The 106,652-nt window shown below is 44.4% G+C and overlaps 1 protein-coding gene and 1 long non-coding RNA gene across 2 annotated transcripts; both read right to left on the reverse strand.

Annotated features, from left to right (window-relative positions):
* Positions 1-15,985: 15,985 nt before the first annotated feature.
* LOC109368043 lies at positions 15,986-19,670 on the reverse strand. The gene is made up of 3 exons (XR_002115690.1): positions 19,537-19,670; positions 18,228-18,354; positions 15,986-17,153 (listed from the first exon to the last, which is right to left on the reverse strand). It is a non-coding gene; the product is annotated as an uncharacterized LOC109368043 (long non-coding RNA).
* A 23,331-nt stretch (positions 19,671-43,001) lies between these two features.
* Positions 43,002-90,236, reverse strand: PELI2 (pellino E3 ubiquitin protein ligase family member 2). Its single transcript, XM_031553797.1, has 6 exons — positions 90,184-90,236; positions 84,410-84,539; positions 53,380-53,481; positions 47,900-48,097; positions 47,322-47,510; positions 43,002-44,660 (listed from the first exon to the last, which is right to left on the reverse strand). The coding sequence occupies exons 1-6, from the start codon at positions 90,234-90,236 to the stop codon at positions 44,094-44,096; spliced, it is 1,239 nt and encodes a 412-aa protein (XP_031409657.1). The 3' UTR covers positions 43,002-44,093.
* Between the last annotated feature and the right edge of the window lie 16,416 nt (positions 90,237-106,652).

Genomic DNA, 106,652 nt, shown 5'->3' on the forward strand with positions numbered 1-106,652 from the left:
AAAAAAAAAAAAAGCACCAGGGGAAGTGGAAAGCTTTGGAAAGATGGCTTGTGCTACACACACTGATTTATTGAAAGAAAAATAATAACTGAAACTTGTAGCACGAGAGCATACTCTAGTGGTAAGCAAGCACAGAAAGTGCTGGTTGGTTTGCACAGTGTGTGTGCTGGGTGCTGCTGTAAGACGCCTGCTGCTTTTCCATGGGAGGCTTAGTGCTCCTATCTCCTGCTTCGTGCTCCACTCAGCCTGACAGGAAATACCCAAGGCAGGCTGAGAAAATAAACAGGAACTTCTGAAGTAATTTAAAAACACAGCTTGAGAACATATCTCCAAAAATGGCTGTGTACTTAGAAAGCTGCCTTTGTACCGGGCTCTGTTGCAAATTTACTCCTGAGAGACACAGTTTAGAGGAGGCAGGAGATAGGAAAAGGGAGAATAATACTTAAAGCAAATTCTCTTCACCCATGGCAGTGTCATTACAAACTTGAATGAGCACAGTTATTGCAAATAAATAAAAACAATAGACCAGAACCAGTTTTACATAAGAAAATACTGGAATACTGTTCAATTAGTCCTAAGCTTTAGTTAAACCTTTTCTTTTGCCCATCAGGTGATAAGGTTAATACAGAAAGCACTCAGCTGCTGTACTTGTGTAACAACACTCAGCATCCATTTAATGAACTTGCATGTATACACATTTAGCAAAGCTTCAATATTGTCAGCACTGGACTGGCACAGAATTTTAATGGCAAAGTAGCCAGCCCTTGTCTTAATCGTAAACAATGTCCTTATGGAAGAAAAGCTTGTCCTCGTGGGGAACGTTAACAGTGCAAATAAGCACTGCTTCTATATTTAAACAAGAAGTTTGGCAGTATTTCTACCGACAATATATGCTTGCCTGCAAAGCATGAAGAGGAAGATTATTATACTTTTATTTGTTCTTAAGTGGCTTGAATAAGCTGCATTTTATGACTTCTTGCTCTGAGGAGGATGGGAAGACCGGACAGTTGAAATTGTTGGGTGTGGTGAAGAGTACATCCAGTGGAAAGAAGCAGCACACTAATTAAGCAAGCCTCTGATCCCATTCATGAGGCTGTCACCATGCTCATCCCATGAATGCATGTGTTTGGAATTACCGAGGTGAGCCAAGGATGGGCTGGGACATCTTTGGTCACCCAGTGCACCTTGGGACCCGTGTGCCCAGATGCATCATGCAGGTGGCTTGTAGCAGTCACCTTTGGACATCTGACAAAATGAGCTGTATGTAAGTACACTGTGCAACCACTGTGGCACTTCTCGGTGCCTTTTGAATCTGTGCCCAATTTAAATAAAACCTGTAAAAGAAAAAACACAAAAGTACTCCCCTGGTTAGGCTACAGCACAGTAGTTGTAGCTACAACACAGGGGGACTGGGGAGTTGGGGACTAAGATCCAAGGGAAAAATGTGCTTGCTCCATCGCTTATAAGATAGCTTACTCCCTATTTCACAAATCAACTTTATTCTCTTCCCCTCTTTAAAAAAAGAAAAAAAAAGAATAAAGAGATTTCCCCCTGCAGTTTTCGTTTTCCATGATTTTGTAACTTTATGTCTTGCAAAACTTTTTAGTCTTGCAAAAGACCTCCAGTTCCTGCTTGCCACCATTCTTTGCAGCCTTCCAGCTGATTTTCTGACACACTGAGCAGTCACAGATCCCATTTGTCTCGGCTGGTTTTCCCAGAACTCTGACAATCAGCTCTATGTTTTCACACCTGATTTCCTTAAACTTATTTATTTCTCCCCATGCCTTACTGATAGGCTCAGGTCTGGTGTCTGATCTGCACACAGTGTTGGCACAGAAGTTTTCCAGAGGGCACCTTCTTGCGAGTGACTGATGCACCACATGAGGGCCCCATTCCCTTCATCCCCAGGCCCCTCAACTACTCTATGATGAGTATTTGCAAGTATGGTGTGCTGGAAAGACCTTTTACCACCACAGAACGCATTCAAATGTGGTTGTTTGTTTTTTTTTTCCCCTTCTTTTTAAGTATATGTGCCAGATATCAACTGCTGCCTTGTATCTTGGCTGCCAAACTCATCAGCCTGGCCTGAGAAGTGCTCAAACACGACATCTATCTGAAGTCCTGCAATAGCAGATGATGTTCCAGGGATCTCCATGGTTCAGTTTGTCGTCCATGTTCTCACTGCCAGAAAAACTCATCAGAACTCACTTAGGTGAAGCGAATAAAATACCGCTTTCTGTTTTATACCTATTTACTGAACTGTGATAAGGATGTATGAGCTCAAGGTATTTGCACTAAGGAGGAGTATCAAGCAAAACAAGAATTGCATCCCCCAAAATCGCTCTCCTTTCTTGGTTTACCAGTGTCTTCTACTTGGATCTGTCATGTCTTCATTACACTCTTGCATTTAAAAATCTCCAGGGCTGTTACTGGTAGTTCGAGTTCTGTCTTTTAATGGTGGAGCTCCAGTCATTTAAAAAGTCTGTATTCTCCCCTAAAGTCATTGTCTTAGTCTCATTATGGTAAGGTGATAGCACAAACCGTTTCTCCTCTCATTCCACTAAGTTAAGGTTCCTGGCCAGGACTGTGATGTGGCCTGGCCAAAATTAACTTGTCTGTCATGGAAGATGCTCATTAGCACAGCTGCCCAGGGAGGTGGTGGGGTCACCATCCCTGGAGGTGTTCCAGAACTATGGAGATGTGGCACTGAGGGATGCAGGCACTGGGCTGGGCTTGAGGATCTTAGAGTTTTTTTCCAATCTTAATGATTCTCTGATTCTATGATGCTGAACACGGAAGATGTTTTGAGGGGAGAGGGTTGGAGGCTTAGCACATGGACAGAATGTTGAGTTTGTTAGTCCGAAGGCATCGGTTTGCTTTTCCCTGGCTAGCTAAGAGCAGATCTGACTCAGCCCTCTTAATCCTTGCTTCAAAGGGTAGCAATCCTAGAGACGTTTGTACAGTAGAGGAGCAAAACACCATCATTTCCTCTACCCTTCTACTCAGAAATGTCTGAGCCATCTCCAAAATTCTCCCACAGAATTCACCAAGGGACAGGAAACATTTGGCCCAGGAAATTTCAGGCCAAACACTCAGAACTGTGATACTCCATACTTAAAAAGAACTGAGACTTGCTGGGTGACAGCAGCATCCCCACAGCTCAGATGTGCACGTACCTCCTGCAAAACTTCTGAGCATGCTCCAACCTCTTGCTGCCTGGAGGCCTCTGTACAGGCCATGCAGTTGTTCTCCTTAGAGGTCAGGAAGCACAAAAACAGAATCAGGATATTTTGGCTCCATCTATATTTCCTCCAGAAGGCCAGGCTAGGAAGCAGATTAAATGGATTACATTAAATCCAGACTAAATCCTGGCGTGTACCCAGACCCGATTTGCCCATTCACGTTCCCAGTTACTCAATGGCCATGTGGCATTGACATTGCACAATGGATCTCAAATTCAATTTATCTGCTGGACTGCTGCTATGAGATGTCACCACAAGGATCTATATAGCCCACAAGGCAGAAGACGTGGTGAGGAGCAATCATCCCTAAGCACACATTAAAACACAAACTGAACCCAAGTCTCTTCTCTGTCATGCTCCAAAGATTGCTTCAAGCTCACATCTGAGCATCAGCTTATAACCTTGTAAGGTTTTTCCCACAGGGTCATGCCTCGTGATGCTGAGGATGGACGGTGGCTTAGCAATAAATCGAGGAACATATTCATTGATGAACGTGCTGGAGACTCTCAAGGGGCTCCAAATGAAAGGGAAACCAAAGGCATAGCCCTAGTAATTTGTCATATGGATATGGCTTTCTAGGAAGGGATCTGGAAAATTTGGTCTGGTCCCACTGAGAACAAAAACTTCCAGTTTGGCATTGCCTACTCCTGGATTTGAGGTAGAGTGATCTTACCCTGAACACCTTTTTAACAACAAGTGGGTGTTCACAATCACATCCAAACAACACTTAACGTAAATCAAAAGGCCAAGGCAGACATAGTGATGTTTCATAGAGCTGTTATTTCAAGGACGAGTGAAAAGACCTTCAAAACCTTCAGTTAACTGAGAGGAAAGCACTTTGATAGCCTCCTCCTCCTCTCTTGCATCTCAGAGCCCAGGAAAAGGTGACTGCAGTGTGATGTGGTCAGCAGCCACTGTGACATCTGCACTTAGGTTAGTGCACTCGTTGCCACTGCTTACAATTTACAAGCCTCAGACTTCTCTGCTTTCTACGGCCCGGGATTTTCAGGCTCTTTGCAAGCCAAAATGATAAAAATGCATCCCATTTTTCTAAGGCCAGAATTGCTGGTGCAGAAAATAGCTAAGTGCTGGGACTGAACTCTGCTTCTGCTTACACTGAGAGAAATCCAGCAACCCTCACTGCCTTCAGCTGATTCATTCCAGATTCCCTGAAACCAAAAGCAGAATTTGGCTCTTGCTGTTTTTTTCGTTGTTGTTGTTGTTGACATTAAGGCCTTTAAAGAAAATCCTGCAAAAGATTTAACCACAAACAAAATCTCTTGCCTTCCACAGATCTGCCTGAACCTGTGCTATGAAAGGAGCGGAAATCTTTTGCAGGGATGGGGACAGCATCAGGGTCTGTGCAGATACTGGTGCATGATATTAGCAGGACAGAGGGCAGAACTGGTGTGCACCATGACCCAAGGTGGGCTGTCATTACTACTGGGGTCAAAGACATTGCTGCTTGGTGACTTGATAAGTTTTATGAGCTAACAAGCAACAGCTCAAACAACATAAGCAGTTCTTCTGCAATATATGAGATAATTACACTTGTTTCCCCCTAATTTTAAGGAACCCTGTGGATTTTTTCATTTTTAAGTATGAAATAATGGCATACAATTTGACCTTCCCCAAAAAACCTTTTGCAGAAAGCAGTATAATCTCTACTGATTGTTCATGAAAATAGCTAGCAAGCAATATTATATGCACTGTCTTTCATGAAGATATCTATTAGCTTATCTAGGCTGGTTTGCGGCTAGTTGCAGCTGACTGATTAGAAAGACCACCAGGAGAATTGCAAGAAAAACCTCAAAAAATCATTTAAGTTTTGTACACATACATAAAACCCTGTCTATAGTTTTCACTTCAAGGGAAGAACTCCTGTTATTCTCTAGAAGACACCATAGGCAGGATGAAGAACTCCTCAGGCTCACATCTCTTCTACGATCCTATGAGTTGGACTCAATCCTTATGGGTCCCTTCCAACTCAGGATGTTTTGATTCTGTGATCTTCCACCTCCCACCTCCTTTGGCTCGCTTGAGTTTCTCCCATCACCAAATTAAACTGAGGAGCCAAATTCTCTTGGTTGCAGTCAAAAGCAGCAGCTGCCCATCTCCACTCCCATGCATGCAGTGAGTGGGTTTCGGAGCTGCTCTCCCAGCCCAGGACCAGCTGCAAGCAAATGCCAGCTGGGAATTCATTCCAAGTAGGCAGGTGCAGTGGCTGGAGAGCTTGTGGGTTGCCCTTCTGCCTCAAAACAACATTACTGCACATATGCTGCAAAGATAGCATTGTCGAGCAGAAGCTGGGGGCTCAATGCAATTTGGAGGCTTGCTCTCACAAGGCTTCAGAGCAGGAGGTGTGAAAATAGAGGATGCTCGGAGGATGAAGAATGAAACATTTTGGCATCAGCTCCACGCAAAGTGAATACATTTGCCCCAAGGGAGAGCAGGTGTGGAGCAGTGTCCCTTTGCAGCAGTGCTGGAGAGCTGGGTTCGGGGCCGGCTTCCCAAGGAGACTTGTTACAGCACAGGGGAGGTCAGAAAATTGCTGCAAGCAGCAGTAGGGGTGCAAAAAAAAAACCACAAACCCATCCGCTGTTACATTTAGCAATCTGCAGTTTAGCAGAGAGAAGGGTAGGCGGTAAGTTGACTGCAGACTGTAAGTACCACATGAGGAGAAGATTTCTGACGGTGGCAGGCTGATTAATTGAGCAGAGAAAGGCCTGAAGTGCTAAAAGCTGCAATTAGATAAACTACACCTAGCAGTAAGGTGAGGCCCTGAGGGAAGGCAGTGAAATGCTGGAGAAATTTTCCCTGGGCTGGTAGCTTGTGCTGAGTTTTGATGGCCTCTTCCAGCACTTTCTCCTCCTAATATCTCCTATTTCTCTTCCAACTCCTCTTTGCCTTTTCTAGCAGATGCGAGGGACGCTACGACTTGAGATGACTTAAATGTTCCTACAGCCATGTGTGGGCAAACAGAAGGTCATAGATTCATAGAATAATAGAAACACAGAATGGTTAGGTTGGAAGGGACCTTAAAGATCATCTGGTTCCAACTCCCCACTGTCGGCAGAGTTGCCAGTCACTGGATCAGATTGCTCAGGTCCCATTCAACCTGGGTCCATCCAGTGAGGTTCAGCGCCAGGGTACCTCGGCTCCCAGCCCAGCAAGGACCACTTAGCTTTTTTACTTAATGCATTTGGTTTTTGGGTTGGAAACCCCACGTTTCTGCTGATGTCCTGTGCAGAGTTTCTAAGGGACTATGGTAGGGATAGCAGTCCAGCCCCATACATAACAGATGACCCTGACAAATATCCAGTGCCACCACTTGTTGGCTTTGGCCTTATGCCACCCTGTAAAGCAGCATCTGTTCCTCAAGTCCATGGAGCTCCAGGAAACCAAGGCTGGGAGGAGAGAGAAACCAGTTTCTAACAGCCTCTAATCCCTGCCTTCCATAAGCAGTTTTAAAATGGCCATCAAATCTTCCCTCTGCCTTTAAATGAAAAAGTGATGTCAGCAGTAATCTGCTGCCCCAATTTATCCCCATATAGTTGGGCAGGTTGGGCTAATGCATTGTTCCATAAACATATGTTTTAACGCACCCGTGAGCGCATACACACAAAGAGAAAGCTTTGAATACGCTGCACTAGTTATGGAGACTAATGCCTTAAATATTACTTTTAAGACTAATGTCAGATTATTAAAAATATAATCCATTCTCCTGATTGGACCTAATGTAAGCAGGAGGATAAGAGGGCTTCTATCCATGCATTAACACATTTCATGGAGCGTAAAGCCACTTTCTTCCTCTTAAAACATAAGGTCAGGAACTAATAGAATCTGCACTTCAAGTGTTTTTTTGAAACATATTACACAGAAACTTTAGTGAAAGTTAATCTGTTGATAAGTGTTGGCTGGAGCTGTGTGAGTAAACAAGAAATAAATGTAATTCACATGGAATTTTTTTTCCCTGTTAAAGACCTATCTGTGCACTTTAAAACATTTATGTTTAAATAGAGCAGAGACCAGCACTAAGAAGCACTCAGCTCAAAGCAGCTTTATGTAAATGTGTCGTAAGGGACTAAAATAAAGTAAGCTACCCAAATCTCCCAAAGCTAACAGGAGAGGGGCTCTGACCCCATGGGAGCTCTCCCCCCACCCTGACCACCACCAGACCTTTCTGGATTTCATTCCCTTTTCTGGCCTCTTTTTTTTTTTTTTCCCCCTCATTCCCACTGTAGCAGGTTGAGTTGTTCCCCAAAACAGTCCCGTTTCCCCATTTCCTTTGCCCAGCCTCTGCAGAGTGATTCAGAAAGCCCAACCAGGTGCTGACACAGAGATGATGTCCACAAAGGGCTGGTGTGGTGTTCCCCAGGACCCATAAATCTGGCAGAAACACCAATTCTCAGCATCCTCAGCTCCTCTGTGGTGCTGGAGGCCAGGCAATGACCCAGCTGCAGCGGGAGAAGCAGGAGGTGGAAGCCTGTGCTGGCAAGCTCCGGGGCTTTGGCCCTTGTGCTCCCAGCTTCATGCCAGGGACTTAAGCTTTGGAAACAAGCAACAGCCACCAGAAAGGGATTGATGACATATGGATTTCATACATTCAGCAAATGAAGGAAAAGCTCGCTGCGGCTGCATGGGATTAGAGCCATTCATCTGCAATTCCTTACAGGGAACTTCCATCTCAGGAGATACTGATAGAAAGATAAGAATCAGAATTTGGGGTTTTAGCCAATTCCAAGGAAATGGGGAACAAAGCGATTTGGCATTTCCCAGCCAACCAGCAACACCTGCCAAGATGAAAGTAAGTTGCTGGTGCTGCTTGCACCCCAAGGCTGCTACAAATCCTTTGGTGACCAAAGTACCATCAAAAAGAAGCAGCAGCACCTTCCAGTCAAATACAAGCAAAAAATATTCCCATCAGAACCCAGATAGTTCCTCTCACCTTCAAATATCCTCTGGATGCACTTGCTTTCCAACATATTCATCCCTGTCAGATGTCATGCACCAATGAGGCTCCACAGTTCATGAGCAAAAAAAAGGAAGAAAAAACAGTAAGATAAAGAGCTGTCAGGCTGGACAGTGAGCCCTCATTGTGTGGCCACGTTATTTTAAATAGTAAGACATGACTTTGCAAAAAAGTGGAAATTGGTTTGTGTGTTTGTGTGGTGGTAGGGAGCAGGAGGATACTGCTATCTAAATCCCTTCTGCGGCTCTTGTCCTTAGCAGAAACTGATCATGCCTCAGGGGACCAAAAATCCTTACAAATGGGAATTCTTTGGCCATCTAAACGGCTATGATTTTGTCATGGCAGCCACAGGAGCCATGAATTTGAATTAACTCCATGAAATCTTACAAATGGATGGGGAAATATATCTAATTCGCCAGGTTCTTTTTCTCCTTTCCAAAAGACCATGTCCCACCGATGGCAATTCCAATCAGTGGAGGCATCACTCAGCAGGGAATTAGCTCTGGTGGCTGTGCCCATCTCCAAAGCACACAGCTGAGCGGGGAGGTGGGAGTATTGAGAATTCCACCAAGGTCCCAAAGGGATGGGGAATATTGGAGCAAGCGTGGCATGGCCAACTGGGCAGAGCGCTGTTATTGTATAAGAAAGAAGACAATAGCTCTAAAAGCTTTGAAGAAAAGCAGTAGGAAAAAATAAAAGCTAAAAATGATATAATAATAGTAATAAAAAATGCTAATAGAGGCTTTTGCCAATGAATTCCCAAGTCTTTCAGTGGTGACAAGCACTTGATCCTGGTCAGGCCAGTCCTCTTGACATGACTCCAGTGTGAACTTTTCCCATATTTGAAGGGTACTGTATTTGGCTAAAACTAAATTCAGAGCTTCATAAGCACAATTTCCAGTTAATTATACAAAACCCTCTTGAATTTCTGTGTGACTTAAGCAATAGCACTCTTGCTGCCACCGTTGCCTCTAAGAGGTCCATCAGGAGCCATTAGTGGGAACAAAGTTGCAGATGGCAGCCTCAGCTTCCAATCACACCTCCATCAGGTTCTCTGCAGAGTAAATTAATGCCATGTCACACCGTTAGGGAAGGATGTAGCTTCCTGTTATGTGCATATGTAGGTCTGGCAGGTGTGCATTTTATTATTTAAAAGCACCTTTAAGCCACCTGTGCCATTTGGTATCATTCCAAGGACTTTTCCCCAACTCTTACCTCCTCCATGACATAAGCTCATTTTTACTGCTTTGAACCCATGGTTGCACTCATCTGCTGGAAAAATTCTTCTTTATATTTAAGTGTCTTTTTAGTGGTATTTCCTGTATGGCAAGCAACTGTGGGTTGGAGTTTCAACTTCCCCATCTCAGTGCAATGTCCCCTCCCTAGACAGGCAGAGTGGAACTGGTGGTGAGAAGCCACAAGGCAACCAAGATGCCCATCTGAAAGGAAAGCAAGTGGTTCAGTAACGATGGGTAAAAAGCATGCAATTAAATTACCATGCATTTTAATTTACAGGCCATAGAGACAAACTGATTTAAACACATTTTCATTGCAAAGTAGGTAAGAGCATTGAAATATCACCCTCAGACTCAAGGACCAGCTCTTAATTCCTCATTTGCCTTCTGCTTAGCCTTTCCTCTGGTTTGGTTCAGCTTCCTGGCTGTCACAATGTGTGTGTATAATCCTGTAAAGACTTGGCTAAAGTGTTCAATTGGAGTGGCCTGATGGAAGCTGTCACCATGGATGAATGAGTTGACAAGGCCAAAAAATGCTCTGCTCTGGGTACACAGCAGGGATGGAGGAAGGTCCCTGTGTTGAGGGCAGGGTGACCCAGTGCCCTGTGAGTACAGTCACGTGCAAGGTGAGCATCCTCATCAGATCCTTCTCCTTCTATAATCACAGCCTTCTCCAGCTCCTGCCTACTCACTGAGGAAGAAGAACAACCTTCCTCCAAGCCAGCCTCCCATTGGGTATGTCATCCACATCTGTCCCTACCATGGTAAGAGAGAGAGGAGAAGCAGTGAACGCAGTGAGACAAGGTGAATTGCAAGGCTGTCATATGGGGCAGAAGGTGGCCATGGCATTAAGGAACAAACTGCAGTACTCACACGGTGACGTTATTGCAACTTCTTTACACATAGCGTAGGCAAAGAGCTGGCTGTGAGCTTGTTTGCCAAGTGTGGGTCCCACCAGGAGCAGAATGCTGGGTGATACTGGAGGAAGGTGCTAAAAGTCACCTGCAAACACAGGCAGCTGAATTTTAAAACATTAACAAGTTAGGAAATGTCTCTTGTTTAGAAGATCAGTGAGTATTGAAACAAAATGGGGCCAGAAGCTAATTATATGGAAATATTTCTATTTGCACATTTCACTGGAAGGCAAAGCGAAGAGTGCAACTAATACATCTCTGCAACTGACAGGAATATTAAATTTTCTGTCATTTTGCTACCACGGCTACCTCTCTCAGCATGCATTCTGTCCTAGTTCCTATTAAGGTGAGAACAGAATCAAACTCATTAATTGTCTGCATTTTAGATATGATAAGAATTTAGTGGCTGGTCTTAATTAAACTACAAAACAACTCCTCTTGCTGCGGTGTGCATTCCAAGTTGGAGCAATTAATTCACTCACTTAAACTGATCAAGATTTAATTACCATCACTCTGTGCAATTACTCCATAATTAAAGTAATTTGGTTCATTCCACTCACTGACAGTGTCATTGAACAGCCATTCATTGTACCAAAAGAAGTGATAATTAACTTAAAGAACAGCTCAAGGCAGTTCTACACGGACTTTTAGTTATTCCTAAATATACCTGTACCAGAGTAAGCAACCTATCATATCATACATATCCCTGGTAAATGGTTTTTCATTGAAATTTCAGGGTTTTTTTCCTGGAAAGAGAGAAACACCACCGGGGAGCCATGCATGCTATCTGAGAAGGACTGAAGGCATTTGGCCATCTTCTCAAGGAGCCCATTTTGCTCCCCAGTGTCATGGCAAGACAGATCACTTAGATAGCACCATTGTCAATGCTCAGCCTTACCCTGTAGCATCCCACAACGTCCCCAGTTTTCTTTTCATACTCAGAGATTACCTCCATCAGGCCACGAGTTGAGTGCTGGTGTGAATAGTGATGGTGGCACTGCGCTCTGTGACTTCCTACTGTAGGCTGCCTGCGTTCTCCTTGAGCATCCTTTCCTTCAGGGGACCTCAAAGGACCCATGGGTGCACAATCAGCACAGAGCATCAGGTTTGGGGATCTCATTTGTGAGAAGAGATGAAAGGACAAGAGGTAATGGCTTTAAGTTGCACCAAGCAAGGTTCAGGTTGGATATGAGTTAAAATTCCTTCTCAGAAAGAGTGGTAGGGCATCGGAACAGGATGCCCAGGGAGGTGATGGAGTGACTGTCCCTCAAGGTGTTCAAGAAAAGGATAGATGTTGCACTGAGTGACATGGTTTGGTGGGCATGGTGATGATGGGTTGATGGTTGGACTTGATGGTCTTAGTGGTCTCTTCCAACATTAATGATTCAATGACTCATATAGGCACCAGGAAAAATGGCTGTAGGTATGTCTGGTTGCACCTAAGCCCAGGTAAATGTTAAGTGTGCCACAAATGATCCTTGCACCTGCACCCCTGGTAAAGCCAAGTGCTTTGGTTGGGATCCCAGCGCTTGTTGCCCTTTGGTGACTTAGTTGGCTGAGTTAATATCAGCTCTGCCCAGGGGAATAGAGACAGTATTTCTTTTTTACTTAAAAAGAAACAAATCCCAAACATTATTTTTAAGCTCCTAAAAAAGGGCATTACAAAAGAATGAAGAGGAAGAAGGAAAAAAAAAGGAGACTACGTAAAGATTGCTTACCAGAGTCCTTTTACAATAGTCAGCCACACAACAGAAATAGGTGGACATTAATTCATGCTAACCTTGCACACCTAAATACCATTAATTCATCAAAACTAATAACATTAATTCCTTCAAAAATGAGATTAAAGACAGGCACCCCTTGCAGTCATAATCTGTGGCTGATGACACTAAAATGAAACCTCCGCTAGACAAAGCTACCAGCAGAGCTCGTAGAATCTCATAAATTGCAGCTGGCAATACATAAATCCTCAAGACAATATATATTATTTTCCAGAGAGCATGCATTTGCACACCAAACACCAAACAAAAAGGAATGCAGAGTTGTGTAACTTCTCTCTCCACAGGAGCTGTCAGAGCAGTGGGACGCTGCAGGGAGCAATACTCACCTAAATGTGTCACAGCAGGATTGAGGACACCTGGCTGGGACCACATTTGTTGTGAGCTGGGTGCACAAAGCCCAGCACAAAGCTTGGGCTGACCTCCTGGGATGGTTTCCAGCAGGGATATCAATGGGGTTGTCCTTTATTTTCAGCAGGTTGGGGGCTATTGGTAGTGACATGGAGCACCCTAAGGGTAGGATTTGACCATAAGAAAGGAGAAATATTCCACGAGATGGCTCAAATTGCTGCAGATCTTCCTTCTCCAAGCATGTGGGAATTTGAGGGTTCAGCTTCAACACTTGGGATCACCACGTCTGCATCTGTCTGATTCCTTTCTCAGCCCCCATCCCTTTCTATGATTTATCCTCACCCTGTCCCCAGTAGCATGGAGAGGGTGAGTGAAAAAAGAGAAGGCACTGTGGCAGAATTTGGAAGATTTTTGAATTTTGCTCCTTTCTGAGCAGGTCAGGGTTTTCAATGCTGCACATGGTTCTCACTTATGGGGATAGACCAGGGCTTGCTTAGATTAAATGAGAAACAACCAAACAAGGTCAGTGTGGAAGTCCTGATACACTCATCAGGATATGCATCAGCTCCAGGTTCTGGATCCCCACCCAAGTGCTGCCTGCAGCTTCACCTGCATGATCTGGGACTGTCAACAGCTCCAGCAGAAGTAACAAGGGCACATCCTGAACCCGCAAACATTCAGACTCCAAGCTTTCTATAGATTGCACCAAGAGGTGTCCCTGTCACAGCTGATGGCCAGATTGAGAGCAGGACCACCTGCAGTGGGATGGATGCTGTGCACCTCTGGCTTGCCCAACGTCACTGCCCCTTGGCCCTTTGGGGAAGCATCGATGTGTCCAAACACCGGAGGTATTATTTCAGATTAAAACCAGATTAAGCCCATTTAATTTTAACTCGGATTAAGCCCCTGTTTAGAGCCTGGCCCCGTTTCCAACACAGTCAGGCTCTCTGCAGCCAAGTGCCTCGGCCCTGGATTGGAGCAGAGCTGCATCTCCTCCTGCCTGCCTTTGGCTCAATGGTGCATTGGGGCTGTGCTTGATGGTTTTGAGTGGGCACCCCTGCAATCCCCGAGTGATAGAGGCACCAGTGTGTGCATTGCTGCAGATGAATGTGTCACCCACACATGTACACCCTCTGCATGTTTAATTACACAGTGCTTTTCCTCGCTTTGCTTTTTAAGAAACACTTACAAGCCATCAATGCCTTTCAGAGAATAGCTGTTTACAATGAAATTTAGGGAAAGAAAGGTTTTGGACCTTTTCAATCTAGCTGAAAAACAGCAGCAGGGAAAACCCAATCCATCTCACGCTGAGTTACACTGTCTTCATGGTGTCACAGGTCTGATTACTGGGATATCTTTGTTTAAATTATTTTGAGATTTGGGGATTTTGCCTGTTTCCCTCGGGTCACTCCTCGTGTTTGGGGACGGATAGGTGCCCCTTGGCCACACACTACATTTGATCTAGGAGCAGTTCCTTGGCTGCAAGTCCCACACTTCAATGCTGAAACCACTTCTTGCTTCTACTGGAAAGCATTTTTCATTTGCAAAACAAACCCAACACAATTTCCCCTACTCCACTCTCCATACCGGGGTGTGCTGGTTTCAGCTGGGCTCTGTTCCCAAGTGGAGAGTTGGAAACAATTCATGGCAGTGAGGTTGCAGCCTAGGTGAGTAGGAGAGGTGATCAACCCAGACCGTTCATCCCCTCAAACTTCTAGTCTCTTGAGCTGAATTTTGGGTCTGATCAAGGGCCCTGTTCATGGGATGCATGGGACCTGAAAAATGGAGTCCCAACCCAACGGGAAGTGAGCTGCGGTGATTTGTGGAAGCCAATGATGACATCCCCAAACATGGTCCTATCACAGCAATGGGACACAGTAGGTTCAACATTCTCAGAAAACACAACTAGACTCAGTTTCTCAGCAGGACAGCAGAGCCTGGCACCAGTCACAGTGTTTGCAGATCCAGGGCTGCTTCCAGGCAAATGCCAGAGCCCAGAGCAGTACTGGGATGCTCAGCTTCCCTACTTTCCCTACTTAGTGCCCTCTCCTTAAAAATATCAAAAACAAATCTGATATTCTGATGCTTCCTGATAAATCTTACATCTGTTAAAAATGACCTTTTGGTGAAACAGCAATAGCTGGCATTAATCCTATTATTTTATTGTGATTATTATTTTTTTATCAATGCAATGCAGCTGCCATTTCATCTTGCACTAAGTGAATTGAAGTTCTCAGCTGGAGCACAGCACTCTCTCAGATGTGTGAAACACTGATAGCCATGACAAGAATCACAGCTCCTTCCCCTCCTGAGCCCCCGAACTTCTTTCCAGGTCTGCACTGAGACCTTCAGAAGAGTCAGCTCAGCATTGAGAAAAATAATCTCTCACCAAATTATGGAGGCATCAGGTGAAATTCATGGCTCCCTCTCATGGTATCAGCCCTCGTATCCCAGTGCTGGACAGTGCAAGAAAGAACCTTTGTTAGTTCCTCTAGTTAGTTAGCGAAGAAGTGGGATAAAATTGCTAATGATTTGTCTTAAAAGAAACAATAAATGAATGTTGAACAATACTGTTCCAAGACTGAATTAAAAGCAGATAAAGACATGAGCTAAAGCTTTATGAGTCAGTTAGACAAATTTCTTTCTGGTTCAGATATCACTGCTCTTGCCTAAGCACCAGACATGGATTGGGTGGCCTGGTGAGGTCCCTGCCAGGTCCCTGCCAGCTGCAGTCTTGGTTTCTGTGCAAGGAAAGGGTTGGATTCTCAGGAGGAGGCTATACAGAGCTGGTCCTGCTGAGCTGTGCATGGGTGGAGGACATGGAAAGACATAGGAGTGGGCATAGGTATGGGCATGGGTAAGGGTGTGAATATGGCTTTGGGATGGGGAAGGGTCTGACAATGGAAATGATGATGGATGTGGGCATGGGGATGAAAATGGACGTGGACATGGATAAGGATGAGTGAGGACATGGATACGGATGTGGACAATGCTATGGTTTGAACAACCACAAATGGGCCCTTTGGGACTCACCACTAGAGCTGGTGTGGTTGGTGTGGGAGTTGTGCTGGGATTGGAGGCATCCCAGCAGCCCCCTTCCTGAGAGCTTTCCAAGGAACTAATTTCCAACGAGTTCAGCCAACGCAGAGTAAAACCCTTCTTCTGCAGTCCTACACTCACAGTCCCAAAAAACCTTGGGTTGAAACTCTCCCAAGGCAAGGGGCACCTGCCCTAGGGGAGCCCTCTGCATTGAGGAGACAGCACAGGACATTATCTTCTTCTGCAACTCTTCATTTGTCCTTTACAAGGTTCTGTGATTTAAGAACGTGTGTTAAATCTTCTGCAACAATCAATTCAAATATACAAGTTTGGCTATTCAAATTACTTTTCCAAAAGTACTTTAAAATGCATTAAGTTATTAATTGCCTGCTGGCACTTTAATCAAACGGGAAAATTGACATAGCTAGAGGCATGTATTTTTGTGGAAAGGAAATTTATTTAAGAAGAAACAGCAGCTCTTACTGCTTAATTTAAACTGAGAAAACTGTGGAAAATCAACTGCTATGGAAAATTAATAAAACATTTCCAGCTGCAAACAGTGACTAATTGTACAAGATGAAGACTGCCTGGAATTAATAACTTGCAATCTTCTGTGTGAAGAACCCCCTACCAGTTCAATTTACTGGGAGATTAAATTACTTCTAAGTTTGCCATATTAAAACAGAACATGAATAAAATGTTAGTGAAAGCACATCTATTATTTACTGTCTGTGATATGGATATAATTATTTCCAAACAACCACAATGTGACGTGACTGGCAATATTTAAGTTATTTGCTGGTGAATGTAGTTATACCACCTCGGTTTCTGTAAAAGCAGCCCAAATGGGTTCCTACAGCTGGCATACTCCTGCCACAATGAGTTCTCTCCCATCCAACCCACCATGCCCAGCATCCCCATCGCACTGCTCTTTCAGCACCGACACTGCTGTGCTTTCTCCATCGCCCCACGTTCTATGAACTCCGTACCTTCTTTGCTTTGCCTGGTTTTTATATCCACCCCTTCCCCGTTTTATAACAGGAGGCAGCCGGCTGCACTGAAAACCTCACGGAGCACAATTAGGTGAATGCTTTCCCTGCACGTAGGGGCTCCTCGCTGGACCCGCTGCAGAAGCTCGCTTTCTTTTTCAACCTGTGCCAAGTTCCCAGGGTGCATAAGCCCCTTTCAAAGCAGTAAAAATAGGAAGGTGAAAAAGACAGAAAGCCAGGTGAGAGGGTATTTGCTGAAACCCAAACAAAACCTGGTGGGATTTCAAAGCAAACCAAGGAGTGGTGGCAGATGAAGGAGACATGGCTGCTGGGATGCTGTGCTGTGGTCATGGTGTTGCATGTTGACATTAAGCAAAAAAAGAGCTTGTGCATGGCATGGCTTGGCTTTGGTAGAGGAGATGGCACTGAAAGTTTCGATGCTGGGAATGAGGAGGGACTATCTGGGACACACTGGGGCTGATAAGCTTGACAAAGATCCTTTGCCATGAAGTCATAGAATTGTTTAGGTTTGATAAGTCCTTGAAGATCATCACGACCAGCCATCGACCCATCACCACCATGACCACTGACTGCATCCTTCATTGACACATCCACACATCTCTTGAACGTGCCCTAGAGAAGCAATAAGATAAAGTGAGAAGGATGGAACTGGGTGAACCGCAGTGGGAATCACTAAGCAACTCATTTGAATAGGAATAAATGATTTACCATTAAAAGGGACTGTCTCTGAAGATTTGCACAGACATTATAAACCATGAGTGCAATAAGCCAGAGCTGCTGGGGCGGCTGTGTCAGAGGAAGACAGGACTGGCTGCACCGTGCTGGTCTGCGTAATTATTAGCATTGGACATTGAAAGATAAGCAGACCTTCTTCTCCATCCATGAGAAAATGAGTTGTAGTGCAGATCTGTAGGTTAATACACAGAATGTGCATGGATGGAGATGAAGCTTCCAGGAAATGTTTTCACATTTCGATAATTGAGTGTGTCACATTTAATTGCAATAGGCTTTCCACTGTGCAAACCCAGGGACCTCTCCTCTTGATATCAAGTTAGACCTGATTGCCTAATTGCAATTACCTGGGTAATTAGAAAGAAATACAGTAGCCCTGTGCTGCCCGATAGTGACGATCCACTTCCTAAAAGAATTAGCCTAGCTTCAATGTGGAAAGCTTGTACATGTACTGACAGACAGACAGACAACTTAACCTGCCTGTAATTACACAGATTACACCTGGAGTGCATTCCCTGCAAGAAATAGTTATAGATGTCACTGGAACAGGTTGCCCAAGGAGGCTGTGGATGCCCCATCCCTGCAGGCATTCAAGGCCAGGCTGGATGTGGCTCTGGGCAGCCTGGGCTGCTGGTTGGCGACCTGCACACAGCAGGGGGTTGGAACTGGATGAGCATTGTGCTCCTTTGCAACCCAGGCTATTCTAGGATTCTATGTTAATTCTGGTTCCACAGAGACTCATCTGTGGATCTGGAGGTACCAGAGAGCAAAGCAGCCAGCATGCTCCCACCACAAAAGAAATTTTTGCCCTGTGCCCCAGTGCCACCATGTGCCTTTCTCAGCCAGGCAGGAAAATTAGCTTTGCTCTGGAGCAGGTTCCAGAAGCAAGAAGAAAGCAATAATCCCCCCGCCAGGGTGCATTTCTCATAAGCACAAGTGGTTGTTAATGCTTACCTGGAGATCGGCTTGCCTTAAAGTTCCCTTTTCTCCCCTGTAATCACGTAAGCGGGGGATATGCCAGCCCTGAGCTGTATCTCCTCGGGATGGAGATGACCAACGTTGGCCATGGTGTGACCAAGCCCTGGTGAGGAGTGCAAAGAAGATGGCATCTCCATAGGGCTGCTTTTTAGGACACCATCAGCTCCTTTGCCAGCCCTCACACCAAAACCCACCCCAGCCAAGGCCTGGCTTAGCTCTGAAGGGCCCATTTCAGCCCCATTCCCCCATCCACCTCTCACCCCACCCTTCACCAGGCCACCCTCACCCATCACATTTCTCACTACTCCCACCCTCCCTTTTCTCCTTGCTTTGTTACACTGCATTTTTTTTCCCTTCCCCCCCCCTTTTCTTTTACCCTTAAAGAGCGAACAAAACAAAACAAGAGAAAGCGGTGCCAATCCGATCCTCTTAGCACAACGTGCCCACCCCGGGGAGGGATCTCGCCTTGAGCCCCACGCATTCGTGCTGTTCCTTCAGAGCAACTCGAGCAAATTGAAAGCCGCGGAGGGGTGTACCCCGAGGCACTCTGCAAATCCACTTCCTTTGTCATAACAAGAACAAATCCCACCTTTGAAGTTTTTTTCCCCCTTCTTGTTACAAGGGGAATGTCTTTTGTTTAATCCATTTTAGCCTTTAATGCCTGACCTGGATCAATCCTGTTGGGTAGATTACACATTACTCACGCCGACTTTAAACCACCCTACAGGGATTTTTACTTTCCCCCCCCCCTGCTCTCCCCGCCGCATTGGTGTGAGAATCTCAGCAGTAATCAGCATTATGACTTCAGACCATCGCTCACTTTGAAGGAGGAGACCGTCCTTTAACAGGGGGAAAGGGGAGGAAACCCTCAAATATCAAACAGATTCAATCAACTTTCAGGCCCTCCAATCTCCTATTCAGGACGGATCTTTATTAGTTATGAAAAATCAGTGCAGAATTTGGCTGGGCTCTGTCTGCTCCTTGGCCATTTGGTGCTCTGTACTGCTGCAAACTGACTTTGGGCTATCCAGCTCCCGCATTACATCTGAACCTCCTGGTCTCCTTCATTCCACCGCTCACGCAAATGCAAGAGGCTGAGAAGCGCTGCCAGCAGAACCCAGGCACCCTCTTTGATGACCCAGATGGAGAATAAATTTATATACGACCCTTTAACCTCACCTCATTTAACCTTACATTAGAACTTGTGATCTCAGCTCTCAGGGTTACCTCAGCTTTGCAAAAAAACCCGCAGTCTCAACTCCTTCGCTCTCTAATAACCACTTACAGTGGCTACACTCAAACATGAAAGCCTTCTGTCCGCAGCACTCCTCTTCTACAGCACTTCAGCCCCCAGTATCCTCTAGCAGGGTTGAAGAAGCTTTGGGGGCAGGCCCTGCCCTGGGATCCCAACAAGGCACAGCTGAGCCCTGACAACCCCATCCTCACAGTGGGAGGAGGTGATTGCTTCATTAGTACAGCCAGGCCTCGTGAGGGCCAGCCCAGGGCCCTGACAGCCACCCCAAAACCCTTGGGACTTGCCTTACACAGACAAGGATGTCCCAGATGGCCATAGATATCACCTCACTGTGCAGGATGTGGTGGCAGGGATGAGATGAAGGATGCAGGATCTGGGATGAAGCTGCAGGAAGAAAGAGAACAAAGGATTTGGAGTGGTCCTGTGTGTAGTCAGGAATTAGACTCAGTGATCCTCATGGGTCTCTTCCAACTTAGGATGTACTGTTATTCTGTGTGTGTGATTTTTCCCTGCCCACTCATTGAAGAACCCCATTCTGCTCACTTCTGACCTCAGTTCATCACAACATTTAGAATTCCTGCACAAAAGCTCTGGTCTCTCCCCTTCTCCGAGCTCCAGGGTGGGCAGAAGTACCAGCTCAGTGTCTCAGCTGATCACACACAGGAAGACAAATGAAAAAGACAAAACTGCCAGAACATCCCAGACACATCTGGTATTGCAGCTCTTGAGAAGACCAAAATATCTTCAGCAGGATGCAGCCTGCCTGTCAGGTTGGGGTCCCAGCTAAACAACCAGACCCTGTATCACCGAGCAGCTAGGGAGACTGGGGGCATGAACTATAGATGCCCCTGTTCATTGCAGGGGAGCTGGACTAGGTGACCTTCAAAGATGCCTTCCATCTCAAATGATTCTATGAGGGCATTTAGGAAGCGGGATGATGATAGGACAGGGTGCCACCAACGCTGGGTGAGTTGGGATCTCCCATTCTCACCCCAAGCACCAGCTCCACCGACAGGTGGGAGCCATCTTCTCACACCACTGCCAACGCTCTCCTTTGGGGATTTGCCAGCAGGAACCACAGAACACCCACCACGACCTTGCTGCATCACACTTGGGGGATAGCAAAGAGCAGGGATGTCCTATGGGAAGAGCTGGGCCATTCTCCATAAAACTGAGCCAACCAGTCCGTAGCACGGTGCAGGTAAGGAAATACCCTCTTTGTTTTGCTTTTTATGAGTTTGATATGTTTTGAAATTAGCAGTCCTCCATTAGCTCTCCAAATAGCTCTGCATCATTAGGGTCAGTACGTCTGCACTCCTCAGAATGAGCTTTTACCTGAATTAGCATCTCAAAGAGGCAGGGCTCCCTTCTCTGCTTTAATTCCAGCACCGCGGCACATCAGGATGAGTTCAGTGGCCAATCCAAGCCCCGCATCCCAAATACATTCAGGGGAACCTGCTGGCTTGTTTAAAATGTTCTTTTTCCTTCCCATTCTTTACTAAATGCCTATTATATTAATGTTTAAAATCCATTTAAGTTCATCATGGGTGGTTTTGTGAAAGGACACCGGCTCTGCCATTGTAATTAGATGATTTATTGCCCTCTCGTGGTGACACACGCTAACTAGAGAAGCTGTGATTTAAATTGGATGATCCTTCCAAGAGTGTTTGAGTGAGAAATAAAGGGAGAATTATTAATACCATTAGAAAGCAGCGGCGTATACATGCTAGGGATATACAGTGCCAGGAGAGGGATTAGCCCAAACTTGCTGGTTTGCAGCTGAGCACTGTGTTAGCCAGCATCCATCCCGACGTGGGACCAACGTCAGTGATAGGCATGTCATAAAGATGGAGATGGTGCATGAAATCTCTGGGTTTCCAGTGAGGAACTGTGGGGAATTCATTGACATGGGGTCTACTGCTCCATGTGCCCTGGATCTGCCATCTCTTCTCACCTTCCTTTTCCATTTCTGGCCACAGAAAGCAGTAGCTTAATTTTATTTACTTTTTTTCCCAAAAAGTTTGTTTTTTATATTTTCCTTTCTGATTAAAACAGGTTAAGCATGATCTTGGGTTTACCAGCCTTCCTCCACTCTATGGAAAAACACCCCAAGTTAACCCACCTACAGCAATTTCCTATCAGCGCATGGGAATCTGTATTAACATTTTTCATTTAATTTAAAACAAACAAGCAAATAACAACAATGAAAAAAAAAAAACAAAAAACAACGCCAAACAGACAAGCCTGAACCACAATAATTTTGTATCAAACCCAAGTATAGACCTAGCCCGGAGCTGTTATTCAAATGCCTGGGTTAATACAGTGTAAAACCATGAGCACATCCTCTTACGGTGAGCGTTTAAATCTTTAAGAGTGGCTTATATCAATCTAGTTTAAGTCAATTCCTCACCCAGTTAAGCTAAATTGAAATAAGCACTCAGACCCCAAATGCCAGCACGAAGCCGGTGTCAACTAATCTCCTTGCGCATAGACGTGGCTTCAGCCAGCCACTGCATCCCTGCAGGGGACAGGGGTGATAGGGACAGCTCTGTCCCACTTCAGGTGGCTGTGCCTTAGCAGAGAGCTTTCGGCCTCAGCATCCACTTCTCAAGGCTTCGGGGAAAATTTCTGCAGTTGTGCTGACCCCAAGGAGGGGCACAGCCTCCTTGCTCAAAGTTTATCCGTGTTGGAACAAAGCTTCCTGACCTCTGCGTCAATGGGGTCTGCGTGCACGGCTCCCCCAGGCTGCACTCACAGAATCATTGGGTCATAGAATCATTCAGGTTGGGAAAGACCATGAAGAGCCTGAAACCCAACCCAACCTGACCAACCCCACCATGCCTGCTGCCCACATCCCTGCTGCCACATCTCCATGGTTCTGGAACACCTCCAGGGATGGTGACTCCACCATTCCCTGGGCAGCTGTGCCACTGCATCACTTCTTTCAAAGAAGAAATGTTTCCTACTACCCAATCTGACCCTCCCCTGGCACAACTTGAGACCATCACCTCCCGTCTTTTGCCGACCAAAAGTCACTGCTGTGAAATCACCAAATTCCCTTGGGAGATGCTTGGCAGATTAAATGGACACAGATTTGAAGGTGCCACCAAAGAGTCCCATGCTCCCTCTTCCCTGACCTGCATTTTGCTTTTTGGAGCAGGACAAAAGCCATTTTTTAATCCATTCCAACTCATTGCATACAGCAGCACAACTAAAATGCAGAGATTAAGGAACCCATAAGAAGTGACTCACAGGAAGAGGGTGCTTTGCCTGCAGATTTTGGGTGTGCTCAGCCAGTAGGACCGACCCATAACCAAACAGCATCCCGGGCTGCCCTGAAGCCTGACATGAATGCTTTTGCTTATTTGCATTGCCCAAAGGTCATTTTGGGGATGGCACTTTTTATGGCACAATTTATTTATCTATTTATCTATTCGTTTATTTATATCTATATTATTGTTATTATTTTCTCTTACGGTTTCCCAAAGGCCTCTCTCCCTGCTCTTCTCCAGCTCTCAGGCTCTGGGCGTTAGGTGGCAGCAGCGCTCAGGCAGTGAGCGTGTCCCCATCCTTCCCATTTTTTTTTTCCTGTGCTTTTAGCTCCCTATCATCCTTTACAGGACAGAAGAAGTTGGACGCTGGGAGTTTGTGTCGGGGTATTTTGGAAAGCAGTTTTGGGTAGCTGGTGTTATCACGTGGGTATCAAATCTGGTGATTTGGTTGATGAATCTCTGGAGCATCCGTGTCGTCCCTTCCCAGGGGAAATGGTGCTGTGGGCACACACAGGTTGGGATCCCCTCACTGCTCCACCATGAAATCTGCTGGAAAAATGGATGGTAGTAGGAAAGCCACAGAATCGTAGAGGTTGAAAGGTACCTCTAGGGATCATCAACCCCAACTCCCTGCTAAAGGTTCAGGTTGGATATTAGGGAACATTTCTTCTCAGGAGGAGCAGTGATGCAGTGGCACGGCTGCCCAGGAGCAGTGGGGTCACCATGGAGATGTGGCACTGAGGGATGTGGGCAGTGGGCACTGCAGGATGGGTTGGGCTTGGGGTTCTTGGAGGTCTTCTCCAACATCAATGATTGTGTGGTTCTGTGATTCTAAAGCAGTTCCCTACAGTAGGCTGCAAATCATAGCATTTAGTGGAAGGGATTTGGGCCAACATACGGTTTGGGGTGTTGAGGTGCAAGGAGGGGACACCTCGCCATCGACACGACTTTCAGAAGGCCATTTGCAGGATGAAAAGCAGTTCTCCAGCACCAAGTAAGATAAAATGAAATAAAATAAAATAAAACTTGACTTCTTTGCTTTTGCTGCAGCTGCAGAGGAACTCATGGAGGCACGGGAGAGCTTGAATGGTACAGTAATTAGAGTTAGGGTGAGGGTGCAGTTGGATTTGATGATCCTGAAGGTCTTTCCCAACCTGAGCAATTCTATGATTCTATTTATTTGTTTTATAAGACACGTCCACTTGCTCACCTCACCTTGTCTTATCTACCAACTCCAATTAGTGCCCCAAAAGGAAAAAAAAAAAAAAGAAAAGGAAATACAAAACCAGAGAAATTAATAATCAAGAGAAATTGCATCAGGTCTGTGTGCCAAACATGGGACAGAGAGCACTGTGTCCTTTGCCCTTCCGAGATAGGGCTGCCTGGAAACCACAGCACTGTTTTACCAAACAAGGCAGAGGAGGACGTGGGTTTGGGGTTTTTCCTGGTGTCACGTCTGCAAGCACAGGGCACGCCTGCACCCACACCCAGCGTGGCAATGGAAGGAGCCTTTGCTTCAGCAATTAAAAAAGAAAACAAAGGTGTTTTTGGCTGCACTCTTGGCTGGTTTTGCTCCATGGGGCAACTGCCTCTGGTACGAACAGCCTACATTCACCAAACATCCCAAATTCACCAAATGCCCTAAATATCCCCTATACCCCAAATACCTTAATCCTGGGCAGCCTGGGCTGGTATTAAATGTGAAGGTTGGTGGCCCCCTGTGGTGGGGGGGGCGGCTGGAGATTCATGATCCTTGAGGTCCCTTCAATCCAAACCGTTCTGTGATTCTGTGTGATTAAGTACCCCAAATACCCCACTTACCCCAAAATACCCCTACCAGAGCCACCCTGTGCCGTGCAAAGGGCAAATCCAGCCAGCTGCCCGTAAGCAAAGCTGGGCTGACCGGTTCAATCCTATCCAAATTTACAATATTACTTATTTTCTAAATAAGATTGGCTGTCACCTTTGGCCGTGACCTCACTGATGACATTCAGCTCTCTGCTGCCAAGAACAAGCCGTGGGTTTGCCAGGAGCTATGGAGCAGCGTGCCATCATGGCTCAGGGGGATTTTGTGCCTTATCACACGTGCACTGCAGTGATTCACACCGTAACGGGAGGGTGCAGGAGGTCACATTCACAAACGTTGGGAAAAATCTTTAATTACTCCCCCAAGGGCTGCGCCGGAGCTACTGTAGGGCCAAAAATGAGATTGGGAAGGATCGTTAAGGAAGTTGGCAGGCAGCTGTGCCCGCAATGCCGCACCGCAATAAGGTCCGTGACCTTAAGGCAGCGAGTGGGGAACTGAGCGCAGTGTGAGGAATGCGGAGAGCTGTGAGCATCCTTTCCAACCTGCGTCGTGAGGTTGCTGCCCTGAAATGTTGATTGTGCTCTGTGCAAGGAGCAGCGCTGCCGAGAGAGGGCAGCCCAAGCCGACACATCCATCCGAGCTGCTCCCAGATCCGTGCACGGAGTCGTTGGGGTGCTGTGTGCAAACGGGAACAAAAAGGATAGGGAAAGGGAAAGGGAAGGGAAGGGAAAAGGAAAGGGAAGGTAAAGGAGGAGGAGGAGGAGGAGGAGGAGGAGAGGAGGAGGAGAGGAGGAGGAGAGGAGGAGGAGAGGAGGAGGAGAGGAGGAGGAGGAGAGGAGGAGGAGGAGGAGGAGGAAGAGAGAGAGAGAGAGAGAGAGAGAGAGAGAGGAGAGAGAGGAGGAGAGGAGAGGAGAGGAGAGGAGAGGAGAAACCTAAAAGGTATTCTGAGCCTAAATTCTGTGTCCAGAAAATGCTTTGGAATTAAATACAAGGGGAAGCAAGGAGTCCCCAGCTTTGGAGTGAAGTAATAATTCTGCACACTGCTCAGAATGGCTGATTTTATGTAATTTTACAAGGCCAAACCAAATCCCTCCCATAAGGGACCGTGGGGGACATGACTTGCAATGAGATACCCCTGGGCTTTGTTTTCTCAGTATTTTAGGAAGAGGAGAAAGCGTCCAACGTGGTCCATAACTCAGCCCCATGGAGTGCATCCTAGAGGACTCAGCCCCTCAGGAAGCACTGATTTCCCATGCAGATGTTTGGGTTTCGGCCTCCCCCGAGTCCACGAAAGGCCTTTTTCTCACAGAACGAGGCAGCTTTGCACGTTTACGGAGTCCTTAATAAATAGTGACAACAAAACCCACGGAGACTGTGTAATGGGTTGTGTCAGTGCTCCAATGGGCGTGTGAGGCTTTGCCAAGCCCTAATGGTGGCGGGGGAGCAGGTGGGGTGGGTTGCACCAAACATGCAGTTCAGACGCGTAAAATGGCCATTATCCACAGCCCCAACATAAACATGGGATTCCTTTCTCCCCTTTCAGTGTGGATTTGTGCTGATAATAAAACCCGAGATGGCTGGGACAACCCCAGTGGTTGGCAACTGCCCACAGCAGGGGGCCGGGACTGGATTATCTTTGAAGGCTATTCTGTGGTTCCATGAATTAATGAAGATGATGGAATGAGGATAGGCCCCAAAGTGGCTGATTTTAAGTAAATTAATCAGGAGGAAAAAGAATTACCCAGCACATTCCCTCAACGTGTTGCATCAATTTAAAGCAATGTTAGTGTTGATTTATTGATTTGGAAAGGTACTTACATTTATAAAAGCAGCAAGGGCTTGTCCATAGTGCCAATAATATGACATAAGCATGCTGGCTGGCACATGGGCTGCTCTGGTCCTGCCTGCCCATATCCAAGCAGCAAACCCATCATGGGAGCAAAGGGAAAAAGCAGAAAGCTGTATTGCTTCTGCCATCGTAGAATCATGGAGCCATTTGAGTTAGAAGGGACCTTTAAAGGTCGTTTAGTCCAACTCCCCTGCAAGGGGACATATAAATAAATGATATAAAATAGAATAAAATAAAACACAGCTGGAAGACAAAACAAGAAGCAATTTGCAGGGTGCTGGATGCTGGGGGACACCTGGAGACACCATGCTGTGCTTTGGGGAACCCGAAAAGGACCCATGGAGGGGGCAGAAGTAGGGAGAAAATCCCTTTACGCAGCAAAAACAAGTCAATAACCTCCTCCTGGCTCATTGTTAGGAGAGACATGGGATTAAAGGCATTTTTCTGAATAGGAGGCAGAAATCAGTCATATCCCACAGATCTGGAACAGCCCAGGTCAAGCAGGCAGTAGCAATGCCTGCTTGTAAAGAAATCCATACCAGCACCCTGCAGACCAAGCTTACTTCTCGAATGGGAAATGAAGCTCCTTGCACAAGCTCCGGGGTTTTCCTGTGTTGAACCAACATGGAAAGGGCAGAAAAGGCAATGGGCAGCCCCAGCCATTGGGCTTCCCCATCAAAAAATGATGGAAAATAGCAAGAATTAATTGTCCACAAATTGTGCAAGTTGCAGAGGTTGCTTTGGCTTACCAAAAAAATTAAAGCTTCTGGTTGATAAAGTGATGGGGATGGTTATGGTGTAAAAATGGGGGAATGTGGGGAGGGGGCTCCTCCTCTACCCCCTCAGGAGCTGCCCCAGAGAAGTAAAACATCACAGATGGAAATGGAAGTGGATGAATCGGTGAGCTGATTGGGTCACAGATGAAAAATAGCACATCTGCTGCTGCTTTCAGTGCATTAACAAATAAGGCCACTGGATCAGACACCCTAATGCTTGGAATAATGAAGCTTCAAGAGCGATTAGAGCATAAATCACTTTTTTAAAATGTAGGCAGTCCCTCCTCAGCCATCGGGAGACATATTTGCTTTATTCTGCACGCTCCTGGCCACGCTGCTGCCCTGCTCTGTTCTACAAAGAAGCATAAACCCAGCTCAGCCCCGTGCCTTGCTTCCACCACGTGCATCAGGTCAATATCTGGTTGGATATTAGGAAGCATCTGTTCTCCAAAAGAGCAGTGCTGCAGTGGCACAGCTGCCCAGGAGTGGTGGGGTCACCATCCCCGGAGGTGCTCAAGAACCATGGAGATGTGGCACTGAGGGACAGTAGGGATGGGTTGGAATTGGACTTTGGGATCTTGGAGGTCTTTTCCAACACTAATGGTACTAAGATTCTATACAGTGGGTTTGCAGCAATTTGGGGTTTGGCTTGCAAACTTCCAACTGTGAATGTGAGGTCAAACCAGAGGGGCTCAACACCCAGTGGTCCCACCAACATCTAGTGCCATAAGAAGGGATTTGGTAGGATTTTGGCACTTCCCAGGCTCTTGCAGTGTTCAACCTTCTCCTCATTCCTATTTTTCCGTCTCCCCACCATTGAACACAGGAATGTCACAGCACCACAAGTCTTAGAATCATAGAATCATTTGAGTGGGAAGGGACCTTTAAAGGTCATCCTCTCCTCCTTCATCCCCTCCACACCAAACACCAGCCCTGAGCTCACACACTACTGGTCATCGTGGGTCACAAACCAGGAGATGTCAGCACCATGGATGCAGCCAGGGCTCTCCCATCCCTGCTGATCCCCAATTTCTCTCTGCCAACCCCACCTCCTTCATCCCCTTTGCATCCACTGCACACAGACGAGCAGATCGATAAGCTCATCAAGCTGCTCCCCCAGGGCTTGTAAGAGAGATGGATCGTTATTGGTGTTTCTATTTTTAAATAGTGCTGGGATATTATAGCAATAGGGTCATCTGCACTTCTGGCTCCACTGAATCGTGACTCAAACTGCAGATGTACGGGCCTGTAAGAATGGTGCAACTCGAATGTGGAAATCCAGCACCAAAATAGCAATAGGAAGAGCCAGTTTCTGGTATCCAGCTGCACGTGCTTTGAGTCGAACACTGATGCTCCAACCCATACCTGCTTTATGGACAGAATTGTTCCACTCTGACTTTTTCCTCATGCAGAAGCACAGACGTGGCTGGGATAAGGATGCAGCTGTGATGCCCATGGGCATTTTCCTGTATGGAGTTCTGAGCCCCAATCCCGTGCATGCATCCTTTGGGGCAGGGGGACATCCCCAGGGATGCAGAATGATCCACTGCAGAAAAAGCCCCAGATTTTTCTGTTATGTCCCCTAGTGTTGGTGGCCTCAATGAGAGGATGAGAGGAAATGGCCTCAAGTTGCATCAGAGGAATTTCAGGTTGGGTATGAGGAAAAAGATCTTCTCCAGTAGAGCAGTGATGCAGTGGCACAGCTGTCCAGGGAGTGCTGGGGTCACCATCCCTGGATGTGCTCAGGAACCACGGAGATGTGGCACTGAGGGCCATGGGCAGTGGGGATGGTGGGGGTGGGCTGGGGTTGGGCTTGGGGACCTTGAAGTTCTTTTCCAACCTCAGTGATTCTGTGATTCTGCCTGCAGCCCGAGAGCTGTGCACAAAGATGGGGTTGACTCGCGGGTCAGGAAGCTTTGTTCCAACATGAGATTTCATTTTGAGCAAAATATCTGTGCTCTTGACTTTTTACCACGGGGACGGAATCACAGAATTACAGAATAGCTTGGGTTGGAAAGGACCTTAAAATCATCTCATTCCAGCCCCCCAACAAGGATTAACTGAATGACTATCGTGCGCTGACTGCTAAAACACAAGCACTCAGATCTTTGGAAATCACGTTTCAGTGAGAGCAAGGTGCTGCTTGGAATTCAGGGGCAGCCACATGGGATTACTGCACGACGGGATTATCGACCCATTAGGATTTCCTGCCCTGCTGCTATCCAATTACTCAGCTCCAAATGCCTCCGCCGCCTGCCCACGCCTGTGCAAAATCGCTTCCCATTGTCCTACAGGGGAGATGGCAAATGCGATCCTTCAGGCTTATTGCTGGGCGCTGAGAGCAGCCTGGAATTATCAATTTGCAGTGAAGGTGGGGAGGGCATCGCTGCGAGGGATGGGGCAGCAGCTTTAGATCAAGCAGCGAATACCAGCGCGTTTCCCAGCCTAGATTAAGAGGTCTGCTCTCACCGCGAGGTGCTCTATTTATTGCGGTGACAGCTGCGTGTGTTTGGATTAATATTAAAAGGCAAAGGACCATCCAGCTACACTCATTCATTAGGAGGAGTATCGCAAAGAAGCCAGCTCGGGTTGGGATTACCTGTTTGCAAGTGATATCCATCGCTGAACCAAAACTAATTACGTGGTTCGCTGGTTTTCCTCTCCCTTCGACTCTGCCACAAGACCCCCAAAAAGCCACGGGAGCGCTGGGTGTTTGCAGCATAGAGCTGGAACTCGTCAGGATTCACACCAGAGCACCAGGGCTGGGTGCAGGGCTTTGGGATGGGGAAAGCCCCAGGTGGACCTTGGACCTCCTCCTCATCACTGGGGATGCTCTGGTGTGTCCCCAGTTGGCATCACGAGGCTCAGCGTCCCCTTGGGACTTCACCCTCGGTGGGTGGGTGTGTGCTTGTGGATTTGGAGGAGCAAAGTGAAATTCATGTTTGTAAAGGCTGGGAGAAGGTCACTGCAGGCATCCATCCCATCACAGCGTGGCTGCGCATCTGCGTTTTTTTTTTAAAGGCATGCTTTCATGTTGGGAAGTGTTTAAAAATGCAGATTTTGACCTAAAAAGGACTGGAATGGCTCCTTGGGTGTGCTTTCAGAAAATGTTTGTCTTTTGAGTTCAGAAGAGACTTGTCGCCCAGTGTGGCTGGGCAGGGGGCTGCATCAGAGATGGGGATCTGTAAAGGGAAGTCACAGCAAAGCCTGCAAAAAGAGGATGGGAAAAAGGGGAAAGGGAAGAGAAGGGGAAGGGAAAAGGGAAAGAAAGGAAAGGAGAAAGGGAAAAGGAAAGGACAGGGAAAGTGGAAGGATAGAGGGGAGAAGAAGGAAAAAAGGGATAAAGAAAGAAAAAAGAGGAAATGAAAAAGGGAAAAAAGGAGGAAACTAGGGGGAAAAGATCCCCACCACCCACATCCCACTGCACAGCTTCTGCTCTGCAGAGCACGTGCAGAGCCAGCTCCACTGAAGAGCAGGCAATGTAGGTCAGAGCCGTGCTTTAAGCATCTTTCAATATTAAACAAAACTCAGGCACTGTGAGTAGCACATCTGCAGGGCTTCCTGCTCCCTTCCATTGGCTCAGCATGGAAGGCAGCAGCCCTGAGAGACACAAGTGAAAATCTCCCATGGTACTGGGTCTCACGTCTGGAGGAGCATGAAGCAATGGTAACCTGCTTGGCAAACATTTTGAAGTACTCAGGAGGTCATGTTTTTGTGTTGATGCTGGGAAACCCACATTCCCCTTCTACATAAGCTATTTCATCCGACCAAGGGTATCATGTCCTCCCCAGCTCTGTTGCTATCCTATTAAACCCAAGGTATGTGGGTCAATCCTCCAGGCAGGATTAGTGCTCAGGGGACATAGGGCAGCTGGGGAGTGATGATGGCACCCAGATTTGAGTGGGATAAGACCCAGATGTAGATGGAGCAAGACTCAGATATGGATGGAACAAGACCTGGATGCATCTGGGACAAGAGCTCCCCAAGGCTCTCCAAGGCTGCATGGCCAGGGGGCTGCATGGTATCTCCTCACTGCTCCCCACCCGACATGCCCAGCTGGAGTAGCTTGTCAGAAAGGGTTTCAGATCAGATAAATCCAGGCTCAATTTAGTGCCTGTTACATTCTGCAGGGAGAAGGATGCCCCTGCCCAGAAAAATGCACTCGCCGGTTTTCATCCTTTTGATTTATGGAGCTTCTGGTTTAAGAGATGTTCCTCTCCTCTCCAAACGAAGCCGGTGCTGACAGCTCCATCCATCACCCAGGCTGTCAGAGGCCCAGTGCTTTAAATAAGCTATTAAAGTGAGATCTAACTGGTTAACAGTCATAACAGACCAGAATTCAGAGAGTTTGCTTACTTCAGTGCTCGGCCAAATGAATTTCCTTTTAATGACCGGGGACCTGAGGGCACAAAGGCTGCAGTCTGACAACGGGAGATATTCCTGGCCTCAGCCATACCCTATAAACAACCATCCACAGTCAGGAATTCATCTTTGTTATTGATGGTAAAGTCTCATTAAAGGGCTAATTAATGGGCTCCAACACCCATGGTGCTTGACCTTGGGACCTTCCATGGTGGTGATGGTGGGAGCAGCAGGGGAGGACACACCACAGCCCTCACTGGGCAGGCATCCCTCTGTCTGGAATGCATTTTTAACAAAATGAAGTATTTTGGATGTTTTCCCTTCCCTTAGAGCTCTTAATGCTTTGGCTCCAGTGCTGGTTCCTGCTGTGCCACAGCTCAGCGAAGCTCATCATGTCCAAAAAGTGACCGACATCAGCAGCAATGTAGCACCTTCTCCATTTTGTTTCGTTCTGTTTTTCTCTTAGCTCACCCCAGAAAAATCCAGGCACTTTGTCTTTGTTAGCAAGCTCGGCGCCCTTGTCATCTTTTCCCTTTCAATTCCCAGCAGCCCATGTCACCCATTCCCACCCCACCATCCATCTTGCCCACCTCCTCTCCTCCATCAATGTCCCGGCTCACATCACTTCACCTTCTTGCTGCACCCAATCCATTCCCAAGGTTGGAGCACCTGGAAATCACTGGGATTTCACTGTCAGCCTCAGCGCTAAAGCAAGGGGACTTTGCTGGAGCAAGTGCCACCACCACAGAACATTAATGGGAACTGGGACCACAACCACAGCCCTATGCTTTTGCCTCTGGGTAATTGATGCCTCGAGGGAAACCTGCCCTAAAACCCCTGTTTTGATGGCTCTAAGCCAGCCATCCAAACGAAGTGCTTTGCATCTGCAAGCAGGTTTCTCTCATCACACGTGCAGCAGGAAGGGCACTGGGGCCATTTGGGGCACCTGATACGTGAATTGGGGCAGGTAACAGCAAAAGGATGAGAGGCAATAGTCTCATGTTGCACCAGGGGAGGTTCAGGTTGGATGTTAGGAAACAGTTCTGCTCCAAACAAGCAGTCAGCACAGGCACAGCTGCCCAGGGGTCACCATCCCTGGAGGCATCCAGGGAACATGGAGATGTGGCACTGAGGGACGTGGGCAGTGGGCATGGTGGGAGTGGGCTGGGGTTGAGGATCTTGGAGATCTTTTCCAACCTGAGCGATTCTGTGATTCTATAATGATTCTAATTGCCATTCCCTCGGTGCTGATTACATCATTATCTGCCACGTGCTTTGCTTGGCAGCCCTTGCAGGGAGCGAAGGAACTCGCATCCTCACCTGGATTCAGTGAGACACGGGGCCTTCACTCCCTTCGAAATTAGTTTGTAAACAGGGATTTTGTTGGCATTTGCTCTCAGACAGGTAATGCTTCTGGGCAAGGAGTCAAGCATAGATCTGCTGTCTTGCAGCATCGTCTCAGAGCCTTTAATCTGCACTGACACACACAAAAAAGCAGTTTTTCCTCATTCTGTTCCTGCTGCGCAAGACCAATATCACACTGCATGCACACAGCCAGCAAGAAATGGGAAAAAAAGCCATTTTATGGGTTCCCACATCAGTGCTATGGCATGGGTTTTGCATGGGTTGGCATTGGAGGGAGGCTTGGGGCTGATGTGGGGCAAAGCCACGGGATGAAGGCACCGCTGTATGGTTCATCCCCACATTGAATTTTGCCCAAGACTCAGAAAGAAATTCAGGATTTAGGATCATCGCAGCCTGCCAATGTTTCTTATTATAACTATGAAACCTAATTCCTGGGCAGCAGGGGCACCACCCTTTCCTACCTCCCTGGGATCATCCATCAACAATTTCAGGGGATCCTCACCCCACTGTTGGCTGAACCCAACTCACTGGAACAGGTTGCCCAAGGAGGCTGTGGATGCCCCATCCCTGCAGGCATTCAAGGCCAGGCTGGATGTGGCTCTGGGCAGCCTGGGCTGCTGGTTGGCGACCTGCACACAGCAGGGGGTTGGAACTGGATGAGCACTGTGCTCCTTTGCAACCCAGGCCATTCTGTGATTCTATGAAATACCCAAAGTCGTGGCACAAAACAAAGGCCATTGGCTTCTTTTGGGAAAGACAGGGGAAAGGGGACAGATTGTGCCCAGAACTAGGGAAATCTCCCCAGACAGTGGCAGATGGACAACCCAATGGGAAGATTTAGCTGTATATAATATCAGCATGCTAATAAGAATCCTCATCATCAATATTTCTTTGGGAGAGCACAGCGGATGGGTTTTGTAGGGGCTGCTCCTCACAGCCACCAACGCAATGAAATCTGAGCTCCCCCAGCTCCAGTGCAGCGTTATTGGGCTCTCAGAAATCCAATTTTACTGCGTCCAATATTGAGAGTTGATTAAACCTGATTTGAATCGACAAATGTCTTGGGAGGGTGAGTGGGAGCCAGCTGCGAAAGGAGGGGGAGAGTTTAATAAACAAGCTTTGGAGATAAAAATCTACTTTTATTCCAATAAAACACCCGCATCAGAACACTGATGGCTGTGTGGAGGATTGGAGAGAGGGAGAAGGAAGCCTCCAAGACACAGAGAACTTGGAGCTATCAAGAGCACCAGAGATGAAAGATGAAAAGCAGGTGGGAAAGAAACTCTAAGTTCTTTGCTATGAGAGTGGTGAGGTGCTGGAACAGCTGCCCAGAGAGGCTGTGGATGCCCCGTCCATCCCTGGAGGTGTTCAAGGCCAGGTTGGATGGGGCCCTGGGCAGCCTGGGCTGCTCTGAAATGTGGAGGTTGGTGGCCCTGCCTGTGGTGGGGGGTTGGAGCTTTGTGATCCTTGAGGTCCCTTCCAACCCTGGCCATTCTGTGATTCTGCAATTCCTTTGGTTCAAGCCAATGGACCATAGCAACTAAAGCACAGCCAATGCCATAGAATTGCCTGTGGGGACAAGGAGATGCCCTCACTCCTATTCCATCATAATATCATCATAGCATGCCTTCGTTTGGGGCTGAGACAGCTCTTGGGGTGCCAAAACCAAAACCCCAACAGAAAATCAGGCATCTCTGTGATGCGATCCCCAAGGAGACAAAGTGACCCAACTACATTCTGCTGCATCTCTATGCCCACATGCCAGCCCCGCAGCCTCCATCCTGCTCCTTTCTGCCTTCTATTTGTGCTCCCCTTCTGATAAACCTGAACATCCCTCCCACCTGCAGCCTCGTTGTGTGGTAGCAGTGCCATAAATCCCCCATCCCTCTGCAGTAGGGCTGCTCAGTGCTGTCAGAGCCGCCTATAAAACCTCCCCTTATGATTTAGGGAGCGGGACGATGCGAAACGCAGATCGAGCGTGCCGCAATGCCCAAACCCTGCGGCATCCAAGCACTTGGAGCCAGAAGGAAAACTGTGCCCTGTGGGCATGAAACCAAGACCCACACACCTGGCATCGATAGAGGACCCCATGGGAGCCCCATCTTCAGCACACCCTAACAAAGCAGGTTTTTATCACCTTACAAAAATATACTGTCATCTCCTGTGCAGCCGCCGGGCTCCTTGTTATTCAGCCCACATCCGTGCCGATGGCTCTCTCCCAGGCAGCAAAAGATCACAGCAAGGGCTGCTCGAGACACTCGTTGGGACTTTTTTTTTTCATAAGGAGTGTGTTGTCAAAACCTCCAGGCTTTTGTTCCTGCAAAAGGCTTAAAATGATTTTTACAGCAAGGGAGCACCGTTAAACCGTTATTCCCAGCTGTCCTAAAGGGATAATGGTTAGGTTTTGGGAAACGTTTCTTCCCTGAAAGAGTAGTTCTGCAGTGGCACAGCTGCCTGGGAGCGGTGGGGTCACCGTCCCTGGAGGTGCTCCAGAACCCTGGAGATGTGGCACTGAGGGATGTGGGCAGTGGGCATGGTGGGGGAGGGCTGGGACTGGGGATCGTGGAGGTCTTTTCCAACCAGAGTGATTCTATAGTGATGCTGTGGTTCTATGCAAAAGGTGCTTTCAAATAAACTTTCCAAACCACACACACTTTTTCTGTCAGCTGTTGTATCCACAGGGCAGAAATCTCCAAACTGGACCCCCTCATTTTCCATCAGATTGCAAAACTTAAAGCTTTGCTCAACCCCAGTGACAACATTCCATCTTAACATCGCTTTGCAGCTTTCAGGGTTGAGTTTCAGAAAGCCCACACCAAAATCCCTGGAAGCAAAGGGGAAAATTAAAGGAATCTTGAAGGAATCCCAGCAAACATTGAGTGCAGAGCCTCAGGGTTCAGGTTTTGCACCTCACCCGAGGAGCACACCCCATCCCAGTGGGCCTTATGGGAACGCTGCAGATTTCCACACACTGCAGAGCCTGCGCCCTCAGCCCGACCCCAAATCCCTGCAGAACACTGAGAGTTTGCTACCAGGGGGAAGAAAGAGGGATGCAGCCCATGTCTGCATCCCATAACTGCAGCACATGGTGCTCACAGGGTCCCACGCACTGGGGACATCACTGCCTTCACTTCTGTTTACTCCATTATTCCATTTTCCACTCTCTAACTCCCTCAGCATTTTCAAGCTAAATCAAACCCCCCTTTTTTTTATTATTATTATTTTTTTAATTGCTCATAATTAAGTGATTCTTGGCAGGGAGGTCTATGGAAACAGCATTATCCCACAGACAGGCAGTCAGTTAGGAATTTCCTCTCGGCCTCCTGGCCTGAAACGCATCTGGAAAAACAGATAATTGCTTTATTTACTACTGCAAAGTATTTCCTTGCTCACACAGCCCCTCGCAGCACCCCAGGACCTCACTCAGCTGCTCTGTGCTTTGGTTCTTCATCACAGAGCCATGGAATGGGTGGAGTTTGACGGGACCCTTAATGGCCATCTGCTCCCACTCCACTGCAATGAGCAGGGACCAATGGACATGGGAAGGCTTTTTTGGTGTGGGTGCAGTAGAAGACCCTGTAAAGAGCTGTTCTCATCTCATCTGGGCAGAAAGTCACCTGAATTCAGGTGACAACACAGAACTGCAAAAGCAACTGGTTCCATGGGGTGCTTGTGCAGGAAATAAGCATTAAGCAAACATGCTCTCCTTCTTAATGAGACAACAGGTGAAAATCCATCCCCAAACTTCTGCTGAGGGCAGTCTGAGGTGGTGGGAGGTGTCCCTGACCTCACCAGGGGCTGAAACCAGACTGGCTTTAAGGTCTCTTTCAACCCCAACCGGTCTGCTGTTCCGTGAACAGGAAGTCTTGCAGCTGCTAATGAGAGAGGATGATTGAAAAGCAGAGTCAGACTTGACCAAAGAACAAGGCAGATATCATTAGGACCTGTTACCCCACTAACCACCAGCACGGGTCCTCCACACTCGGCCACCATCTATCCATCATTCCCATTCCCACCTCCAGCAGCATCCCCCAGCACTCAGCCACAGCCTTGTGTGTTTCCATACAGCCTTCAACACAGCACAGAGCTTGGTTTTGGGGAAACTAGCATCTCACCAGAAAGATGCAGAGCACGTGATTTGGGTTTTTACCACATGGCCAGCTCACAGGAAAGCAGCAGGCAGCTCAGCATGCACAGCCCTACAGCAATAGGCAGGCAAGAGGAAGAAGGTGGCAGCAAGAATTGAATGGGGATCAAAGGCAAACACATGAGCCAACTTCTGGTTACAGTACCCACCAGCTTCTCTGCACATTCTTATGTGATTTTCTGACTTCCAATCCAAGATACTTGGTTGTGGTGGGTTTTCTTGGTTGTTTTAAATCAGAAGGCCAAGCTTTGTTTCCAGAGATGTCTCTTTGAAGAAGCCAGACCCATGGAAGCATACCACAGCTCTCTGACCAGCATTAATGCAAAGGAACAGATTAATGCTTCTGAGTCTGGGCCTCATTTTGGAGCAGGTTCTGTGTTAATTAAGTGCAGGTCTCACATACAAAATTCACTGAGAGTCCTTCAACTCTGCAGACATTGTCTGGAATCTCCTCCCAGCCCCCTGGCCCCAATGGAGTTGCACCAGAAGTACAGGTTGGATAATAAGAAAAAATCCTTCCCTGAAAGTGGGGTCAGGCAGTGGAATAGGCTGCCAGGGAATGGTAGGGCCAGCATCCCTGGAGTCATTCAAAAAGCATTTAGATGTTGTACTGAGGGATGTGTGTGGTTTAGTGAGGAAAGATTGGTGGTCGGTGGATAGTTGGACTGGATGATGTTGGAGGTCTTTCCAACCTTGGTGATTTGGTAATTCTATGAATCACCTGGAAAAAAAAACAACTTGAGAATGGTCCAGCTTGGAAGGGACCTCAAGGATCACGAAGCTCCAACCCCCCTGACACAGGCAGGGCCAACCTGCACATTTCATACCAGCCCAGGCTGCCCAGGCCCCCATGCAACCTGGCCTTGAACACCTCCAGTTTTCTATCAAAGCTGCAAATTCTGTCCCAAACAAAAGCAAACAACAAAAGGAAACAAGAAAAAATATGGATTCTCATGCAGTTGCAGTGCAGGTCAAGGTTCTGTTTTCCAATGAGACAGGACAACGTGCACAGGAGAGCAGAGCAGCAGGTTCCCAGAGCTCACAGCCACAGAGCTCCTTCCTGCTGCTCAGTATTCCCTCATCCCAAGCCTGTATTCAGACATGAGATCTCAGAGTTGAAATTTTAAAAGAATAAAGAAGAATCAGCTCAGACAACTCCGACACCTCTGTCAAACTTCTGTCTGCCTTGTTTTTACATGAAAGAGATTTCTTAAGTTCCTCCTAAAAATATGCATCCTTGCAGTGATACCTTGAAAGGGAAAGAAAGGGAAGACATCAGAGGTGCTCTGGAAACCTCTCACAAAGTGCCCATCGATATCCCAAAGCTTTTCCCCCGTTCACCTAAGAGAGCATCTTCCCAGGGAAGCACGTAAGGCTCCTATTTAGAAGGAAGCCTGATAGCCAGCTGGCAGGTCACATGGAGAGAAAGCTGCTGAAATCCTTATTCTCCTTTATTATGCTCATGTCAATGTTCTTTCCTTCTTACTGAAAAAAAAGCAAAGCAGACCATTCATTTCAGCTCACTTTAAAGAAACGAAGCTTGCGAATTCACAGCAACTGCATACAGAAAGGGCACAAACACACAGATGTAAATGAAATGCAGAATTACCATTATGAAAATTAATCTCAGGAGTCACAAAGGCACATTATTCCTGGAAATTGCTTTTATTTTGTAATTATGTTAACACCGCGAGAAGGCAGCTGGCATTGAAAACAAACAGCTCCATTTAAAAACCAGGGGTGTCAATCAACTGGTATTTCAGGGCACTCACACCTGAATCCACTCTGCTCCTCCAATGCTTAAGGAACCTCAGAGGTGTGGGGTTTTGTTTGCTGAGGAGTAGAGGAAAGGGGATAAGAGAGCAGGAGAAGTGGTGGCGTTCTTAATGTTTTCTTTTTAAGTTCTTCATACGGTTTTGCAAACCCGAGTCAAGCTCTGACAACCAATCAGCAGGGGAAAAAAAAAAACAAAACAATGGAGGAGTCGATGAGAATACTGAGATAACATTTTAATTTCTTTTTTTTTTTTTTTTTGGAAGGTTTTTGTCACCCTCCTCTCCCTCCCCAAAAAATGGCTTGTACTTCCACGGGTACAACAGCAAAGAAATGATTGCAGTTCATTTTGCACAGTGTACAAAAGACCAGCTTTACAAACACACCCAGAAGCTGCTAACGCTGCTGGAAGGCGAACGCTTCTTCATCACACTGTGTGGCTGAGGCTGTTCCTATAGCTGTATGGCAGCAACAGGGGCTCTTCACCAGGTGTCTGATCCCAGGACACCCATCCCTAAGCACTGAGATGGAAACAGAATGGACTTCAACTCCAAAGTGCCCTGCTGCAGTCAGTGGGACCCGGTTTGCACGCTGCAACTTCTCAGCCCAGCAACTACCCCACACCCCCCAAAACCTGCACTTCTTCTAAGCTCATCCTTTTAATTCACCAATACTGAGCGTGAAGGTTGTGAAGAGTGCTCATGAAATACAAATATTGAGGAAAAAATCCAAGACATTTGTAACTTCACTTTGTTTTCCTTAAAAAGAAGCAAGCCTGAAGGCATCTAAGTTCTTTTCCTTGCCTTCCTTTCTAGTCACATTTACTGGTTTACCTGCAACTAGGCAGGTAAGTAGAGAAAGAAAGTAACCAAGAACTCACAAGAGGCTGAAAACTGAATAAATGAGTAGGAAGGAAGGATCCTCAGTCAGAATACTCCAGAAGTTGGGCTGCCCACATCTACTCAGCCCCAACACCCCAACAGATTTCTGCCTTCCACCTCCTAGGGTCAACAGCTCTACATGTCCATAATGTGGGAGCCACCCATCCACATCCAGTGCAGAAAGTCAGCAGTAACTGTGCGTAAAACGAGACTTACCACTCTCTGCAATATGATCCTTGACAAAAACGGACAAGCACAGCTCCTTTCAAACTTGAGTCAAGCCACATCAGTTTTCCTAGCACATTAAAAATGCTTTTCAACGACCATCAGTGGTAACGATGGCCAGATCGCTACCAAGGGATCTCTCAGCCCAGAAAAATGAATTAGATGCACAGAAACATGACGGCTTCCAGAAACAAAACAGCAGGAAAACGAGTGAGCAGCAAAGGGAGAGCTACCACAGCCCCAACCAAGAGCTTATTTCAAGAGGTACATGAAGTAAATCCTGGTCAGTGTGTTGCGTTCTCAATGGGACTCCCAGCTGTTCAGGGCAGCCTCAACCCAGCTCCTCCACTCCCTACTTGGGCTCAGAAGCAGAATCCTTCAATTCCAGGCACTGCCACGTTCACATCCAGTATTTTCCTGGGAAGACCACAGCCTTCCCAATCTATTGTGGGGCTTCCTAACAAAAAAGAATGCTTTTTGCAGCATGAACCAGATCTGAAAGCAGAACGGTTATGGTCACAGCTCCTGGCACAGCAGTTCATGGAAGCAGTCCGACAGCAGCTTTCGTCTCCTTTCAGTCCCATTCCCATCCTCCCCAAGAAACACAATCCTCCTTTAATTGCTATGCCAGTACAGTACTACTACTGTACCAGAGGCACAAAGTGACCACACTCGAAAAAAATAAATAATCTTGATTAAAATGCAGTATCATGCTAACTCTTTTGTACAAGTTGGACCACGGTTCAAAAAAGAACAACACTCACTACTGAGCTGCCTATTGAGACTTCAGCACTCTACCAAGGAGCTGCCAGGAAAAAGAGAAGTGTTACAGCTCCAGCATGCATGGGTATGACAGACTTTTTCCTGTTTTAAAGATCAGACTAGAAAAAAATACTTTTAAGTTATGCAATCAAAGCTGTTTCTGAAGCATTCAAATTGAGTTAACAGGTTAAAAAAAACTTTACAGAATATGCTGCCAGTGCTTGAAATGGTATGTAAGAAACTCAACGCTGAGATCATGAAATGAGCTTTCAAAACAAAGCATGAGTGTGGTTCTCAAGTTCAGTCTCTCTTGTCTAGAATCTACTGCTTCCAGTTGAGTTAGCAGAATGGGAAGCTGTGTGGTTATTGAGATGAGAGAAAGAGAAATGGGATAAGCAACTGAGCAGTTCCTCATTTAATCAGAGCAGCACACGTGGCAATGGTGTTTGAGGAAAATAATGCTACCAACTCCTCTGCCTTCCCAGAAAACCCAGCCCTGTAGAACACACTCTAGATTCCAGTACTGTTCATGGCAAGGTACCTGGATTTATACGTGGGGGCTGCTGAAGTTTGTTTCCCAGACAGAAGTTTTCCCTCCTGCAGTATTTTCATCATACAGAACTGCTGACAGTGAAAGCAAAGAAATTCTGCTTAAAACACAGCCTTTCGAAAGGACTCTTCCCTCAGATACAAACCATTCACCTGCCTTTCACTGCACACCAAACACAGCGACCAGACGGCGTGCTGGCACTTCCAACACGCGCTCCTCTAACTCTGCGTGCACTTTGCACGGGGTACAGCTACATGTAAGCCCTGAAGCAACACTTAATCTGCAACAGAAAAGGAAGCAAGTGAAGCAGGATGATGGAGGTGCCTTGGAACCTGTGCTTTACATCCATTTAGGCTCAAAAGGAGACACGCGTGGCCTGATGAGCTAAAGCTCAGGAAAAGGCAGCTGCCACCCCAGGCTGGTGAAGATGTTGCACATGGAACCAAGACTTCTGCCCCCCCCCCCACGCATAAACACACAGCTCACGGCCAGAATTCAACAGTCAGCACTTCCTGAAAGTGTGTCTTCATCGCATCTCTTGTGAGAAACAAAGTTAAGCACTCCCCAGTCCAATAAGAACGAGGTGGAGGTGAGACTGCCTCTCACAGATGAGGTATATGCTAAACAGAAATAATGCATGTGGAACCTGAGGAACTCGTACTGAATATAAACAGGGAAGAGGCACCTTCACATTTATGACAGAAACCAGAAGGAGGAACTGAAGGCCAAAGGCGTTTCTTCCCCATCTGGTTGGATCGCCATTCTTGATGAAGATCAGCCACAAGGTTGTCTTGTGGGAGTAAGGACTCAGCACATGGAATCACAAGAGGATCTCATTGAGAAGGCACTAGGAAGAAGCATATTGTTTTCTGTTAACAAGATGCATCCTATTTCCAATCACTGAGTGGGACGAAACTGTACAGTTTGATTTTTAGAGAAAATGCTACAGAACAAAACTCTATAAAAGAAAAAAACCAAGCAAAAAGCAGTAAAAAGTAAAGCTATTTTCAAATTATTAAAATGCTGAACGTTTATACAGCAAAATTACACTAAAACCAGCAGCAGACAAAGCATGTCCCAGCACCACCAGCAAGGGACACGTTAAATGTTTATAAGGTTAACTATAAAATAATTTTACAACCAAAATATGAACAGGCCAATTCAAGTATATATACAGAATATATTAAAATCATATAAATTATCCATTTATACAAAGGGCGCAAATATAGCAAAAAGCTACAGTTGATTAAACAGAACTGAGTTTGAATCTGGAGATGCTGTAATTTTCTCCCATTTTTTTTCTTTATAGACTGGATAGATTGATACCTCAGATACCAAGAGCACAGAAAGCAAAAGGCAGAAACCAAATCAGAGCTCTCATTCTGCATGAAATGACACTAACAGTGGGCAGGGTACATCTCATATGAAATTCTGATTTAATTATCTCCACAGTAAATATTTATCAGCTCCCTTAAAAAGTCAGGAATTCCAAGTGATCCACTTCAGACGTACCACCCTGATACGTGGATCTGATTACATTTGAATGTTGTTTGATTTGCAAACATTTAAAAAAAGAAGATACAAACACATCTCAATCTGCATAAAGAGGTGACAGATGGCAGCTAGTTGAAAACTGAACAGAAATATTCAGCTGAACTAGAAAGGATGCTCTCCTCACAGCATTTTGGCTACCAAGTGAACTCAAATAAATTATTTTTAACCTTTGTTTTTTATTATTTCAAAGCGTAACGGTGTATAGCCACAATCCATTGAAGCACTTCGATTCTTAAATCCCATCTGTGGGATTGTACTTGTATGCCAATTAAGTGCTTCCCTGAATTCAGGTTTATGTAAATAGGTTCTGTATCAATTGCACCTGAATCTTCTGTTTTGCTGTAGCACTACATCCCTTTCTTGGATTTAGTTTTTCAAGGCTTGCTACATCTCAACCCAACGGTTCTGGGCATGCAAGGCGCAGGTAGGGCAAGCTAAGCTAAGCAGAAATAAAGAGATCAGACTACACGTATACAGAACGCTGGCTTAGAACCAGATGTATGTATGTAGAAAAGTGAAGAGGTTTCACCGTATGCAAGTAAACAGGGAAGAAATAACAAAACAAAAACCCAGCCACACACTACACATAATGAGCAGTGGACATCTATTACACTGAAAAGAAATCAATGCAAACAGGATTTCCTCAGTTTCAAGTAATCCTTGATGCCTTGTTGGCCAGCTGTGTTATACCATAATAGATATTTTAATTACATTTATACTCTACAATTTAGGCAGCTACTTTTTCTCTTACATATCCAATTATCTCTAGTGAACATTCACCTATGGCTGTCCACACATTCTGCTTTAGCTCCTTGAGAAACTATTCAAGTTAAATTATACTGCAAATTAAAGACAGTTACATTCTGTACGTTCCTTCTAGGTTTGAAAAATAGGTTTTAAAGGCTTGTCAAAGTTTAGAAGAAAAACCTTTCCATTAAAAAATCTTAGCTTAAAAAAATCATTAAGACATCTTTTTCTGATCCGGGGTACTAATAAAAAGATTACAAATATACTACAATTTGACCGAGAAGACTTTGTGAATATGCTGCTTTTGAGCATGCAACCCCACTGATATCTGTCGAGTTCCAGGTATCAATGTATCCCATTCCACCACAGTTCCTCACCATTTCCTTTGTCAGTTCCCCATCCCCACCCCACCACCCTATTAATAACGTTATAAAAAAAGGTAAAATCTAGAGTTAGTGGCAAAATTTTCACAGTAAGTTGTTAAACAAAACGTTATCGTGGTCATCGCAAAGTGATATCAGTCAATTGGACCCTGAAAAATAAGCTTGACGCAGTTGTGTTCCCCAGACAGTTGTGTTGCACAAAAAGGGCAGGCAGCATGAAACGCGTGAGTACCGTGAGGCAGCGGGATTTGAGACCAGTATTTTGCAGATTTCTCAGAGCACACGTGTCCACAAGGGGTGAAAGCATGAGTTGGAGGACCAGCATCCACGTAAAAGCCCGCTTCGCAACCAAGCCAGAGAGGCACGTAGGGGCCAATGGTTCTGCACATCGGACATTCCCGCTCGTTAGCTTCTGTGTCACTGCGATGTCCCCAGTTGTGATAGCCGTGAACGTGACCACAGCTGAGGTATGCCCAGGGCTGCTTCTCTTCCACCACATCTTTACGGTTGATACTGGGAAATGCCAAAGTGTTTAACCCGACGGGACACTGCGGCCTGGCAGCGTTGATCTCCTGCCGCAGAGCTTCGATGTGTTTCTGAGTCGGGGTGTGAAACAGTCCGTCTGCTGTTCTCCACAGAAGGGTGGCTCCACACAGGTCAATGAGGGAACCATCCTGTAGGACGTTGGTCTCGTTTTCTACCTAGTGGTGGAACGCAAAGATCACAGAATCACCACAGAATCATCACAGAATGGCCAGGGTTGGAAGGGACCTCAAGGATCATGAAGCTCCAACCCCCCGCCGCAGGCAGGGCCACCAACCTCCACATTTCAGAGCAGCCCAGGCTGCCCAGGGCCCCATCCAACCTGGCCTTGAACACCTCCAGGGATGGACGGGGCATCCACAGCCTGATAACCAAGGTAAGTGGTCAGGTCTGAGACACCACTTTCACACAACCGTCTATAAATACACCCTCTCTCTCAAGAAACAATTACTTTCACCAGCATGCTAAATAACTGTCTTGTTCTTTTGTTACGGTCCTCCATTTGTCTGAATTCATCTCTCACCTCTTCTGTATTTAAGATTATAATAAGCATGGCTTTTTTTTTTAAATCTTGTTCTTGTAGATGAAATCTTAAATTCGCAACTACTACATGCTACGGGAATACTAGTTACCATGCAGTTTCCCTTCCTCTATTTCTTTGTGAAATTATCACATTACATTAACTTCTTCAGAAGGTGTCCTTTCCCGTGGTAGGGTTGGAACTAGATGGTCTTCAAGGTCTCCTCCAATCCACACCATTCTGTGATTCTATAACAACTCTCACCGCTGAGCACGTGACTTTTTGTCTGGTACTGACTGCCTTTGATAAGACATCACAGATGGAAGGGGAGACCTGCCATTCCCTCAGGGCTGCTTCAGCCAGGCAGCCAGCTAGCTCCCCTGTAACTCCTTGCCCACGTGGGTGGGCAGAGGGTTGCTCACGCTAAGACCCTGTATGGACCAAAACCAGCTACTACCAGGACCGTCCTGATACTCAGATACCATTTTTTGGCTTGTGGTAGGAGCAAAGCATTTTGCACAAGCATGAACCCCCACAGCATACCTTATTAACAGTGATATATTGCAGATAAATGACAATTACGGATAAATGACAAATGCAGCACCAGCTGCATGCGCAGGTACATTCAAAGGTGTCATCACAGAGTGAATTACAAGTCACATCTCTCAAGAGACAAGTTCTGCAACCAAAGCCACCCAGCCTCAGCTTCTGAGCAATGAATCCCCCCATCCAAACTAATTAGCCCTCTATTCAGTGAGGTGTTCCATGCAAATACAGCCCCAATAAGCACTGCCTAAGGGTTTCTCTTATCTGAACGAAAGCAGGTAATCATGATACATTTTCAAGGGATTATGCTAAACACATTGTACCTCAGCGAAATATTCTAATTTATTTTAATTTCAAAAGTATATAGGCATTGCTCCCAGTTCAGTTGTGAAGAATATGTATTAAATGAAATTAAGAGAGACAGCATACCCACTGCCCAGGTTTGTACATTGAAAATGAGTAGAAAATGTCACTAAGACAAAATAAATCCCATGGACATTAAGTAGGTCACATGAAGTCATCACTACAGCCTAAGAATTCCATGAATGACAAGCAATTTGGCATTCACATTTTAATCCAGTTTAAATTCAGATTAACTGTGTATCATCCTTGCATAAAGCACCTAGATGGTACAATACAGACTACAGATAAAAAGTCACCATCATAAAATACTACCAGCAGGAAAAAATAAATAAAGTACAAAAAAGCTCAGTGGTTCAAATAGAGAATCCTTGATTTGATGCACTTCAGATAATGCCTTCACAAACAGAAAAGAAAAAAGCCCTCATATGCAATGTGTTCAATTCATTATACGCTGCATTTGGTTTTATGAACCAAATCAACGGATACTGATCACATCAATACCAGTGTGCCATGTAATTTTATTTCAATGAGAATTCAAATCATTTTACATGCAGGAAAGGGAATCTGTTTTAGTATTGCCTTTCTTTAGGAGCACTATCAAGGTACTTTGCTAACCACGTACAAAGGGCACAACTGCAACATCAAAACAATTTATATACTCCAGGTTGTTTTCTGGAGTTTCAGTATTTTGTTCTGCATTCATTTTCCAAACCCAATGAAGGAGTCAGTTTTCAGCAAAGCAAAACTGGGTAAGTCAGTTCAGCATGAGCACATGGATACCTCTAACACTATTAAACTAATGAGAACGAGGCAGCAGCACAAAAGCAGCTTTGGCATGAAGGGGAGAGGGATGAAAATCCTCTCCCTCTGTTCTCAGTGTTTAAAGTCTGGCAGATGGATGATGAATTTAACACATAAACCCTGGTTACATATGGCACAGGTTGGCAGCTGAAGCCTTCCACTGCTGGTAAAGGCGAAGCTACCCTGCTCCATAGGAGAATACAGGAATATACTTAGCAGGGCTCCTTTTATCTTCCTAGTAGCAGGTAAATCAAACAGAAGCTGCACTATTCAAACTCGTTTTGCATACAAGCAGACTCTTTTAAAGTTCTAAGTGCACGGGGAGCTGTCTTTTGCAATACAAACTTCCAGATCTTCCCATGTCTCAGAAGGACATTTAAGAGGTGAACATTCAAGAGCAAAGTTTGTTTAGCTTTTACACTCGGCACTGTTTCAGTTGGGAAGAAGTGACATTAGCACAAGACTAAAGAGAATTCTATATAAGTAAAAACAGAGCAGCAACGAGAACACTCTGTAGCACACACATACTCAAGGATATTGGTACCCTCTACCCTTGCTCTGGTTTAATGACCAGCTGCTTTCCACTTACCAGCTTCCCTCTTTGCTGAGCGGATCTGGTTTCCCGGAGGGTGTACACATCCCCACAGACAGAGATCTCACGCCAAACTCCAGGTTTAGACTCCTCAGTGAACCCTCCTTTTGGATGCATGACCAACACCCCATTGGTTGTTAACCCATCCATGTGGCCATCAGGATTTTTCCATTTTGCTGCTTTTTCCTGCGTGTGACAACCAGCCCCAGAAAGAAAAGTTTGTCTGTAAGTTTACAGATTGAAGTTTACAGATGAATTCCTTTGTCTTCTGCACCCAAAACCACAACAGCAGTACTCCCAGTGAGCATCAAGAGCATAACATAAAGAAAAACTCTGACAGCTACTGCAGTAGACCTTCATCAATAAAGACAATTATCACCAAGAGTCCACGATAATAAATCTGGCACATAAAACTACAGTTACTTCTTAATACCGTGGCTGCTACACTGCAGTAATAGAAGTCTAACGACAGGATAAGTTACCAACTTACAACAAGAGAATCTGAGGCCTTGAAAATAAAAAGAGGCCAAAAATTGAGTTTGCTCGCATTTAACATAATCAATAGAACTACTTACACCGAGAAATATGTTTTTAGAAGAGTCAAATCCAGCTGCAAAAATCCTTGCTGTATATGGTGGGCTCCTGTCACAAACAATCCTGCATGCAAAGCGGGAGATGGTGCTCTGTGTAATCTGAGTTTCATCGTTGTTTTGACTCCCAGAAATAGTATCTGTCACTACAAAGTCTATGGGGCTTTCTGTTGACCTCCCAACCTGCAAAAAGTAAAATGGTGGTATAGTTAGAAAGAATCATGGAAACATCACCCATTGAGGGCATAATTTTGTCAAGTTAACGCTGATGACATCAATAACCTACTGTCTACTGAATTTCTGGATCACAGAATGGCCTGGGTTGCAAAGGAGCACAGTGCTCATCCAGTTCCAACCCCCTGCTGTGTGCAGGTCGCCAACCAGCAGCCCAGGCTGCCCAGAGCCACATCCAGCCTGGCCTTGAATGCCTCCAGGGATGGGGCATCCACAGCCTCCTTGGGCAACCTGTTGCAGTGTGATGGAACACAATGGATGGCAAGATCCAATTAGGGGCTCACACATCTTCACATTGGTCCTAGGCACAAATGCTAACAACAGCTAACACAGCAAGGCAGCTTATGTTTGTTTGTCCATCACAGCTCCCACAAATTGTTTGATGGCAAACCGTCAACAGCACAAGGGATTCTCATCTTGATATTGCATAATCCAATTACAAGCTAGCTGCCACTGTATTCTGTCAATTAAGAAAAAGCTTGAAAAATAGAAAGTTTTCTTCATAATTCTTGTTCCAATTTAATTTGCGATGAAAATAAAGGACTTGTTTTTTAGATCCAGAACCTGATTACTTTTGTACGTCTTAACAAAAAACTACACACCTTCACATTTTCTGAATTTACAGTTCGAGAGCAGAAAAGCTTTCAGATAAAACCTATTCTATGATTAAGTTTATTCCAAATCACAAGGAAGTTAGAAACATATTTTTGTCTACTGGCCAGCAGTGTTTTTATTGTTTTGAAGAAAAGGGGTTTTTGTTTTTGTTTTATATCTTGCTGACTACATGTTTTAATTGTAAAACTGGCAACACCTCAGCAGTGCAAAACAGGACAGCAGGAACTAAACTTGTGGTTGGACTTGATGATCTTTATGGTCTTTCCCAACCTGAGCAATTCTGTGATTCCATGATTATATGAAATGCAATCTCAGTGCCCAAGAAATTGCATTCTGTCTAACTTCTTGCTCTACAAAGGCATCTACTGGAACACGCATCTTGTTTTATCATGAATATTAGCATCTCTGCAAATCAAATTCATTGTATCAGCCTAAAACAGTAAAGAAATGTTATCTAAGAGTTGAGGAAAGTGATATGTTTGATATGTAAGCCCTGTCACAACTGAATGACAGAAACTTTCTGTGCAGGATCTTTCCCATGCTCCTGTTCTACTTGCAGTTCTGCTTTGCAGTGTTACTCCTGAATGCAAGCTGAAAGTCGTGTCTCAAGGAACACATCCAATTCTTTCCTCTGCATCACAGCTCAAAGTAAAAAATATGATGAGCTTGTCAGAGAAAAACCACCGAGGAAATACTAGCAGAGGCCTCATCAAAAGTTTGCACTTCAATTTTTCAGTGAAAGTAACACGATTGCCAGAATACCCAATAGATAGAGTTTAGAAAACCACTTAATATAGGAAATTCTGATTTATGAAACTTGACAGGTTCAATCTAATAAACTATAAAGCTGTCTTCTACAATATTACCACCAACAGGCTCCTATTTGCCACCCAGTGCAGCTCCTGCTAAGAGTCAGCACTGACCAGCAGCAGGAAGCTTATTCATAACTTCTGACTAATCCATATGCAAAGTCTCTTAAAGGGTAATCAATAACGAATATAAAGTTGTTCTTAACAAGCTCCTGCCTGCTGCAGCCTCCCCAACAGCTCACTCAAAGCTTTTAAGATGCAATTAGAAAATCCTGGCTTATTTTCCTGTAAAAGCTGCAAGCATTCGTGCCTTGTCTTCCTCATATCTCCCTCATCTGTCAACATGAAATCCAAATACATCCAGACACAAGCATGAAAATACATATACCACGATCCTGCATTTTTAAAAAGCTGAGATTAAAAGTAAATTTTGAGCAACAACGTAAGGCTGCATTTCAGGACTCTTTCTGACCAGTGCCATCATTTCACCCAACTGCTTCCAACTCCACGCTATGAATTTTGCAACTGATGTACCAGACAGCTTCTGCTGTCTACACTACAAACTGCTGTTAAAAGCTGTTAGAGCCAGGCCATCAGTCAACTCGCTACTGCCTACTGTCAGTCAAACAGGTGTTATCAAAAAGCCCTCACTCCTGAGACAAGGCAAACCCAGACAGCCTGCCAGCACACAACGCAACCGCTGTAGACTCTTCAACTCAACAGAACTCTGTTCTGATCATTGGGGGAAACAGGGAGAAGCATTTTATGTTGTTTTCAAGAGAAATCATAGAATGGCTTGGGTTGAAAAGGACCACAATGATCATCTAGTTTCAACCCCCCTGCTATGTGCAGGGTCAAACGTTCAAATCCAATGTTCACGTGCAATATTCCTGCTTCCTCTATAGACCTGGAGTTATTTAGGCTGCTGGCTTCACACTGTGATCCTTTTAGTGATACTAATTTGATCCACTCTTGTCCAAACAGACTGTGAAGGAACAGGTTCTACTCCAACCTGATGCATCACCAACAGATTGCACCAACTCGTAAAAATCTTTTTTTTTTTTTTGCAACACATAGGTGATGAAAGGAACAACCTGTCTTTGGGAAACAGAAAATGAAACGTTAGCACATCTATCCTTTTAACCAAATGAATACACTTCGTCTAGGTGTCACTAATACAAAGCTCCACAGTAGCATTTGTGCTCAAAATTCACTAGACAATTACATCAAGGAAAAAAAAACACACAACAGAATAATAAATAGAAATGTAATCTGCATGGCTAACACAGTGTGCAGTGCACAGGGAACAGGGGCTGGAATATGTGTGCATATGGGGCATGGTGTTATAAACTAGATAACTAATAGGTTATACACAGGAATTGATGGAAATTTTAATGTCATTGAAAGTATCAAGAAATTGCATGGTTTGCCTGATAGCACATGTCATCAGGAGTCTGAGGAGAGGCCCCAAGCCTCAAGACAATCCTCCATCTTGCATTATCCTTCCCTTTCCAGATTCTGTATCCTTACCACTGTTCTAGAGAAGTCAGGAAAACAAACTTCAGAAGAAAGCAGCAAACTCAAAGAATTGTCTACTCAAGCAACGACCGATCAGTAGTGAAGTTTTATGCTGCAGATCAATACAGACAACCAGGAATTTGCCACTGTGTGTGACTGAGCAGCATAAAACTGCCTTCCAGTAGCTACTCTGACAGCCCACAGCCTAAATCTTGAGAATAATTAAAGCCCAGTGGCTTGCCCAACTTAACTGAAGCCTCTTCAGCTGCTGTCTGAGCATGCCTCAAGCAGCAAAATACTGTCACAATCTACCAGACCATTTCCTTCCCCATTACATGCTTATCAGACCCTTCAGGCCCATATCTGTAGCACACTGAAGGAGGCTACAGGCAGAGGAAACATGAACCAGCATGCAGCACTCAAGGTAAAGCTGAGATCAAGTCACAGCACGACAGCCTTCACATCACGGCTGAGCTGAAAAGACAAATTTGAACAACACAGAAGTTGTAAGCCTGACACGTGAGCTGTTTGAGGGGGCACCAGGAGGACTGGGATGCTCTACAAACACGAGACTCATCTCAGAACGTTCTGTTAATAAGATGGGATGGGTTGGCTTGTAACAGGTCAAACCAGTCGTGTAACTACAAAGGTATGACACAGACGATGGCACGAACCACAGGCAGCGTCTCAGAGGTGAATGAGTAGAGAAGCAAAAATGAGAGCTTTTGTGACATTTCACTCGGCATCTGAGAGCTGATCCAGGCTTGCAGCACGGCAGTAAGATGTGCACTGCAGTGCCAGCTGGTGCAGTAGGTCTCTGGGTCAGTTCAAGCTGTCTCACTGTGTTACTCCATGCAAGTTCCTGCTCTGCTGAGCATCAGTGGATCCCAACGGGTGCCAGGGGAAGCTGCTACGTTAGCTAGGCTGCTCCACACTGACGTGAGTGTAGAGAGTTCCTCTCAAGGTAAAATCCTGGTTTAGGTTTGAAGTACCTTTAATTAGCTTCCTTACCCTACTGCCTTAGACAGGCATCACCTGTACAGCAGTCTGTAGAGCATGGCTTTACTTCAGGCTGCTAGATTTCATTAGTGACAGCTGATCCCTCCAGCTAATTCTTTACTGACATCCTTCCCTAAAGTAAAAGCTGCAACTACCACTATATTATTATACAAGGAAAGAGTTATCTATGCAATGCAACCAAAAAAGCAGCTGTTCTGCTACTCTTCACTAGCACAAAGAATTCTTTTATTTGTGTTACTGTACACAAGAAGTAGAAAAACCTCCAGCTTTCTTAAATGGCTTTTCACAATTACTGAAATGTACAAACACTTTACTGCAGCTACTCAAAGCACAGAAGCCACCACGCAGAGATAAATATCAACCAGGAATTCAAAAGCATGGGTTACGTTTTCCTTTTACCAAAGTTCTTCAGTTCACCCCAAGTGACCATTTTTTAATCATGCAGCAGCACGTGGACAACACTGTTTCTTCTCACTCTCTTTGGACTGAACCGTTCCCAAGAAATACTGGGAAAACATTACACAGAGTAAAGAACAGAAGCCCCACAAGGTAAAAACCTTTTCATCTTGAAAGAGACGTTTCCTCTTCTGTCAACAGCATTCGGTTGCTGACCCTTCTGAATTTGAATGAGCAGGGATAACAATTCATGATAAGATGCTCTAATTACAGAGGTTGCTGACAAGACAGACCCAATTAGTCTAGATTGGAAAAGGTTGTGCATCTTTGTTTTTCCTCCAAGCTTGAAGTTTCCACTGAAATAAGCATCACACACAATAGCTAGCTTAGGTTACCAGAATATCAGATGAAGGAGGAAAACAAACACGCATATGTGGGTAAGTGAAAACAGACTGGATATCAAGGTACATAGCTTAGAGAAAACTCAGCACAGGTCCCTTTCCTTCTTTCTCATCCCACGTTCTGCTCTCATCCACTTCATTTTACTGCAGTTATTCAATGAGCTGGAAGCTGGCACAGGCAGGAGGGTACATAATTTCTGCTTATTCATGAATTCAAATGGACTACTCATTCCTTTCTGCTAATATCTGTACTATCACCACACTGCCCTTGCAGAAAAAGCCAAGTGCAGTGACAGCAGAGAAGCAGTACAGATATTAACAGATGCTGGCAGCGGTCTGAGAAGAACATATTAGGACAACTGAACAAGAATTCCACACCACAGACAAGATGCCCTGAAGAATATAAAGCAGAACTATGGTTTCATGTATTGCTTTAAAGAAATTAAAAGGAATGAGTTGCATACAGCCTTACCTGAAACATGTCTGTATCTTTATCATGTGTGTACTCCACTACAACCGTCTGATTTCTGGATAAAGTGTAAGAGATACTGTGCTGACCTTTACAGCTGATAGCCTGTTGAATTAAAAAAGAAAATAAATTATATACAGTTTCTACATAAATATCATAATCAAATTCATTTTGCTATATAAAAACCTTTGATCATGATCATAATTTTAATATGAGGCTTGGTAAATAAATGCAGGACTTCTCATTATAGTAGAAAATCACAAGCTGCTCTCATTTGCTTCTGGTTTTGAAGTACCCATACCTACCATTTTCATTGTCCAGACTCCAAGCATATGTTTTTAACTCAAATTATTCCAAGTTCCCAGGCTTCAGAGGAACCCAGCTCCAAAGACTGGGCTTTTAGGGTTCCATAGTTTTGTCTTCTTTTTTAAGCAAGCATACAATTAGATCAATTCCCAATTAAAAATGCCAGGATTTTGGAGGTAGGAGTGCCACTACAATTAAGCAGACTTAGCACTTACATAAATCACGAGGAAGAGCGTGCACTTTCAACATGTTTTTCCTCACTCTAGTGTTTCTCACTCCCTGCCAAAGGAAACTGATCTCTACAGATACGAATGCAGCAAAGACCAAGCAGTACTTCAGCATTTAAAACAAGACTACAAGAGGACACCTCCTGCTGCACATAGCAGGGAGGTTGAAACTAGATGATCATTGTGGTCCTTTTCAATCCAGGCCATTCTATATGATAAGATCTGGCTAAGTCTGAATTCTGGTTAAGCCTTCCCAGGTTTATATCTGTACAGAAAAGCTGTACCAGTGCAACAACAACTTCCAGGACAGAATGGAGACATCACTCCAACATAGGAGTGCTCACAGCTCTGAAAAAGTCACCCACAAACAACAAAACAAACAGTAAGAAACCCATTTCCCATCTAAAATAAGAGCACAGTTGTCCCAGTGGAGAGCTGTAAGAAGGGGTGGGACATAGCAATTTTTTTTGGAACCTCTGAGACTCATACAGCATTTCTGTGGCACTAATGATCGGTTCTCAAGCTTTGGATTAATACTTATTATGCAATGTCAAAGCATAATTGCACTCTGTGTACAATGTAAATGCATCAATAAAAGCTTCAGGACAGAGGAGAACCCACTGAGAAACTGTGCCTATTGGCTAACAGGGGACTACATGTAAATATCAAGTTCATACAATGGCACGTAATTAGGAAAAAGGTAATGACTTACTACTCAGAAACACTTGCAGATACTTAAGGACTGAATTAATAAGTAAATTAAAGCTTTCTCCAGATTCCTGCTGAAGGGGTTCCTTTTCTAGTCTCAACAGCTTCATTCCCTTGTGGGGCTCTTCACCTACAAAATCACAGCTGGGGTGGGTAAGCCGAGCAGCTACGTGTATTCTGCTCTTCTGTCTGTCATCTCTCACAGAAGCCCAGAAGTTCCTAATGCTCCAAGTGCTAAACAAATCATCAGAAGCGTTGCTGAATGTTAGAGCTACCTAAAAACACCGCCATGCACACTAAAAGCCTACTAAGGGTGAGCAGAACTACTGATGCATACACGAGAAAACACTGGCAGAAGTATTTATTTTTTTTTTGCAACCCAGTGTCTGCAGCAACAGTTTAGAGACTGCTTTACAACATGCCTCTGCTGAAAGCTCTCAGCAGCTTCAACACCTGCTAAAGCTTTAGGCTTAGGTGATAATACCTGGAGGCAAAGGATTGGGCAAGATGACCTCACTAGTCCCTCCCAATCGTTTGTCTGCAAGCAAGCTTTTCACACTTGAGAGGTTCTGTGACTTCAAGCCATGGTGCCTAGTTCCCCTGTTTTTCTTCCAGCAGGGATAATGGCTGCTGAAAAGTGAGGTAAACACATTTGGTGACTGGTGGTGCGCTAACAGATTCAAAATTTCTTGTGTTCAATGGGCAGGCTGTTTGGTAATAACCATTATGCTGACGCACAGTGTGTTGCAAGAGCTAACAGCATCTCTAGATGCAATGCAAATGAAGTCACCACCACTTTGTGACCCGCCAGGAGCAAAGCGTGCAGCAAGAGCTTCTCCTCTTTGCTGTCCAACATGCCAGGAATGGGATCTCATGCCCCAAGCAGGTCTCAATGCTAGAGAGTGAAAATGAAACATTAAAAGCAACAAGAGACCCTTACACTTTGCATTTTAAGCATAATACTGCAATGATCAACTTCTACTCACGTTTTATCAGGCATTTCAAGTATCAGAAAGTAATTGCTTTCAGACAAAATTCATTTGTTTGTAAAAAACTGGGTGGCAGCTGAACCATCACGGGGGACAGCCCCATCCTCAACTGTTACCTGATGGTCCTGCCTTAAGCTCCAGCCGGCCCACGAGTACTGACCATCAACAGCAGGGTGAAATTAGGCAAGGATGAATGCCCTAAGCTTACACTCTTCTCAGTCTGCAATTTTTAAGGTCCAATTAAAACAAAACAAGAAAAGTGGGAAAGTAAGAAGCTCCAGAAATACTTAAGGTCATGTCCTCATCAACAGAATGTAGGGCGCAGATGTGCTAATAATTCCTTTTAGGTCACCCATGGTCAGTACCTCATCTGAAATATCAGTGTAGGACATAATCTGTATTCTTTCTTCCCCCCCTCTTTTCTTCCTCATCTTATTTCCCCTCTTTGCCTTCCTCTGTTCAAACCCAGTCATTTCCAGTCCAAAAAGCCACATTTCGTTTCCTGGACTTGTGTAATCATTGCTCAAAAAAAGCTCAAAAAGCTGAGACTATTACAAGCAATGTTCCAACCCATGTCCTTTCAGGCTACTCAGCACCAACAGTTGCTTCAATTCAAAGGACATTTTACAAGTATTTTAATTGCTTGTCTCAAAGCAATTGACCATTTCTAGTTCAGAAGAAAAGTAGCAGCGTTTCAGGACTACACAAAACCCAAGAACTGGCACAACGAATTACAAGTGTAGGGCAAATATGTGAATAAAGCAGCACTGCAAGGGGAGTGCATCCACAGGCAAAAAAAATCATGAAGGATCTCGATAGCTTAAGAAGCTATAGAAACACAGTATTACCAGTCCCAAAAGCCTGGTGATGGATTGCTCCAACCCCCTTGTACTTCTCCTAGGCTGCCACTAATTGCACAGTTCCAGTAAGTTGAGCAGGAATAAAACTCCACCTCTCTAACATACATAGCCTGAGCTTGCCAGACAGCTCAGAAACATGCAGTTCGAGGCTGGCTATTGCATATACCACCTCTTGTCCAGCCAGAATGCTGCTGGGGAGATGCAGGCTAGATTCATCCTGCTGCCTACACAACTGGGTCAGTATGGCCAGCTGTCTCAAGCTGCTGCATTCAAGTAAAGCCTTCAGGAGATAGAGTGGGGACAAAAACTCTATGGAAGAAGAAAGTAAGAAGTAATCAGAGCAGGACATCTTCCATGACAATCCCACTGCCAGCAGCTCCATGCCCACACTGGGACTGAGGGATTTTAAGTCCAAATGAAAGGAAGATTGGGGTGCCATATTCCAGTTGGCATGAAGGCTTCCCCAGCGCCTCTCTAAGCTGGAGTTCATATTTGCCATAAGTTGCTCACCGCCACGAGACTTCAGCTGCAGGACAGCACACATTTGCTCCATGCTCCTGCATGCTGAAGCAGCTCATCTTAAGAGAAAACCTCCTCTCCATTGCTAAAAGCAAGGCCTGCAGTTAGCTCACTTGTGCAGTGCTCCCACAGCCTCAAAATTTGCATTCCAGTAATTTAAGGACATAAAAACTGCCATATAGTAACAGAGACTGGAGAGGTGCATATTGGGAACCTCACTATCCCACCCTCGCTCTTAACATGACCAAAATCAGAACTTTGCAAATTACTTCACAGCAGCTTCTCAATCTTTCTGTTATTTCTCTCCCATGAGCCAAAATTATGCTTGGCCTTGGTTTTTCCCCACTTCCTTATCCACAGTTTCCATCCTTGCTTCTTTCTCTCCAGTTGGAGAGCAAGACTTCATCACAGCACTCTGCATAAAGGCCTCGGCTTACTGAGGTGCCTGATGTCAGAGGAACCAACACCAAACAGTGCTTCCCCAGCAGCAGTGCAGTAGCTCAGCCCACCCAAAACATCTCAGCCCACCCGAATGCATTGCTATCCCTCCAGATCCCCAGATCACCATTTTGAGAACTGGGAAAGCCAAATGCCCTCAGCCTACACAGAAAAACACCCAGCAGGTAAGGGGAATAACAACACACAAATTTTTTGTTAAAAAAGCAGTAGCAGAACTCTCCTTTTGCTAGCAAAATAGAGAATAAGGAGGGATAACACCAATAAAACACCTTCAGCAAACAATACTTATGCCCAATTAGCAGTAGCCATGCACACCACCTCCTCATCTGCAGGCATACAGCATTACTCAGGAGCGAGACAACACTGCAAGTGTCAACTCCTACCCTAACCACAGATGGGGCACACAGCCTCCATCCCAGCAATTAGCAGAGGGCAGCACGTCTGAAAACAAGCTTTAACCAGTTCCTGTTGTGCAACGACAGACTGATGTCAACACCACTCCAGAAATGCCTTTATGGACCAACAGGACACTGCAGGTATAGTAAATACCCTGGACTAAGGATGAGCCCCAAAGAAAGGCTTGCAAAGTACAGGTGTATTTTTCCCCCAAGGTGAAATGCAGATCTCCTAGCAATATTCCCCTAGAGGGGAAAAATTACATGGGTTTCTCACTCACCATCAAGCAGATGTTCCTTATCTAGGAGCACCTGCTGATGTGCCACAGCCCTTCCCAGCACCAACATGATGAAGGTGCTCATTTTCTACAGGCACCTTCAGCCCAGCAGTTGAAGAACAGGTCTGAAACACCCAGCATTAAGTTAACACTGCCATGCAACGGGGTCAAACCTTCTGTGTCAGGAGTGTGTCCATGAATCAAGTGGAGCAGCAGATCCTGACATTCTCACAGCCATTAGGCTGTTACTTACAAGCAGCAGTCCAATCCACTGCCAGAAATGGATGTTTTGCTGCTCTTTTTTGCTCTGCTGATAGTGTTTTCAGGAAGAAGAATAATACGTGAGCTCTGCTTTGGAAACTGAAGCTTCACTTACCAGCTCCCCAAAGATCAGACGAAAGGCACAGCGTTATGGTTACCAACTCTCCTGCACCACAGCAGAAGGGAAGCTCAAATCCATTAAGAAAAGAGGCAGCTGTCTTGCAGGAAGGGCTGTTCCATTAGAACAGGAATCCTAGTTGAGTTAATTAGGTTGGATTAGGACAATAAAATGATTTATGGGAACACTTTAGTTTCCTTTGTTGGTAGTCAAGCTGACCGACACCACACTGACGCGTGTGAAATTAATGACAGCAGTGCCTTCATGAGTTAAACGCTTTCTTCCTTGGCTGCCAGCCTTCAATTTCTTTCAGAAAAGAACACAAACACTCAGGGACATCAGACAAAAGTTCTTAAAGACGCTTTAGCCAGCAAAGAAGAATCTGTTTTAAAGGGAAGAATCCAGCACGCTTCCACTGGATTTCTAGACTGTCAGAGCCAACAACCATTGGGTTATCATGTAGAAACCACACCAAGGGCCCCTAATCATGACACTGATATTCTGCCTACTTGAGAAGTTCCCCGGCAAATTAGACCAGTTTTCAATTCATGTAACGTTAACTAAAGACTGTCTGCAGTGTTATTCAGCCTCAATGTAAAGCCACCAGTAATTGCCCAGAATTACTGCTTCTGTAGCGCTGTATTTCAATAACTCTGGAAATTTACACTGACCTCTAGCTACTGATACAGCTATTATATGTAATTGTCCCCCAGCCTCTTTCGGAGAAAATAAGAGACATTATCATGGAAATCTCCCCGTGCCTGCATCTGCTCCCTGCACAGCTCCACACAAACCCAGCTTTCAGCGCTCCCCTTTCCTTGGCAATAAGAGCCTGAATTACAACTGCAATATCTATGGCCACTTCTGAATACCAACACCTCCTCTCTAATCAACATCAGTCTCAGACGCTTGAGTGTCACGAAGTGGTTAAAGACAGTCAGCAAATGCAGGTGAAGAAAAAGCTGCTTTCTGAAAAGCACCGCACCAAATGGAACTGTAAAAACATCAAATTCCATACCAGTTTCAGACAGTTGTGTTTATTTGCTGATCTGAGCATTAACAGCCATAAACAACCCAAAGTGGGATTTTTGCCAGTTAAAGAAACAGTTTAAACCTCTGTATGCGTGGCACTGTTTGCAATCTCACTCGGAGCGAATCAATCTCTGTGCAACTTGAGGCCACTTCTGCTCAATTCACCTAAGTGCAAGTCAGTCCCTCTGAAAGCCTGGGCTCAGCTCCTAGAAACAAACAAATTCTAGTTGGTTATTTACACTTAAAAGCTTTTGTGGCTTCCAAGCACTCATGTTTGTTTCCTATGAACCCTTTCGTGCTGAGCTTGTATATTTGAGGGGGAGGGGGAAGAAGGAATAACACATTTGTATACATGGCAGCCATCTGCTCCACGTGCACACGCGGGGCTGTGCTGCTGCTGAATTGCCATTTATCAGCTCAACAGGCAGACCTTACATTATCTTCTCCATTTGCTGCACTGAGGCTTGCATAAAGCTTTAGACAACACTGCAGACTGCCCTTTCTCCAGGAGGGGCACGAAATATCCCATTGGAGTAGTTCTCTAATTTGGGTAATGCAACAAGCAAGGAGGCAGTGATCTAAGAGCATCTCCAGGTAAGTTTATTGTAAAGGAAGGTGAGTGTTGACAGACAGCTGATCACACAGAGCCCAACACCTCTGTGCATGCGGTTATTCCAGGCAATACTGCAGGATAGGCTATTCCTACGAAAGCAAGCATTGATCAGTGCCTTAGCAACGCATTCTCAATTGCATGGACTGACTCCAGATGGCCAAAATCATCATTACTGCAGACCCAAGTCCTACCCTGACACCTAGGACTCCTGAGCACGTCTGGTAAAGCTGTGCAAGGCCTAATGCTTTGTATTCCAGTGTATTAGGAGCAGCTTGAAGAAGGTGCAGTTTTATACTGACAGATGCAGCTATACTGTGTAGTGCCTCAGGTCCTCTTTGAACGTCACAAATTTCTTCTGAGTGTTATGAATCAACACTTTACCTGCCTAACCTGGGAAGCATTTTCTTTCCATCTGGCCTTCTGGCTTTTTCTACCCCTTATAGACCTGTATTTTCCCCTTCCATTTTCCTTTAAGCATACATTAAGTAATACTACATTGCAGTGATCTTTCACACATCTTTGAAATCAAGTCTGTAAACACTCCTCCCTTAGTCAGCCTGCTCCATTTCCCCTCCCCCATAGCAGAGGAGAGCTGCAGGCAGCTCAGATGCACACACAATAAGGTGCAGCAGTGCCAGATACATCACCCACTCAGCATCATCACTCACACCAAACTCCAGAATGCTCCTTTCAGCAAATTCCTGCCTGCACATTGCTCCTACACTGTCTACTGCAACTTCTTCAGAGCTGCTTACCATATTCTGCTCTGAGGACATCACACCTGCTTTGAAAGCCCAGGAAAAGGCACACGTTATCACTGCCCTGTACTGACTTTTGTCAATGGGATATACCTCACCTGGGTTCCAAAAACTGGTCTCTGACTTCTAGGACATGTATGCACGCTCCTTTAAACTTCAAGTTCTTACACTGGTAGTCAACAGTAATTATTCACACTTAGAAATAGCCATCTCACAATTTCTCATTTATTCTATCACGCTGCCTTTTCATTACCTTAACTGCTCACTACAGGGTATATGAGACATGGCTTGGTGACAGGACTCAGTAGGTGAAGCTGACGGTTGAACTTTGTGATCTTGGAAGTCTGCTGCAACCTAGATGATCGTATGATTCTTTTTGGAGATCCACCTGCCATATCACAGGTCAGATTCGCATATACCTGCATCTTTCTTCCAGTTTTGAGGAGTGGGTAAGATAGTTTTTTGGATCACACGTCTGTTCCCATTTCAGCTTCAGCCTACCACGCAGTCACGTCACTGCCTTAAAGGAGAACGCATACAGGCATGGAGGAAGGCCCAAATATGATTTTGCTACAGCAGCTGGAGCACATCCCCCAACACTCTTGATACACCCACAGAAGTGTCTGTAATTAGAGAAGGATGCAACAGTGTTTGTAACTGAACATTCTGGTGCCAGCAGTTTACAATCCATTTCTATACATCAGGAACAAAAGCAGCAGATGCTTGGCTACACTTATGTATTTGGATACGCCAAGCACACAAAACAGTCAGAAATTAGAATCTTTAACTAAAAACCACAAAAAATAGTGATAGAGTCCCCTCAAGGGCTTCTATCAATACACAGACTGAAAGATTTGTACACTTAGCACATCAGCAGTGAATGCTTCTGTGAATCAAAGCACCCATGAGCACCGATCTAAGCCTGCCTGCCAAAGGAGAGCACATAATAGCAAGATGAGAAGCAGCATATCATTCTGTAGCTTCCACAAGCCATAAATTCAATCTGACACAAATCAATTTTACATTAAGACAGCCAAAGGCTCTCCAGACAGTTACCTTAACAGACCTGTTAAGCAGCTGCACGGAAATCTCTCAGGAAAAAGAAAAGTTAACTCTTGCCAAAAAGCCATTGAACGCTTATGGAAAGCAGTTAGGTTTTATAGAGCCCAACAAGGGACAGAAGTTGCTTCCTAAACTTCACACTACAGCTTGAGCATTGTGAGGGAAAGCACAGAAGGAGCATGCCCACAGGATCTGCCTCCAGCTGGGATGAAGGAGGAGGCTCTGACCAGCAGGCTCTTGGTGCATGTTCAGATCCTAAGTAGAAGTTAACAACGTGCATTTCGTATGCAGGAAACGTCCGCTTTGTTTTTTTTTTAAATCCCTATGATCTTACAGTAAGAAAAAGTAATCCTAGCCTTTACAGTTATACGTATTACGGAGCCTCTTCCTGTGTAAAGTTCAGAACTTGAGTTCCTCATATGCAACTCCGTATATTTAAAAAACCCACACGCTTACACTGCTTGCCTAAGCTACTGATGTGACTGAAGCCATAAAGTTAACACACTAGAAGAGCAGGGAAAACACAGGCCTGATGCTGCTGCACGGGAGATGCAAAACCAACCCCCTAACAAGTGGGAAGCAAGGAGCTTTCCTTACTATTTATGCAGCTGCCAAGCTCATATCAAACTGTAGCTGGCTATAAGAGCCTTCAGTAGTGGATACGGACAAAAAGGACAAGTCTGGTTGGCCCTGGGCCTGAGACTTTGTATTGATAAAAGTTATCCCAGGAAAGAAAGCAAGCCCCTCACTGCACACAGATGTTACAATGGTAGTATGGAGCAGCACTGAGAATGGTCAGAAAGTGATGGGTGCTCAGTGCATCCTCAGCCATCCACCCGAGCCGTGAGGAGGTGTGAACAACCAAATTTGGGATTCATTTATCAATGTTTAGTCGCTGGCTGTCACTCCAAGAGTTCTACAGGCCAACGGATTCACAGAATAGATTCAATGCTCGTACAGGGAGGTTCAGCTGAAAGCCAGTTAAAAAGCTTGCATACCTTGGCCTATTTACCAGCTTCAGCATGAAATACAAAGCAGGGAACAATTCAAGTATCAACAGTGAGCTAGAGAGCAAAGAAGTACAAAAGAGCCGTCTGAGAGCACTTGAGCCAAAACACGGGGAATGTTTTCCAAGGAACAGCTTTGATATCAGAGCAGAACCAAAGGACTTGTACAGGTCAGTCCAACACAGCCAACCTAGCACTCCAATGACACACACCCAACCCACCAAAGCACATCAACTGCACTGACCTGAGCTTGCAGCTCCATTTCATAACCTGGGATGTCAACGGGTAATCAGAGGGCAATCAGCACCCAGGAAAAAAAAAAATCAAGCCTGAAGACAGATGTTTAGCAGAGTTGCCACATCTGTTTCACTGCTGTCAGATAAAGACCACCACAGTCTATTACTATTCTGAGCTGGCAGCAAAATCCCTCCCTCTGTAGCTTTGGAAAGGAATAAATTGAGATTACTGGAGATTGTACTGAAGGACGTTCTGCAGCACAACTCCCAGTATTCACAGAAAGTAATTAGAGGATTAGTAGCCTCTATTGGTCTCAGTTCCTGTTATTTTCATTGTGTTCTCAAATCCACATTTTCTATCATTTTCCAGTAAAAATTGATTCAGATGAGAAGGAAGGAAAATTTATGCCCCCATAAAATTTACATACAACATCCTAGCTTAAACACTGAAACTGGAAAGATTCGTTTTAAAAGAAGTAACAGTGGCATCTGGTTTCAGTAGGCTGTGCTGGGTGCATTCACTTATCTCTTCCACAATTTATTAAAATTTAAAGCAAGCTTTACAGGCAACTTGCTTTATATTCCTATGTTACATTAGATAAGAGAATGTCTCATCAAATGTCTCACGCAGTTCGCACAGCATGGTTTTACCACTGATAAGACCCACGTCCCTCCCTCCCCAAACACAACACGCAGCCGTCCTTAGAAATAAGAGAGGCAGAATTGTGTCCTGTATAAACACACTTCTCCATGTGTACGCTCAGTGATAAAGCTCAAGTCATCCTGACCCTATGCTCAGATAACATCTCAACCCTCCAGGGTTGGAAATAATAAAACATTAAATACATAAAAAGGTACAGCACAGAATTGAAGCTGCAGTAGCCAGGTTATGGAATACCTCACTATTTCTGTGGGAAACAGCAGCTAGATATACTGGATTTTTTTACACTGAATGGAAACAAGTGCTGAGTAAAAGATATTCAACTACAATACACTCCAGAGGCCTACAGTGTAAATAAAAAAGGCATGGCATAGGATTTGGGCTATAGAACAGCAAGTGCTTCAGTACTTGCTGTCTGACTGCCCAGAATGAAGATGATCAGTGACAAAAATTCTTTCATATTTAAGAATTCACACATCTGAATATTTCATAGAATCATAGAATGGCTTGGGTTGGAAGGGATCTCAAGGATGATGAAGCTCCAACCCCCCACCACAGGCAGGGCCACCAACCTCCACATTTCAGAGCAGCCCAGGCTGCCCAGGGCCCCATCCAACCTGGCCTTGAACACCTCCAGGGATGGACGGGGCATCCACAGCCTCTCTGGGCAGCTGTTCCAGCACCTCACAGCAAACAACTTCCCCCTGACATCCAACCTAAATCTCCCCTCCCTCAACTTCAAACCATTTCCCCTTGTCCTGCAGTTATCTCCCCTTTCAAAGAGTTGACTCCCCTCCTGTCTGTAGGCTCCCTTTAGGTACTGGAAGCCTGCAGTGAAGTCACCCCACAGCTACTGTCAGTTTTAGTAGCAGCATTTGACTCAGAGTTTCAGAGTTAAATCATGCCCTCATCCATAAGACTCCAAGTTCACTGATAAGCAGATAATGGGGAAAAAGCAACATAACCCCACCCAACCACATCTCCCAGCCCTTCCTACACCACGGCTCAACACGTGCACTGTAGGGTGCCAGCAAGACTCGACTGTGTCCCCACCTCACCATGCTTATGCTGCAGCTCTGATCTTGCAAAAACAAACAAACAAAATAGATACTGCTCCAAGTTCAATGGCTTTGGTACTCACCTCCTCACACACCACTGAGGAACTGAACGCTTTGGAGGGCAACGATTTCATCCACACAACCCGATACGAAGCTCAGTCTGTCACCCGCTCACATTACAAAGGCTTTCAAGCTCATTTGGCACATTACACAAATACATATTCAACTACAGACCAAGATTTGCAGAAGTTTGAGCTTTGATGACTCTGGCGTAAGAATTAAAGCGTTCTGAATCACACAATCAATGACTAAGTGTGTCTGCTGCAGATAAGAACAGAAGATTCCCTTCTCCGTGCCCTCTGCCAAAAAACCACATCACTGCTTTCCAAAAGCTGCTGCCTAAAAGCATTCCAAGTAGTGCACAAGTTGCCTGCACTGCTCCCACTTGCAGCCCTACCGGCCTGATTTTGCACTACTGACCAACCACCTAATGGCACTGGTTAGAGAACATAGAAAATAAATGTAGTAACGTGTAATTTATGCCTTTCGTGTTCATTAAATATCAAGTTAAATATTGAAATCGCATGGTCTCAGATTGAATTTCACCACACATTTGGAACATCTGGATGCTATCCAGAGGAATCCTCAAGGACACTGAATGAAGTCAGCTGGGTGGACTAGGAAGCAGCTATAGGGGCTCCTTGGAGCAAACATTATCTGCAATAATTGATCACATTATCTAATGCAGACGGTAGAAAAATAATGAATAGGCTTTAAGCCAGCAGCAGGAGTGAAGATCGAACTGGTGAAGTGAACAGCCACCTCTTATCTGAGCTAAAGAAGCAATTTAAAAACAGTTAACATGGGAAATCTGCACTGGAACCAGCTGATTCTTTCACAAAGTATGAATTTAAAGCTACGAAAAACAGCAAGACAACAGATAAAATAGCAATCCAGATCAAATGCCAGATTATAACTAAACACTTGATGTATTTCCAGGGCAAAGATAACAGAGAGAAATCCAAAGAAAAATATAATCTCTTCAAAGTCAGTATTACTGAAGGACGCGTTCACATTTGCATTTAATAAAATGAGAAGGCAGGTTATCAGTTTTCATACCTAACAAGCTAGAGCAGATTCACCATTCCCTGAAAAACACAGAACTTAATAACACTGTATTGTTGGGAAAACACAGACCACACAGACTGCAACGGCAAGAAGGTCTTTTAATGTACAGATTGTACACATGCAGGCAGCTTTCTCTGAACTACTAGCTGAGAAACCAGAGCAATAACCCTTATCCAGTTCACCTCTACACACGTAAGGAGGATGGCAGCCTGTCTCAGTAAATGAATGCACTCCCAATGGATGTTACATACTGCCTCAATGTCTTGTCCAGCAGATGGAAATAACAACTTATGTATTGATTCTCCTATATTTAAATTGTGATTATTTCACCTCCATCTATCTTAGTTTCATGTAGGAACCTCAATCATTAGTCATCATATATTAAGTAATTGAGAACGTTTTATCACAGAATCTCATTCTGGCCTCTTAGTTACTGTGCTTGGCAACTGATTTAACTACTCAAGAGATTGATTCTCTTAAGTTAGGTGAGCCAGTGGGGAAAACAGGGATTTAAAGCAATGGCAGATGGTGGAGCCAAAGATTTATGGCAGATAAGCCATCTCTTTACACTACATACAGCATCATTCCAACTTTTACCCTCCCACAGATTAAAAACAAACTGCAGTTTGAAGATGTTTCTGGCATTGGGAATAATTAACGAGCCTCTACAATAATAGGCAATAATCACATAAATCTCTGCTTTGTTGAGGACACACTGCATCTGCTTTGCCTAACGAAGCCCCAGAAACAAGAACCTGACAACTGATTGCTCCACATCCATGAAGGCACGGGCTTTTACCTCCTCCCCTGCAATACGATGCCTCTGCAGGCAGAGCTGAGCTGACAAATCACACATGGGCAATAAAGCTGGTGTCTTCCTTTAATCTTCCAAGACTAACGCTTCCCAGGTTTCCCACCCACACTGCATGCACAGATATTAGTTTCTCTTCTCTCTCTCCCCATAAGCACTATCATTTTCTACACCTGAAAAGAACAGGCCCTCAGTTTTTGACAGTTGCTCACAATCACCTTTAATTTGTTTACAACATCCCTTACCCTTACCTCTTCCAAGCAGACTTGGAAGAAAATAGTGCGTTCCTGCTTCAAAGTAACCAAAAACCTTTGTGCAGGTAAAGGGCTTTTTTGGAGAAACCAAGTTTAATTAACTCAGACTTTAAAAAGACTATTTTTAATCAGGTCCCTTTTTCCCCATACCAGGTATCTTCCAATTCCATCCCATCATCCTCACAGTGCTCCTAACCACACTGTTTGGTTCGTATCTTTCACAAAGCTGCTCCAGGCCAATTTGTTCATATCAAGATATCTTAAGTCATCTTACCATAGAATGGCTTGGGTTGGAAGGGATCTCAAGGATGATGAAGATCCAACTCCCCCCACCACAGGCAGGGCCACCAAACTCCACATCTCATAGCAGCCCAGGCTGCCCAGGGCCCCATCCAACCTGGCCTTGAACACCTCCAGGGATGGACGGGGCATCCACAGCCTCTCTGGGCAGCTGTTCCACCACCTCACCTCTCTCATAGGAAAGACCTTCCCCCTGACATCCAACTGAAATCTGCCCTCCCTCAACTTCAAACCATTTCCCCTTGTCCTTCTGTTATCTACCCTTTCAAAGAGTTGAAATCTTCCTTGGTTCCAATAGCTAACTCTTCTCTTAAAAAGCATCCTATCTATCTTTAGCATGTAGCTCTGGTTACTGACTCCCCTGCTAGAGCAGAATGCCTTTTGGCCTCTCCTGTGCCCGTGGCTGCAGGATGAGCACTAAATACAGAAAGCAAACCATGTTGCAAGGAGCAGGAGCAGCAAGCTGGAACTGATAGGTAGTCCTGCAGTTCAGAAGCAAAGCTGTGAGCCACTTTCTGCGTTTCATACACCCAGTTCCCACAGCAATAGACACAGACCTTACTGAAAGCTCCCACCTGTTCAGCTTTACTAGCATTTTGGTTACAGATTTCGTCAGATTAGGAACGGGGTTTATGCTTTCTTTCTTCGATTTCGTATGGTACATCCCACACAGCAAATTGCTTATCTCTCTGGAATCCCATTAGTAACCAGCTCAGGAAATTAAGTTTCCTTGATAATTCCGTGGGATTTAAATGCATTAATAGCCAGCTGAAAATGGTTAAGATATTAAAACCACACGGTGCTCCTTCCTATTTCTCTCCTCTTCATTTCACATACCAGAATACAATTAACCAAAATTAAAGAGAAAGGCAAATACAATACATAGTTAACAATCAATCTACTATCATTGTGCACAATCCTTACTTCAGTGTCACATAAAACTGTGAGACAGAGGCAGTTATTCTTACTCTCTGTTAAGAATAAGGAAGTTCCTTCACATTGATGACAGTAACAACACAGTTACTGCTACCACAAGGTAGGTGAGCCACAATAACTGCCTTAATACTACATGCAATGGGGCACTGATGCAGTTAAGCAGACAAGCATGCATGCTGAGGTCCTGCAAAATCAGGACATTACTGACAACAAAACATAACTGTGCTCACCAACACAACACCTGTCATGGACACAGAGCTGTAACTAATTCAATTCTGATCTCTAATCATCCAGTTTACCTTTTCATATGCCTAGCAGACCACCAGAACTCTGCAGGAATCCCTCTCTGCAATCCCCCCAGCTCTGGCTCTCTTTGGCCACTTGGGATTCCTAGAAACACACCTGATTATAAGTGTTTGCCTAGTACTCACTCAATAGACTAGGATTCATTTTATAACCATCCAGTGTTCTGCTTTTTCCTCCCCAATAAAAGCAACACACACATGTGAACAGGGATGAAAAGATGCTGCAGAATTGTTGTGCAAGCTTTATCATTCTTACTTTCACTTAGGGAAGGGAAACCAACAAGCTCTCACCTTTTTCTAATAAAGAACATCCAATTACTTTAACTATAGGAAAGATACTTCAAAGGGGAACAGCTAAACAGATGAAGAACCAAACCATGGCATTCATGCTATGCTCCTGACCCCTTCTCCAGTGAAAAGCAAAGGCAGGGTAGTTTAGGATATCACACTCCTCCTTTGTATTTTTCACTGCCCTTTCTGAAGAGTCCTTTTTTATATCAACATTTCACTTATGCAAATCCTCAGCAAGTTACAGAAATGCCACAGCAAGTTTCTTCTCACGAGATGATCTGCAGAGATTCCCTGCATTATTCTGTAGGCAAGGAAGGAATTTCTTTGGACTAGAAACTGCTGCATAAGTTTCTCACATACGCTACTTAACACACCATGAACTGCCATCCTGGGTGTTTTAAGGTGTCTTCAACCTAGATGATAATCCCACATGCCAATAAAATTAAGGTCGTCCTTCACACAGTCATAGAACCGTTCAGGTTGAAAAGACCTCCAACATCCTCAAGCCCAATCCTAACCCATCCCCATGTCCTTCAGTGCCACATCCCCATGGTTCTTGAGCTCCTCCAGGGATGGTGACTCCTCCACTTCCCACTGAAACTGAACAAGAAAAGCATACAACACAAAAACATTTAGTTCTTGCTTGTCACAGTACATCTTTCTTCCTCCTTCCTCCTTGCCAGGAGAGACTGAGAAAGCAGGCATTCGCATGGTACCAGATCCATATATTGTCGTATTCAACACAAAACAAGCTCTTTGAAGAAAAAAAATTTGGAAAGAGCTCCCTTAATCACCCCTACTTCTAAAAATAAGTACTGAACAATAGCTACGTTTATTTTCCAGACAAAGAATTGTAAATTGCAGATTGCTACTTCAGTAAATTCTTTTAAGACCAGACATTCCTTCCAACTTGCTACAGATGTATATATGAATCAAGAAGCTGTTTGCTTGACTTGTTCTCAACCCTTAATTGCTGGCAAAGATACCACCATACATACACACCGTGGAAAAAGCCTCACAAAAATATGCAAGCAAAAGAAGTACATTTTGGAGTCATTAAAATCATAAAATGAAATTCTAGCATGAATTATATGCAGTTTAATCATGTAAAGGGATTCGAAATATCAGGTGTCCAGCTGATTTATGTTCTTAGGCAGTGGAAAGTACAAGCATCAGACAGTTTTGGTTCCCATAATCCAATACATCATTAAAATCTTGTGCTGAGACTCGAACTTGGATTCAGTAGCTAAAATGTCTCACCAAAAAAGGTTTACTAAGTGTCATGAAAAAAGAAAACAATGCACTACCTGAAAATATCACAGCCACGATGCAGAAATATTTGCCTAGAAGCTCTGAAGTACTGAATACTTGCTTCGGGGAGAACAGTTATCAAATCAAACTTCAGGAAAGCCTGTTTAAAGACACTACCCCATCACAAAGTTGTTTCTAAAGCATAAGTTTTCAAGGGTTAAAGCACAAAGTACCTGTGAAACCGTATTAATCAATGGTGAGAACACACCAGTCTAAAGCCATTTCAGGTATGCAATTGTCCCCATCTCTTCCTGATAGTGGTGAACTGATGCACCAATACAGTTGATACTTTTGCTACACTGCTATCAAACAAGTTGATTTAAAGACTAGAAAGTCTGCCAGAACTCGCACAGATCCTCTGCTGTTGTAAGAACAGCAAGAAAGATGGCTTGATGTCCAACCTGTAGGCATGAAACACTGCATTACTGCTGAATAAGTTCCAAAGACATAAGACCAAAACGACAGCAATTCATCCCGGAGGAAGAAAGCTGGGCTGTTTTTATGAAGCTTTTCCAGCACACACAGGAGAAACAAGATGAAATTCTGTCCAGATTTGGAAGGACTCATTTTATTTGTGACACGAGGAGATCACAGCTCAGCGTGCTGCTGTTAGATACGCAGCTGACTGACACTTTCTGCTCAGACAGCCTTCCAAGCAAAATGATAGCTTTGAGAAAATGATAGCTATGAAAGAGCTGCGTGTATCCTACATTTTTCCCCTTCGGTAGCAAAAGGTCCCAGTACCAAAGAAAATATAAAGACAGCAGAAGAGCTTGCAACTGAAACATGTAATTTTTAATGCTTGCCTCCGTGCAGCTCACATAGCAAAGTGCGTACAGTAGTGATTTTCACTACAAATAGTGAACCAAGAGATAATCCAGTGCAACTAATACTCTAATTAGAGACGTAATTACAGAAGTGTATTTATGGCTCCAGGACCTTTCAGCCTCCACAGAAGCATGAAGCAGCAGCAACACAACCAAATCACCTTCCAACCTGCAGCTTCTTGCTTTACGAAGTTCAGACCTACTTCTCTACAAAGATTCAAACCCAGAAATTCATAGAATTGTATCACAGAACCACAGAATGGCCTGGGTTGCAAAGGAGCACAATGCTCATCCAGTTCCAATCCCCTGCTATGTGCAGGTCGCCAATCAGCAGCCCAGGCTGCCCAGAGCCACATCCAGCCTGGCTTTGAATGCCTGCAGGGATGGGGCATCCACAACCTCCTTGGGCAACCTGTTCCAGTGCCTCACCACCATCCTAATATCTAAACTAAACCTCTTCTGATTTAGTTGAAAACCATTCCCCCTTGTCCTATCCTGAGCATACCAGATTGTTTTTTACTCCATGTAAGAAGGAAATTTTTCACTCAGAGGGTGGTGGCTACTATCCTACTCCTACTATCCTATCTATCTTACTCCTGGAGGATGAAGGTTCTAAAACAGTAGTGAGTGCTAAGCACAGCAGAAACATGTTTTATGTATTAAATGCAAAATGAGAGGGAAAATTCTCTTTAAGAACCTCCGAGTGCAGTTTTATCATTTTTCTTTCCCAGAAGAAAACGTTCAGCAGCATTTTTTCTAAAAGAGCTCAGCAAGAGCACCTCACAACAACCACATCCTTAGGACTCCTGGTGCCCCTTGCTGTGACAACAGAGCACTGAGCAGAGCAGCACCACAGGTAATGGGCAGAGAGAGGAGTGGGGAGGGACAGTGACTGCAGAACACTTTCATCCATCCTTTCAAACCTACTCATTAAATCAAAGGGCACTTGACCTACATATTTTCCTAATATGCACAGCAGATTATCTGGAAGGAGAAACAACATGCTGCAAGCTTATTTTTCACTTTATTCCCACATCATATGTAATCTGGTCATAAAAAGTTACTGCAGCGCATTATGAAGCTGTCACTGTCAGATTCTGCATGCCAATTATTTAAGAGTTCAATGCAACAGCCACCCCAAATGTTAAATGCTTTATCACAGAATTATAGAATGGCTCAGGTTGGAAGGGACCTCTAGAATCATGAAGCTCCAACTCTCCTGTCACAGGCAGGGCCACCAACCTCCACATTTCAGAGCAGCCCAGGCTGCCCAGGGCCCCATCCAACCTGGCCTTGAACACCTCCAGGGATGGACGGGGATCCACAGCCTCTCTGGGCAGCTCTTCCAGCACCTCACCACTCTCATAGGAAAGAACTAGTAAAGAACTTTATACCCCTGGCAACTCAGAATCTTGGAACTCTCTTCCAACCCAGCAGTTTCACAGCAATTCACACAGAGGCCACATCAGACACACTGCCTTTGCCCTGGTTACACCTAACTGCACACCCCATAAGCAGACACCCAGCTCCACGTATCGATCGCAGTTTCTGTGAAAAGCACTATATTATAACCACGTTCCCTATTTTAAATGTAAGGTTTCCTCACCCCCACGCAGCATGCAGCATACACTCAATGTAACAAACTGTTGATAGAATGACTACAGCAAGGGTTGAGCATCAGAGCCAGATCGTGCTGACCACACCAAGCACTGAGCTCTCTTTGGGCCTTTCTGCTCAGCGTGCAGCTGTGTGCACAGAGTTATGTTAGCCTCATATCAAGGAACCATCTCACTCCAAGTCTTCAGCTGGGCTTCATAAAACAGCATTCCAAGACCACACCAGCTCATTAGCTGGCAGTAAATTAGGTTTAAATGCAGTGAGGCTTCATGAGAAAAGGTTATAACTGCTTGCTTCCTCCCCTCGGCTGTGAGTTTCCCATTGTAGAAGCAAGGTGAGTGTGGTACCTAAGACTAATGCAGCAAAAAAACACCAAAAAAAAGAGAGTGCATAAGCAGCAAACCATCACACTGCATAAACGTGATCCCTCGTCTGTCACTGAAAAGGAATTAAACATCCTTACTATTCAAATGAGAAAGTTTTCATTTTAAAGAAGAAATCATTTCTATATATTTCATAGAATGTCTTGGGTTGGAAAGGACCTCAGGAATCTACCTTTCAATCTTAACTGCCCTTCAAATGTGTTTTGATGCATTAGCTGAGAAGTTACACAGATAATACAGGAAGTTATGTTCCTGCATCAAGCATTACTCAGCACTCTCCTTCCTGATAACGAAGGTCAAGAAACCCCAAGCTGAGGCAAATCCTGAAGCACTGAACAGACTTAGAGGCAGCTCCAGTTTGTGAACTTTCACTACTGCTAAGGGCTCAATTAACAAAGCCAGCCCTAAATACAGACAGAGCTACGCACAATCCACAAACAGTTCTGGCTATGACATTTCCTTGCGGAAGACTTCCTAGACTTCAAAGCAACGAGTATGTGAATCATTGCAGCAGTACAGAAAAACGACTCTGCAGATGTTCCTGAGTGCTTGGCAGAAAAATTACTGCGGGACAACAGCTGACATGAGGCTCCACAAAATGTCAAGCAGTCACTGCTCCAGTTCCTTTTGGAGTTGCTTTCAGCTGGAGCAAGATCTACTATCAAAGCAGCTGCACTGCCACAACCCACCCTACACACCTGATCTCTGCTGCTCCTACCTCTGAGCACTGTTATACGTTCCTTTAACCAGGGCACAGGGGCTTGCTCAGAGCAGTGCCAGGCAGGACTGTTAGACTTACAGCTACGAGCAAGACTTTCTGGGTATTAGATCTAATACACTAACAGTCTGCCATCGATGCTGTAGCTAAACACAAGCTTAAACAGAAAGGATTACTGCTTCATGAAAGCTGTAATGTTTGCTTGTTGAGGCAAAACCATCATTTCTCAGCATTTGCATAGCCTGCAATCCTACCTGAGGCAAATGTACTGCTTGCTACATTCCAAAACCTTTTCTTTCCCCCAGAGATTTGTTTGAAGCCATGCAATCCTTTGGCCTAGGATGCTGCCTCTGTATTCCTGTTTTAAAGTATGCATTTTAGTGCTTCTAAGGCTAAATACAGTCAGCTCCACTGTCACAAAATAAAACACCTGCATCCAGAAAAACCTCAGCACATTAATTCATCCCTCTTGCCATTCGTACTGGTGCTCATACACACCTCACCGTTATGCTTCAAGTTGAATCAGACAATTTTGTACTCATATCAGTGTTTCACATCAGGATTTTATAACTGGTGGGCAGAGCCACAAAATGAGGCAAACTGGAATCGAAGCAACAACAGAACGTACACAGATACTGGTTCAGAGAGAGTAATCCCAGAGCAGTAAGGATTAGAAATAAAGCCTGAATGCTACAATTTGTATGGGAGGGGCAGACTGATCTTTGAGGGTTTTGTGATGTTCCTCACACCCACTCCTTAAGAAAAAAGCCTTCTGAACTTGAACATCTGGAATTAAATCCCCACAGCAAACAGGAAGAAAGGCATTCTGCCAAAGGATTTAACTGTCGGATCGTAAAGGAGTTTTGTTCAACAGCCAGTACCGGAACTGAATACGCTGTAGGTCAAATAAAGAGCGTGTACTCCTGTTTAAAGAACCATCTATCCAAATTTTAACACAGCCATTTTCATATCCATTGATTTTAAGCTACAAATCTTCTCTGTCAAGATGCAATATTCTTTAGAAAACGACTTTAACGCTTTCAGTTTTTTTCTCCAAAAATCCTTAAAAATATTTCCACAGCAAAAGCCATAAAAGCAGCTTACAAAACATATGAAATATCCATCACATCGTCTAATAGTAGTGCATTACACAGTTATTCAACAGAAAAACGCTTCTGGAGCAAGGTTTTCAATGACTGAATGGGGCTACTGTGTCTCAGGCAGATTCTTCATCATCTACTTGAGACCTTAAGCAAATGCACACATCCAAAGGAATTCAGATGCACAACTTCCCTCGAAAACCCTTCTGTCTTATTTCCAGGAAAAAAAATTAAAAGCTCCTTGGGAACATTTGTGTTTTTGTATACAGTACAATCATAGAATGGCTTGGGTTGGAAGGGACCTCAAGGATCATCGAGCTCCATCCCCCACCAACAACATCACAGTAATAGTCTAAAACTCCAGCAACTAGGTGTTAGTATAGTACAAAAAGACTAAAACTTAACTTTAAAGGATAGATATTTAACAAGGAAAATATACTTAGACCTTCACAGTTGCAGTTAAGGCTGTAACTGTGACATTGTAAGGGAATAGGGCTGTCTCCAGCAATAAATTGCAAACACTGTTTTGACTTGTATTTTATTTATTATGCTACAGCAGCAACAGAGCCATTTTTGTAATTAAATACCAAAGAAGAGCATTTGAGAAAGCTCTGAGGGGAGGGAGAAGTTAGGAAGAACATTAAGAGCTATTACAAGTTTTGCAATGCAGCTTTCCAAAGCTGGTTTTTCATTTGGAACAAAACAAGAGCAGCTGCCCATGCTGAAGCAAGGTCAGCTTTGTTCCTGCCTGCCTCCCACCTGGACCACCAAGGCACTGCCTCATTGCTGACCCTCAGCAACAGAAGGTTCATTGGCGGGCTGAAATAGAGAGAAAATGGTGCTCGAGACTAAATGTCAGCATATGGAAACAAGGAGGAAAGCGTTTCTGGGCTCCTCAGTTGATTGTCTGAAGTTTTTAATATAGTATTTACTATGAACCACAAAGTCCCACCCAAAGGTGACTGGGGCATCCTGCAAGTTTTTATGGGTTTGCAGTCCCTGTCTTCTTTAGTATTTCCTCGAAACCCACTCTGGTAGAAAATTAAACAACTATAAGGTCCAGGATGTATGAAATACATTGCTATCAAAAGTGCAACTGAGATAAATCCTATCTAGAGAATTTATTGCTGAAGACTTTTTGACCATTCACACACTTCACTGGCAGACAGAAAAACTTATTTTAGTAACGCTCACCCAGCATTCCCAAACATCAAGCTCAAAAACCACACCTCTCCCTCACCTTCTCTCAACCACATCATCTCCTTAATTACTTCTTTGCCTTAATAACCACTCCTGGAATTCCAGATTCTGAAGGAGACTGCATGTCAAGCAGATGCATACCCAAAATACTGTGAAGGAAATACCTTCAAAGAGAGGTTGCTTGTTTACCTGTGTGATCAGCTTACGTCCATCCAACCCTCCACCCAGTGAGAGACTCCAAGCAAAACTACCAGAGAACCAGCTGTGGGGAAAAAAGCTCCCAGGCTCAACACTTAAGCAAAAGATTGGCTTTCCCCAAGTACAGCAGCAAGACTGAAATGTGAAGAGAACATCTAGAATTGAACACTGACTGCCAGCAGTGTGCCCCTATTGCCAAGAAGGCCAATGGAAGCCTGGCCTGCAGGACTGGTGAAGGGCTTGTCCTCTTGGATGTGACACTGGTGAGACTGAAGCTTGAATTTTGTGTTCAGTTTTGGGTCCCTCACTACAAGTAGGGCATGGAGTTGCTTGAGTGTGTGAACAAAAAAAGCACTGAAGATGATGAAGAGTGTTCAAGTTATGAAGAGTGGCTGAGGGAACTGGAGTTGTTCCACCTGGAGAATAGGAGGCAGAGGGGAGACCTCTTCACTCTGTACAGTTGTACAGAGATTGCAAAAAGGAGGGTGTTGGTCTTTTCTCACATGATCATTGATGAGATGTGAGGAAACAACATCAAGTTGTGCCAGGGAAGGTATGTATTAGACGCTAGGAAGAATTTGTTTTTTCCACTCAGAGGGTGGTCAAGCTAGAATGGGCTGCCCAGGGAAATGGTGGAATCTTCATCCTTGGAGGTATTAAGAAGTGTGTGAACATGACTTAAGAGGCTGATGGACACGGTTTAGTGTTTGGACTTGGTTAGATTGATGGCTGGATCTTGTTCCCAAAAGCAGCATCCAAAGCCAAGAAAGGAGCTCTTCAGTGAAAGCCCAGTCCAAGGAAAGTCACCATTCAAACACTGGCCCCATTCTCCTGAGCAAACAGTCAAACACAAGGCTAGCAGAGTGAGATTTCTAAGTGGAAAATGAAAATCCGACTCCAATAAACCAAATCAAGGTTTTCATGGCGACAGCAAGCAATATTCCTGCTTGCCTGGTGGTATCAAAAAGGAGGGGAGAGATCATTTATCATTCCCTGACTACAATAAACTCAGCATAGGAGAGATCACACTGATGTATGCAGTTGAAGGAGAACTCAGTACTTGCTTAGTACAACCAAGCAAGCTGGCAGTGTTAGGCCTATAATTAGCTTCCTCAAGTCAAAGTGATAGGCATCTGCTGTTACTGAATTAGAAGGCCAAAGTATATATTACCACACGCATTATCTCACACGAGGCATCTGCAGAGTCCTGAACTTCCTGAAGTACTGGCAGAATCGCAATGGACAGGAGACGTGCAAAACTTAAAAGACAAGTCTGTACACAACACATGGTCTTGCAGGGAGGTCATGTAAGTACAAGGTATGACAGAGTCAATGGTTAGAAAAGCTTGTTTTCATAGAAGGGCAGCTCAATGGACAATCCCCAAAAGATAACCATCTTCTGGAAGCAAATCCTTAGTGCTAAAAAGTTCTGAATTGTTCCTATGAAATCCAAACATGATAATGCCTTCTTTGCGAAAAGCTCTGAAGTGCTGGGAGCATCCAGTGAACAAAGCATCACCATAAGCACTTTGCTATAGGTACATCCCTTCAGAAGAGGTTATCCAAGTAAAGGAGGTTATCCATTTTCTCCCTAAAATCTTTGTGAGATCTTTGGTATTGAGTGTAAGCAGAATCCCGAAATGAAGTAGTCCTGCATCTTCAATAAATCATGAACACCTTCCAGAGACCTACAAACAGCAGAAACAGGAATCTTGGTAGCCTCACAAGTCACTCACCTCCTATTACTTAGTGAGCAGATGAAATTAATTACTCTTTATACATGTATCATAAAGCATTCTTCTAAAATAAATGTTTAAATTTTGTTCTCACCATCAACAAAAATCTCAAAGAACTCTGGAAAATAAGTATTTTCCTATTTTTAAGAACAGGAGTAGCAGTGCTTTGCTTCTTTGAAAAGCTTCTGTTGGCCTATAAGGCTTGAATTTCTTCTTGCGTTCTTAAAACAACTGCTCCACTCAACAACCCCTTAAAACATAAGAGTCTCATCTACTGTTTGAGGCAGTTCCAGCTCCTCTACCCCAAGACAGCTGTTCCATACAGCTCTAAGTATATACTACCTTATTTTTCCAAAATACAATGCTCCACCTATTTCAGACCATTTCCCCTTATAGGATATTACAGTTTGGGATACTAAAGAAAACATGTGTTATTAGCTGCATATTGCCCTTTCACCTAGAACACAACAGCACATTTTCATTGCTTTTAAGGTTCTCACTTGGTAATGCCAACTTGCAATGATGCATTATACCCAGAGCAAGTTCAAAGAGAAGACCCCGTGTTCAGTTTTGGGCCCCTCACCTACAAGAGGGACATTGAGGCCTGGAGTGCAATCAAAGAAGAGGGAAAAAAAAGCTGTAAAGGTTCTGGAACACAAGTCACGTGGGGAAGAGCTGATAGAACTGGGATTGTTTGGTCTGGAGAAGAGTTGTTACTGCTCTCTACAGCTTCCTTATAGGAGGTTGCAGCATGATGGGGTCAGCCTCTTCTCCCAGGTAACTCAAGACAAGACATGAGGTACTGGCCTCAAGCTGCATCAAGGGAGGTTCAGGTTGGATTTCAGGAAGAAATTTCTTCTTAGAAAGTGTTATCAGTCACTGGAACAGGCTGCCCAGGGAGGCGGTGGGGTCACCATCCCTGGAAGTGTTCAAGAACAGTGCTGATGTGGCTCTGAGGGACACATATAGTGGGCATGGTAATGGGGTTGATGGTTGGACTTCAGGATCTTAGAGGTCTTTGCCAACCTTAATGATTATATGATTACCCAGTCCATGCAATTTCATTTGATCCAAAATCAGTACCAAGTTACCCCTTAACCTTTAGGAAGACAAGACCAGCCGAGTTCTCAAGACAAGCACTTGTAAAACCAAATTCATTTTATTCAGGACTCTTAATTGCCTTGAATAAGCATGTAACAAGAGAGATTCACCACTACACTAGACGGCCCTAACTTTCTGTTCTACATCCGAGATGAGCAGACAGAACATGCAGAAACTAGTTAAACAGGAAGAAGTTCGTTTCAAACAAGTTGTCCTTTAATAAAACGAGTGGCTCTGCCTCCTGCAGTGCAAACCCTACTGGTAGCTTCTTAACGTGATCCTTGCACACAGCACACCTTCCTCAGCCTCCAAAGGATAGTTGAATTCAAGTAGAATCTGCTCCAAATATCAATTTATAGCAGATGTAGTTTAAACAGTTCACAAGGAAAGCATTTTCTGATCTTCTGTCTACCTTCTGAAGGAAAAGCATGAAAGCAAAAAAAAAAAAAGTTATAAAAAAATAATTGTGTTCTTCAGCAGTTTAATTCCCCTTCCTTTACTGAACATCTGTTTTTGTTAGAAAACATTGCAAAGTGATTTTCAAAAATCTTTGACATGCATTCTGCACAGTATGTCCCAAAAGCTTAGGAAGAACATCAAACCAAGTGACAGTTGTTATTTATTAAGCAATACAAATGAAATTGGCATAGCCATTTTCTTCCATCCTACCATCCCCTATCTGGGAGAGCAAAGGGGTAGGGACATAGCATGTTATAAAGATTACATTTAATAGAAAAGGACATTTAACAGCAAGGAAACCATTAATCAAGCAGATGAGCCAGGGACTCTGCACAACTCAGGACTCTCAAGACATGTATGCAATTAAGTTACTTGAGAACAAATTAGTGCTCCAAAAGCTGGTTACACAGTAAATAAGCCCAACAAGAAACAGGAAAGCCACTGACAAACAGCACCCTCCTCCCAGCAGCCAAGCTCTACAGCGCTCATCTAGGAGGAGCACCAAAAGCTCCAAAAGGATTTTCAGCCTTTCTACTCAAAATTCATCAAGTACATCAAAGCAGACCACAAGAACCTCCATTAGATAAGCAATCACAAGGATCCCATACTTTCATTTTCTCTAGCCACTCAAAGCACAAATTGGAGCTCTCTCTCCTGACCTAATAACTACTTGCATAGCTGCCTTTTATTCTTTTGCAGTAGCAGCATGAAACTTGATGTGAGCTGCAGGAACCCAGCCAGTGACTATACAAGCTGCTGTTGTGATAGCACAAGGCAGAAGCCAGCTCGGCAGGTAATTGGACTTCAAGTCAGAAAAAATCTTCCTCAGTCAGCTTGAAACAATGATTTCAGAGGGAGGGAGAAGTACGTTGTCTTCATCTACCACAGGCTGCCAAAGGAAATCTTTTATCCTAAGACAGACAGACAAAAAAAATAACTAAATCAAGATACCCCTTCACAAAAAGCTATTACGGTCAGATTTTTTGTTGCACAGCAATTCCAAAGCCATTTGCAATCTTCTACCAATTCAGCATTAATACCCAAAAAGAAAGAAGCACTCAGGTATCAAAACACAACATCCACTTGTTAGAAAGGAGCATTTCTAGTATTTGTTTGTTATATTGTACTGCCCATACAATGAAGTGCTTTTGCAGATCTCACACTGCAAGGAAGCTAACTCAGCAGCATCCTATGTACTGCTACAATAGAATTTATTCATGCTTTCAGAGTTCTTCATGGAATTCTGGAGGGCTAATGCCACCCCCTTAACTCTTGTATACAATTCAGGTTTCCAAATTGCATACTTTAAGTAACTTAAATGCACATTGAGACATCTATTTTGTCTCCTAACCTACACAACCATGAAAGCTGTTCCAAAGCATTAGGAACTCAAAGAAATCTAAATGCATAAATACCTACAGTCATGGGCAATTGCATCATTTGCCCATTCAGCATCACACTGTTAGTGCCCACTGCCAGCAACAGGACAGGGGAAGATTTCTCCCATGGTTCCCCAAAAGAACTCCAACTGGCAGCATCCAACAAGGCCTTACTGTTGGCTGCAATGAGGAGGAAAGAGCAGCAACAATCCACCTGTGCTTGAACAGAAGGAAAGCTAACAGCCCACTGAACCAACAGATGGGATGTATATGGGAAGATGAACATCTCTGCTTGGCAAAAATTGGGATCATACAGCCTGATTTACACAGGGCACATTCACCCACTTGAGATCTGTAAAAACATTCTGCCTCAAACATTGTTCTACAGAGATATTAAACTGTTTATGTTTTTCAGTGAGAGATATCTATCCCTTCCCCTTCCAGATATACACAATTATTTTTTCTGAGTAAATAAGCATCCCTCTCCCTACCAAAAAAGCAAACACACAACCCCACACCAAGAAACCTCCTGAACCCCACTTTATCACATCATTCCTAGGTCCTAAGTTCCACATTCATCAGAAAACTGCTGCATAAGCAAAGCCTGTGCCTGGGTCTGCTGGTATCCAATACTAGATCCACTACTGCACATGAAAGCAACAGTTAAACTAAACCAAACAAACTTCTAACACAATTAAAGGTTAGCTGTAAATAGCTCTAACATCTCGAAAATAAAAAGTTGGCAATCCTAGCTATGTCACGATGAGCTATGAGACTGTACCTAAGGTTCAAGTAGTGTAGTCAGAGGAAAGCTGTTATCACTTGATCAATGGCTGGTGAGAGACTTCTTTGTTAGGAGATCCAGATCAATCCAAGTAATGACCTTTATAAGTAAAACCTGAATGTAGAACTGGAGAGCTAAGGACACGCTTTTTTTTTTTAAATATCAATTTTGACCCTGCTGGGAAAGTCTGTCTCAAATGAATGGCCTGTGAAACGTGGACAGAACAGAAAATTCCCTGCATGGTGTCTAAGCACGGAGTTAATAAAACAGGTCTTGAAGTCAAGTGCATAATGTTGAAGAGATGTATGCATATTTTAAGCGTAATCTGAAAAACCTGTGACTCTTAACCTCATGAAATGCTTTCTTTTGGAATATACCCATTAATAGGCCAAACAATTGTGGAGGTGCTAAAGAAGACAATTTAGAAGGCAGAGAGGCAAAAAAAAAAAGCACTTTGGGGGGGAGGGAGCAAAAGGCACTGATTCACACACAATCATCTCAGTTAGATTTGCTACTGAAACCATTGCTGCTCCAGCTGTCCTTCACACCTTGACATAGCTGGGACAATAGAACATGACAAGCATCCTCTCACGACCTACTGAAGTTTTCAGGCTCACACTAACTTCAAATAAGTGACAGTCGTGGTTCTTGAGCTGCTGCATTAATGGAATTGCACAAAGCCACTATGGCACCTTATTCAAGCATCCATGCCACAGCAGCAACAGAACAGATGAAGACACGTCAGTGTCTGCCTCACTCACCACCAAAAAACATCAGCACCTGAGAATAAGAAACTTCCTTTTACTCAAAGATTCATTTCACATGGTGATGAACAAGCAAAATAAAACAACTTGTATCTGAAAAGCTGCAAGGGAGGAAACTTGTAATATCCTGTGCAGTACAAGTTCCCACTGTTTTTCCTTCCCTAAGAATTAAACTGAAAGATTCAGAGCAGAAGGAAAACGTTGAGGTCAAGTTGCATATTATTTTCCAAGAACAAAGCTCTCTATGTTCTTACCTCCCAATATTTCTGGGATCATTTACAGAAGCTGCATGGAGAAGCCATTCCTGGCAAAACAGATTAAGGCTCTGATATTGATGGTGTTAGAGAAGCCTAAGAAAGTGTTTTAGAATGTAAATGGCCTTTCAGGGCATCCAAAAGTGCACTGAAATCCACTGCATCACTGTTCTGGCACACATCCACCACTCTCACCCCAGACAACAGTATAAATACACAAAAGTTCTTTTATAAAGGTTCAGAGAAAGCGCAGAAGAATACATTCAACCTGACACAGCCACCTGAATCCAGATCCTCAAAGAAAAGACCTTAACATCTCAGACCCTGTGCTATCTTTATAAAGGCATTAATTTGTACAGCATATATCTGCACTACCATAACAGTGCTGATAAACATTAACCAGATACCTCGCCACGTCTGTCAGGCCTTTAAATATTTTGAAAGTCAAAAGCTAAAATACTATCTGAAGTCCAAATGCTTAAAACTACTTATTATAAATGTGTATATTTCCATTAACTACGTAAAACACTTCTTTTTTGCATTTATTAAATTTTAAAAAACAGACCAATGTTTCCAACGTACATGCAGACACTACAGATCAATGTATATTCTGATATTTTAGAAGGAAGTTTTTCCACACAGAGGGTGGTGAGGCACTGGAACAGGTTGCCCAAGGAGGCTGTGGATGCCCCATCCCTGCAGGCATTCAAGGCCAGGCTGGATGTGGCTCTGGGCAGCCTGGGCTGCTGGTTGGCGACCTGCACATAGCAGGGTTGGGACTGGATGAGCATTGTGCTCCTTTGCAACCCAGGCCATTCTAGGATTCTATTCTTTATGTTTATGTATGCTACTTTATGTAGCACAAAAAAAAACACACCGACGTATTAAACAATATTCTAAGTTAAAAAGCACTTCGGAGAACAGTAGCTGGTGCCCTCATCAGCTGATATTAATGGCAAGAAGTAGGTATGCTTCACAAAAGTATACATTTTTGAGTGTAACCACTCAGTATTCACCTCATTTGGCCAGAACTTGACACTCTTTCCTTCTTATATCACGTATTTAGAGAGGAGGTAAAATGACTTTTCACTGCTTCAGATACATTCTACCAGCAAAACCTTAACACAGACAGTTTTATATACATGGCTATGATAATATATTCACTGAAATGCTGTTCTTTCTCCTTCTACACTAGGCCTCAGATGAAAACATGCACTACGTATGAAAGACTCCCAGGGATCTCCAAGGTTTTTTTTGTTTGTTTGTTTGCTTTGGTTTTACACCATCCCAGTTATCCTCGTGAAGAGGAAACACATACTTGTTCATACATGATCTTACATTCCAGTGAAAAATAAGTGTACTTGGATATGCATTCCATGACTGCCGTACGTCTCAGACAAGGCAGTCAGCTTTCTGAATAAGTACAGAAGGGTCAGATTAACTCATACCTGAGGTTAAAGACTACTTTAAATAAGTAACTGGATTAGAGATCCATATCTCTAGAAAGAAAATCCACTACAGACTTTCCAAAGCAAGTATCTGACTACCAGAGAACAAACCAGCAAGGTGAATCAGTAGCTGGGATACAACCCAAGAACACCAGAAAACAGAATTTGCCTCTATTACGTACCTTGGATGCTTGAGGAGTAGAAATCACGTGAACAGTGCTGGGCTTAACTCCATTTGCTTTAGGTCGCTTATAAAGGGCGAATCTGCTTTTCCTGCGTCCCCTGTCACCATTAGGGAGGGAGCCATTATACCTGGAATTGAACAACAAAAAAAAGAGTTTGGCATTAAAGCATCAGCAGTTTGAAGCACAGAAAAGGAAAGCAGCAATTTGGTCACAGTATCCTGATGATTTCAAACACGTGGCTAAAAAACAAGTCACAGTCATACTAAGCTTTGCTACCTAAATTACTACAGGCATTCAAACGCTCCTTTCCTGCCAATGGTTGATGACCTTATTAAAGATGAATAAAACTTCAACCACAAATGATACAATGAGCTGTTCAGCAACAGAAATAGTTCTTGGCCTTTAGAATTAAAGGAATTCTGAAGAACAAATTCTAGAACCTTTTATTTAATTTCATGACATGCGAGTTGGGAGAATGTCTTTGCATTGCTATTTGCTTCCCACAGATCATGCAAGAAGGGAGAAGACAAGAGAGAAAAGGAGAAACTTGGGAAAAGCTGGGGGAAAAAATGCAGTTTTAACTCCAGTCACATAGAATGTTTTTTTAATGTATTAAATGAAGCCTCTAGGAGTTGATTTATTATTAAGAAGAAATGTGTGTTTTTGATTCATGTGAATCTATCTGAAGACTAGTTAATGACTGCCTTTATCAGGCGTAACCCAGTAACCTTCAGTCATTCTTTCATCTCTCACAAGACAGAAACCCAATGGATAAGTTGTTAAGAGAAGCACTGAGCCTCAAGAGGATAATTCCTTCCCCAGGAAAAGAAAGAACTGGAAATTTCTTTGCAATCCATGGGCAACAAAATCACATTTCTCCCTCCCCAAAGATTTAGGAAGGGCAAATGCTTCTCATCACAGCACCTCCACCTGTCACATTCCTGATAGCCTTCAGCTGGTCTGTGCTCCCAGGACTCGGCTTGACTGCAGGTACCTCTTTCACACCTGATCCTCAGGTTTCCCTGAAGAACTACAGCTGCAATTCCACTTATCGATTTCAGTAGTTTTACTGGTGAAATTCTACTTACTGGATCATCTATTTCTCTCCAGCAGTCTTTGGGATTAAAAGCTAACAGAAAAACCACCTGAAAAGAAGGTTTAAAAGGGAACCAACTCCCTAGAAATCAAATGAGGCCAAAAAATTAGAAGTCCTTATCTGTTTAGAGATGCACTTCGAAGCAGTCCAACTCTATATCCACCACACCATCTGCAGATCTGAAATTGTTTGTTTGTAGCCCTACAGAAGCTTAATTAATAGTCTGCAAGAGCAATCCTACAGTCACCAACTAGGAAAAGCAATACAGTAACCCACAATCATTTTTCGTGAGATTACCATTTTGCATACATAACCAACCAAGTTTGCCTTACAAGAAAACGTGCTTGGGGAGATATGAATCTTTTTTTTTTTCCCCCTAAAAAGATGGGAGAGTGAGACAGACAAAGGCACACAGTCTGCTTGCTAAAGCCCTGGAGCCCAGCCCTGCAGAAGCCCTACTTACTGCATCCAGACACTTGACAGCTCAATGGAAAACAGCTTCAGCTACACATGGGCAGTACCTGGGGACCTGAACTACAGCACTTCTGAACATTCCTAAGCAGATAACAGATTTGAGATTATGGTCTCAAATTTAAGTGCTCTCAAATGTAAAACCAGGCGTGAGGACTGCTTTTGATAAAGAGTCCCAGAGAGCCATGAGTAGCTCAGAGCTTTGGGTTACAGCTCAACTTGCACTCCCACTCCTGTTTTCACAGGGAAGATCGCTGTGTCTCTCTGAAATATTAAAGATTCCCCAACACAGTAAAAACAAACAAAAAACACTAACAGAAACAAACCACTTGGTTCACACCAAGCCCATTTGTTTTTGGAAGCTTATTAACTCTGTGCAAGAAGAGTAGAGCTCAGTTAACACAGCTGATCCTAATCCCCAAAGACCGATTCCTAGAAAAATCTATCCATATTACCCCAGTTAATGAATATAAGCCCTCACAGTGTGAGTGATTTGATTCTGCAGATCCAGTCTTCTTGGATACCGAGACAGGGGAGGTTTAGGTTGGATCTGAGGAGGAAGTTTTTCAGCCAGAGGGTGGTGAGGCACTGGAACAGGTTGCCCAAGGAGGCTGTGGATGCCCCATCCCTGCAGGCATTCAAGGCCAGGCTGGATGTGGCTCTGGGCAGCCTGGGCTGCTGGTTGGTGACCTGCACATAGCAGGGGGTTGGAACTGGATGAGCATTGTGCTCCTTTGCAACCCAGGCCGTTCTAGGATTATAAGTACTGTCTTTCAGTGACACTATTACCATGATTATATCCACACCTTTCCTGAGGACAACATTCTTCCTGCATGGATTTCTGCTTGAAAACCCAAAAAAAAACCCAACAACTCCTGAAGAAATCACATGAGTAGCATCATTACTGGCTCTACACTCTGCAATTACATTTGCTGTGCTGGTACCATTGTTAAGCAGTCCTGATTTTATGCAGTTTTGCTGAAAGTGAAAACCAGACTTGGCATGGTTATCTTGTTTGGCTTTTCTCATGGTCGCAGAACAATCAGCTGCAAAGGCCACCTGACTTCACTACAGGGTTTTTTTTCCCACCCTTGTTCAGAATTTAAACAGTTTTTAAACAAGAAAAGAAAGAAGCCACTCTAGGTTAAAGGCCTTTTGGAACCTAAATAGGAAGGAAATGCAAGCAAAATGAAAGCTTAATTCATCCATCCTGATTAGCACTGACAAGTTTTCACCAAGGTTTTCTTTGTGCCAATTTCTTAATTTCCTTTATATGACAGGGCAGGAGGATTTGAGTATGCATAACAAACAGTAAAAACTAATTATAGACTCCTAAGTTTTATTCTGATCTGACACTAGTGAAAAGCAGTAGGACAATCACAAGGCATTCCTATGCGTTTCACAGGGAGGAAAATAGCATCAGATTGGAGCCTTTTCTCCCCGCAGCCAACAGATGCAGCCCAGTACATTTTCCAAGTGCCTCTCAGAGGCAGCAGCACTGGGACAATCAGCATTATGAACCTCTCAGGATAGTTATCTCTGTTGACAGCACTATTCCTTGCAAATAAGGGAGTGGTGCTGGCATTTCTCTAACTAACAAAGCCAGTTTCCAACAGATTTACATCAAACCGTTGAGGACTTTGGTATACAAAATGACATGCAAACTCCAGTAAGTTTTTCCCAGGGTTGGGGTATGTCATGGATGGCTCTGCTTTGCGTGGATGCTGCGCTTCTTGGAAAGCAAGACCAACCAGTAATGCTTCCATTAGCAAAAAAGGAACAGCCTGACTTCATTTTCCTCACTCTCACTGACAGCTCCACTGCAGACACTGTATGTTCAGAGGCCATCCCATGCACAGGCTATCATTCCATCTCATAGGCTCAGCTTTGAGCAGGCAACAGATGTTAGAATGGCTCTAATTTATGAGAAGAAAGTACGACTTTCCTGCGCTGAACAACAAAGCCACAAAAGCATTAGTGACAGCTTTCATTATGAGGTCAGACTTGAGTGAATTTTTTCCTTTTAAGTACAATCTGATGCCATATTTGGTATCACACAGTAGTATATGCTCAGCACATACCAGAAGTCAGTCTGGGCTTACAGCATGCTTTTTACCATCACTGAACCAGTGTGGGCCAACCCCGCTGCCAAAAGCAGCAGTCCCACCCTTCATTTGCTATTTTGTCCCTGCCCCAGTGCAGCTTCTCTCCCTGGTTCACATGCACTGGAAATAAAACCAGATTTATGCTTTAAATTTGGTTTAAACCACATCAATTCCTTGCTCTCTGGTTCACTGCAAGGCCACAGAAGCATTTATATCAGCAACAAGGGAAAAATGGCACAGAGGAGGGGAGAAAAATTCCTTTGGCAGCATTGCAAGCCTGCATTATGATATCTACAACATTATAAGTCTAAAGATATATTATTTGCCTTGGCAATAACCAACCTCAGGTTTTCACAACTATAGGCTAAAGCCCTGAGTAGCTGGAAAACCCTATTCTGCTGAAGCATTCAATTTTTTCCCTTCTTGAGCACAGATTGAACAGGAAAAAATCCACATGCTTGTTTATATAAACATAAACAGCTTCAATATTGACTGCAGGATATATGAACTTACAACTCCTTTTAGCTAATTCCACTGAAGAGTATTTTATATTCCGAACAGTACCCTCTTCTATCATACCAAAAAATTCATTTTGAACATAGAAATGCTGTATTACTTCATAGAATCATTTGAGTTGGAAAAGGTCTCCAAAGGTCACCTAGCCCAACTCCCTGCAATGGGCAGGGACACTCACAGCAGCGTGCACCTTTGGCAAAGCATACAGTTACTTGCTGGTCACAGAATGACAGAACACAGCTTGACAGAACTTCAGAAAGTCACCCTGTACATCCTCAACTTGAAGACCCATTCCAAAGCATCCTCAATATTCCTGCTTCGGTCTGGAAAGCCCACTCCTCACTACCTTACAGACAGCATGCTGCACACCTTCAGCAGTTGCATCTTAGGATTTTAACGTCCTTTGTGTTAAAATTCTCATCCATGCATTCAACAAGGGAGTCTCCAGTCAAAGCAAGCTTCCTGCACTTCCTGTCAATAACCTCTACTCATGCTAGATTTGATTCCCATCTGATTTTTGTTTCTTTCTGAAGAAAAGGATTTTAAGTAAAGATTACTTCAGTTACTACTGTAAGAATTTTTGTTACTATACCTTTAGCAACAAGTAACTTATGGGTAAGCAAAGAGCTTCCATCCTTAGTTTAACAAGAACCACTGCTCCACAACCATGGCTCTTGGGTTGTCCTGAGACTCTGCCTGGAGAGGTATCTTCACCAGCAGAACTGCTTCCTGATCGCCACACCAGCAGTACAGGTTAATAAAACAGTCTTCCTGTTGAGCAAGAAAATCCAAACCAGCAAGTTTGGAAGTCCCAAATAATCTCATGTCTTTCCCCAATTAAGGCAACGTTTTTGCATCTGTGAGCTTGATTATCCCTGAGAAAGTTATCTTGGTATAGTTAGTTGTGGCTAAATCAGCAGCTTTTCCTCCCTAAGATAAATATTGGTTCCTATAACTTGCATTTGGGAAGCCATTTTACACCTGTAAACACCTCACAATGCATCCCCTTCTGTGGGGCTTTCAGAATATCCAGTGTGCTCACCACAAGCATCTCTTCCCCAGCATCACGCCTTAGCAGTGCTGCCTCACTTACTGCCACTCGTGCAGCCCCAGAGCCTTCAAACAGGGAAATGCAGTCTAATCTGGTAGCTCCTCCAGTTCTTGGGTAGACAGTCAGTAAAGGCTGAGTTGGCACGACTTGATAGTGACTAGAGGCAGTAGTTTGTATCTATACCAGGCTTTTCAAATAGTCTGACAAGTAAAACACCTACAAATGCTCTTCATTTGTAGAAGTAACTCCTAATTGCTCCTGGTACCATGAAGATCTTAGCAGACACCTTGACTAAAAGCTATACGCCAGCCTTATTGTGTTTGTATGGTCAAATACAGCCAGCCTCTCTTTACATATCAGGATAAGAAGCGTGGCTATTCACACCATAGAAGGAGTCTCTCAAAGCCACCTGCTACACAGCAGATAGGCTAGAACCTCCTTCCCGAGGTACACGGATTAACTTGAACCTTATCTCTGAAAACACTGCACGAAGTCACATGTGAAATAGCAGGGTTCTCCGGGGCGAACTCACTTCTCCTTCACCATTCTGAAAAAGAACCAGTTGTTCTCCTGGTTCCCATCCATGGCTGAGGCACTGAGCTGCCATGCTGTGGTTCACTTTAATTCACAGGCTGGCTGCTCAGCCAATACTCCTGCACACATCCCCATCCACCATCAGCAGGACGACTCTGTAATTGCAGCAGCTAGAACATAATTAAAAAACCTGTTTAGTTTTATTTAGGACAATATTTAGACATCCTCCTGCAAGTTGAGCTTACATAATACAGGCAATCCAGGAAGATGCACACCTGATCTATAAGCGTTTCTACCTCTAGGAAAAGATGCTATTGGCTTGCAAATACCATGTTAATCATATAGTGCAAATAAAGGAAATTAAAAGCAGTTCTTACACATCCAGTTTCCTTCCAAATTCCCAAGCCTCTCTGTTACTCTCCCACACACTGCTATGGGAAACAATTTCACAGAGCAAGTAAATACAGAAGCAAAGAGGTAAAAGCAATGCGTCTCCAAGTGAGGAGTGGTGCTTCTTGTAACATATGAAGACTGAATCCCATCAGAAACCTAGTTTTGAGACTCATCTGGCATTTCTTCTGCAGAAGGGAGATCTTAATACTGAAACTTCTTATCGCTCTGACCAAGCCTTGCTTGCACATGGTTTGCTATTTGTCCCAGATTGTTTTACTGGAAAATACTGTTACTTTTACTCTTGTGAAAGCAAAGACAGAAGACCTTTGTCACAGCTTCTGCAAGACATGTAAGTCTCTGCAGAAAACTCAATTGATAATAGTTAAACCAAGGTTGCAGTAAAGAAAAAAAATCTTCAATGCACTTATTGACAACAAGGAATTTTGCGTTTCAAGAAGCAGCAACTGAAGATATTTGCTGCATGGGCTTCTGTAAGACACCTCCACAGACAGCACAGGAGTTTGATTAAATGCTCACACACCTCACAGCATGCTGATGTGGACTACCAGAGCCTCATGATGAGCTTCAATTAAAGCTGCCTGACAGTTTCGAACAACTTATTAGCTGAAAACCTATACAGACATCCCAGTTAAATACCACAGCCAGAGACAGTACGAGGGAAGTCACACCCACAACATACATTTCTCAGAAGTCATCCGTAATCACTTGATTAATGGGGGAAAAGAGCAGCTACCTTTAAAGGCAAAAAACACCACAGAAGAACACTAATATTTAAGACACTATTACCCAATTATAACATAAGTAATACGCTACAAGAGCATTCGAATGCAAAAGGTTTTCTTTTTGAAAAGCAGAGGGTAAGAGAATCAGTTTTTCACACAATGACTTCCTTAACAATCCCTATTTCCAGCATTTTCCTGCTACCACCCAGCACTCATCTAACAAGGAGGCAATTTTGTTCAGTGCTTTAAGCCCATCTTCAAAGCTGTCAACTGAAACCATTCACCAGAGCATCAAACCAGCAATGCTGGAGCACAGCAAAACACAGGGTACAAACTAATTAAGTTCATTTCAAAGCATGCTTCTTCACTAGCTACAAGAGCTTGAAAGGTGGGGAAAGCACAATGTTTAGAGAATCCTCTTTCCAACCCCAAATCTCTCAGAAAGCACCCAGATGAATAGCAGTTACTAACTATCATCTAGCCAAACACCACTGAAATTATTCAATACAACATTTTGTTAAAATGAACACAAATAGCTTTTGCTGTGTTGGAAACAAGGCAGATGAACACAGAGTCTCATTCAAAGCAAAGTACGATGCATAGCTGGGTTTGAAGAAGAGCAACAGAGAAAAGCAAAAGCAGAAGACTGCACATCCAAAACACTGTAGACTTTTAGCATCCACACGTTTCAATATGGAAACAATTTATAGGCCTCTCAAATAGCAGATCAAAAACAGCTGGGAGTTTCAAAACTAAAACAAATTAAACCTTATGCAGTGCAAGGGGACAAGAGATCCTGTGACACATCTGCCCTGCCATACCAAGCACATTCCCAGCCTATCTGGGCTTCATACCTCTTCTTGAAGGTGAAAAAGCAAACTGTCCAAATTGTCAGCTGAGGAATGAACAGGAACACCACCATCTGAAGCTTCACTACATTAAGCATTATAGAAAAAAAATGCATTGGATTCAAAGGATCATCTGGTCTATTAAAACAAACGCGCGACTCAAACAAATCATTTTCTCAGCTGCCAAGTGCTTTCTTTAACACACTATCAAGGACTATTTGACTGCTCACATTTTTATAAGCTGAAGTGGTAGCTGCCTTATTATTTCAGTTCTCCTCCAAATACGAGCAGCTGGAATATCTTTGTGATTGCACAGACAAGCAGTTCCAGGGTCTGTTGCTCACAGCATTTTCAAACACTCAAGCATGACAAGAATCTTTTTAGGTCCCTTCCAATAACATTAAGCACGGAGAAAGAAAACTTACATCCATTTTGTGAACATAGGTGATCTCAGAGGCAAAGTACTCAACAGAAAGTGAAGCACTTACGTCCAGGGAACATCAGGAAGCAGTGCAGTGTTACACCCAGAACAGCCAGAAAGGAAGCGAGCAAAGCCCATTCTTTGCTAAAAGTGTGTATATGTACCCTATTAAGAAAAACAAACAGAGACACCCTACAGGAGAAGTTAGTTCTTTAAATCTGGTTATGAAGAATTATCTGAAACCTACTGGAGGTGTGCAAGCATTGTCGCACAGCTGATTGTTCCCTTCCCATGTCTTAGGATACCAGAAGTTATCAGTGCAGTAATTCAGAGAACTAGTCTGGGACCTATACAATTTCTGATGGCAAAGTATATCAGCTTTACACTTAACTGCAAAATTCTTGATCTCTTGTTCTTCCCTCAAGAGAACTTCCCAAAATGTTACAAGAAATAAACACTCAACTTCTATACAAGCATGATCTCAGAAGACAATTCCATAAATATTTACGAGTTACAGTGAATTTGCATACAGTTACTGAGAATGACTCACATCATAGAATGGCCTGGGTTGAAAAAGACCACAATGCTCACCCAGTTCCAACCCCCTGCTATGTGCAGGTCACCAACCAGCAGCCCAGGCTGCCCAGAGCCACATCCAGCCTGGCCTTGAATGCCTGCAGGGATGGGGCATCCACAGCCTCCTTGGGCAAAACGTGACCTGAAGTCACAGTGATGTATGCCTGAAGCTCTTCCCTTCTAGGAGCTCAGAGATTCCAGCCTCCAGAAGATTCCCACTCCACAGCTTTCTGTAATCCCATCAGTGACTGCCTGAACAAGAGCTCTGCAGCATCAGCACCCAGATGGGAAGGCACTCCACTCTCACTGGTGTACAGTCAGCCACAAGCAAGACTGTTCATACACAGAAACAAGCACAGAAACCCTAAAGCCACACAACAGGCTCGCCAGCAGTCAAATTTGTTGGAGGATCAAAGTTCTTCCATAGCTCACACACAATGTGAATCCAGCCTGCCTATTTCTGCTTATCCCACACAAGCTGAAGCTTCAGGAAACCTGCATTTATACATTCCAACAGACATTAAGCACAAGTGACACAATGGTCTACAGAACAGAAACCAAGTTTAAAACCACACATAGTTGTCTCAATCTGCCCCTCCCCCCCCCCTTTTGAAAATCCAGCTCTTTTCCTTAGCCAATACCCACAGCCAGTCAGCATACCAGTACAATTCTTGTTCACTAGCCTCTGCAAAACAAGCCACACCATATGTTTGTCTCTAAATATCTACATTCCTTTGATTTTGAAGGCAAGGGAGCACTATGCATCAAACTAAACCAAGAAAACAGGATCTGTTTCAAGCACTATCTCCCAAAATACAGGCTGTATTTCCAAACGGTATTACAGGACTTAGAAGCAGCATTTGCAAGCCAAACAGAAAGGCAGTTGTACAAGTAAAGCTGATGATGAAACTGCAGTTGGAAGTAGCTTCCCCAGCAAAGCACATCTGACAAGAGCTAGTTCAGACACACAGAAATCAAGTAACACATTCAGCTGACTGGCTCAGGAGATTCCCTGTCACCCTCATCAGTTTTTATACTTGACATTCCAACAGGGCATCAGGGCCGTAAGATGCTGTTTTCAACTGAACAGAGGAGCATGTGATGCTAACAAATGCCTCATCACACTGCTCCGCTAGCAGATGAGGATGTACAAATACATATATTAGTGTCTATATATAATCATATCCTTGTAAAAGTTTAGATATCTGCAGAACATATGTATATGTACCCCTTTTCTCCCTTGCCTACCTAAATAGACTGCATGCATGTTAGAGAAAACAAAGAGCACATTCCTTTGTTATCCTGTCAATACTCTGGCATTATACTTGTAAAATCCTAACTGTTGAGTTCCTGTTAACTATTTTACTTCCCTCTACAGCTCTATCAAAAGCAGAGGGAAGAGCTTTGGCATTTGTTTCCATTACACAGAAGTCTCCCATAAGAGATGCCATCACTCTACCACCTCAGGGGGTAGGAGAAGATGGTTTAAAAAAAAACAAAAAACAAAAAACAAAAAACAAAGCACAGAAATACATTGCTTCAGCCTGTTTTAACATCTTAAGTCTCTAAAATTTTCAAATGCATCTTTTGGAACTGCCCACTATAACATAACAAGTCTGAAGTCTACTAGAGAAATATTCACATCTGAGCAAATTCCAAACAAGTTTCTCCTTCTGGATTTTTGGACTGATTTACAGCCACTTGGAAAGTGTGACTTCTGCCCTCTGAGAAAACTGAAGGCTTATATTAAGTAACACAAAATACCAATCTGGGTTTTGAACTGAGCTCATACACAAGAAGAATCACGAGGCTGCAGAACTACAGGGGATGTTATCTGGAATTCCCAAGACAAAGTTTCAGACTGTGTTCAGACTGCCTCTGAAAAGCTGGTTTTCTAGGAAAAACAGACACTGATTCTTCCAGGATGTCTTTTTCCACTGAAAAAGCAGAGAAAAGCTGACATAGCAGAAGTATGCATCACCACAGTAACTCAGTTCTATATGGAGAGAATCACAGAATGGCCTGGGTTGAAAAAGACCACAATGCTCATCTACTTCCAACCCCCTGCTATGTGCAGGTCTCCAACCAGCAGCCCAGGCTGCCCAGAGCCACATCCAGCCTGGCCTTGAATGCCTCCAGGGATGGGGCATCTACAACCTCCTTGGGCAACCTGTTCCAGTGTGTCACCACACAACACCTATTTAAGGTTTTTCTAGTAACCTGTTCACTATCAGCTACTTCCATCCAAAGGCATTCCTGCAGGGATCACAGCACTTCTGCACCCAGACCTCCTCAGTCTGGTTAGCTGCAGTGACAGCACATCTGTGTTTGTTCCCATTCACTCAAGGCTGACATCGCACAATTATTACAAGCAGTAGAGGTGAAGCCACGGTAGTGACAAAGAGAAGAATCAAAAGCACGGAATTTCATAAGCTAAAGAGCCAGCAAAGCATGATTTCCTTTGGGCAACATGACTTGCAGTTGGATCCCTTCTTTGTCTACTAAGGTGACAGCTCCAATTGAACAACTTCTGCAGCTGCAAGGCAATCACAATCACGTGGATTCCCTGATGTCTAACGAAGCAGGGGGAGTGGTGGGCTGATTTATGTCACAGAGTCTCCTCAATAGAGCACAAACAGCATTGAGAGGCTGTGGAATAAAAATCAGTTCAATGACATCCTTCATTTCCAGTTACAGACTACAGCCTCACCTGCCACTACCTCTTTCAGTAAATCACTGAGTATTCATCAGAGGCAGATGGAAAACGACTGCAACACAGAGCCAACAGTGCCAGCAGGTTGAGGATGTGTGTCCTCCAGCAATGAGACTGCCTCAGCAGCAGGAGAGCAGCAGCCATCTTGCACACTGCCTCCATCTGTCTGGGTCAGCATCCTGATCCTGCCCATACCCCATGTCTGCCCATCACAGTCTAAAGGAGGCATCAGACCGTTGAACAGTCTGTCCCATTGCACCTAAACACTACCAGGCACTTTTCACTCAGATGGTGGTGAGGCACTGGAACAGGTTGCCCAAGGAGGTTGTGGATGCCCCATCCCTGCAGGCATTCAAGGCCAGGCTGGATGTGGCTCTGGGCAGCCTGGGCTGCTGGTTGGCAACCGTGCACATAGCAGGGGGTTGAAACTAGATGATCATTTTCTGGATATTAAAAAGCATCATACATGTGTGCCAGCCACCGATTTCCTCATTTAACTCAATTGTTTTGCTCCCTTGACTTATGCACGACAAACTGATTTTTAATGCATTTCTCCAACCCCACACAGCACAGAGCATCTCACTTTTTATCATGCAACATATTCATAGCAAACTTCATCAATTCACAAAACTGAGACGGCTGTTTCTTCTCAACTGCCATCTCTGCCCAAAACTTACAAGTCAGCCAATATTCTTTTCTGGCTGGGATCTGAATAGAGCCTGCAGTTGGAATCCAGCCAACCCAAAATCCAGTTCCTTCCTTCCTGCCTGCCTGCACTGGCTACAGAATGCCCAGAGGAGAAAGAACAAATCACTTTTGCCACAGAAAGATCTGCTTACCCTTTAACAAAGTATTATTTTACACACTGCTGAGAGATTTCCAGTAGGTAAAGCTTTAATATAAACTTCTTGGAGAAGACTGGTCTAAGGTGCAAAGTAGCAATACATGATCAGAGGCCAATTCCTGAAGTCGCATTGCATATAATAAACCTTGAGCTTGACTAAGACCCTGCTAATCACTTAAACTCCAGCTATGCTTACAAAAGGTACTGTACTTTATATTTTGTAGTCTTCCTGAATCCTTAAATGGAAAGGTATTTACTATATTACACCAGCCCCTGCATACTGGAAACTCACAACTTGAGTGCTATATATCTAGTTTTACTGCAAGCATTACAGCTGGAAATGTGATTGTGCAACCAAAGAGATAAAGCAGGGCTGAGCCAGCAATGTAACAGCATTTTGTGCTCCAATGCTGAAAGTAAGGCACAAAACAGAAGTCAAACATTAAAGCTCTTCTGCTCTGACAGCAAAGAGATTGTGAAAACACCGGGGGAAAAAAAAAAAAAGGCTTATTTACCTCCTGGAGAGAAAACAAGGAACACATTTACAAGTGCTTTGGGGAAAGCTGTGTTAGTATTTAAATGGGTGCAGGGGTTCACTTCCAGACATGGTTATTTAAGAAAACCTTCTGGAAACATTGAAAAAACAAGTGTACATCGCTAAAAACAAGTGAGCAGCTTGTGTTCTGCACCCCAGCAGCCTGATCAAGACATCTTAAGAGAAATCTCACCACAGTCAGTAAGACCGAAGCATTGAAGCTTGCACAGATGCTGACCACAGAAGCACGTTCCTGGAACTGCTGGGAATGCCAGCATATCCCATGGGCAGCTGGGCCATCTGAAGGAGCCTCTCATCTTTCAGACTTTGCCTGGGTCCCATGAAGATAAGCTGAAGACAAAAAAGGGAGGAAAAAAGCCATGCAAAACCGATCTGTTCGGCTATTGCCAAACTTCCTTTTCAGATTCAGCTCTGATGGAAGGAGTTACTCAGCTGCTTATGTCAAACTAAGTCTGCACCCTCTTGATCTGCCCTAAGATCAATTTGCTTAATTCACTGGTATGTTTTGACAAAAACCTTCCGAGGTATTTACAGTCCACTTAATGAAACCTTCCATCAGAATCAGATTAGGGAATACTTTCATGTGAGTATAAAGTGTTGCACTTGAGTCAGCACTTAAGTCCCAAATGCACACAGATTAGGAGAACTCCTTGAGAGCAGCCCTGCAGAGAAGGACTTGGGGGTCCTGAAAGATGAGAAGCTGGGTATGAGCCAGCAGTGTGCACTTGACAGCCCAGAAGGCCAACTGTGTTCTGGGCTGCATCAGCAGAAGGGCAGTCAGCAGGGCAGGAAGGGATTGACTCCCTCTGCTCTGCCCTCACGAGCCCCCATCCAGAGTACTGCACTCAGGCCTGGGGCCCTCAGCACAAGAGAGATTCAGAGCTGTCGAAGTGGGTGTAGAAGAGGCAGTAAAGATGCTTAGCTTAGAGAGCTGGAGCAACTTTCCTACAAAGACAGGCTGAAAGACCCAAACTTGTTCAGCGTGGGGAAGAAAAGGCTCTGGGGTGAACTCAGTGTAGCCTTCCAGTGCTTAAAGGGAGATTACAAACAGGAAGGAGATTGACTTTTTACATGGGCTGACAGTGATACAACCAGGGAAAATGGCCTTAAACTAAGAGAGGGGAGATTTAGGTTTGATATTAGGAGGAAATCTTTACTCACAGGGCAGTGAGGCCCTGGCACAGACTGCCCAAAAAGCCACAGGTGTCCCATCCTGGAGGCGTCCAAGGCCATAGATGGGGTCCTGGGCAGCCTGATCCCAGGGGGGTCAGACAAGCCCACAGCACAGATTAATGGGCTTTAAGGTCCCTTTTAACTCTAGCCATTCTGTGATTCTATGGTCAAAGCCTCTGCCCACATAGCTGCTCTACCAGCAGGGACACAGACAACAGAAGGCCACAGGCTGCAACAAGAGGTCATGCACTAAACCCATGAGTTCAGAACTCTGTGATGCACTGGGAAACTGTTCTAGCAAATATTAAGACGGAAAAAGTAATTCAAACAACTTACGTGTTTGTTAGCACAGAGGTAAGGACAATTACTATGAGGTAATGAAACACATCCAGACTAAAAGATTCCTCTTCAGTGCCAAACTCATTTTTGAACCCAAAGGCCGAGTTTCACAGCTGCTTGCCCTCGGGGGTCCAATGCAGACTAGAAGGAAGTTGGAAGTACAGCAACATTTTGATTTATTAGTCAGTGTTCCATAAAAAAACATAGTGATCCATGGAGATGGACAGCATCCTGCCACAGGATGTACAGGGAAGCACAAGCTACAGCTTTAATATCTTTCAACAATTCAGCCTTTCCTATGAAGAAGCACATATGCACATTACTCCTGTTTCAAAGACTACCACTACACCATTACCAAATCAGACACCAAAGTAAAATCATGCTGCTTCATGTGAAGAAATACAGCTGTGCTTATATCAAAGTTTCAGCCCATTAACTTCTGTGTCTAGACTAAACAGTTCTTTCACTCTTCCTAAAGGCACGTGCTAGGGAGTTTGCACATTCGGTCTCCAGTTTATTTGCAATAAGCAAGAGGAGATTTAAGCTTTTAGACGCTTCAGTTTGTTTTGTTTACTTTCATCCAGTGACTAATTGTCTTCACAGTCAGTACAACTTTGTCCCTGACATTTACATGCCCTAAGAGGATGCACCCCATATGTCTGAAGCTTACCTATTTGTTTAGGTATTATTCTCCAAACCGGATGGCCTTAGTTAAGTTCTTTCGTGACCATTTATCAATTTACTGGATCCTAAAATGAAAACAGCATACACATTTCAAGGTGAAGAGTAACCTGAAAGCCTGCTAACCACATCAGTACAACTGAGTGTAAAGGCTGCTTTCTAAAAAGCATTGTTTAATCAATAAGAAAAAGATTATGCCAGAGTTTCTCCTTTGTCCTCATTTTCTTCAATATAAGAGAGCATTTTGCAACAGGGGTTAGTTTAACATTACAGCACTCAGAGACAGAAGTGTAATACTTCTTGACCTTCTCCTTCCTTAAGCACACCATCAGCTGTCTTTGCTTCCTCGTCTGTCCCCATTCATTTGTGGAGGCAGCACAATAAACTGACATGTGAAGCAAGTTTTTGTCTCACTATGTGACTGGCTGCTTTAGTCTCTGCTTAACACAATTAACTGCTAGAGTCAGTAACACAGCTATATTATAGTTAATGTAAGCAATAAAATGTGACAGATGAGTATTAGGTCAGGATATACAGTGTACTTAAGTCCTACAGTAAAGATGATATTGTTAAATGGAAGGGAAAAAAAGATTTCTCAGCTGAAGCAAATCACTTCCAGAAGCACAAGATGTGGCTCACCCAGTTTCCCTGCCCATCAGAGGCACAAACTGCTGCTGACAGAAGTGTGCCTAACAAGTCCCTGCAATGAGCACTTTGATATCAGGACTAATTAAAAACAAAGTTTTGAGCTGAACTTAATGAATCAAACTGCTCAGCACTGCGGATGTTGCCTGCACCCACTCTCACAGCCATCTATTCCACCTATACAGCCTGTCTGTTGTGAAACAGAGGAAAGCTTTTAGATCAACTGTTCTCTCTTCACCCTGATCCAATAACTGCCGCTATTAAGCAGCAGGCTGATCTCACAGGACTTCACAGTCTGGCCCTGGAGGAACTGAACAAAACTTAAGTGCAGAACTGCTGATATTTGCACACACTGCTCAGAAGGCCCCTCTATAAGCAGAAGTTACATTAATCACAGCAATGCAAGCCCCCAGTCACTTTGTCCACATAGCACTCAGAACACAGTCGTATTAAAACCCCACATTCTGCTGCCACACAGCCCTTCAGTAAGAAGCTTCCAAGGACTTGGAATGTTTCTACTACTACTGTAGTGTGCTTTGTACAGCCATCCACAGGACACAAAGACCCTGTGAGACAGCACTTGCTGTCACATTACAAGGCTGAATGCTGAAGTGATGCTATGGAAGGGGCACAATTGACTGGGGAGTGACAGGGTGCTCCTGCAGCCATACTCCCAACAAGCTCATCTGCAGCCCTGGGAGCCCCTTCTGCTCACAACTGTGCTGCTTGCTTAGTGCAAGGACCAAGACCTGTTCCAGGCCACTAAGAAATAGGATTAAAAGAATCTAATCCCAAGTGTTACTTACAAATTGGTCCCTCCAAAGTATCTGTAGAGCATGCAGACTCAGTAATAACCTACAGAAAGCTACACCAGTAGGTGTCCAAAGCCCATACTTTATATCACGTGCTAATCAAATGAGAATTGTCACTACTCAGCAAGAGCTGACAAGTAGCTACCAACTGAAGAAGAGAGTTTCACACCTCACTGAGGCAAAAACCTGTTACATAGCAAATATAGCTATATAGCCCTGGTACAAGTGACAGACATTTGTGTAGGCATGGAAATAACCTCTCATCTAGATCAGGTGGCCAGAGTCTTTCTTGCTAAGAGAATACAAGGAGTTTCAGAAGAAATAGGCTGGGAATAATAGAGGCGACAGGGAAATGGAGCTGGTGGAGCATCCCAGCCTCTACTTAAAGGTAAGAGAGACAAAAATCTGAACAGCATGTTGCCAAAAGGGGAAAAAGCACATTTAGAAGAGGTTCCTCTTCAAAACAGCAATAACATATTTAGGCAACAGAAGTAAAAAGGATGCTGCCTATGCTGGCATTCCCATTCCTGTCCCTCAAGGTTTAGGTTTGGGACAAGCACGATGTAAAGCTTTTCACTGCTGACCTTGGGGCAGAGTAGAAAACAAACACGAAGTGCACTTGCTGATAAAATACAAAGCGCCCTGAACACAAGTGAGATTTCGCTACCCAGGCAACACCCAGTACACCTGGAAACCTGAAAGCAAGTTTCTGCATGAAGCTAGGAGGTTGAACCAAATCATGCTCAGTTCCACCTGCCTGGCTGACCAGGGGACAAATGAAACACAATTAGGACACGGCACAGTAACCAAACTACCCTAAGTGACGTCAGAAACACTGCTACTAGACACAAAGCAAGACTGCAGAATGCTCCTTGTAAGGCTACAAACACATACTAATCACAGATACTATGAAACTGAGAACCAAAACAAGTGTAGGCAATATCAAGAAGAAAAACTGTCAAAGCAAGGGCTAGCTCAGCCCACCTAAACACCTGTTGCCTACAGGTATGTTTGTAAAAACAGCTTTAAAACTTTTCTGCTGGCACTCTCAACTAACAAACCCCACCTTCAGCAAGGCAGGTTGGCTCACGTTCACCCAGCTTCTCCTTAGCCTGGAGTACACAAAAAGTAGGCTGCATCTTCCCAAAGCTTCTAGTTGACATGTGCTATAACTGCTGAGAAATAATGATTAAGCAAGTTAAAGGGCAACACTAACTCCATAATAAGTGAGTATAAAAGAGCCAGAAGTTCCTAACCTCTTAGGAAAAATCTGTTCTCTAGCAACCTTGCAATCACAGTTGAGAAACAGCCTGCTGTTACAAGGGGGCATGAAGGAGCTTGAACAAGACACTGCTTTCAGTAGCAAAAAGCTAACCTTAGTAGCCTAGAAAGTCATTTCTAGTTTTATAGGCTTTTTGTTTTTAATTAGAGGTAAGCGGACTTTCACATTATCTGCTCATTTACAAATTCTAACTGAAAATGGGAAGCTAAGAATCCCTGATTCTGCCACGGTAGGAAAGTAGCAGTCAGAGAGTGGTGACACACTGGAACAGGTTGCCCAAGGAGGCTGTGGATGCCCCATCCCTGCAGGCATTCAAGGCCAGGCTGGATGTGGCTCTGGGCAGCCTGGGCTGCTGGTTGGCGAACTGCACACAGCAGGGGGTTGGAACTGGGTGAGCATTGTGCTCCTTTGCAACCCAGGCCATTCTAGGATTCTACATTCTTTTGCTTCTACATGTGTGACCTACAGCCTTGCACGTGCCAGAGGGAGTAGTACCACTTCCCAGAAACAACTAATTTTAATTCTCCATAACAAGCATCCAACACACAGATAGCTGATGCTCCGAATGGCTTTGTTTTACACAGCTTTTTGCTTCCCGTATTTGAGATTTCTGCACTCCAGCTTGATGTCAATATTGTGATGCTGTGAATAAAGCCTATAGATGAATACAAATCTGCTTGCAGAGGAAGTCAGAAGTATTCCCAGGAATATGATAGTCACAGAGAATGAACTCAGATATGTCTTCTTTCTTACTGTAAATGAAGCAGAATCTTTGCTCTACGCAACCATAAACAGGCTTTCATTAAGAAAACAAAAAACTCAAGTCCATCAATGAAGCCTAATGCACATTTTAAAATAAGGTCTCAAAGCAGAACCAGAATTACCCTAGCAGCTCCAATAATGCATCTGCACCATACAGATGGAAAGTTACAGAATCACTACAAGCCTTAGGTTTGTATCAAACAGCAAATCCAGATAAGCGCAAGGTAATTCTCCAGCAGGATGCCATAGCCAGGATGACCCTCCCTGCCTTCAGCCCATAAGCAGAAGCAAACAGATGCCAAGAACAAGCACAGATGCTACACTGCTTCTGCCTTCAGCAGCATTACTGGCACACTGCACCAGCCCCCCTTGCTGTGCAGTTCAAGGAGATGAACAAAAGAGTTCTAAAAAAGCCAAACAGATAATTAAACAACTGGAAATGCACTTAAACATAGAAAATACTTAGAGAACTTTATTTAGCTTATCAAGAAGGTAGTGACTAAGAGGAACTTGGAGGAGTCAGAAAAAGCCTGCATGAGAAACAAGGGTCTAAAAATGAAGGTCTCCCAGATTAACACAAAAAAAAGTGCTTCAAATCTGAATTGCTAATAGTATAGAGTGATCCATCAATGAGGACAGCTTCCCAAAAGTTAAGGCAGAACCTATCACTGTAAACATGGATCAGAATTTTATATTTTTTTCAGAAAGTTTCTTCAAGCAGAACTACAGCATGTCTGTTCAGAAGGGTGTCCAGTGGTCCTCATTAACCTGGCAGCAAGGTGTTGTTGCTGGGGAGTTGGATTGGATGACCTTCAGGAGACCCTTCCAACTCAAAGGATTCTATGCTGAATTGCTTTTCTAACATCAGGGCCAAAATCCTTCTGTTGCTAGAGGTCTCTGCCTCTAAGACATGCCTCCCTGGTATTCCTGTATCAGCTTACACCATCTTTTCAAGGCCATGCTGGATGGGGCTGTGAGCAACCAGGTCCAGAGGGAGGTGACCCTGCCTAAAGCAGAGGGCTGGAACTGGATGATTTTCAAGGTCCCTTCCAACCCAAGCCATTCTATGATTTTATGGTCTTATCATCTGAAAACAGCACACTGACACCACTAAATAGTGGAAAAGTCCGCAGAGATGTAGTCCCCTCAAGGGGATGGTTTGGTTTTCTCCAGCACAGCTCTGACCTCATACAGCTCTGTACGAGAGCAGCTACCAGACCAGCCAACCAGTTCATTAAATACCCCAATGCTCTACTGAGGTGCTTGCTACTGCATTCAGCTTCTCCTTCACAACTCCCTCCAGTCCCATGTTCCACAAAGCATTTAATGGAACACTGCTCTGAAGGGACTTCAAATAAAGGCTTTAAGAAAAAAAGAAAAAAAACTACGGTTGTCTCCATCAAAAAATCCACAGCCCTCTGTGAACAGATGATGTTAGGAGCAGATGTACACAACCAGATGATCTCTTCTTTACCAGCCATCTTGACCTGTCTGGCTTGATTTATATAAACTGCTTTTGCTCACTACAACACAGATTATGTAAATCTCAAGAAACCCTTCACCAAACAAGAACTGCCACACCACTTGCAGATGACCAGCCACACTGCCTGCAGAACACAGCAACACATCCTGGTGGGGGAACCACTTCCTGGCAAGGGAACACATTCCCCTTGATGTTAACACCAGGAACAGAAGAATCCCACTGCAATACTGCTAAGGCAGAGCAGGAACAAAAGAATCATAGAATCATAGAATGGCTCGGGTTGGAAGAGACTTCAAAGATCATGAGGTCCACCACAGGCAGGGCCACCAAGCTCCACATTTCACAGCAGCCCAGGCTGCCCAGGGCCCCATCCAACCTGGCCTTGAACACCTCCAGGGATGGACGGGGCATCCACAGCCTCTCTGGGCAGCTGTTCCAGCACCTCACCACTCTCACAGCAAACAACTTCCCCCTCACATCCAACAGAAATCTCCCCTCCCTCAACTTCAAACCATTTCCCCTTGTCCTGCTGTTATCTCCCCTTTCCAAGAGTTGATTCCCCTCCTGTCTGTAGGCTCCCTTTAGGTACTGAAAGGCTGCACTGAGGTCACCCCGCAGCCTTCTCTTCTCCAGGCTGAACAAGCCCAGCTCCCTCAGCCTGTCTTCCCCCTTCTTCCCCTTCCAGGAGAGGTGCTCCAGTCCCCTGATCATCTTTGTGGCTCTCCTCCAGACCCTCTCCAACAGCTTCTCTGTCTTTCTTGTACTGGGGGCCCCAGACCTGGACACAATACTCCAGATGGGGCCTCACGAGGGCAGAGTAGAGAGGGACAATCACCTCCCTGACAAAAGATGAAAATTTTATCATATCCAAAAGAGAGGTCTCGGCAGTTCACCAGGTAAGCCAACACCTTTGTTCATCATTATTCTCCCCATCTAATTTACAAGTCTTACAGCTCCAGAAGGGTTATGACACTGATGAATGACTTCTATGTCATTTTTTTTCCCCTTCTTTGTCATTTTTTTTTCCCTTCTTTTTTAGAGCTATGTAGTATCTCAAAACAACTTTTTAAAATTAGCTGTGAGGTCATTCTAACCGTTTAAATCAAGCAGCTATGACAAGAGCTGCAGTGCCAGGCTTCTGCATTTTACAGATCTCCGTTTCACTTCAAAGAGAGCAGATTTACGCCGTCTTAATTACACTGAACTCCAGATTGCGTGCTTTTAATACAAGGCAGGTATTAATACATGTATTTTTAACGCTGCCCAACAGATGCTTGCTCTGTTCTGAGAATTCCTAGTTGCAAACATTGAGTCACCAAAGAAGAAAACACAGTAAGTTTGTGTTACACAGGCTGGACGTGGCTCTGGGCAGCCTGGTTGGTGACCCTGCTCATAGCATGGGGTTGAAACTCAACGATCACTGTATTCGTTTTCAACCCAAGCCATTCTATGATTCCTTACAGGTTAAAACACCTCACGGGAAAGGTAGCAATCAGCTTTAACGGCGTTAAACGGCTCCTCACACACCAAAATTAGCGAAGTCACCGCCTCGCCCCCCGCCTGTCACTCCTCCATCACAACGCGTTTGGCGGAGGGGAACGGCGGCACCCCGCATCAGCGCTGCCCACAAAGGCACGGAGCGCACAGCTCAGCCCGCCGCTTGGCGCTGCAAGGACGAGACGCGCGTTTTCGGCAGCAGCCGGCTCTCAAATCCAAAACCCACACCGCGCCGTACGAAGTTTATTTCATCTTATCGGCGTTCCAACGCGCGGCAGGGAGGAGCGGGACCTCGGACAGAAACGATAAGCGGAGATCGATGCGTTTCCACACGCTAAGATCACAGCCAAAACATCCCGTACTTCTGTTACTTTCAGCCGCAGCTGAAAACAGCGAAGCAACGGAGAGGAAAACGCTTCCAGCCGCGCACAAAAAGCCTCCGCGGCACACGAGCAGCCCCGATGCAATTGAAGACCCGAGGTGACACGGCGTTACACCGCACCATTGTTAGCGGCGGGGCCGCGCAGCCCGGCTTACCCTCCATTTTCACGAGGGAAGCAGCTCGCACGGCTCTTTATGAGACTGAGTCGGACGCTTCGCCCTAATGGAGTTACTTCCATTGGAGCCTCTGAGCCCCTTCCCCCTCCCCGCTCTCCTCCTCCTCCTCCCCTCCCCATCAGGACGGCCCGACCGCAGTGC

Source organism: Meleagris gallopavo, chromosome 5, assembly GCF_000146605.3.
Source record: "Meleagris gallopavo isolate NT-WF06-2002-E0010 breed Aviagen turkey brand Nicholas breeding stock chromosome 5, Turkey_5.1, whole genome shotgun sequence".
NCBI lineage: Eukaryota > Metazoa > Chordata > Aves > Galliformes > Phasianidae > Meleagris > Meleagris gallopavo.

Coding starts and splice junctions, on each gene's coding strand:
- PELI2 (XM_031553797.1), bottom strand. CDS start 90,236: ATGGATGGGAACCAGGAGAACAACTGGTTCTTTTTCAGAATGGTGAAG. Junction 84,540..90,183: donor TTCAGAATGGTGAAGGAGAA/GTGAGTTCGCCC, acceptor GTTCAATTCCAG/GTATAATGGCTCCCTCCCTA. Junction 47,511..47,899: donor CTAAAAACATATTTCTCGGT/GTAAGTAGTTCT, acceptor TGTCACACGCAG/GAAAAAGCAGCAAAATGGAA.